This window comes from Monodelphis domestica, chromosome 7 (genome assembly GCF_027887165.1).
Source record: "Monodelphis domestica isolate mMonDom1 chromosome 7, mMonDom1.pri, whole genome shotgun sequence".
Lineage (NCBI taxonomy): Eukaryota > Metazoa > Chordata > Mammalia > Didelphimorphia > Didelphidae > Monodelphis > Monodelphis domestica.
The window spans coordinates 164,821,773-164,943,668 of record NC_077233.1 but is presented as its reverse complement, the minus strand read 5'-3'; the positions used below and the strand labels follow the sequence as shown (position 1 = coordinate 164,943,668).

Here is a 121,896-nt window from a genome sequence, read left to right as displayed (position 1 = left end):
TATAATAAAAACTTGTCAAATAAAATTATTGGACCTCCAGGGCTGATACAGAATTGCATTTATTTTTGCTCAGATACTGTAATTTGGCAACATCTTATGCATTGCAAATTTATTATTAGATAACAAATTTAGATAGTAGATAGGCAATATTCTGCCTCAATTTTCTTGTGAGGCAGAGCAATATAGAATCTCAGTAGAAAGAATGACATCGTAGTATCACAAGATTTGGGATAGGGAAAGTTGTGTTACCAGGCAGACGAGATTGCCGATAAGAAAGCAGTTTTTGTCCCTTTCCTCTTCCTTTCTGGCTCAATACCTCCCCTCGCTCTTGCCAGCAAGAGCGTCTTGGCACCTGGAGCACTGGGCTGGGTTGGATAATAATGTACGTACTGACCTGAGGATCAATAGCTGGGTGGGAATGGGGCGGGAGGAAACTGAGGATCTCCCTGGGAGAAGCTGCTGGCTTCCAGAACTCCTACATCTGCCGCCTCCCCACTCCCAGTTTTCCAAACAGAGACCCTCTCCCAACCAAGAGAGCTTCAGAAGACTCCACACTCCGCCCCAGCTATTGGGAAAGTCCTAGGCGGGGGAGGAGCCGCGGAACCATTCCTGAGAAAGTTGGTTTGGGAGCAGCTGCTCTTTCACTCCCTTTGGTTCCTGCTACTGCCAGCCCGGGATCTCGGCGAATATTATTAGCTTGGGGGTGTGCTGAGTTTGAGAAGACTGGTGCCGATTCTTTAGTCCCTTAGGTCTGCGGAATACCCTTCCCAGGGAGTAACCAGCCAGCCAGAACTTCTGATTGGAAATTCAGTTACAGAGGCTCTTTTGTCCTGACGGGACCTTTTCTCAAGTGACAGAACTAGCCTGGCCAGCCAAACTCGCAAGCAGTTCCAGCAGGTGTCCCCCGATCTTCCTCTAGACTCTTTGCCCAGAGGCGGGGGAAGGGGGGGCGGGGCAAAATTGGCATCCAGTCACAGTAGGTGGCTGCTGTCTGTGGGACTGCTGAGCCACCTGGGACGGAGCAGGACCGAGGCAGGATGGAGTCAGACAGCAAATCAGAGGAGCTTGGACGGCTCCGCTCCCTCTTCTTCGCCTGTGATGCGAACCGCTCTGGGCGCATCGAACGGGAAGAGTTCAGTGCCTTGTGCGCGGAGCTGAAGGTCCGGCCCGAAGAGGCCGAAGCGATTTTTCAGCGGCTGGACGCCGACTGCGACGGGGCGATCACCTTCCAGGAGTTCGCCCGCGGATTTCAAGGAGCTAGCCGGCGGCGGCGGCGGCGAAGCTGGGGCGAGCGGCCGCAGCAGCTGGAGCTGGCACAGACTGCAGTTGATATGGACAAGGAACAAGAGGAGGGAGAGGCAGCGGCTTGGGCTGCTCCATGGGGCATGGAGAGCTTGAGCCAAGCGTGGAATGACTTCCAAGTCCGGCTTGGGGAGGAAGCCAAGTTCATTCCTAGGTAAGTAAGAAACGAGAAAGCATCAACTGCATTTTTTCTTCTGGGTTTCCTTCGTTTGATTCTTTTCCTTTCCTTCCCAGCGATCTTATGTGGAACTCTACCCGTTCCCCCTAAAGTTTCATCACCCTTCCCCATCCCTTTCCATTTTAGTGTTTCAAAGTTAACTCGGTAGAATTGAGCTGAAAAAGCAAGTTCCGAGAGTATGAGTTGTATGTGAGAATGTCTGACCTTTTGATCAGGATATAGAGTTAATTCCACTGAAGGGAGAAGTGAACTCCAATAACTCATTTTAACGTTGCCCCTTGAGGTTACACCTGGTGAGTTCCTTAAACTCTGCGAGGTAGTTGATTACCTCCAATTCAGAAAGGAGGAAGTCAAGGCTCAAGGAGTTTGTAATTTGCCCAGTCACACAACTAAGTAAGTGTGGAAGCTGCACTTCGAAGTCAGGTGTTCTAACTTCAAGATCAGTGATTTTTACTACTTTTTAAAACTCAACGAAATTGGTATCCCCTTCCTTTTCTCCCTTTGGTATTTTTTCCTCTCATCTTCAAAGCACTCTCTTGAGAATGACATGAGATAGTTTTGTCTACTTAGTAGTTTCTTTGCTCTTCATTTTTATTATCATTTTGCCAACACATTCTTTAGGAGATCTGAGTATTCTGTAACCATATAGGATTGCCCCTTTGGTTTACATTTTCAGAAATTCATTTCCCTTCCAAGGTTTTTGGGGGCTGGCTCCATTAGTTCTTAATTTCTGAAATGTAAACTTTTTTGCTTTCTTGTTTGGGTGTTTAGTGAGATGTTGTTAAGGTGCTTCTCTATTTTATTGTGGAATGGGAAAAAAAAAAACCCAGCATTTTAATTGGCAAAATGGTCCCTTTCCAAAAATGTATCACATGACACACACTATGTGACCTGAAAGAGAAGTGAAAGGAAACTACACCAGAGAGGAAACAAGGCAAGTGAGGAATGAGTGATCCTCTGGTGATCCACGGTCCTGGGCTTAGCTGACTTTAGGGAAATCCCCATTTCCTTTTTCCTCTTCCCTTCTTTGGTAGATCCAATCTGGCTTTTCTATAATCTATTAAGGAATGATTTATTGCACTATCAGAGGAATTGGGCAGAGAGAATATAAGGAAAGAAACTTTTCATAATCTCCACTTGTAAAGCAAGGCAGGTGGACTAGATGACTTCTAGGGTCCTTTCCAACTTCAAGTCATTTTGTTGTGGTGCTCTCCTGTCTCTTTGTTTTTGGTTTTCTTGGCAAAGGTACTGGAGTGGTTTCTCATACCTTTCCCCAGATAGGGGACTAAGGCCAGCAGGGTTAAGTGATTTGCCCCTGGGGTTACACAGCTGGTAGGTATTTGTGGTCATATTTGAACTCAGGAAGACAAGTCTCTTTGATTTCAAACCCACTAACTTTATCTACTGCGCCACCTAGCTTCCCCTTTAAGTCATGCTTATTGTGCAAAATAGATTCTATTGGAATTTTCTTTAAAATCAAATCTAGAATAGTTTGGCTTGCCTAGGTTGGTAGGTGACATACCCCAAGGCACTTTATCTTGCTTTTAAAATAATATAGAGATTTAGTTCTTTTTCCTTTGGATTGTTTCATCTGTTTCTTTGCTTGACCTTGGCCTGGATTACAAAAGTACTAATTAAAAAAACAAAAAACCAAAAAAACCCAGATCTGATATTGACAGGGTGAACTCTGATCATATATCTATAATTACTTTTTAAAAATCAATATATTAAAATTATTTAAAAAGTCACAAACTTCTGAATGGATGTCCTTTATTCAAATTTGTCATCTTTTTAAAATTAATAAATGATAAACACCTTAGTGCCTATGAAAAAAAAATGTATGTATTTATTTGTTTCTGAAGGACAGGCTAGCAACCCTTATTAAAAGTGATTATTATACCACAGAAATTGGGTCTTTCCACAAACTTTGAACTTTATTAACTGTAATGGGATCCAATGTCACCTGCTTGGGTTTGGCTTCTAAGCACCACCCCTTTCAGACATGAGATTAACAAGTACAATATTTGCCTTCCTATACTTGTTCAAGTGGAAAAGAACTGAATTGAGTTGTTTCATCTGATTGTAACCATGGCAGCCACCAGTTGTATTTGGTAAGTTGGAAAGTTAATTCATTTCCTGGTGCTTTCAGTCTCCTTACCAAGCCCAAGATGGAACACTTCCTGAGAAAACTCTTTAGTTCCTGGTAACATGAGCTAAGTTAGGCATAAGAGGAATTGGTTTCTGTAGTAGTCATTCAGCTAGTAAACACTTATTAAGTGTCTATTATGTTCCAGGTACTGTTCTAAGTCCTGGCAGAAGTGTCTTAATGAATTAAAAAATAAGGGATTTTATTCCAACAGAATTTATATACTGAGGTGCAAATTTTATTAAATTAAATTTATTTTAATTATATGAGCTTAAGTCTACTCACCACATTTATGATATAAACATTATATTACAAAATTTCAGAATGAAAATAGTCCAATTCAGCTCATGTGTTAGAACAAGTTTTAATCTATCTACTAATATAAAAAAATTGACTCCATAAGTCTTTTAGTACTTAATTTTGTCAGATTTTCTTTTTTAGCCTGTAAATTAGGAATATGATATCATGCCAAACATCAAGAGAGGAGAAATTTAACATAATGTTTTTACCCTGTGAAGATACACTTTAGAAGAAAATATAGTAATTCCAGACTTGACAAAATATAGTTAATACGACATGATGGTTCATGGATATTTTTATTAGATATCAACTTTGCCGACATATGGTGTCTTGAAATTAAGTAACACTTGAGTAATATGTGGTATAAAGGAAGGTATTACACTATGATAATACAGAATCTTCCTGTATTATTCTATATAATGAATACTGAATATCAGGCATAAAGATGTTTAAAATTTGGTTTCTGACTTCAGAGATCTTAATAATTCATATTTCTATAATTTTATATAGTTCAAAAAGCAGTTTCCTCAATCCATAGGGGTAGGTTAATATAAACTTTATTTTCTCTATTTTACAATAGGGAAACTGAGGCTCCAAGGTTTAGTTTCCTCAGGGTCTGAAAGAGAAATGGCAGCACCAAAATGGAAACCTTAGGACTTTTCCCATTACATTATGTTGCTTATTATACAACATAGAACTATAAAATGTCTTTTTTTTTAAACCTTACAATCTGTCTTGGAATCAATATTAAGTTCCATTAAGTTCCAAGGTAGAAGAATGGTAAAGTCTAGGCAATTAGGGTTTAATGACTTGCCCCAGAGTCACACACCTAAGAAGTATCTGAGATCAGATTTGAACTCAGGATTTCCTGTTTCTAGGTTTGGTTCTCTAGTCATAGAGCCACCTACTTGTCCAGCTGTAAAATGTTTTAACAGTATATCATTTGATTATATCCACAAAGGCCAGCATATTGAACTATTAATTCTATATAGTCAAGGACTGTCTCATCTAAATTTATCACAGTTAAACACATAGTAGATGCTTTCTACAGGGCTATTCAATGCTTGAATGACTCCTTTTTATGACAGATGAGGAAACTGAGGTTAGGAAGGGCTAAGTGAATGCCATCACATCCATAGTTAGTAAGAGATATAGGCAGGACTTGGATCCAGATCTCTTCACTTCAAGTTCTTTCTTCCTACAATACCTGTTTTACAGATTGCAAATGAAAAAAGAAATACTTTGCCAAAGGGAAGTGGCAAGGGTGGTTTGCTTTTCATTGTTTCTGTGGCACAGTTAAGAATTATTTCCTGAAATAAACAAGTTCTTTTCTTTTTCATATCTGTACTTGGATTTTCCACATAGTTACAGCTTTAGGACAGAAAATATAAGAAGGGAATGTTAAAAGTCATGGTCCTTAGCTTTGCTGTCTACACTTTTTCATACCCAAAGACAAAGTTAGCTATTGTGCAGAAGAGGTCTTTTATGCCTGGAGGGCTTAAGAAGAACCCCTGTGCCACTTCTGTATTATATCTTCATTCAATGGCTTCTTCCTCTTCTCTCTGACCTTCATGTACTCAGTGATTTTTATTATTATGCTTTATCAAAATGAATTCATTCAGTATCATTTATTCAGTATCATTTTGTGCTCATTTAGGTAGACCTGGTTCTCAATCCACTGAGTCACCTAGCTGACCCCTATTATTATTCTTATTAGTTACTACTACTGTTAATACTGTTGGATAAGCATAGTATGTGTTCTGTCTTCAAGGACCTCCCAGTACCATAAAAAAGTGAAAGAAATAAGCATATATAAGATAGGATGTGATAATTATACAAGAAGTACGAAGTCTATGATAGTTTATGGTATCTCAAAGGAGGAAGAGATCAGTTCTGGATGGATCTTAAAGTACTTGTAAACTTTTATAAGTAGAGACTTGGAATAAGGAAAGTACTTTTTCTGGTGGCAATAAAAGTCTTGGAAATGCAGAAAAATCCAGGACACATTCAGGGAACAAAGAAGAGTCAAGTTTGGTTGGAATGTGTGGACTACAGGAAAGGAAGTAGAAGATAAATTAGTTTAGATCTAGAGAGTTTCAGAGTCCACACACCTTGACTTTAAATTGATCTAGTTAGCTGTGGAGAGCTATTGAAATTCATGGCTGTATATCTTGAAAGCTAATTTGATTGTGGTGTTTCAGCTAGTCCTTAAGTCAGAGTAAGAAGTGGAAGATCAATTAAACTTTGTATGGAAAAAGAGACAATGGGGACCTGAAATAATGGTGGTAGTGAGAAATGGGAAGAGAATGGCGGTGAAAGAACTTTGGAGGTAGAATTACTAGGACTTGGAATTTGGCTTTAGGGGTATGTGAAATCAGAAGACTGGTCAGGAGTTCCAGAGCTGCCACAAATCATTTCTACTTTGAGCCTCAGTTCCTTGAGAAAGTGCCTTGTAAGTCTTAAAGGGTATATGATGTATGTACATGTATGTCTATGTGTGTGTGCATGTGTGTGAGCTGCTATTATTATTTGAATCTGTAAAATGGGAGCAGTAAAGCTTGTATTATTTACCACAACTTTTAAATGAATTTTAGAATGCTTTAGAAATGCTAAAACACTACATTATTGGTAATCAAGTCGATAGGGAAGATGAAAGGAGTCATTAAAGTTGACTTTAAGATTGGATTTGACAGTTTGTTGTTGCCATGAACAGAAATAGGAAAAATTTGGAGGAGGAGCTGGTGGGAAATGGGAAATCAGATTCATTTTAGACTTGTTTAGTTTGAAGTGAGTGGAGTGACATTGTAGAAAGCTGGCCTTGGAGCCTAGAAGACCAGCTTCTAGTCCTGCCTTTGGCAGATATTGGCTTTGGACAGTTGTACTTCTCAGTGCTCTTACCCAGTGGTGTGAAACTGAAAAAGAAAGAGAAGGGGATGACTAAGTCATACAGAAAAATGCCTATAGCCCACATATCAACTTAGAAAATGCATATTGATTTTTATCTGTTATATTGTATTTTTATTTATTTTGTTGAATATTTCTGGGTTGTATTTAAAGTTGATTCTGGCTTCACTTGGAAGTGGGAGTGTTGTCCCTGTTTTGACACCCCTGCTTTTAGTAAACTCTCTAAGATTATAAATGAAAGAGAAAACCTAGACTGGTTAAGGAAAATTAATATTGGATTGGCTATTTGATAGCCATCATTTCTATTTGATCCATCCTTTCCCTCAATTTGAAGGTCAGGCAGTTTCTGAAGGGTGTAATTAAGTAAGGTCACAGAATCATCCAAGGCATCACCTCTCTTTTATGATGTGGGTAGCATGCTGCATCATTGACCTTGTAGTATCTTGGTTGGCTATTGTACTCATTAGACTTCTTTTCTCTTGAAGCTTAAAACATTTTAAATTTATTTATATACATGTATATATATGCATATATATGTAATATATACATATATATGATATTAACTGACTTAGGCTCCTTTTTCTGTTCAGTTTACTCTGTACAATTTTATACCACTTTTATTTTGTTTTTCCAGCTATTCCTCTTGTCATAACATTACTCTGTTACAGTCATAATCATACATCACTAAATCAACAATTATTTAATAAGTATATACTATGCGTCAGTTACTTGCTAGAACCTAGGGATACAGATAAAAAAATAATAATGAAAAGGAAGGTGAACACGACAAATATTAATATAATGCCTATTATGTGCCATAATTTATTATTATTTAATTTGATCCTTACAATAGGTGCTATTATTTCCATTTTATGTTTGAGGAAACTGAGGCAAACAAATATTAAGTGATTTGCCCAGAATCACAAAGCTAGTAAGTTTCTGAGGCCAGATTAGAACTCTGGCTTCTTGGCTCTAGACCCATTGCTTTAGTCACCCCCACCAACTACCTGTCTTAAAGGCATTTAAATTCTATTCCTTCATCCTCTGTAAGCATCTGGAGAGCAAATAATAAAGAACTTCTGGGGCCATCTTGGTAGAAATATTGTGGCAAAAGGATATATACTTCAAGTACTAGTCAGGTAGTAGTTGAAGACACAAGGTGGGTGAGAAGTCTAGCTGATAGCTTGCATCTTTCATGCATTCTATAAGAAATCATTATTGGTTTGAAGATCAGACGTCTTTTCTTTAGGCCAATAAAGTTGACATTTTTAGAGAGAGGACAATTTAAAAAATAATTACTTCAATATAAAATGCCAGGGGCAGCTGAGTGGATTGAGAATCAGGCCCAGAGATGGGAGGTCCTGGGTTCAAATTTGACCTCAGACACTTCCTAGCTGTGTGACCCTGGGCAAGTCATTTAACCCCTATTACCTAGCCATTACCACTCTTCTGCCTTAGAACCAATACCTTGTATTGATTCAAAGATGGAAGGTAAGGGTTTTAAAAAAATAATAAATAAATAAAATTCCAATAACATAAATGTTAGTTATGTGTTATGTGAAGTCTAATGTATCTGGAATATTTCTAAATAGATTTCCTTTTTTTACATAAATTCAAAAAATATTTACTGAGTGGCCATTAAGAGTTCAGTATACAGATGTTAACCATGTACTGATATGTCTGGAGAGATTGACTAATGAGTCATGTAATTAGTGCTAGACTTGTAACACCATTTTGCTATACTTTAATGACTAAATTTAATTTGTAATTATTCCCTCCAGGGTTAAAATATTCAGGAAAAGGCAACAAACAGAGTGTTGGGAATTGAAATAATTTGGTCAACCATTCCCCATTTGATGAATACTGCCTTAATTTAAAATTCTTCACTATAATAAAAAAAGATGTTATAAATATTTTTATATATTAGGGTCCTTTTCTTCTTTTTTTATTCTCTTGAGTATAGATCTAGTTGGGTATGGCTGGGTCTAAAAGTATATACAGTTCAGTGAATTTGGAAATGTTATTCCAAATTGTTTTCCAGAATGACTGGAAAATAAGAGTTCCACCAACAGTGCATCAATGTGCCTATTGTCTAGCAATTCCTCCAATAATTGTAATTTCCCCCTTTTTTATATCTTAACCAACTGAGTGGGAAGTGGATCTTTAGATTGTTTTAGTTGGTATTTCTATAATATTTAGTGATTTAGACAGTTATAATTACTGGGGATTCTAGGTAGTTTTGATTAGTTTGCCTCCTGATCTTTTATAATAGTCTTTTGTCAGTTTGGTTTTGACACTGAACAAGTAAATTATTTTAGGTGGATTTCTGATGATTATTGTATTTTTTATAACCTAATCATAGGTAATTAATATTTCTCTAATCATTTAGATGTGTTTGTAAAGAGTGCTTTATAATTGTATTTTTGCTCTTGTGGTGTCTTAGTAATTAGATTGCCAGATATTTTATATATTGTGTAATCATTGTGAATGGACTCTATTTCATTGACTTTTTTTTAAAACCCTTACCTTCTGTCTTGGAATTAATACTGTATATTGGTTTCAAGGCAGAAGAGTGGTAAGGGCTAGGCAATGGGGTTAAGTGACTTGCCCAGGGTCACATAGCTGGGAAGTATTTGAGGTCAGATTTGAACCTATGATCTCCCTGTCTCTAAGCCTGACTCTCAATCCACTGAGCTACCCAGCTTCCCCCTATCTCATTGATTTTTGTTGGAAATATGTAGAAATGTTGATAACTTTATTGAAGTTCATTTTATAACCCCAACTTTGCAAATTTGTGAATCATTTCCATTTTATTTGGCTTTTGGGTTCCTTTAATCATCCTTAAAAAGTGATAGTTTTATTCATGTGCATATTTCTTCAATTTCTTTTTCCTTTTATTATGTCTAACATTTTTAGTACTTTCTCGAATAGCAGTGGTAATAATGGGCACCCTTGCTTTACCCCAATCTTATTAGTCTTTCTTCATTTTATACAATGTTGTCCCTTGGTTTTAGATAGTGTCAATCCACTATATTCCCAAGTATCTGACTCTACCTAACCAGAGTTGAATGAGAGAAAGACACTAAAAACTGATGAAGAAACAAAGGAAATTTTAATGTATTATTCTCAGCAGAAAAAAACATTCATTTGGGAATCTCTATCCTAAAGAGAGGAGTCCATATGATACAAAAATCAGCCAGCTTTTATTATTTGAAAGATGAGAAAGAGAAGGAAAAAAAAAACTAAAATAATTGCTTGAGGGATAGATGTAATGGCAAATTCTTGACAGTAATTCCTTGGAGTGTTTTTTGGGGTCCTGAGGGGATAGTCTGATAATTTATCTAATCTGGAAATCTCAGAAGCCCTTCCTGGTGAGATAATCATCATCTTATTAGGAAAGGTTCCTAGATTTGTTCTTTATCCAGGCCCTATTGGTGTAGTTAGGGCTGGATTCAGTTGGTAGTTCCCCATTTCTCAAGCTTAGTTTATAGGAACAAAGATTATTTGTTATGTATCAGAGCAGATCCAACCAATTATTAGTTAATATTACTTTCACTCTTCAACAGATTCTACTTTCATATTATCACAAGGTCCTGTGTATTTCAGTATTTTAAAGATAGAAATGGGTATTAAAATTTGTCAAAACCTTTTCAGCATCTGATATAAACTTGTGATATTTATTTTTACTATTTAATGTGGATTATTTTGTATATAATTTTTCTCATATTGAAGCCAACCTGCATTGCCAGTATAAATCCAACCTTGCCGTTATGTATAATCTTTTTTTTAAATGAGCTAAGCTTTTTTTTTTTTACTATGTATTTACTGAGTCAATACTGTTAAGGATATCGATCTATATTTTTCTTTTTTTTGCTTTGTCTCTCTTTGGTTTATATATATATATATATATATATATATATATATATATACATCTTATTTATATCATAGAGGAATTATAAGGATTCCTTTTTCTATTTTGTAAACAGTTGATATAATGTTTTAATCAATTGTTCTTTGAAAGATTTTTTTATAGAATTCACTTGCAACTCCATCTGAATATGGTTTTTTTCCCCTTTTGGGAGATGGTTTATGGTTTGCTGAATTTCTTTTTCTGAGAATGTTATTTAAATTTCCTATTTCTTGTTCTTTTAGTTGGAATATTGTATATATTTATATGTATTCAATAGCATCATTTAAATGGCCATTTTCATTGTCATAAAATTGGATGAAGTGGCTTCTTTTAGTTTCCTAATAATTAACTAAATGTGAAGCAATGAATATAGCCTTGGACCTGGAGTCAGGAAGACCTGAATTCCAGTCCACTCCCAGATACTTATTAGTTATGTGACACTGAATGAGTCACCCTCTGTTTGCCTAGGTTTCCTCATTTGTAAAATGGAGGTAATAATAGCACTCAACCAGCAGAGTTATTGGGAGGCTCAAATGAGAAAATATGAAGTGCTTAGCCTATGCCTGTCACATAGTAAGCATTAAATGTATAATTTATTATTATTATTTCATCTACAACTATTGTGAATTTTCCTTTTAATCTTTATAAAATGGCAACTTAGTTTCCCTCTCTTGTTTTTTTAAATCAAACTAGTTAACTATTTATATAATTCACTAGTTATTTATTAAACCCATACCCTAGCTTTGTTTACCAAATAATTGTTTTTTCTTTCATTTTCTTAACCTCTTTGATTTTTTAGAGTTTCTATCTTTTCAGTTAATTAATTCTGTGCAACTCTTGTCCATGTTTGTCCACAAATCTACTACATCCAATCTAAGGACCTTCCTATAGATCATCTGATGTTGTTTGACCAGAGGATTGTGCAGGACGTCCTCTGTTCTTGCTATGTGACTGGGCTATCTCCCCCCCCCCACTACAGTCATACATTTTTTAACATCCTTTATACTATTTCTTACTGTAATTTGTTGTTTGTCAAATGTTTCAGACATTTGATCCTCAATCTTAACTAAGTGAACATAGTTTTCCATGATTTAAAAACACATATGATCACCAGATGAATCTTGGTGATAAAAAAAAAATGGGCCTTTGTTTGGGAGCTATGTGTCATATTACAATGGATATCCAGGGCATGCTTTCTTTTTAATTCTATACTTAACTCAGTTTGTTTGAAGTAACACCAGGAGTTCAGTCTCTCTCTCTCTCTCTCTCTCTCTCTCTCTCTCTCTCTCTCTCTCTCTCTCTCTCTCTCACACACACACACACACACACTGCTTTGACTGTCTGCTGATAGCTTTAAATACAGATGAATTCAAAAGAAACCAAAAGTTTGTGAAAATAAAGAAATAGTTTTTTCATTCATTTTCACTATCATTCCTGGCACCTGACAGACCCCTTGAGGACCCATTGACCCCAGGTTAAGTACCCCTGATATATGCTGTAAATGTGTATATATTATTCTCCTAGTTCTCCTTCACTGTGTATTAGTTCATACTTCTACCTTAAATTCTCTCTAGCTTTTTGTGTCTACAGCTGTACAATGGGATGAGAAAACTGCTATGGTGGCCTTAAAGGTTTATCATCAGGATCAGATGGATGGGAAGGTTCTTTAAAAATAAAGTGTAAATTATATTAACAATATATGATTTATGAAATCTGATTTAAATGTAAGATTATGGTATTTTGAAATTTAGCCAGACTTTTATCTTTTCAAAAGTTCAAAGAGGAATTCCCTGTACATAGTTTGGTGTCTGATAGCCACAGAATATTCAATGACGAGTGAAAGACCTTTAGTATATTAGCAGCTCCTCTGAGGATTATGGAATCACTGTTTTAGAGCTCAAAGATACCAGAGACCATCTCATCCTACCTTCTCACTTAATAAACGAGGAAAGTAAAACTCCAGTAATTGACTTGCTGCCCAAAGCTACACAGATAGGAAGTAAATAGCAGAGTTGGGATTTGAACTCATTTCTCAAGATTTCAAATTGAGTACTCTCTAGAGAATTAATGGGATAAATATGGAGAAGAATAACAAAGAATGAGTATGTACAACCTATACCTGTGGAGGGAGTATCTGTGCTTTCACCCTGAAAGGAAAAGCAAAACAAAACACAGAACCACCAGAGCAGTTACAAAAGAACATTCCTTTAATCTGGACAAGGGAGACAATGCTCTTCTTGCCACCACATAGAGACACACGCACAGAGTCTCTCTCACACACATGCACACAACTCTACACACCCAGCTCTGAGATTCTGTAAATAAGGTCTCTGGGAACAAAACACCAAGAATGGGAATTTTCCATCCAACTAGAAAACTTGGGGTTCTAATTACATCTGAGGGAATAAATCCAAAGAGAAACAACTGACTAGTTACATAGAGAGTTGGGAAAGAGGCTATAGCCAGAGCCTAGGGTATCTGGGAGAAGCCTAAATATTGTAAGAGAAACCAAAAAGGGTACTTTAGACTAGACTACCTCCATCACACCTATTCTGGGTGCTCAATGGAAGCTTGATGGTTTATTGTGCAGTCTGAGACAAGGATCCATCTAGGAGTTTATTAAAGGCGAGCTCCCATGGGGTAAAGAGAAATGTGGGGTTTCCTAAAACAAGGTTGTCAATGTACATCATCATGCATTTATCTTCTTGAGACATTTTAATGTTACTCTTAGCACTTCTGCTCAAGTAATAATATAAACAGTGTAAAATTTTTATTTAGAATTAGAGATGTTGAAAACATAGCAGATGGTAACTTAAAATTGAGTCAGAGGATGCTGGGCTGGGAATGATAGGACACAATGCAGTATATCAGAGAAAGGACATGTTGTGGAATCAGGAGTTGTGGGTTTAAATTCCCACTCTGACACTGACTATGTAACTGGGCAAATCACTTAGTCCCAAATCAGAAATCTCTCAAGCTTCAATTTCTTCCACTACAGGATGGGTTTAAATAGGCTATAGCATCTTGTCAATGGCAAATTATATGCAGTGTCTACTTTCAGAGCAGAAGAAACCTTTTTATAAGCCAATGGTGTCAAACTCAAGGGTCTCTAAATGGTCCCCAAGTCATTCTGCTTAACACACATTGACTTAGAACACCATATATTATGAATGCTATCTTTGTTCTATTGAATTTCTAGTTATTTTGATACATTTTTTTTCTAATTACATTTTAATATTATTCTTGTGACAATTGGGAGTATTTGGGCCTGCTAAGTCTTGATGTAGACATGGGGTTGGGGAAGATCATTATTTCTGTTATCAAGATTTCTTACAAGGCAATATATAGAACAGCCAATATTTTTATCTTGCTCCTCATTTCCTTTCCCACTTAGAATGGAAACAGACTTGTTGTATAATCCATTGACCTAGACCATGAATCTTGTTTCTGGGCTTTAGTGCTTTCTGGATCATTTGCATTGTAGATATTAGACATCTCTTGATAAATCATTTGTCATTTTGTTCTTTCAAGAAATGTAACCATCAAAGAAATATCTTGTCTAACAGCATTTGTACTGTTTTCAATGGAAAGGATTAATCAGCACTCTTGAATTTCTCTCTGAAACACATTTTCTTCTTCCTACAACATCCTCCAATAATTTTGATGTGACAAGTAGGTGGGTGCCATGGAAATAAAACTCTTTACAAATACTAAGTAGAATGGAATGACCTATGTCTAAGGTAAGGAGATTTACAACCAGGCTATGATACTGGATCACTTGTGTCTGGATGACTGTACTGCCAAGGGTGGTTTCATAACTATAGATCAGAAAGGGACTGTAGCAATTATTTTGTCTGATCACCTCATTTTATAGACAAAGCAATAAAGGCCCATATGAAGTGAATGATTATTCAAGGCCATCCAGGTACATAGTAAAGAGTTGACATTTGAACCAAGATTGTTGGTGTGAGGGACATTCTCAATAAGGTTTTTGTTTTTTGGCAGCTGTCACTCCCCCCCTGATTTTGCTGACATAGTTCTGTCCTAGAAATAAGAAACATGATTTTGCTCTAAATAAAATGCCAACATTTAGATCTCAAATATTTCCATTCTTTCCTTTTAGAGGTTCTTCAAACTAAGGAAACATTTCTGGTGTCTGGAAATGAGGAAATATTGAATAGCATTTGCACTAGGTTAGATAAAGTACTTACAGTAGATTGTGGGAAGTGGGCCAAATGTTTGTGTCAAAAAGGCAGATATTCAAACATACAACTAATAGGGAAAAAAGCCCACATTTCAGTTCTTCAAAGAGGCAATGGATTTAAAAGGTAGAAATAAGTAATATGGAAGCAGCTTTTCCAGGTCCTTACTTTTTTTACTTAGTAAAATGAGTCAGTGCAAAAAAGACCAAAGCATGTATTATTAACAGTAGGAAGTCAGAATGAGGAGAGATAACCTTTTATCTGAGTTATCAGAGCACTTCACCTAACTGCTACTTGTTGTCTCAATTCTGGTTTTAGGAGTAAGAATGTTACCTTTGAGTTGTGATTTAAGAGACTGGAAAAGTCCTCCACTAAAAAATATCATCTCCTAGGGTAAACCTCATTACTTTAAAGCATTAAGGATTCCTATCTTCATCTAAGTTAAGTGTTTCCAAAATCGTCTTGTGTATCTCATTAAAAATAATAATTCTTTATGAAGTAGTTTTCTATATTATCTCTTTTGATTCTCAGAATAACCTTTGGAAATAGACAATATGATCCCCATTTTACAGATTAGTAAATTGAGGAGAAAAATGTTTTAAGTGATCTGACTGGGATCACATAGTTAAAAAGTGCCTGAGGCAGGATTTGAACTTGGTTTTCCTGAGTTTATACCCAAACCTGAGGAAAGTCTTTAAGCAATTAGCATCTCAAGGGTCAATTGAATCAGCAGGGGGAGGGGGATCTCAGAACTTTCAGCCCTCACACTATTTGGTAAAGTGGTAACAATCCATAAAATAAACTGAAAATAGCATCAAGAAAGGACTAAAGTTTAGGAGGGTACCCCACCTTCCGAGAAAACAGAACCTACCTATAATTAGGAAAAATGAGCAAACAACAAAAAAGCACTAACTCTAAAGAATATCTATAGAGACAATGATCTAGGTACAGACACAGAAGGGGACAGTGAAAGCAAAGGAAATACATGCAAAGTCCAAAAGAAAAATCTGAATTGGACAGAGTCTGGAAGAGCTCAAAAAAGATTTCAAAAAGCAATTAAGGGAGGCAGAGGAAAAAATGGAGAAGAGAAATGAAAGCGATGGAAGGGAAAAGGACAGTGATTCAAGAAGAAATGAAAGTGATGTAAGGAGAAAGGAAAGTGAAGCAAAAAAGAAATGGACCAACTGAAAAAGGAGAACCAAAAACTGAGAAATCAGGTCTTAAAAATCAGAACTGATGAATTAGAAACTAATGATTTCATGATAAATCAAGAAACAATAAAGCAGACTCAAAGGAATAAAAAAAAAACTGAGGAAAAACATGTAATATCTTATTGAACTTGGTTTTCCTGACACCCAGGCCAACAGCTTGTTACATTCACTACTTCAAGTATTTGCCACTGGTAAGGATAATGCAGGACATTTTTTGCACCTCATTATAAATTAAATTTTTAGTATTCTTTAATACTAAGGAGACTTGGACCTGAGGGAAATTCAGGTTCCACAGTGAATTGAAGGGGGTCCTGGAGGGGATAATAGATCTGGAGATAGAGTTCATTTTTTTCACAATTTTTCCTCAAGTTGTTCCTAATTGTCTACTCTGAATTTTGATGTGTTGATTTTATCATACAAGATAAATATTTCATATTTAATTTAATAATCTTGGCATCTGGCAAGTGGACAAAATTTTAATCTTTATGTTCTGTACACATTCTCATACAGAATATGTCATAAGTACTCTTAAAGTTATTTTGCATGCTGTTTTCTGACTGCTTCTGGAAAGTGTTTCAACATAGAGGAACTTGGGAAATATTAATGGAGAGAAATGAATACATTTTGTATGCTGTGTTTTGGCTTTATTGTTGCTAGCACTTTGTGTAGCATTTTAATAAAGATGTTTTGTAACCCTTGAGTAAGATGGCCTTGAAAGATTCTCTGCATACCAGAACAGCTTTCCCCCCCTAAGGCACAGATATTAAAGCTTTCTCCTCCATATTAGCTTGGGCATAAGCCCAAGAGGCATCTGCGAAGGTCTTAAGCCCTTATTTATGCCTTGTAGAGTGCTTTTCAGGACCAATTTCATAGCAAACAATGGTGCTATTTAACAAGCCTTTGTGAGAAATGAGTGTACATTTAGGGAAATGCAAATTACAGGAACCAGAGCACTGGCAAGGTAGGAAATATAAAAGATATGGGGAAAGGGCATCAATTGTGGGAAAATGTAAATTGAGATAAATGCAAATAAAGGGTTTCACTGAAATTGCCTTTCTTGGGATGGCAGGGAGCCTTGTGAATGGAATTGATGGCTCTTTTCAAAAGGGAAGGATTTTTCTTTTAACCCTTCTCCCAGGGGTCTGGTTCAGGTTGCTTTGGGAGACATTGTTTGCCAGCCAGGCCATTGTTTGCTGTTTTTGCTTTTATTATGTTCAATGTGCTATTGTATAGTGAACCTGCAGATCTAGTGATCCCTGAATAATGTGCAAAATCAGATTTTAATGGGATCTTTTTCTGCCTTCATACCTCATTTTCGTCAAAGTCATTCACTCTTTGATACAACAGCCAAATGTAAAAAGGAATTCAATTCAGGTCATTGGACACTATAAAAATAGTGAAGATACTCTATGTAAGACCTAAAGCAAGAGGAGCCTTAAGAATATTTCAGCTTTATGTAGAGTATTCTTGTTATCTGTAGAAAATGCAGAGCATACTGAATAGTCTCATCTGTATGTTGTTACAGAGTTTTTTGGGGTCAATTCTCAAATCACCAATATTTTCCTTTAAGAGGAGAATGGATAAAAGGAAAAACTGTTGGAAGAGGAAATGAATTTAAGATGCAGAATGAGATATATTTTGGGACATGACCCAGGCAGGAATTTATTTTGCTCAACTATGTATATGTTTACAAGGGTTTTATTTTCAATTTTATTTTTCAATAAGGGAGGGAGAACAGGAGAGAGAGAGAGAATTTTTTGTTCATTGAAAAGGTTCAAATCTTGCCTTTGACACTTTTGTGATGTGGGGCAGGCCATTTAAACTGAGTGGGCTCTGTTTCTTTCTCTGTAAAATTAGAGATTTGGACCAGATGATACCTGACCCCCTGACGCCTCTTCCAGAGCTAGTTCTATGATCTTATCACCTATATAAAGGGCTTTAATTTCAGAAATGGAAAAAACTCAGATGTTGCTATGAAATAGATCTTTTAGCTTGTAATAACATGGCATTTGAGATGATACATTCTCCACATTTAAGAAGTTACATAGGTTATACTTGTTTTTGTTCAGTGGTATCCATCTCTTTCTCCTACCATTTGAGTTTTGAAGTCATTTACTATTTCCTTTCCCAGCTCAATGTATAGGTGAGGAAACAGAGAGGCAATATTAAGTGACTCGACACAGTATTTAAGTATTAAGTATTTGAATATTTAATTATTATTAATTAATAATTAAGTATTTGAGGTCTCTTGAAGTCAAGAAGATAGTTTGCCTGAATCCAGGTCTGGCACTTTATCCATGGCACTAGTAGCTGCCCATAAGTTATAATAGTCCACTGATGGCAAACCTATGGCCCAGTTGCCAGAGATGGCACATGGAGTTCTTTCTGTGGGCACATGGCCACTTCTCTCCCTTGCCCAGTTGGTTAGTAGAAAAGGACTAAAGAGGGACTTGGGTGGAGCTGATCCCTATCCCCTCTCCTCTGCCCCTCTGCCAAGCAGCCCAATGGAAGCACACAAGGGGGAAGGTGGGCAGCTCATAGGCAGCAGAGCTGAAGGGGAGCAAAGCCCTATGGCCACCCTCTCCCCATCTCTACCTTTGTTGAGGGCATCCCTTACCTCATGAACCCTTCCACCTGGCAGCCCAATGAGAATTTTTTCTCCCTCTCCTGTTTCAGGTGGGGTGTGCCCAGCACTTAATGGGGGGAGGGGCACAGCACCTGGTCACTGGGGTGGTGGTGATGCGTTCAGACTGGGGTATAGGCAGGGCCTGTTGGGCCATGTCTAAAAGATTCACTGCTACTGCAATAAGCCATCATTATTTATAACTGATTTTCTTGTTAATCTTGTTAGCATTGAATGTCAAGGTTAATATTTAGATAATTAAAAAAAAAGAAGTAAAGTATCTAGTTGTCATCTCAACTCTAAAAAATGTCAGAATTTAACATGATTAATTTATTTCTAGACTATTTTAGCCATTTAATAAATGATTAAAATTTTAAAGTCTGGTGCTTTCAAAGTCTATATGTTGGGGTAAAAATTAATCACTTAATCACTAGATTTAACTGCCTCTACCTATATAGAAAATATTTTTCCTCTAGATGCATAAATTCTACTATGTAGCATAAGAAATACTGTATAATCTAAGAATTAGATTAATTAGTTTAAGAAATCCTTTGACAATTGGAAAAGATAGCAAAACTCTTTTCCATACTGTAAATGGAATGTAAAGATAGAGATCTATCACTCAGTATCTTCATTTTTGTACTTCTTTTGTTTTGAAAACAGAATGACTTTAGGACTAAGATTCAAACAAAGATTCCATTAAATAAAGTCTGTGATACACTGATTAAGAGAACTCTGGAATTTTTTTCCCTTTAAACTGAAAGTTTGACTTCCAGATTAAGTGCTTTTTCACAAATCTAATCCTTCTGAAAATAACCTTCATCTTGGGGAGAGAAGAAAGGTCCCTATTAAAAATTCCAAGCAATGATGCTTTGGCCTTCAAGTCCCTACTCAGAGTGTTAGTAAACCACACTTAACCCATCATTCTTAAAAAAAAAAAAACAAAAAAACAAAAACTTGGTTATCTCATTTCTCTTTCCTGAAAGATTGGAAACTGCAAACTGCCCATGGCCTAAGGGATCTGCTAGACACAGAAGCATTAATAGCCAAGACTGTGGAGGAGAGAAAGGAAAAATTCAATAAATATACCACTGTCTTCTATTAAAGCATAATATGGAGAGACCCTGAATTTCTGAGGAAAGGTTAATGTTTTTACTATTTGCTGCTTGAGAAGGCAAAGAATCACATAATGCACTTTAATTTTATTTCTTCCTTAAAACTAATTCATTTTTCCCCACAAAAGATGAATTTAACTGATCGTTAAATTGATGATGCAATGCTTAACACAATGCTTGATACACAGTAGATACTTAATTGATACTTGTTAATCTGACTTGTTTTTAAAAAGAGACTATTCCCCAAAGATGCTGGTATAAAAAAGGAAAAATATTCTCGTGCATTTAAAAAAATATGTGATGGTGGTTGTCATTATAAAAGTGTGAGCAGAAGTATTCCCCAAGTGCCTTTGTTTAGCCTTCCAATAACTTTATTAGTATCCCTTTATTTTTATTTTAAAAACTTTTTATTTTTAAAATATTTCATATTTTATCCATTACACATAGATACAATTTTAAATAATATTTTTCTGATATTTTGCAATCCATGTTCTCTCCCTCCCTCCCACATTCCCTTCTCCCCAAGATGGCAGCTAAACTTTGGCAAATAAAATGATTGAAACATAATTCATGTTTCTGAGGGAGCTCTGATATGAGAAAAGAATCAAAGTAATCCTTGCTTTCAATCCATGCTTTCAGCATTTGTGTTTGTATGTATGTGTGTGTGCGCATGTGTTCGTGGCCCATGTCCTATGCCTGTGTCTATCTCTGTGCTGTGAAGGATTTATATAAAGGTTAGTCAAACAGAACGTACTTTTTCTGGGTGTACTGGGACAGGGACCTTGGAGGTATAAAGATTAGGAGAGAGGTATGACATTTGCCAGGATGGAAGTTATTGTGAGGGATAAAGCTAGAAGCAAGGATGCGCCTCTTTGTTCTTTGTGATCTAAAGAACTTTGGATGGAGGCTAAAGACTGATGCTCTAGGAGGACCTTCACTTGGACCACGTGCCTTTCAGATGTTTTTCCCTTTGAATCTAATGCCTAAATTTTGGGATCTGAAGAAAGGTATCTGCCATTCATTTAAGTGTTATGACTGTGAATGATGGTTATAACACGAAATGATTTGCAAAAGTGACCAAGGAAAACTTTGGGCAGAGAAACTTAGCCAGGTGCAGTGGGGACTTTATGCAGAGAAAATTGCTATGAAAGATTAGTGATTTCCAGAGAAGGGAGAGGTTAACAACTGAGGAAGTCACCTCTTCCTGAAGCCCTTAAGTAGAGGATAAAGGTGGGACTATGAATTCAGGAAAAGTGTTTGGAATCTTTACAGGATGGTTGCTGATGGCAAACTGGTTCATTTGTTTTCCATTCAAAAAAAATTCTTGTCTGGTAATAAACATTTTTTCTCATCAAATATTTGTGAGCTTCATAATTTATAGAATGCTTCTAGAAATAAGAACTAAAATTTTAGATGTTCCTAAGAGCTGGAACTCTGACTAGGATTTATTGATTACTGAGTCATTATTTAGAGGTGACAAACATCAAGCTCAGAGATGAGATGTTAGGGTCATAGGGGGGAAAACCACTTAGAGCTACATGGCTGTAACCAATTAACAATCAAAATTAAAGCCTCCCTGTAAGATAAATTTCCAAATATTTATTTTGTTTTGATTTAGTTGTTTTGATCATGTTTGGCTATTTATAACTACATTTGGAGTATTCTCAGCAAAGATTCTGTCTTATTTTACAGTTGAGCAACTGAGGTTAACAGAAGCTAAGTGGCTTGTCCAGGGTCACACAGCTAATAAGTGTCAAAGGGCAGATTTGAACTCAGGAAGACGGGTCTTCTTTATTCCAGGCCAGATACTCTTATCTAATTTTGCCACTTAGGTGCTTCAATGGGGACACTAGCATCTTCCAATTTAAGAGGTTTATTCAAGTCTTTGAGTCTTTGGAATGGGTATTATTGCTTCTCTTCTCACTTAAATTTTTTTTGAAATTATTTTTTCCCCTAAAAATTCTTTCCTCAGCCATCCTGGCAGTCAGAATGGTTTGAAAAAAAAAAGGAAGATACAGTGTCCTGGAATAGATGGTAGGAGAAAGGCCACTATGAGTGCCACCTTCTATAGAAGCCATGGGGAAAATAAAGTTAAAAAAAGACAAATGGATTTTGTTGGGTAACAGATACATCTGTTAATGAAGGAGAATAAATAATATAGTAGGAAGGAAACTCCATTTACAATAGGAGTAATAAGATTGATTTTCTAGTTCTGTTAGTTGTTGCCTGTGTGATCTTGAGCAAAGTTATTTTTCTACTCTGGGCATTATCTATGTAGAAATTGTAATAAACCGGAGGAAAAAAAAATCATAGGATCATTGAATTAGAACTAGAAAGGCCTCAAAGGGCATCTAGCCCAACTTGAATAGAACTGAAGCCTAGGGAGGTTAAATGGTTCAACTAAGATTATTTAAGGATCAGTTCAAAAGCAGGATTGGACCCAGATTTTTAGATTTCAGATCCTCCATTCTTTCTTCTATACCATACTATCTTCTATGAGGAGATAACAGAATTGTTAATAAGTTGTGATTTGCTTTTCAAGGATAAGGGAATCTCAATATATTTGTAGATTGAGAAAAGTAAATATAAGAAAAAGGTTAGTTGTGGGAATAAGATCTTCAAGCAAAACAGTATGAGATCAAGGATATAGGTTTATCTTTGGCAAGCAGTTATTCTCATCCTTTTGAAAAAGAAGGAGGAAAATATAAATGAAATTCAGCTTTTAAGATATGGAAAGATTCTGAGGTATCATCTTATACCCACCAGATTGGCTAAAATGACAAAAAGACAAATACAGGAATGTGGAAAGAAGGAGGACACCAATACACTGTTGGTACAGTTGTAAAATGATTCGACCATTTTGGAGAGCAAATTGTAATTGCACCCATAGAGTTATAAAATTATATATATCCTCAGACCCAGAAATACCATTGTTAGGCCTATTTCCCAAAGAGAACAGAGAAAAAGGACAAGAACATATATGTTCCACACATTTATTCCAATCCTCTTTGTTGTATAGAAGAACTGGAAATTAAAGGGATGCCTATCAATTGAGGAATGGCTAAACAAATTATGGTATATGATTGTGATGGAATTATATTATGTTATAAGAAATGATGAGCAGTATATTAAAAACTACTCGGAAAGAGCTGCATGGGACAATGAATAGTAAAATGAGTAGAACATCATACACAAGGACAGATGTAGTACTGGAAGAGTAAATTGTGAATGTTACCACTAGAGAATGAATTGAAAAGTAGAAAAATGAAAAACATAATTTATTTGAACGTCTGTCCCTAGGATGATACCTTTTGTGCTGTTGGGAGGAGGGGCTAGGACACAATTCTTATAATATTAAAAATAGGTCACATATACAAAATGATGTGGAAAGGAAGGGGGAGCTATGTTGAGAGAACTCCAGTTGATGTTCTCAATGTTTTTGTACGTTAAAAGGAGAGTTCCTTTACTAAGAAGGAAGGAAGATAGGAAACAAACATTTACTGCTGTGGGACTGGCACTGTCCTAAATACCTTACAAATATCTCATTTGATCCTTACCACATCTCTGGGGGGTGAGCGCTATTATTATCCTCATTTTACAGTTGAGAAACTAAGGCAGATAGTGGTGAAGTAACTAGGGAACACACAGCTCATGTCTAATGAAGTATTTGAACTCACCTTCCTGGCTCCAGGTCCAGAACTCTATCCATTGTGTCACCTGGCTGTTTGGAGAGTTGGATAGAGATAGAACTATATGTTTGAGAAAGATAGAGAAGATTTGGAATATTGACCAGAGTAAGTGATAAGGAGTAATTAAATTGCCTTGTGGCTGTAAAAACTCAGTTAAGGTTAGATTTTAAAAATGTAAAGGGACCCAATCAAAGTGTTTCAAGTAGTGTTCATTGCCTTGAAAATAATAGAGAAGACATATGCCAGGTGTGGGGCTTATCAGGGAAGGCAGGATAGATAGATATGGAGTTGAGTCCTTGAAATAGAGGAAAGAGAAGCCATAAAGTGGTTGGGTCAAGATTAGGTAAGGATTAGATCAATAGAATAGGGCAAAAGAGAGACTCCTGGCATCCTAGAGCTAGAATTGGTAGCCACATTAATGTTCATAGAGTTCTATCCCCTCATTTTTTATATAAAGCATTGACATTGAAATTGAGTTCTAGGTGCAAAGAACCAAAAGAGCTGGGATTTGAGGTTGAGTTTGGTGACATCACATTCAGTACCCTTCCCCCATCCATAAACATAGATTGAGGAGCAGTGAAGGAGTGATAACAATGGAAGGACAAGAAATGACAGGAGAAGGAAATATATCAAATTCTCTGGAGTAGTTTGAGCATTGGAGAGATCAAAGATATGACAATCTTGGCAGAATACTAAAGTAGAAATGGAGATCAAGTAGCCATGAGACTATAAAGGATCATCAACATGAAATTGAAGTAATGGATGATGGAAGATAAAAGTAGGGAAAAAGATTCAAAGCCAACTGCTGAAGTAACTTAGAAGAATGAAACCAATCAAAGGGGAAAGACTCAGGGTTTAGCCCATGTTAAACAGTGATGACTCAAATAAACATAATAAATGCTTTAAGCTTTGAGATAGAAATGTATAAGGTAAGTATTTTCGTTTTTTCAAGCATTTGTGCTGCTGATTATTTAAAAAAGGTATATTTTCCCCACTTACCATTATTTGGGGGTAGGATTAACCTCAAAATGTGTTCATAATAGATATTAATAAATGTTTGTTGACAGATTGATGAATACAAATCTCAGGATATCAGGAATGTTCTAGCAAAATTCAAAGAGGGGACAAGGACTGAAAAGAAGATAAGGCCAATCAAAATGAGGTCAGGTTTGCCTGAGAGAAGAGCCAAAGGACTTTAAAAGCTTTGAATGTTGTCAGTGAATTGTGTGAATTATGGTTAGGTTGATAATTCAGTTCAAAAGCTCCATCACCACCATGAAAGAAAAGATAGCTGCTTTTTGTGACCTGGAATAGGATACCCAGTAGATGGATAATGCTCAGACCAGCTTCCCTTTGAGGTTCTTCAGTAGGACAAATTGTGTAGGGGGTTTGTTGAATGGATAGTTGGCTTTTATGTTAAATGCTGCTTTCTCTGGTAGCATCAAAATCTAGACTGAAGCTATTGAATGTGGTACTCTGTTGCATCTAGTGTTTTTTGGCAACTGAGCATCCTTTGACTAAAGGAAAAGACTTTTGCTCCGTCTTCTTTCCTATGTCATCCCTCCTTTGCCCAAGAGTAGTTTATGAAACCTAGAGCTATCTGATCTTTAGGAATTTGGTTTAGGAGAGCAGCAAGGAATCTTTGTATATGGTCACTCTGCTGTATGACCTGGTCACTGAAAAGACATTAGGCCATTTGGTTGAGCTTGGCAAAGCTCTTCTGCAGGAGAAGGTATAGCAGTATAACTGGGGAGACCTGAAGCCAGCTGAACTTTATGGCTGCTGTATGGCTGACATTGTTACAAAAGGTTGGTAGATGGTTTATTGTAGATCCAGTGCCATGATTAGAAAATCATATCATCTTCTCTTCTCACTTATTGTTGGATGGTTACTATTTTCACATATAAAGAATATAACTATATTTGTCATATTTTGTCATATCATTTACTATAATTTACCATAAACTGGAAAGTCACAATACAAAATTGTTTATATTTTCCCCACTGCACCAAAATTCCCATTTCTTCAGTGTCACTTATGAGTGAAGCATTAGGATGAGGCTGTTTGTTCTGAGTAAAGTAATTAATATTAAAGTGTGATTGAATAATGACTCTTTCACTTCCCTCAGCTCAAGGTATGTTGTTTTAATAGAAGACTATTAATCCAAATGCACCTAAGTGGAAAACTCAGGCCCAGTGACCAACTGAAATGGACAGTTTCTGATGGCACAAGGCTTTTTGAAACCCTGTAAAACAAGAAGACTGGACCCCAAAAGGATCACTAAGAGGCTAAGAGTTGACAAAATCATCTCTCCTGGTATTGGAAAAAGAGGACTAGCAAAACTGGAGCTTGTATTTTTGTTGCCTTGTCTACTTTTCATTCAAATTGTGCTGATTGATTGGTATAGATTAAAGAGTATAATACAGTTTACTTAAAACAAAAGTCTGGCCAGTAGAACTGAGTAAAATCCCTCAAAGTTTGTGTAAATGAATGAGAGGGTTTCACTGGTGGAATTAAGATTGAAAAATTTTCCCACAATGAGAGAAAATGGAGATGAAAACTATTAGTGGAAAAAAGAATTTATGTTTAAAGAAAGAAATTGTATACACATACATAATTTATATACAAACATATACTACTTAACATATTTATGTCCTGCATATGTATATAAAGTTTTATATATGCTGAATGTGTATGTAACCAAGAATTTTATTTACTACTTCATCTTAAAGTAGTCATCCTTTCTTTGATCTAGGTCCATAAATAAAAAGGGAGCCAACCACCCCTTGGGTTTATCTATATTACTTAAAGATGTAGAGCTGGAAAGGACCTTGAAGGCCATTTTATTCAATGCTCTCATTTTATGTTTGAGACATACTATACTTGCATATAGGCCAATAGATATTGATGGGCTGTTTTTTTTTTGGGGGGGTATCAATAAAATTTGAAGCTTTGTTTTTATCCCCTAACATATTGGTATCTTTCCTTCCTTCTGTCACCTCAAATATTGATTCATGAAGGCCTACTCAATTTTAACCTCCTATATTGATTTTCTGTACATGTTCTTGGTCCAATTTATCTGCTTTTCCTATCTTTAGTATTTCTTTTTCCCCTCAAAATATTTTCTGGGCTATGAAGTTATCACACAAATGTGATAAATTTTTCTCTTCTTGATGGAGGGATGTTTCTTATAGTCATTACAGATATTTTCCATTTTTCTTCTATTCATGTCTTCTTTTCAGTTTTGTTCTTAAATGCCCTTAAAATAAAATTGCTTAGTTGGCTGTCTCACCAGATTTTCATTTAACTGGTTTTGATACTCTCTGGTCTGTGAGACAAGATGACATATAACCATCATCTTTTTTTGTAATATTTTGAAAATTAATATTTTAATTCAATGTGGCCTTTCACAAGTAAGCCACACATTTGTTGTTGTCATTTTCTGGATTTATTTGTTCTCCTTGTTATTGTAGCAGTTAATTTGTATGTTGTGAACTTTGTGAAATTATTATAATTGGTATTAATATAATTTCTGTTTAATTGATAATGATTGGTTTAAATTCTTCAAAATTAAGTTTTCAGCTTTACGTTAGTCAATTATAACATTTCTTGTCTTGCTTTTTATTGATTCTGATCTCTGAAATGCTGATGCTCTGACTATATCCAGATAGTTGATTCAGGGATAACTCACATTAATAACATTTTTTCCCCATTGATTCAAAACATAATTTCTTTTGTTAATTGCAATGTTATTTGGTACTTCCCACATCCTTTGCCTCTCAATTCTTTTCTTGAAGAAAATATCCAAGATATTAATATTCAAATCTTCAATGTTATCTGGACTCTAATTCCTTCTTCCTGAATCATGACTTTCCATATCGTTCTCTCCCTTTGCACTGGTGACCAAGTCATCAAGACTGTATATTGATTCCATTTTATTTTTCTTATAAAATTCTTCATAGAATTTCCCTACCTCTTCAGCTTTAATAACTGATGTTGATTCACTGCAATTATTTTTCCATTTAATTGCAGCTTCCTTTTTACTTGGATTTTGTTGATAGCAAGAATGTCAAGATTGATATGATACATTTCTGCAAATAATATGGGAAATGATCATTGAAGTAGAATTAGAACTGATAATCTGTCAGTTTTATTGATAGTCTTAGAAAACTGTGATTCTTAGTATATCCTTCCTTCTACTCTGCTATGATAACTAAAATATCAAAAGGGTATGGTCCCATTTTTTAATGGGTTGACATGTATAAAATACTTACCATTAATGTGGGTAGCCTACTGATAATCTTGCTCTTAGTATGTCTAGATTGATCCTTAGATAATAGAGTTGCCGTTTTACTAGGGTTGGTTTTTTTTTTTTTTTAGCATGCTAGAGCCTCTAGAACATAGGTTTTTTGACATAAATTTTGGGGCCTTGGAGTCACTTCTACACCATGATGAAACACTTGAATTTGAGTTTATAGAGACAACTTTGATATATGTATAAACTATTTTCAGAAGATTTTCTAGATATGGGAAAGTAAGTATACACATGGTGATTATATTTTTGCAATTGCCTTTTGTCAGTAATAGTCTTATGATGTCCAATCCTTACCACCCACTGCCTCAAGCATTTGGATGTTTCTTTTTGTCTTTGGATTCACAATAAAGCCACTCTACTAATATAGTTTTCATTCTAAAAAATTATAATTAAAATGCAATAACTTGTCTTCTGGTTTCGTGTATAGAGAGAATATTAAAATTTGATTCTCTTCCACCAGTAATATTTTTACTGTTGGTCAATGGATAAGGATCTCAAGTTCACAGTACCAACAGCTAATGTTCGTGGAAGGTCTAAAAACTTGATGTTGCTTAGGTCATTATACCCTATAGTCTTCTATTTACCTGTAAAAGTTGAAGAAGACTGTGAGGAGTGAGGGCAATTTTGTATTTTTTTAAATTGATTCATGGGTTGCTATGACCAAAGAATTTCTTACCAGGTAGGCTGCCTTCTGGTAATGAGTATTTCTGAATTCAATTGGACTGGTCCTCAGGAAATAGGCATTTTGTGCTAGGGGTCTAGACTTAGATTTCAAAAAAATCATTTTCAAATATAAAATATTTTCTTCACCAGGAATGGGGAAATGTGAGAGACTTTAATGAAAAAGATATTAGTGGACTTTATATTGGACATGAAGAAATAGTGTGAGAGATAATGGCTAATAAAACTAATGCGGTCTTTGGGTCCTTTCAGAAAGGTGATCTGCTTAAGACTGTGGGAGGATGAAAATTCCTGTTTTCTGCATTGGTCACCACATCTGGAATATTTTGTGCTGTCTTGGGCATTGCATTTGAACAAGAATAATAATAGTTGATATTTTACATAATGGTTTAAGTTTAGCAAGGCTCTTTGATACATTATATTATTTGATCCTCAAAATGTCCTTATGAATAGATAATATATATATATACATATATATATATAGTTATCCCCATTTTATATTAGGCTTGTAGTCTCATAGCTAGTTAATTCTTATGAAGTTCTTTGTTATTTCCTTCACTATGTGTCCTAAGGAAGATAGTAAATCTCTGCTTATGTTAGGCCAACAAATAAATCTTCTTCCTGTATCCCTTCCTTAATAGGAGAGTCACCAACTATCATTACTGTTTTCTTCCTACAGTTATGATTGTTGGAAGACGGAAACAGTATTAAGCACCTTCTGTGTGCCAGGCATTGTGCTTAGCATTTTATTAATAGAAAATCTTTGATCTTTTATCTTGATAACAACTCTGGGTAATAGGCATTATTATTATCATTGCCATTTTGCTGTTAAGAGGCAGAAACTGAGGCAAAAGGGTCAAGTAACTTACCCAGGGTCACACAGCTAGTATCCAAGGCCATATTTGAACTCAAATCTTCCTGATTTCAGATTCAGCACTTTACTCACAGTACTACCTGTCTCTTAATTATCATGTAACATTTGAAGTCATGGAAACTTATTTCATGTGATTTCTAGAAGAATTTTTTTTGGTGCTCTATCAAATTGTTTAGCTCCCAGCCACTCTCTTTATAGAAAGTACTTCTTGAGAATCATCTGAGATTCATGGGAGAATTGTCTGAGATCTTCAGGGAATTGAACTTGGACTTTGGCTTCTTCTGGAATTCTGAGTTTGAGTTAGAGGCTGAAGAAGAATCTGCTGATTGGACCTGTTCCTGGATGAGCTGGGATGATTTCTTAAATTCTAGTCTAGACTTCCAGTTTAACATGGCTACAGTTAAAATGCAGGACTCTTCCTCTCCTCATCATCTACTGATATAGACTCACTCAAAAGGCCAACCCCCCCCCCCAATTCAGTTGAATGAAGAGTCTCCACAATAGAGCACAACACTGAAAGTATGTGGGATTTGGGCATTTTCACACTATAAGGGGGGTGAAATAGTTCCCACCAAAAGACAAGCTAATCAACCCTCCCCTACCCCACTTATGGAACCTGGTCAGAGCCAGTGTGCTAGAATCAATGGACAAGAGAGGGGGCACATATAGATTCTTGGCAGCTGAATAAGACCACCAGGGTCCTACCCCTGAGAGCAGGTAGACCTCAGACCCCAGTAGGCCAAAGAGCCCAGGCCTTGGTCACAGAGATAGCACAGAGAGGGGCAGCATATAGTAGAAGTGCTGGAGACTCGAGAGGTGGCCTCAGGCAAAAACTGCTCTCTTTAGTTCTATACACAGAGAGCCAACTCTCCTCACTCAGACTCCTGACTGGAAAGGGAAGGAAAAACCAGTTTAGCAATGGCAAAAAATGTCCAGAAAATACAACTTCCAACCACCAAAAAGATCAAGAAGAAGACTTTTACCCTGGATAAATGTTTTGGAGGAAAAAATCCAGATTACAGAGGAAACAGCAGAGGATCACAAACATGGAAGTTAGCCACAAACTCTTGAAGAATTTAAATCTGAGATTTTGAGAAAAATGGAAAAGTTTTGGCAAGAATTGTTGGAAAGTTGGAAAGAATTAAAAAAGAAAATAATAATCTAAAAGACAGGAACTCCCAACTGGAGAAAGAATTCCAGAAATAAAATGAAATGATAAATAAATTGGAGAACACAATTAAACAGCTGGAAGCCATGAAAAGCAGGATAGACCAAGCAAAAAGGAAAATCAAAAGATTATAGCAGAAAACCCAGTCTTTAAAGATCAAAATTGGGCAACCAGAAGCCAATGATTTTGCAAAACAGCAAGAATTAATAAAGCAAAGTAAAAAGACTGAAAAATTGAAGGAAACATGAAATATCTCACTGAGAAGGTGACTAATCATGAAAAACAGTCTATAAAGGACAATTTGAGAATCATTGGTCTACCTGAAAAATAAGAAATAAACAAAAATCTTGAAATTATATTACCAGAAATCATCCAAGAAAACTGCCCTGATATTCTTTAACAAGAGGGCAAAATAGACATTGAAAGAGTTCAAAAATACCCTCTATACTAAATCCTCAAAAGACAACCCCCCAGGAATGTAATTGCCAAGTTCAAGAGCTTCCAAGCTAAGGAGAAAATTTTACAAGAAGCCATAAAGAGACAATTCAGATATCAAGGAACACCAATCAGGATTACACAAAATCTGGCAGTTTCCACACTAAAGGACAGAAAGGCTTGGAATATGATATTCAGAAAGGTAAGAGAATTGGGTCTTCAACCAAGGATCACCTACCCATCAAAACTGACTATATACTTCCAGGGGAAAGTATGAACATTAAATAAAAATAGATTTCTGAGTATTTGTAAAGAAAAGACCAGAACTAAGTGGAAAGTTTGATATCCAAACCAAAAATCAAGAGAAACATGAAAAAGCAAATAACAAAGAGAGGGGAAAGAAAAAAAATGTTTTTATTGAAATTTTTTTTCTTTAAGGACTTCAATAAGATCAAATTGCTCACATTAATAAATGGAAATTTAATTTGTAACTCAATATTCTCTATTATAGTAATTAGACAAATCATTAATAGGTAGAGATTGGGGTAATAAGTAGTCTAAGATGATATGTAAAAAAAGAAAAAGAGAGGAGGGGAATAGAATATCGTACCAAGAGAAACTTGAATGAATAAGATAAATAGGACAATCTATATCACACAAAGAGGCACATGGAAGGGGAGGAGAAGAATACTATTATAAGAATACTATATTATAAGAAGGAGAGGGAGAGAGTGCTAATAGGTAATACTTGAACCTTACTCTCAGTGGGATCACTTCTGATAGGGAAGTGCATATAGATCCATTGGGGTATCACTTTCTATCTTACCCTACAGGGGAAGTGAGAAGGGGAGTACCAAAAAGGGGGGAAAGAGAGGGAGGATGGAACTTAACAGACTCTAAAAAATAATAAGGGAACAAAAAGGGAGGGGATGGAAAGGGAAGCATAATAAGGGTGGGTATTGGGGGGGCTGATTTAAAGCAAACCACTGGTTTACAAGGAAATAGTGAAAGAAGAAAGGGCAAAACTAGGAGAGTATATAAAATGTTGGGGAATACATAAGTGGCAATCATAACTTTGAACACTAATGGGATGTCCTCACCCATAAAATGAAAATAAATAGCAGAGTGGATTAGAAACCAAAATCCTACCATAGCTGTTTGCAAGAAACACACAGGAGGTGGGTAGACATTCACAGGGTTATAATTAAAGGTTGGAGCAAAATCTATTGGGCCTCAACTGAGAAAAAGAAGGAAGGAATTGCAATCATGATATCTGACAAAGCCAAAGTAAAAATAGATCTCATTAAAAGAGATGGGGAAGGTAATTACATCCTGATAAAAGGCAGTATTGGCAATGAAGAAATATCAGTACTCAACATATATGCACCAAATGGTATATCATTCCAGATTTCTAAAGGAGAAACTAGTAGAGCTCAAGAAGGAAATAGATAGTAAAACTATACTAGTGGGAGACCTGAACCTTACTCTATCAGATTTGGATAAATCAAACAAACAAAAAAAAACAACAAGAAAGAGGTAAGAGATGTGAATGAAATCTTAGAAAAATTAGACTTAATAGATATGTGGAGAAAAATAGAGACAAAAAGGAATACACCTTTTTAGCAGCACATAGTACATTCACAAAGACTGACCATGTACTAGAGCATAAAAACATGGCAAACAAGTGTAAAAGAGCAAAAATAATAAATGTAACCTTGTCAGATCATAATCAATAAAAATAATATTTAGTAGGGTACATGGAGAGGTATATTAAAAATTAATTGGAAATTAAATAATGATTCTCCAAAACCAGTTAAAGAACAAATAATAGAAACAATGAATTCATTAAAGAAAATGACAATGATGTGACATCCTTTCAAAATCTATGGAAGGCAGCTAAAGCAGTACTCGGGAAATTCATATCCTTGAGTGCATATATTAACAAATTAGGGAGGGCAGAGGTCAATGAATTGGGCATGCAAATTAAAAAACTTGAAAATAGACAAATTAAAAAACCCCAGATGAAAACTAAATTAGAGATCCTAAAAATTAAAGGAGAAATTAATAAAATCGAAAGTGATATAACCATTGATTTAATAAATAAGACTAGAAGCTGGTATTTTGAAAAAACAAATAAAATAAACAATGTACTGGTCAATCTAATAAAAAAGAGGAAAGAAGAAAATCAAATTAACAGTATCCGAGATGAAAAGGTTACCCTCACCACTAATGAAGAGGAAATTAAGGCAATCATTAAAAACTATTTTGCCCAATTATATGACAACAAATATGGCAATCTAGGTAATATGAATGAATATTTGCAAAAATATAAATTGCCTAGACTAACAGAAGAAGTAAGAGAATACTTAATGATCCCATATCAGAAAAAGGAATTGAACAAACCATCAAAGTACTCCCTAAGAATAACTGCCCAGGACCTGATGGATTCACAAGTGAATTCTATCAAACATTCAAGAACAACTAATCCCAATTATGCAAACTATTTGACAGAATAAGCAAAGAAGGTGTTCTGCCAAATTTCTTTTATAACACAAACATGGTACTGATTCCAAAGCTGGGCAGGTCAAAAACAGAGAAAGAGAACTATAGATCAATCTCTTTAGTGAATGTAGATGCAAAAAAAAATGCCAGCAAAAAGACTCTAGAAAGTGAACCCAAGGATTATTCATTATGATCAGGTGGGATTTATACCAGGAATGCAAGGATGGTTCAATACTAGGAAAACCATCCACATAATTGACCATATCAATAAGCAAAACAACAAAAAACACATGATTATTTCAATAGATGCAGAAAATCCCTTTGACAAAATGCAACACTCATTCCTATTGAAACACTAGAAAGTATAGGAGTAGAAGGGCCTTTCCTAAGAATAACAAACAGCATATATCTAAAACCATCAGCAAGTATCATCTGCAATGGAGATAAAGTAGAAGACTTCCCAATGATATTAGGTGTGAAAGAAGGATGCCCATTATCACCTCTATTATTTAATATTTTACTAGAAACAGTAACAGTAGCAATTAGAGAAGAAAAAAATTGAAGGTATTAAAATAGGCAATGAGGAGACCAAGCTATCACTCTTTGCAGATGATATGATGGTCTACTTAAATAATCCGAGTGAATCAACTAAAAAACTAGTAGAAATAATCAACAATTTTACTAAAGTTGCAGGATACAAAATAAATACACATACATCATCAGCATTTCTATATATTTACATCACATCTCAGCAGCAAGACTTAGAAAAAGAAATTCCATTCAAAACCATCCTAGACAATATAAAACACTTAGGAATCTACCTGCCAAGACAAACAGAGGAACAATATGAACACAACTACAAAACACTTTCCACACAATTAAAACAAAATCAAAATAATGGAAAAAAACATTAATTGCTTATGGGTAGGACAAGCTAACATAGTAAAAATGACAATCCTGCCCAAACTAATTTACTTATTTAGTGGCATACCCATCAAACTACCAAGAAACTTTTTTACTGAATTAGAAAAAAGCATAACAAAGTTCATTTAGAAGGACAAAAGAGCAAGAATATCAAGGGAAATAATGAAAAAAAATGTGAAGGTGGCCTAGCAGTACCAGTTCTCAAAATGTACTACAAAGCAATAATCATCAAAGCAATAGGGTAATGGCTAAAAGACATAAGAGAGGATCAGTGAAATAGGCTTGGCATAAGTGACCTCAGCAAGACAATCTATGATAAACCCAAAGATCCCAGCTTTTGGACAAAAATCTACTATTTGGCAAAAACTGCTGGGAAAATTGAAAACAATATGGGAGAGATTAGGTTTAGATCAACATCTCACACCCCACACTGAGATAAACTGAGAATGAATAAATGACTTGCATATAAAGAAGGAAACTATAAGTAAATTAGATGAACACAGAATAGTATACATGTCAAATCTTTGGGAAAGGAAAGATTTTAAAACCAAGCAACAGAAAAAATCACAAAATGTAAAATCAATAATTTTGATTATATTAATTTAAATTTTTTTGTACAAACAAAACCAATGCAACCAAAATTAGAAGGGAAGCAACAAATTGGGAAATCTTTATAGCAAAAACCTCTGACAAAGGTCTAATTACTCAAATTCATAAGGATCTAAATTAATTGTACAAAAAATCAAGCCATTCCCCAGTTGATAAACGGGCATGGGAAATGAATAGACAATTTTCAGATAAAGAAATCAAAACTATTAATAAGCAAATGAAAATATTTTCTAAATCTCTTATCAGAGAAATGGAAATCAAAACAATTCTGAGTTATCACCTCACACCCAGCAGATTGGCTAACATGATAGAAAGGGAAAGTAATAAATGTTGGTGGGGATGTGGTAAAATTGGGACATAAATGCATTGCTGGTAGAGTTGTGAACTGATCCAACCATTCTGGAAGGCTATTTGGAACTATGCCCAAAGGGCACTAAAGACTGCCTGCCCTTTGATCCAGCCATACTACTACTGGTATTGTCTTCCAAAGAGATAATATGAAAAAAGACCTGTACAAGAATATTCATAGCCACATTTTTTGTGGTAGCAAAAAAAAAAATTGGAAAATGAGAAGATACTCTCCAATTGGAGAATTTCTGAACAAATTGTGGTATATGTTGGTGATGGAATGGTATTATGCTCAAAGAAATAATGAACTAGAGGAATTTCATATGAACTGGAACAACCTCCAGGAATTGTCCAATTTGGAGGGATTTATGGGAAAGAACACTACCCACATTCAGAGGAAGAACTGTGTGAGTAGATACACAGAAGAAAAACAAGTGCTTGATCACATGGGTTGATGGGGATATGATTGGGGATGTAGACTCTAAATGACCACCCTAGTTCAAATATCAGTAATATGGAAATAGATCTTGATCAATGACACATGTAAAACTCAGTTGAATTGCATGTCAGCTACAGGAGGGGATTCGTGGGAGGGGAGGGAAAGAACACGAATCTTGTAACCATGGAAAAATATTCTAAATTAACTAATTAAATAAAATTAGTAAAAAATGAAAGTATTTCTTACCTACTAGATGACTGCAAATTTTGGGTAGTCTTTTTCTTTCCTTACCTACTCTGTCACCTTTTTGTATATGCCAACTTCTTTTTGCATTACTTCTGTTTTTTTTCCTATTTTTCTTCTGCCTCACTTATTTGATTTTTGAATTTCTTTTTGAGTTCTTCCACTGTCTAACACCAATTCCCATTTTTCTTTGAAGCTTTGCATGTGTGTGCCTGGATCTCATAGAAATGTTCTATAGTTAGGTAGTTCTTTTGCTGTTTGCTCATTTTCACAGCCTTTTTGCTTTAACCTGTGGTCTGGGAGTTCTGAAGGCTTCTGACTGTCTCCTCTGCTGATGGCTTGATAGATTCAGCACTGAGCTATTTTGCCCTGGGGCTAGGGGCTTCACTAAAGCACTGGCTTGAAAGTGCCAAGAATGAAGCTGCTTTGGGCTTCACTTAGGGCTAGTGTCAGGGCTTAGGATTTCAAGGGGGTGGATGTGGGGCACCCTGTTGTTGTCATCTCAAAGTTGGCCTATGCTCAGGCTTGGAACCTGGTGTAATAGGTGGGGGATGGTTGGCCAGCCCTCCTCTGTGTGCAGTGTTACCTCTGGTTCCCCTTATCATATGAAAATCAATTCTCTACCTACTGTTCAAATTGTTTTCTGCAGGAGAGCCCCCTCTCTCCCTCTTATTGTTGGTATTTGACTCCTGTCATTTTGAGGTACTTTTTCAAGGTTAGTTTGGAAGGATTCTCAGAGTGGTTTCAGCTTTCACTGCTATTAAACCACCACCTTGGCTCCACCTCCCCAACTTCTTCTTGAAGTTGAGAAAATTCCCATTTAATCCATTTTCTTCTTTCTTTCACCTCCTTGAAGCACTCTTCAATTTTGTCAGTAAACACTTAATTCTCCCTGATAAGTTCATGGACAGATATGATTTCTACCACTGCTTATGCTTTTTTATTCTAAAAAAGAGACCAACTTGCATTTTGTATATACTTGAATTTATAGGTTACTGGTAGAAACTCAACAATAGAGCCCTTTTCAAGTCACAGCAAAATTCACTTTGCTCATCATAGTCTCTTCAATTGAGCCTCACATTCCTTTTAATTCTTTTTTTCTAGTCCTCTTGGCTAACATTTGTAGATTAAAACTGCTTATTTGTGAGATCTGACATGAGGTAATAATGAGATGCACCACTAGGTTTCACTTTCCCACACCGTATTTCCCCAGATACTCATATACTTTTATGAGGCAAAAGAGCTAATTAAAACCCATGTAAGCATCACTGCCACTCCAGAGACTCCCCAAGTTTTACCTACAAAGTTTAAAGTCAGATTGAGATTTTGACAACCACTGGGTTATTTTGACACAGCCAAAATGGATAACCTATCACACTTTGGGGGTTTTGCTGACTCCCTTTCATATCTGGTTTACTCTCTGTTGCACTAAAAAAGAACTTCTGTCAATCTTTACTGAAGAATTACTACCTTAGAATGAAAATGGTTTGCCATTTCCTTTTCTAGTAGATTAAGGAAAACAGAGGTTAAGTGACTTGTCCAGAATTACATAGCGAGTAAGTGAACCCGGGTTTGAACTCAAGCCTAGAACTCTATCTAGTTTACCACATTCTTTTTTGGTGGAAGAAGCACTATGTTGTGAAGGGAACATTTGTCTTGTGGTTAGGGTGGGACAACATGCCCCAAAACACAGAGTACAAGCTTCCTACTCACCCAGTTTCTGTCAGCATCAAAATCTCTTTCATCCTTATTCACATGGATATCACCTCAGGGTTCTTAGGAGCACAATTTGGGAAAGGCTGCTGTGAAAGTTGGATTAAGTTGTTTTTATTCCTTTAAAAGCATCTTTTAATTAGGCATACAGTTTTTGGGATACAATATTGAGATATGCTATATAGGTGAAATTACATAATTAATTTGGGCATCTAGGTGGCACAGTGGACAGACTGCCAGGCTCACCACCATCATCAGACTCATCTTCCTTAGTGCAAACTTGACTTCAGACACTTACTAGCTATATAACTCTAGAGAAGTCACATAACACTGTTTACTTCAATTTTCTTGACTGTAAAATAAGCTGGGGAAGAAAATGCCAAACTACTCTGGTATTTTTGCCAAAATAGCACCCAATTGGGGTCACAAAGAGTAGGGCATGACTGAAAACAACTGAACAACAATAACAGTATAGTTAATCAAGTCAGTTAAGAAACATATTTATTGCATTTGCTATTTTCTTAATTAGGAAATTTCTTTGTGGTAGAGAGTTCCATTTTAACATTTTAACATTAAGTATAAGTCAATGATTTCAGCTGATAACTGATATGTTATGAGATACTTAAATCTCATAGTACTATTTTTAATATATATAGAAATTAGAGTTTTTTCTTTCCTTTTTGTTTTTGGAGGGAGGGGGAGATGTTTTTGATATGTGATTTTATTTGTGTTTAGGGAACATCTGATGGAGGAAAAGAAATGTAACTGAAAGAAATCAGCAAATGATTGGTAGCACCACTCCCATGTATCTATCTATCTATCTATCTATCTATCTACTTATCAATACAGCCACATACATGAAACACATAGAATGCTTAATATAATTTACCAAAGTTGGAGCATGTTCTAGGGTAGATGAACTATTTTAGAAGTTAGGAGATTAATGTGTGAAATCCGAAAAAAAAATGTTTCCTACTAAAGTGCCAACTTTAGATCACTCTTCAACGGAGTAGTAGGTTATTTAACAGAGAAAAAGTGGTCTTGGTGACTTGTCTATCTGACCTTATAAGACTGGTTTTGACATCGGCACAGGTGTTCTGAAGTAGGCTTTCAAAAGATTAGAAGGGATATTTTGCTGTCTAGTTGTTAATAAGTAAGGACAGGGCACTGAGAAATAATGAAATATCTTATTTGGTCCATCAGTTGGCAAGCAACCAACTCCGCTAACTCTGATGTGAACTTAACTAGATTGAACACAGACAGAAAGAGAGTAGTATGTATAGTCATTGTGTTATTGTCTACTTGTTTAACCTTTGATGTCAGAAAAACAAACAAAAACAAACGCCTAGAAGAGAGATCAGTGACTGTATCATTCTTGGAAATGTAACAAAAGAATTCTCCATTTGAGCTTTTCTCCTCTCATTCTCTCTTCCCTCTTTCCTCTCCTCTCTCTCTTTTTCTTCCTTTAACCCCACTTCCTTCACATAAAATAATCAAAGTAATGACAGAATGTTAAAATAGGAAGGTATTTAGAGACCATTTAATATGAAACCCTTTACAGTGATTAGGAAACAGATACAGAAAATATTGACACTTCTAATAGCTAAGATATCTAATTGTTTGAAGAGTTGAAAGACATTTTATGTGTATTTATTTCACTTAATCCTAAAAAACAATCATGGAATGTGGGTGGTAGTATTATCCCCATTTTAGAAATGACAAAATTGAGGCTGAGGCAGGTAAAATAACTTGACAAGGGTCACATAACCAATCAGTAAAAATCTGAGACAAGATTTGAGCTCTGGATTTCATAACCTCTACTCTATCTACTAGTCTACTTAATTGTCTCAGAAAAGTTTGATGAGTTATTAAAGGTAGCATGGGCTGGACAGAGTAGAGCTGAGACTATAAGTCATAATCTCCTGCCACACTACTCTTTCTACAATATCAAGGCTATTCAGTTGATGTATTTTTGGAGCTGTGAAGGGTCTAGGCAGCTACTTTGGCAAGAAGAACCTGTGAATCTTATTATTTGCATGATGGGTAATATTCCTCAGTTTCTAATAGAAGTTTGCAAAGTGCTTTGTTAATGCAAATACCTATAGTTCTCCCTAGAGTCCAACTTCTAGTTAAACTAGATGGTTATCCCACTATTTATATCATTGATGAAGCAATAGGGTAAATGATAAAATAAATAAGAAAACCCAGTATTAGGGTGCTTCATTTTTCACAAGAGAAACCTCTAGTTTTTGTAATTCCTATCTTACTTGATTACAGCAGTATAATAAATCCTTTTAAGGAAGGCTTGCAGTGACTATTTTTTAAAGTGGAAAATTGCTTAGTAATGAGAGTAATAATCCTCTTAGCACAGCAGGTTATACTGGATAGAGCCAGCATTTAGAGTTAGAGGACCTCATTTTAAATCTTAAGTCCTCTACTGAATTCATCTGTAACTGGGTAAGTCAGTGGATGAAGCAACATGTGTTGGAAAGAGTGATGGATAAGTAATAGAGAACCTGGGTTCAAATGCTAATTGTACCTCTTAGGAATATGCGACCTTGGACTAATCACTTTTCTCTGAGTATCAGTTGCCTTAGCTACAAAGTTAGACTAGAGATGGCTAGATATATCACTACACGAGTAAAACTAGCTATAGAGACCATTCCAGTCTCTACACTTGTGATCTTAATAGTTTTCTTTTTACTTTATTTTTTGGTGGAGGTAATTTTGTCCATCAGTTTTTCTTCAGTTTGATTTGATAGTTGTGCATTATTCTGCTGCTAGCATGTCCTCCTGGGGCATTTTATCCTACTGGGGTATTGCAGTATTTCTAGAGAAGTTAAGTCAATATAATTTAAAGAAGGGACTGTATGAAATAATCAGGGGGTCAGAAAATGTTTTTATTAAAGTCAATAGCACCTTAAATGAGGCTTGACAAAAGTTATAGATTCTTTTTATGCTTTATTTATTTAGAATATTTTCCCATGGTTACATGATTTACGATGCCTGGCACCTTGTTGGTGTTCAATAAAGGATAAATAACAAAGCAATGATGATATGTGTTGAAATTCAATGCTGTCTAGGAATGTGGTTTTTCTATTGTTGTCTATAAATATTATCCATGATGATGACAATAGGTTCATAGCATTTTCCTATGACAATTAGATCTCATAGGAAGGGCCGGAACCCCATTGTTAAATAGGTTGGAATATACTGTTTGCCTCAGCAAAGCATTTCTGTTTTAGTTATGAAGTTCAGCTGATGTGGTAATTGGCCCCAGGCATGATTAAACTGGTTTGGTAGATGGCAAAACTGGCAAGAGCTTATAGCCACGTGGATACCCTGGGGCCATCCTTAACTAAACTTCCTAAATGAGCTGTGCTTTTCACTCACTGTGAGCTAATGCAAGCTTATGGATCCATACAAAATCGTGGATTTTTCTACTTATTAGCCCTCAAAATCAGGATTTGCTGATTTATCAAGGGAATGGCTAAATGATGACTCTATTTGATTTGGGGGGGGGCGAAATAGAATTTGAAGTTGATATTTAAATAGTGAGAAGTTGAAGAGCAAGGATATGGACTACTGTGAGATGAAGAGGGAAGGTGATCTGACTAATTGGTACTGGTTAAACCTTATTTAAGGCATCGAGGTGGCATGGTGGACAGAGTACCTGACCTGGATTGAGGAATATCTGAATTCAAATTTATACTGAGATACTTAATAGCAATGTGACCCTGAACAAGTCCCATAAAACTATTTGCCTTCGTTTTCTCATTTGTAAAATGAGCTGGAGAAGGAAATGGCAAACCACTCTAATATCTTTGCCAATAAAACTCTAAATGGAGCCACAGAGAATTAGACAGGACTGAACAAACCTTACTCATAGGAGCCATGAAAGGACCAATGGGCACCTAGATTGAACGATGGTTGTAGAATTTATTTAGAAGGAATTTCCTCATCTAGGACTTCTCTCTCTTCATGAAATTGTTGATCTGCCCCCTTTATTCATCCTGAAGAAGTATGGTGTTGCATCTTTTAGCCCAGAGAACAGTGTTAGACATTGAGTCAGGGACACCTAGATTCAAATTCTACCTCTGAAACTAAATAATTATGTGACACAGGTCAAGTCACTTGACTCATCTGAATTTTAAATTTATCATCAATAAAATGAAGAGTTTTGTTGAGGTGTCCTCTGAAACTCCTTCTAGTGTTAAATCTGTTATCTTTTGACTCCTAAATGTATAATTCTTTGAATGAAATCCTCAGGGATTTCATTTTGTGTGACGATTTTGCTGGTGTCAGTTTGAAATATTCCGGGTGTGTTCTTACATCAGAATTTCCCCTTTTTATGTGTTTGTTAGTTCATAATCCTATAATATAAAAGATACCTAGTTTTAGTAGTGACTCAGATTGACTATTCTATACTTCAGTAGGAAATGTGGCCACAATATATTCATTATTTGTTAGCTAACCCTTGAATTGAGCAAGATTTAGCTTTTGATGGCAGCTAGGTGTGCAGTGGATAGAGTGCCATGCTTGGAGTTAGGAAGACCTGCATTCAAGATTTGACCTTTGACTTGCCAGCTATGTGACCCTGTTTGCCTGTGTTTCCTCAGGTAAATTAAGCTGGAGAAGGAGATGGCAAACCAATTATTTTTGCCAAGAAAATACCAAATGGGGCCACAAAGAGTCATGAAGAGTTGGACATGAAAGAAACAACTGAACAACAAGCTTTTGATGGCAGACACACAGTTGCCTTGCCCAAGTGATGCTCTAAGTCTTTTCAACTTGATAGGCCCTTCTACAATTATGTTCTAATTAAGAGCACTGTATGTCAGGGAGGCAGCTTGAAATAGTGAATAGAGAAGCTGGTCTTGAAGCCAAGAAGACCTAGATTCAGGTTCTGCTTTTGACATATGTTGGTTCTATTATCCTAGACAAGTCACTTAACCTCTTACTGTCCACGACTTGTGGTGTCAAAGGCAAAGAGAAACTGACCCCTGTGGGCTGTATATTGACTTAGGAAGTCAGGAGTTAACATTATCTATGGTGTATTGTACTTTTGTTTATTTTATTAAATGTTTCCCAGTTAAGATTTAATCTAATTCTAGTTAAGAGTTTTGAAGACCACTGGCTACAAGTGAGATACTTCTGCTCTCAAAATTCATAGTTATAGAAATGGTACCAACCTATATTGCAAGATTAGTTTTCTTTACTTGGGAGGTCACTCACTACACCAGGAAATCACAATTCTATTCCCTCTTAGGATGTGGATCAGGGGAAGAACCCATAGTCAACTTGTGAAATGGTGAGATGCTAGAATAGATCTTTATGGAAGGCACATGTTTATGTGGTTTTATGTAATTTTTATGTAATAATTTTTATGTAACATTTTATGTAATAATTTATAAGGGACATGGTGGTAAATGTTTAGCAGACTAAAACAATGTATGCACAATATACTTTTAAGTTTAATCCACACTATTTAGCATTTTCTCCATTACTATTTTAAGCTTAGATAATCAACAGAACAGTAATTCAATCCTGATTTGCATAATTTTCTGATTTCTGAGGTGTAAAGACTCACAATGAAAATTTTCCTTAGCTCTCTGTCAGGAAAATTTATTTTAAGCATCTGCTAAGTAGATAGAGTGCTGATCCTGGAGGCAGGAAGATCTGAGTTCAAATGTGGACAGATACTTTTTACTAGCTGTGTGACCCTGGACAAGTGAATTAAACTCTGTTTACCTTGGTCCATTAGAGAAGGAAATAACAAAAAACTCCCATATCCTTAATAAGAAAACCTGGTGGAAAGTATTAGAGTGCTATAGTGCTATGGAGTCAGGAAGAATAGAACTCAAAGTGAATAACAAAAATGTGCCAGGCACTGTGCTAAGATGCTTAGGTTACAAAGACAGGAAAAAGATAATTCCTGCATTCAAGAAGCTTAATATCTAATGGGGACATTGACAAATAGACAAGTACTTATGAGTACTCCTAGAATCAATCCATTTCACAAATAGAGGGTATCTCAAAAATCTTGGTATAATTCTATATCTTCTAGACTATCCTATATATAAAAAGAGGAGCATTCCATTTCATAAAAGTGGTAGTTTTTGATGGGTGCTATTTTTGTTCTTTTTAGGGTTCACCATGTTACTAAATATAAACAAAGCACAAATATCCTTTTCACATCTTCACTTTCCCCACACATGAAGGCCAGCATACAATAAAGAAAAAGTTTAGAAACTTTGAAATTCATAAAATATATGTGTAATATTATGTAATATCAACATATTTCATCTTTTAAAAATTCACATTTATTTCATATTTTTTCATACAGCATTTTTGCTTAACATTGACCTACATATAGCCTATTACCATATACTTAACCCAAATTTTATAATAAGGTACTGTAAATGCCCCTTAGAAGGAAGAAGAAAAAAATGGAAATTTCTCTGATACGAAGGAAGGGCCAAAAAATTCGTGTGGGTTTTTCAGACAAGGGGGTATCACATTCCTGAAGCCCTTGATGTAGAAGGGATAACTGTGGGAAGAGAAATATATTAACTGATATTTCATACATCTCTAAATGCTTGGAATGTATAACAGATACTTAACTATTGTTGATTGATTTTTAATTTACTGTTTGTTCAGAACCTGTGAAATTCAGCATGAGTAACCCTAGAGCAATTCATGTGAAAGAAAATGTTATAAGGGTTGGAAAATTAACCAGGTAGAAACCATCGTAAGACTGGAGTAATTAACCACATCCCATAAATTATCATGTTGTGTGTAGTCTACTTGCTAACATGGTACAATCTTGGTATTTCTGTTATGCTATATGAATGCAGAAAGGACTTTTGGACTGTTGTTTTGATGCTAATGGACAGCATCTGGTGTTTTTAATTGTTACTGTAAACTGATAGCTGTGGGGAGTGAGGAACTAGAGTGTTTGCATACATGAGATTATGTCCATTTTACAGATGAGGAAACTGAGGTAGACAGAAGTCAAGTGACGTTCAAGTGATCACTCAGACAGTAAAGGTCTGAGGTAGGATTTGAACTCAAGTCTTCCTGACTCCAAGACTAGCACTCTCTTCCCTGTAGCCAAAAAAATGAATGTAGAACATGAAAATGGTTAGATTTATTATAAAAGCCTATTTGAGTATAATAAATATGTTGATTGACTATGTTTGACCCTTCAGGATATAGATCCTCCTTTCATTGAAGTCTTTCTTTTTTCTCTGCTTTCCTTACCTCTTCTTCCTTTCCTTCTCTTGTTCCTCCTCTCTTCCTCCTTGTCTTCTCTTCCTCTTCTTCATCATTAGAAGTTAGTCATCATCTACCCTCCCATCCCCCCCTCCTCCATTCCCTGCTAATGACCCAAACTTTGACTTTCATTTTAGGAGGTGTGGCTGTAATCACAGTTTAAATCACAGCCCAAGTTATGTTTCTTAAACAATATCAAGACTAGCTTCTCACAAAGGGTTAAAGAAAGAAAAATGGATTTGTTCTGCGAGTGAGCAAGCAGTCCAAAGAATATGTACTGAACAGAAAAATGAAACAATGAGCTTATTAAGAAAAAGATTTGAAGAGGGTGAAAAGTGTTAGCTCTAGTAACAGCTTTCTATGTATATTCATTGAAATGTTCAGTTAGAAAACATTCAGTGTCTCGAATCTATCCTTTTCCTGGAAATTCTCTATTTAAATAGAGAAAACCTTCAAGATTAGATTCTGCCCTGCCCCTGAGACCTTATTCCTACTTCTTTCCAAATTTGGTTCATTTAAAAAATTTAAACATTTTTTACATATTTATACAATTTGTAATAATTGTTTTCTGACATTTTAGGATCCTTGTTCTGTCACTCCTCCCCTCCCCTCCTGAGGTGACAATATGATATAGGTTGTAAATGTGTTATAAAATAAATATTTCCATGTTCATCATATTGTGGGAGAAGATCCATATGGCTTACACTAGAGAAAAATTCATGGAGGAAATAAAGTGAAGAATGGGATGCTTCAATCTGCATTCAGACTCCATCGGTCCCTATTAGGGCAGTAGATAGCTTGTTTTTGTCATGAGTTCCTTGGAGTTGGCCTGGATCTTTGCCTTGTTGGTAATAGTTAAGTCATTCAGAGTTGATCATTTTACATTATTGCTGTTATTGTGAATATTATTATCCTGGTTTTGCTTATTTCATTTTTCATCACTTCATGTCTTTCCAGGGTTTTTCCCCTCCAAATTTTGTTCCAGGTAGCCTTGCTGTCCCATATACCACCCTTATTCCAACTTCTTTTCTTTGTCCCCATCCTGTTTCCTTTGTCTATAAAGTGTTTGTTCTGCAAATGGGAGTTTGATTTTTTCTTTTTTTCTTTTCCTTTGGCAGAAAAGAGCAAGTTAGTGTTCTGTATCAGAATATCAACCTTGTGGAGCCAAGATTAATTCAGCCTTATGAACATGTTATCAAGAACTTTATCCGAGAGATCAGACTTCAAAGCACAGAGATGGAAAACCTGGCAATTGCAGTGAAAAGGTAGTAAAATGTGTGTGTGTGTGTGTGTGTGTGTGTGTGTGTGTGTGTGTATTTAATTTCTTCTGATATCATTGCTTTAAGGAATATGCAATAAGGAAACCCTTCCAACCAATTCATATTAGCAACTACTCTTCCACTTAGAGTCTTGGAGAATTTCTTGGTGTGGGGTTCAGGGAGATCTTTAGTGAGTGGCCTAGGGTCATGTGGCCCATAGGTGTCTGTCACATGTGGGACTTGAAAGTAAGCCTTCTGATGCTCCCTCCCCACCCAGGCTGGCTTTCAGTTGACAATTTTTTGGACTCCCTTTTATAGTCTGAAATCATTGAGCACCCAAAAGAGTTTTTGTTTATGTGGCTCATATCTATCAGTATTTATCACTTTGGAGATTAAGACATTTTAATATTATTGTGAAAATGGTTTTCATGTTTTGGATCACTTGAAAAACTTGTGGAGTCCACTCCCCCTCCCACCTGGGCCACATATCGATAACTATTGCCTCTCTGAAAGAATGATAAAATTGTAATATGTATCATTTTTTTTATTTTTAAAATTTTATTTAAAAAATTCATTCAAGCCTATTTAAACCTGAATTAATTAAAACAGACTGCATTATTGTAGTATGTCAGGCTATCTGAATTTCAATAGTCCAAGGTACTACTATTTGAAAAAGAATGTTAGAGGGTTTAGCTGGGTGGCTCAGTGGATTGAGAGCCAGACCTAGAGATGGGAGGTCCTGGGTTCAAATTTGGCCTCAGACACTTCTTAGCTGTGTGACCCTGGGCAAGTCACTTAACCCCCATTGACCAGCCCTTAGCACTCTTCTGCCTTGGAGTCAATACACAGTATTTATTCTAAGACGGAAGGTAAGGGTTTAAAAAAAAAGATAAAGAATGTCAGAAAGTTAGATTGGAGTCACAAACAGGTCAGGACTTCAAAGCATTGATTAAGTGCCTGGCCCTGAGCTAACTAGGAGTTGGGAATACAAAGAGGAGAAGCCCTCAAAGGCCTCACATTTTAGAGGGCTTCCATCAGTGAGTGACTTCACTGAGCTTATTCTCAACACGCTACCATATCCTGAAGTGAGACAAAATGAAGTCATATTATTCTGAGATATAAAAATAAAACTGGCTTTGAGCTACACAGAAGGTTTGTTGGAAGCAAGAGTTCAAGAGTAAAGGGTGTGTCCAACCTTTTGCAAAATTTGCAGCATCACAATGGTCTTAGTAGTTGACCCCACAAAACCTGCCTACATGACTAGTTTGGTGGGAAGTAGTAATGGAGAAAATTCTTTGTAGTTCTGCCATCTGCATTCTATCACTAACAACAAGACCCTGGGCAAATTGTTTCACTTCCTCTTTATTCATCTGTGAAATGGAGCATCTCAATAGCAGAAAAATAATAAATGTTGAATAAGTACTTATTTATTGGCACATGAACATATACCTCATGCAATTCTGGCAAGGGTCAATAATGAATTCGAAAGAAGTATAATGCTCTTATGAAGAAATATTTACTCCTCCAACTATTGTCTTCTTTCAAATTGCAGAAAGAAGAATAAGATTCTGGCCTTTTTAAAAGCTTGAAGGAAAATGGTTCTGAATGAGGAAATTGGGACTAGATGGCACTGACAGTCACAATTCTTTCAAAAAGTAATTCTGAATCAATATTAAGAGAACTGAGAATAGAAGCTCAAATTTCAAGCCAGATGTCTAGCCAGATGGTTTATACTGGGAGAAAGCAGGGAGAATTTGGGCTGCTTTGGAAGGTAGCCCTTCCCTGGAGGTATTCAAGCAGAGGCTGAATGACTGCTTGTCAGAAATGCTGTAGTCAGTAAGTTTATTAAATGCTTATTATACACCAGACCGAGACAGCTTACCGGATAGAGTGCCAGGCTTGGAGTTGGGAAGACCTGAGTTCAAATGTGACCTCAGACATTTACTAGTTGTGTTGATCCTGGGCAAGTTGATTAACCTTTGCCTTAAACCACTGGAGAAGGAAATGGTAAGCCAGTCCAACATTTTGCCAAGAAATTATATATATATATAAATGCATCCACCTGGTATATATATTCAAATAGGCTATGTGAAGGGTCTCCCAAGCTTGTTTTGGTCTATCAGCCACAGTTGGATACACTGTGCACTCACTCTACCATAGAGATATCTTTTGGTCCCATTTAGGGCAATGACTAACCCATTGACTGTAAAAAAGGAAAAAAATGGAGTGGATAAAATCAAGCTCAGAGTAGTGAGGTGGTGAAGTAAATAGTGGCAGGCTTGGAGTCAGGAAGACTTTATCTTTCTGAATTCAAATCCAGCTTCAGATGCTTACCAGGTGACCAGGTTACCAAGCGATTTAATCCTGTTTGTCTCAGATTTCTTATCTATAAAATCAACTAGAGAAGCAAATGGTAAAACATTCCAGTATCTCTGCCAAGAAAATCCTAAAAGCCGTCACGAAGCATCAGGCAAGCCGAAATGACTGAACAACTACAAGAGAATCAAGCTACAATGGCCTGAGCAGCTTGTGTGTGGGATACGTTTAAACACAGTTCTAAAACCCCATCATTTTTGGACTAAAAGTGTTATTTTAGAATTCATGTACTTCATTTATTTACTTCCCCTCATGGTATTGAACTACTGGGAACTAAATGAGACATGAAATGATTTTAAAATTAGATGAATATTAAGCATAAAGCCAGAAACATTTTCAATATTTCCTCTTCCCTGCCAGGGATTTGAAAATTTTAAAAGATGCTTTATTCTTGGCATTAAGTTAAGAATCAGACTTTGGTTAAAATGTAAACTTATCCTCCAAGATTTGGAACTTTAGAGACTATTACTAGAATTCAGTTTTATAATTTTGGGACTTCATCATTCTGTTTTCCTCTCCCATTTTTTGTTACTATTTTAACCCGTAGTATGGTTGCTATAATTGTTATAACTTGTAACTGATATCTATATCTATACCCATCTATCTCTTTATCTCTCCTCTGTTTATCTGTCTGTCTCTCTGTCTGTCTGTCTATCTATCTATCTATCTATCTATCTATCTATCTACCTATCTATCTGCTTGCTGATCTATCTGTCTGTCTGTCTATCTGCTTACTGATCTATCAGCTTACTGATCTATCTATCTGTCTGTCTGTCTGTCTACCTACCTACCTACCTACCTACCTATCTATCTATCTATCTATCTATCTATCTATCTATCTATCTATCTATCTATCTATCTATCTATCTGTCTGTCTGTCTGTCTGTCTGTCTGTCTGTCTGTCTGTCTGTCTGTCTGCCTGTCTGTCTGTCTCTCTGTCCATCTGTCTGTCTCTCTGTCTATCTATCCATCCATATTTAATTGCCTTGATTGAGGCAACATGGTGGTGAGATAGTTAGAGGGCTGGGCCTGGAGTCAATAAAATCTGAATTCAAGGCCAGGCTCCAATATTTAATAACTCTGACCCTGGTCAAAAATCATTTAATCTCTTTTTGCTCCAGTTTCTTCATCTGTAAAAGAGGAATAGCATCTACTTTCAATGTTCCTATGAGGATCAATGAGATAATATTTGTAGAATGCTTAACAGTATCTAGCACACAATTGGTGCTATGTTCTTAGCCCTTACCTCTACTGTCAATATCATAATAAAAAATGTGCTGTGCTTGAAATTTGAATCCCAGATGAAATGCTTGCCAATTAGCTGTGTTGCATTGGGCAAATCACTACAGTTCTTCAAGTCTCAGTTTTTCAATCTGTTAAATGGAGATAATAATAATAATACCTCTTTTTACCTCCCTGAGAGGGTGATTTTGAAGGAAAATGCCTTATAAACCTTAACATGCCATACAAATGTGAGGTTGTCATAATTGGTGTTTGTTACATGATTTAAAGAAACAAATGTTATACAAATTAGCTGCTAGCTCCATGGTTTTATGTTTATATAACAGGTGACATATTTCTAGGGATGGTTAGAGTTCAGGATGTGTGTGTGTGTGTGCAAATAAAGGAAATGGAGAGAGGTTCTCTTGTTGCTGTGACTTCAAATAACAAAGGTGAATTGGAGTGTGTGCCCTTTTAAATTTCAGAGCCCAGGACAAAGCAGCCATGCAGTTGAGTGAACTAGAAGAGGAGATGGATCAGAGGATTCAAGCCGTAGAACACAAAACAAGGAAAGATGTAAGTGTCAGGTATTGCCAGCACTTCCAAATGTCAATGCAGAAGACACTCCTATTCACTGCATGTACCTATCAGCATCAACACAGATACTGTCAAAGCAGATATTGCCTATCTTCTGTTTATATTAAGGATACATGCAGCCAGCTTCAAATTTTGACTTCAATAGAATTCAAAGTGGGGCTCTAAATTTCATTGTTTTGCATTGGAACTTAGCCAGCTGTTTTTCTGTCATCATAGTTTGCTGCTACTGCAGCATGAATTGAAGGGAATTATTTCTATTGAAACTCTTCTTTTTCATTAAGTTAAAAGTGGAAAGTGATGTCTCTAGATAACTTAGCAGATTTCCCCTAGAGCTTTTGTGATAACTCCACTCAGTTCCTTTTTTATCATTTTACTGGAACCATTGATTTTTCCATTGTCTCCCAGTGCATGCATTGTTGTGCAATTGTGTCCAATTCTTCATGACCCCTTAAAACAACTGTTCATGGAGTTTTCTTGATAAAGATACTGTAGTGATTTGCCTTTTCCTTGTCCAGCTTTATGTAGACAGGGGTTAAAAGACTTGCCCAGAGACATACAGCTAGCAAATATCTGAGGTCAGATTTGAATTCTGGCATTTTTGACTTCAGGTTTAATGCTTAATCTCTTGAACCATTGAACTGCCCCTCATATTGCATACTTGACTCCCTTCTAATACTTCAGATTTAAAACTCTTCTTGTTTATGGGCCCCTAACCTCCTTTCATTTCTTACTTCCTCTTCATCCCAAGATTTAAAACATTCTTTGTCATATTTCTGGAGGTTGGAGTTCACAAGGCATGTTTGTATATGGAGAATGAGAGCAGTAGCATCCCCCTCTCTCCCCTTCCCTCCCCTCACATCTCTTCCTCCTTTCCTCATTCCTTTCTCCCTCTCTGTCCCCTTCTTTCTTTTTCCTCCCTTCCCCTTTTTCCTCCATCTCCAATCTTTCACCAAGTCATTCATTCAGCAATGCTTTATTAATTGTGTTATTTATACCAGGTATTATATTCAGGCCAGGCAGCATGATGTAGTGGAAGGAACTGTATTTGAAGTTGAATCTGTAAAGGGGTAGAAAGAGTGAGGGGTTTTATAAAAGGTTGGACTAGATTATTTAAGAATAGGGTCACCGGGAATTTAATTAATTCCAAAGAGATTTATTTTAACAATTTTATTTATAAAATTTAGAAAGAGTGAAAGTAAGAAAAATCAGAGAGAGGATAGGGTAAGATATCTAGCCTACTCACTAAGTATTTTGCTCCAGCCCTGGCTTAACTAGTTATTCCTTAGCCAGAGGGGCCTCAGCCAGCCTTGAGCTAAGGACCTGGGGATGCAGAGAACCTCTCTAAAGAGGATAGGTCCCTCCTGAGGCTTGTATCTTCAGAAAATCCAAGGAAAGGGAATCAGTCTTTCACTTATCACGTGTCAGTCCAAAGGGAAGCAGTCTGAGATCTCAAGCTTGAGTTCCTTTAAAGTCAGATCAAAGACCAAAGAAAGAAGAAGCCCCTCACAGGATGTTTCTTGGCTTTTTAAAGACCATTTCTTTTTTGTCACTTCCTGTGACTTCCTTAATTTGACATGTGCAAATTATTTCTAAAGCTTTTGCTTAGGCTTGCCCAGGGGGCAATCAGTCAATTCTGATTCATCACCCACTGTGGCACACGTGGGTCACAGACATCCCCTACTCAACTGTGAGTGGGATGTGTATGCTTTGGTGATTAAATCTAAAACTGGGCAGGGGAGAGTTAATTGAATCTTCACAATCAAGGGACAGTTAATTAAATCTTCACAATCAGGGGAGAGTTCATTTAATTTTCACAATTGGGATAGTTAATTTAATCTTCACAGATTTGAGTTCAAATCTCAGCTCTGATAATTACTACCTTGTAACCTTGGGCAATGCTTGGGCTTCTCTCTGCTTCAGTTTCCTTGTGTGTAGTAAGGATAGTGAACTAGACTCCTTCTAGTTCCAAGTCTTTGCTTCTTTGATTGAAGTTTTTTTTTTTTATTTTATGCCTGTATTATGATAACATTTTTCTACCTAGACTCCTTGATTCCATCTCCATTGACTGCCTTGCTAATCTTCATCAATTACCATTTTCATCATGTCTTACTAAAAAATGTAAAATTCTGTTTTATTGTCAAGGTCAAATTCCCCTGCTTGACATTCAATGGTTTCATAAACTGACCTTACTTCTTTAGTACCCAACTTGAGACCCTTTCTCTTCCATGAAACATTGCTTTGTGATTTCATGCAAGACTGACATCTTTCTACCTGGTGTTTTAAGATAATATTATATGGTTTTGTTGTTCATTTGTTTTATAGTTCTGTCTGACTCTTGGTAACCCTATTTAGGGTTTTCTTGGCAAAGATGTTAGAGTGGTTTCCCATTTCATTCTCCAGCTTATTTTATAGATGAAGAAACTGAAGCAAACAGGGCTAAGTGATTTGCCCAGGGTCACCCAACTAATGAATATCTGAAGCCAGAGTTAAACTTATGAAGATGAGTCTTCCTGACTCTAGGCTCAGAACTCTATCTTCTTGGCTACCTAGTATCCACTCTTCATATGGTTTAGGTCTTATTTGCTAATTGCTTCATGTGTGATAATTCAGAATTCCCTTTTGGATTATAAATTCCCTGAGGACAGGAACCATCTCTTAAAGACTAAAAAATTCAGTAACTAGAAATTAAAGAGTTATCATTTTAAACATTATAGCTATAACCATTTTGGATGAAAATTTTTCTAAAATACATTCTCTTTCTTCTTGAGCAGAATATATTGAGCCTCATTTAACTTGGACTCAGGGCCATGGTTATAAACATCTATTATTATACTATGTTATAAAAGAGTAATGCTCTCAGGCCCTATTTGAAAGTATACAGAGCTATTTGATCCTCTATGAAGTGGCCCTATACTATGCTTTGCTTTGTGAATGCTCCTGTCTGCTTTTCATATGTTTTTTTGTCTTTTTCTCTCCCTATGGTATTTTTGTTTCTGTCTATGTGCCTGTGTAGTAACCTCTCTCTGTTTCTAATTTTCTACTTCTGATCTATGGAGGACCTGAAAAGAAGAAGTCAATCACATTTGTGAGAAACGTGTCTAAATGAGATTAAATAGACCCAGCGAGGGCAAGCTGCTACTCTATAATTAGAACCATTAGCTAGCTTCCTTGCATGTACTTTATGATTTCTGGTTAGGCTTCTCTGATGACTTTTTTGTATACTCCTTGATTCTTAGCTGTGCTCTACTTAAGTGAAGTTGCCAGATAGCTAAGGATTCTTTTAGAATCACCTACAGAGTAGAGCATAGTATTGGGGACATAGTAAATACTCAAAAACTTATGGGTTGGTTGTCTATTAATTTGTACTCTAATCACCTATTTTGCAAACATTAGCTTATATTTTATTTTAAGTAGGGGGAAATACAATTTTTTGTTTCAAATTGTACAGAGATTTCTGATAATGGATAACAATGCATCTTCATAAGCCTTGAGAATTCAGTATTGAAATTAACATCTGCTTAATATTTTGTCCAATATCACAATTGCTTTGCTTAACAATACATTTAGCCCTTGAGTTTCAGGCTTTTACTGTTGCTGTCTTCTCTGGGTAAGTAGCAAATACAATGAAACCCCTTTATGATTTTGCCCTAGGGACAAAGAAAATAAAATGTTTCTGGAGGGAAATAGTATAATTGGTTTTTATTGTCTTAGTTTTATGGAGATTATCTACTTTGGGACTATTGCATTGATGTTTAGAAGCACATTCTGTGATTCCCTTAAAATGTAAAATACTTAACCTTGGTACAGCACTAAGAGATTTAGGTTTTGTCATTCTGATATTTAGCCCCATCTCATTTCAAACCTTCCTTTTCCTCTACCTAGCTAAAAGGAAATACATATGAATAGATTAAGGATAATTTGCCTCTTATGAATCATTTGAAATATATCTTTTCTTTTTTTTAAATCCCCAATTCAATGTGTGCTACATTAAGTAGTTATGGCTGAATGATCCAAATTCCATACATATAAAACAAGTAGTCCTGTTTGTGATACCACCTTATTGAGGAGACTTTGTGAAGTCATTACTGAACTTGTGTCTCAGTTTCACTTGACTATGGAGTTTTCAGCAGATGCTCTATCTGTACCCTTGGAGTTCAGTAATTGGAAAGTAATTGGAAAAATTTAACCCTTAGGTTAAATTAGGAGGTTTGACAAAATAAGAGAGCAGATTTTAATAATATAAGTTTTAATGAGAGTATAGTAGAGTTGTAAATTAATATTATCCCTTTAAGCCAGAGAAAAGAAAACTAATAGCAGCTTTTAACAATTAATAATTTAGTTTAATTAAAATAGAGATAGTAAAAGAATATAGTATAATATATAGTAAAGGAGGGAAATATAGCAAAGAGGTAGAGAAAGAAAATTTCCTAATATCTATGCTAGTTATCCAATAACTCCCTATAATTACTGCCTAAAACTGCCTACATCTACCTATAACTGCCTATAACTACCACTAATAACAACCACCCCACAAAGTTCCAACCCAGTCCAGCCCAATCAAAACCAACCCAATCAGTGTTTAATCCAACCCCAATTAGATCTGTCAACGAAGACCTCCCAAAAAGTTCAAGAAAGAAAAAAAGACCTAACAGCCCAAACCAAAAGCCCAAACCCCAAAAGCCAAAAAGCCCTCTCAGTATGCTCAGGCCTGCCTTTATATTCTAGCAACTAAATGCCAACCAGCAACCCAACATACTCCTAGCAGCCAACGTCCCCACAACTGCCAGTCCTGACTATCGGCATCTGACAGACTGATCAACTGATGCTGGCTCCCTTTTCCTACCTCACTTTCTGTCTCTATTGTTTCCTGTTTCTATGGTTTCTACTTCCTGTCACTGTGGGCTAGTTAGACCCTACAAGTCTCTACAGTTAAAGGACCTCCAAGTCCCCTATTAAATTAAAAAAAAAGGAATAAAGAATTCCTTTTTAGAAAAGGGATCTATGAATAGAAAATATAGGATCATAGGTTTAGGCCTGGAAGTCATTAAGTCTATTCCCTTAATTTTCAAGCAAGGAAACTGAGGTCCATAGACATTAAATGACTTGCCCAGCAGGGGAAATCACTGAAGCAGGTTTTGAACTCATTTTAAAAAAATTAGCCCAATATTCTGGCATTCAGGTGAATGGTCATTAGTTTTAGGATATTTTCTCCATTACTAACATGCTTACCTTATAGATGCTTTCAAAACACATATACTGAAAAGTTAGGAGGTAGATTTTCATTTAAATTTCAATATGTGTTGATGGATTAAAAATAAATTTGGATAAATGAAAGGTCCTGATAATCACGTGGTAGCTAGATTTTACAGTGGATATATCACTGGGTCTGGATTCAGGATGATCTGAGTCCAAACTCAGCTTCAGACACTTAATAAGCTGTGTGACCCTTGACAAATCATTTAACCTTGTTTGTCTTCAGTTTCCTCATCTATAAAGTGAGGTAGAGAAGGGTTGTTAAGAAAACCCCAAATAGGGTCACAAAGAGTCAACACAGAAACATCTGAACAATGAATTCCCTATTTATAAAGAGGAGACAAGTATACTCTTTGCCGAATAAGTTTGTTTTGAGAATCAAATGAGAGAATCATGTAAAGAACTTGCAAATATAAAATAGCTTTTAAAATGTTATTATTATAGTTGTTTTTCAGAAAAACAGATCATGATAATGATTGTTATTTGTATCCTAATGCTAAGGATTCTGTATAAAAAGATACTCAGAAAGATAGAATAATATATTTCAAGGGAATTTTTTCCCATTCTTGCCCTTTATCATTGCTTTTGGGAGCAGGGATTTAAATTATGAATTTAATTTTTTAAGTTCATAAATTTAAAATATATATATATGTATATATATTATGAGAAGAGTTCAAGGGGTCCTTGATGCAAAAAGATAATAATTCCTGTTCTAATCTAACTCCTCTCATTGTAAAGATGAGCAACATGAGGCTCACAGAGGATATGTGACAAAATTTGAACCTTGTTCCTGTAACTAAAGAACTAATACTCTTTCTCAAGAGTAGACCCACTGGTGAAGGACCTGGGTCAAAGTGAAAAAATCCTGGATGACTCTCTATATTTCTATTTAAGCCTGTTTTTCTTCAGTAGAGTAGAACATTAGAAACAGAGAGAATTTGTTGAATTTTAAAAATCTTCCTAATTCCATGTTTTCTTGAAATCTTCTGATTATCTTATTTGGAAGGAGGCACTGTGGTACAATTAAAAACACACTGGATCTGGGAGTCAGAAGATAATGGATCTGAACTTGCCACTGGGAATTATTTGTCTCTGTGACTGCAAATAAGTCACTTAATATTCCTGGGACTCAGTTCCCCCACCTGTAAAATTGATGTTCTTGTATTGGAGGACCTCTGAGGTTCCTTTTAGTTCTATATCCAGAATCCCTATGATCCCTATGATTTGAGGAATGCTGGGAGAAAAGTTTCTACTAACTAGTGAGTGCAGGTGCTTATGATTATTAAGCCATTTAAAAAGGGGTTGTGTGTGAGGAGATCCAGAGGATTAATAACAACAATACTGGTGCTTTTAGACTTAAAAGTACTTTACAAACAACATCTCATTTTAGCCTTATAACAACTCTGGAAGGTTATCTTACCCATTTTGTAGATGAAGAAATTGAGGCAGACAGATGTAAAGTGATATGCCCAGGGTCTCAAAGGAAGTAAGGAAAGAAGGGTTTATTAAGCACCTGCTATATGCATTGTGCTAAGCTCTTTACAAATATTATTTCATTTGATACTTACAACAACCCTTGGAGCAAATTGATATTATTCCTATTTTATAGTTGAGGAAACTGAGGCAGAGATATTAATATAAAGTCATTGACTCAGAGTCACCTTTATAGTATCTGAGGCAAGGTTTGAATTCAGACAAGCAATAAGTTTCAGTGAAAGAAATGAACTACTCCTCTATTCTTAGCCAATAATGTACTATTAGGAGTCAAGAAAACCCTAGAATTAATGAGTTTTCAATGAAAATATTATATGGAGAATCCTTGCAAGTTTTGTCACAGAGGATGGTTTCCGGGTTCTGGAAACTCTAAAATCACATGGTCTGATGTTACAGCTCATTGCTCTCCAAAGTCACAGATTGTTATTTAATGGGCTGCCTTAATAGATTTTGAAATATAATTTAACAACTTTACTTAGGTGTGCACAAATCTCTCTCACCTTCTTTGCTGCCCTCCTTTTTGACCCTTCACTTTTTCATTTTGAGAGGCCTTTAAAACATGGCACATTATCAGCCTCTTTTTTTCTTTTTATTTTCTTCTTTTTTTTTGCTATGATTTAGGTTTACTTGTTCTCACTTCCTGTCTGTCAGATGACCTTCACATTCAGTTCCTCCTGCATTGAACTGTCATATTCCACATTTCTGATTTGAGAACAGCTGGGGTTTAACATTTCTTAAAAACATCTTCCCCTGCTGAATTGCTCATGGTAACACAGTGCCTTTGTCAGAGCAACTTGGTGTCAGAGTGATTTGCTATCATGGTGATAGGTGCTGGCTATTGGGATACATAATTTTGTTTGAATGTAAATATGTCAGCCCTGCAAAGAAGGTGATTACACAGCTTACTTTGAGATTCCACTGTGGTTCATTACTTGGAGCCCAGCTGAGGGCTCTGTGACCCCTCATCTGCAGGATATTTTCCTTTTAATAAACATCACTGAAATAATTGGAACCAAGAGAAGCTGGATATTGGATTTTTTTTTTTACTTGAAGGGACTATCTTTGCTTCTTCCAACTAGAATGTCTTGTAGGCTAATGATGACTCTTGCCATAATGGCCCTTTTGTTCTTGTCCAATTTAAGAAGTGTCCTAGGGAGGAAACCTTTATAACCATTAGAGAATATAAGAATATGAATATTGCAAAGGCTATACTATTATAGACCTGTAGCTGGAGGAAACCTCAAAGGTTATCTAATGCCACCCCCTCATTTTATAGTTGAGGAAAATGAGGTACAGGAAGGTTAAATGACATGACAATCAGAAGCAGGATTTTGAACCTTTTGTTCTATTACTCCAGAATTAGTTCAGTGGCTAGATCTTTGGGACTGGAGTCAGAAAGATTTGGGTTCAAATGTGGCCTTGGATACTTATTAGCTTTGTGAACTATGTCAACCACTAACTCTCTGTCTGCCTCAGATTCCTTAACTGTATAATGAGGATAATAATAGCATCTACTTCCCAGTGTTGTGATGATGAGATAATATCTGTTAAGTGGTTAGCATAGTGCCTGACACATTCCCTCCCTCCCTCCCTTCCTCCCTTCCTCCCTTCCTCCCTTCCTCCCTTCCTCCCTTCCTCCCTTCCTTCCTTCCTTCCTTCCTTCCTTCCTTCCTTCCTTCCTTCCTTCCTTCCTTCCTTCCTTCCTTCCTTCCTTCCTTCCTTCCTTCCTTCCTTCCTTCCTTCCTTCCTTCCTTCCTTCCTTCCTTCCTTCCTTCCTTCCTTCCTTCCTTCCTTCCTTCCTTCCTTCCTTCCTCCTTTCAACTGTACCATACTGCTTCACATCAATTCATAAACTACATTTTATTTCTTATAAGATACATATAGACTGTGTGCCTTAAATATTACATTGGAAGTAGACAACATGGCTTTTCCACCCTAATAGGAAGGTACCCACTATCAAATAAAGACAAGGCATGCATCCATGGAACAACTGGGGGAATTTTTGTTTCTCCATTCAATAAAATGTAGTTATTTTCCTCTGGTTTCAGAAGTACCCTATCTTTTTTCACTCCTTTTAAAAAAGCAACCACATTTTTTCTTATTTTTATCTCCCTTTCTACTCCACATTTCCTTGTACTCTTCCCCCCACCTCCTATCTCTTTTCTTCCTTTCATGACTAAATAGTGAGTTTCAAATCTTCTCTTCAGTCTTGTACATTAGAACTCCATTGCTTCTCAACAGATTTCCTCTCCTACTTTGTTGAGAAACTCAAGACTCTTTGTCATGAGCTCACTATTCTTTCCCAGTTCCATACCTCAGCACCCCTTCAGTATCCTCACTCCCCACACACACTTCTGCTTAGTCTTAGCTCCTTCTTTCAAAGCTAACTGTTTACTTGTGCTTCTGATCTATCTATTCAGAAAGCTTGGTCATCCCCTTTCTTTTTTGCTCAATTATAAGTTCTATCAACAAATATCTCCTGTCCTTAAAATGTTTCATTTGACCCTGACATTCTCTCAGTTATAATGAAAGAGCTAAGCTAGGTAGGTGCCTAGAGCTCTAGAATAAGAATCAGAAGGACCTGAGGTTGATTCTTGCCACAAAAGTATGTAACCCAGGACAAGTCATATCACCATTCTCTACATCAGTTTCTGCATCTGCAAAATGAGAATAATCATAACAGCTATCTCATGGGATTGTTGTGAGGATCAATTCAGATATGTGAAGTGCTTTAAAATAATTATATAGAATAAATAAATATTGAATAACTAAATAAATAAAGTTATATAAATACTATTTCTTCTCTTGATTCTTTCCTTTCCTCTCCCATCCTCTCCCTGTTCCTATCTTCTTTCTTCTCTTCTCCTCCTTCCTCTGCCTCCTGTCTTCCATTGTCTCTTATTCATCTCTTGTCTAGGACCAAACTTCTGAAAAAAGGAATTTCTTTCTTTACTTTTTACTCTCTAATACTTGTACTCTGACTTCTGACCCCACTACTATTTATAATTTTCTTCTTCTAGAGTTAATATTATTATTTAAGTTAGTTATCTGAGTCCTTGTGTTATGTGAATTTCAAAACTATTCCACCCTAATCAGACCATTCTTCAGAATATCTGATTTAGCTATTTCCTGATCAATAACAAGAGAGATACTTGGAATGACCGAATCAGGTCTTGGAAACTACATTTCTCCTCCCTTCTTAGTTTAACAAGATTAGGAAGGTCTGCATTAAACTCAAGATTTAATTATCTGAGGAGATGGCCTTCAACAGACATGTGCAAAAAAAGGACAGACCTATGGGTGGTCCTATGTCAATCTTGAGCCACCATTGGCACATGTGAGATGCAGGAAGTGAGGTAGAGAACAGCCTCTGGAGTTCTCGTGACTTCCTGTGGAGAGGGCTAAAGTTTAGTTCTATCCTTCAGCTCGAGCTTGGAGGAGCCCCGCAGATAGCTTCTCTATAGATTGGTCACGTGAGTGATAAGGACTGACTCTTTTCTCTGCCTTGGCTCTCCAAGGCCTTAACACCCGCTTTGGCTCAGCCTGAGCCAGAGTGGTTCTGAGTTAAACTCCTTTCCTTCTCTCCCTCTAATATTTTCTTCCTCCTGTTGTAATTAAATCACCATAAAAATTTGGCAGCTGACTTGGGTATTTTATTATTTGGGATTTCCCTTGGCGACCATTTAAATTTAGATTATTTTTCAGTCTCAACCATAATTTCACCCTTTACAGTTATAATGACTAGACAGAAAGTTTGCCTTAAAAACCAATAATTCAAGTCTTGCCTTTGACACATACCGATTGATTGTGTAACCTACTTCTCTCAGACTCTGTTTCTTCATCTGTTAAATGAGGATAATAACAGCATCTACCTTACAAAGGCTCCAATGAGAAAATATATGTAGAGTGTTTCATAAACCTTAAAGAAATAATAATTATTAGCCATTCATTTTTAAATAATTGTTTTTTTTTGGCTATATGCTGCCTAAAGAATGGGATTGTATTTTGTTTTTTTTAACTTAAGGAACTCATACATTCCTTGTCATTTAGAATTCTTCAGGCTAAAACTGAATGACCATTTGCTGAAATGTTGTAGATAGAATTCCTTTGCAATTATAGTTTGGACTGGGATGTCATTTATAGTCCCGTTAAACACCAGGATTCGGGGATTCTGCTCTTGTATAAAAGCCAAATGTTTCACAAAGGGTTTATTTATTTTAAGATTATTGAATCAGCCCTCAGACACAGCCCAAGAAGGATTGCCTCTGTGGCTTTGGTTAGGCTTTCCCTTTCCTTGGATTTCCTCCTTTTTTACTTAATTTCTCCCCATCCTTTAAAGCCTACCTTATTCTGAAAGCCTTCATAGTCATTGATTATCTTCTTCAGATCTCACATAGTCATTTATTTTATACATTTGATCAACATATCAACATATTTTCATATTTTAGTTATTAGGTATTTCTAGCTTCTATTAGATAAGTTTCATGAGGGCAATAACCATGTCTTATTGAGGCAGCCAATTGGAGCAACAGTTAAGATTAAATGGACTTGGAGTCAGAAAGACATGAATCTCTCCTCAGACAATTAGTGGGCAAGTCAATTGCCCTTTCCTGGCTCAATTTCCATCATCTGTAAAATTAGCACAGTAGTAACACTTATTTCACAGGGTTGATGTAAGGATCAGATGAGATAATGTATGTACTGTATTCTGTAAACTTTAAAGTTCTATAAATGCTAGCTCTTATTATCTAAACTTTTTATATTTCCTAATATCTAACACAAAAGGCTTTATAGAATATGAGCATATTAAATGTTTTTTTAGATGAATAGGCATTTAGCCTTATGATGGAATATCTTTTCTCCTAGGAGAAACGAAAAGCTGAAGAGGCTCTAAATGATCTCAAACGTCAGTATGAGGTAGAAGTAGGAGATCTTCAAGTGACCATCAAAAAGCTAAAAAAGGTGAGTAACCAAGGTTCTTATAGAGTTTTCTATCCCTAGCTCCTTTGATTGTCTCAGTCATCGATGGGGAATTGAAACATCTATCTATAGGAAATAAAAGTTTTTCTTTTTTAGACTTAAGGATGAAACAAAATTAAAATAGGAGGCAAAGGCAAAATGTACTATTGGGTCCATTCACCGATTTTTTTGGAAACTCAAATGTATAGGAAGATGATAAATTTTGTGGTTCATTTGGGGTCCTTTACTGAAGTGATAGAAAGGTTTATAGAGCATAGAGACTTCATTTCATTTTGCTGTTGTCTAGTCATTTCAGTTATATGTACAATTCTTCATACAAAAGATAGTTCCTGTATAAAATCCCACTTGGGATTTTCTTGACAAAGATACTGGAGTGGTCTGCCATTGCCTTTTCCAATGGAGGCTTCATACAGATTACTTCATCTCTGCTGTAGAGTAGCTCAGATTTCAAAGGGAGAAGCTTGTTTTGTTCCAGACTTATGACTCATTAGAGTCAAGAATTCCTTGTGCAGAAGAGCACTCCAGCTATAAGACTAAAAAATTGTCTAAGCCATTTTAAAGTTTGGTAACTTGAAGGCAGACAGTTAATTTGGGTCAGAGGCAGGACTTGAATTCAAGTCTTAACACCAAGGCTGGTACTCTGTCACCATTCCTGCTGCTCAAGAGTATAAAAGAGTATAACAGTATAAAAGAGACTAAGTACATCTTGAGATAGAAAATGTGTCCCATTTTAGAAGCAAAACCAAGATGGTGGAGAAGGTATAGGGACCCATTTAATTTCTACCAAGCTGCCTCTGAAAAAATAGTGCCATAATTCCTCAAAATGAATTCTGAAGCATCAGAACCCACAGAAAAAGAAGTAATGTTTCATTCCAAAACAACTTAGAAGGCTGGCATGCGTGATCTAGTGCACTAGGGTATAGGTGGAATATGGTATACCAGGGTAAGCCCTAATAAGGAAATAGGCTTTGGGCCCAACTTCAGCAGCCAAGCTTCTATAACTCTTAGTCACAGATGGGAAAGGGGGTCAGACTATTGCTTAGAAGGAGATTATATGGGTTCCTTTGTTGGCTCTGGCTACAAAACTCTTGTCACATTATCCCTAGGCAGAACCAGGTCATAGCCTGGGCATAGTCACAAGGTGAGGAGGAGCACCAGCATACACTAGCCCTTGTAGCCACAGAGGAGCAGGGGACCCTGGTCATAGTTCAAGGGAATAAAAGAGTGCTTAGTTCCCTCAAAGACCAGAGCACAGGCTGGGAGAGTATTAAACACACCTCTCCTTACATCATACCACTTTGGAAGAATTGAAAGTAGATCGATACTCAGTGCAAGCTCTGAAGGCAGCTGCACAAAGAATCTGAAGCTTGAAACAATATTCCCTTTGTCACAGTTACAGAGCTCAGCAATTAACAGAATTTTAAACTAAAATAAAAGAAAAAGGCAGGAAAATGAGCAAACAACAAGAAAAGAAACTCAACATAGAAAGTTCTTAGGGTGACAGGGTAGACTCAAACTCAGAAGAAGACAATAAAGTCAATATTGCTGCATCCAAAGCCTCCAAGAAAGAATTGCTCTCAAATACAAAATGAGAATGATACAGGAAAATCATGAAAGAGGAGTCAATATTGAAGGAATTAATATCTTAAAAACCAAAATGGACTAATTGGTAAAAAAGGCACAAAAATCTAAAGAAAAGAACACCTTCAAAAATAGACTTAGCCAAATGGAAAAAGATATACAAAAATGCATCAAAAAGAAAAAATTCTTTAAAGAAAGAATTAGCCCTTTGGAAAAAAAGAGTTTAAAAAATTCACTGAGGAAAAGGACACTTTACAAAGTAGAACTGGTCAAATGGAAAAGGAGATAAAAAGCTCACTCAAGAAAATAATGTCATAAAATTGGGATGCTCCTGTATTCCTGGTGGAGTTATGAACTGATCCAGTCATTCTAGAGAGCAATTTGGAATTATGCCTAAAGGGCTATAAAAGAATGCATCTCTTTTGTGACAGAGGTCTGATCTCAAAGCTTTGAGATCAGACCTCTGTCACAAAAGAGATGCATTCTTTGCTGAAATGTTGCTGAATCTGCTCACCTTGATGGGGGAGGGTGTGAACTTGGAAATTACTCCACCCTACTCAGACAGTGCCTTAGGGGAAGATAAAGTTGTAAACTCCTGATTGAACAATGAAAGTCCCTAACTCATACCTTATAGTAAAGCTAGAACCTTAAGCTAAGTCTATTTTTAGATCTAATACAAAAAAAGGTGTTAAGTACCTGTAAAGGTTAAATTAGTACCTAAAAAGGTCAAGTGACTTACAAAAGGCAAGCTTAACAAAGAGGTGTGAAGTACTCAGAAGATTTAATCTAACCAGAGAAGGTGAAAACCAAAGAAGGTAAAAACTAAGAATGGGAGGACCTGGAAAAAAGAGTCTACTGTGATTGGTAGATGTGAAAATTTAGGGGAGGTGACATGAGAGAAAAGTTTCTTTAAAAGGAAGGGTAAAAAGTCAGTTGATGGTAATTCAACTTGGAGAGTAATTTCATTTTGGAGTGGAAGAACCCAGCTTGGAGATGGTCTTGTGGTGAGTGATGAAGACTGACTCGCTCTCCCTTAGGCTCAGGCCTAGTGGCCTAGGCCTTTTTCTACTGCTTGGCTCAGCCTGAGCCAGAGCAGTTTAAATTAATTCTCTCTCTCTCTCTCTCTCTCTCTCTCTCTCTCTCTCTCTCTCTCTCTCTCTCTCTCTCTCTCTCTCTCTCTCTCTCTCTCTCTCTCTCTCTCTCCTTCCCTTAATTCCTTCATTTTTATTAATTAAAATCTCCATAAATCCCCAGCTGATTTGGGTGTTTTCATACTTGGGAATTTCCCATGGCAACCACTTATTTAGATTTTAAATCAAAACACTAAAATGATCCTTACAGTTTTGGCGTTTACAAGGGGCCCCAGGAGACCTGGAATTTTCAGAAGCCAGAAAGTTCTGACTGAGTTTCAGTTAGCTCTCAACCTTGAGAAGCCTAGGAAGGAGGTCTGGTCAAGACTTTTCTCCTGAAGAGATACTCACCTTTTTCCTCTCCTGGTGATTGGGCATCCTTTCCCCTACCAATTCCCAACTGAAGTGATAGCTGAAGAAGACATTCAGCCTCTGACAAACTTACCTCACAGCTCTTCGTGCCCTGGGTCTGAACTGTGCCAGGTGGGCCAAGACCAGGACAAGCCAAGCCTGAATCTCTCAGGGGCCCAAAACTGCCAAGGCCTGGGTTCCCCAACTTGAGGGGGAGGAAGATATATAGCCAGTTAGAGACACCTCCCCTGGTTTCTTCACAAACATTTCCCTGCCAACCATTTCTTAGTGTTATCCCCAGCTGTGACTTAGTTATAGTAAAGTTGTCTTTTCCCCAAAGTGACTCAAGTGTGAGTGGACCAGCTTGACAAGGAGAGTAATATCCCTGAAGAGGAAGCTTTAGACACTTGTATTGGAGACTGTCAAAAGCCAGTTTGTGAGAGCAGCCATAGCTGAAGAGGGAGGACTGAAGGGGGAACTACTCAATCTCTCTGTCTCTGTCTCTGTCTCTGTCTCTCTCTCTGTCACTCAGCCAACTTTAAACATCAGTTGCCTCTCCTGGATCCTGCTTTCAGGGGAAGATATTCATTCCTCCTCTATCCCTTTTACCACCAACTAATTCCTCCTTTACACTTTTGATCTAGTAATACCAGTACTAAGTATGTATCCCAAAGAGATAAAAACAAAATGAAAAAGAACCTATTTATATAAAAATGTTTGTAGCTGCTTTTTTTATGGTGGCAAAGAATTGGAAGCTAAAAGGGATGTCCCTTAATTGGGGAATGGATGAGAAAATTGTGGTATATGATGATGATTATCATGGAATACTATTGTGCTATAAGGAATGATGAACAAGATGATTTCAGGAAAACCTGGGAAGACATATAAGAACTGATGCTGAGTGAAATAAGTAGAACCAGGAGAACATTATATACACTAACTGCAATACTGGGGAACAATAAAATGTGATAAACTTTGCTACTAACAACAATACAATGAAATATTCTAGGACAATTCTGAGGGACTTTTGAAAGAGAATACTGTCCACCACCAGAGAAAAGAACTGTTGGAGTAGAAATACAGATGAAAATATATGATTTTGTCACTTTTTATTTGGGTATATGTTTTGATTTTTATAAGAATATTCACTTACAAAAATGAATAATATGGAAATATGTTTTGTGTGATAATACATGTATAACCCAGATTGAATTGCCTATTAGCTCTGGGAGGGGAGTAAGGGAAGAAGGGAGGGAGACAATATGGGTCATCTAACTTCCGAAAACTTATGTGGAAATTTGTTATTAAAACTCAAAAAATTAAATAAAAAGAAAATCATGCCTTAAAAATTACAATCAGGCAAGTAGAAGCTAATTACTCCATGTCACATCAAGAAACAATCAAAGTCAAAAGAATGAAAAAATGGAAGAAAATGTGAAATATCTCATGGGAAAAACAACTGACATGGAAAATAAATCCAAGGGAGTTATTTTAAGAATTATTGGACTACCTGAAAGCCATCATCACAGAAAGAGCTTAGACATCATTTTTTTGAGACATTATCAGGGAAAACTGCCCTGATATTCTAGAACCAGAGAGTAAAGTCAAAATTGAAAGAATTTACTCATCACCTCCTGAAAGAGATATCAAGAGGATAACTCCCATAAATATTATTGTCAAGTCCAGGAAAAAAATATTACAAGCAGCCAAAAAGAAACAATTCACATATTGTGGAGCCATAGTCAAGATAACACAAGACTTAACAGCTTCTACAATGAAGGATTAGAGTACTTGGAATATGATATTCCAGAAGGCAAGGGAGCTAGAACTTAACCAGGAATCACTTACCCATTTCTGAGCATAATCCTTCGGGGGGGGGGGAATAATGGGTATTCAATAAAATAGAGTACTTTCAAACATTCCTGATGAAAAGATCTGAGCTGAATAGAAAATCTGATTCTCAGATATGACTCAAGAGAATCATAAAAAAGAGAAACAAGAAAGAGAAACCAAAATTTATTCACTGAGGTTAAACTGTGTTGCATCCCTACATGGGGAGATGATATATAGGCAGAGGGCAAGAGTCTGAGTTGAATATCATGGGATGTTATAAAAAACAAAATTAAATTAAGGTATGAGAAGGAGGAATGCATTTGGAAGAGAGGGGAGGGAAAATAGAATGGGGTGAATTATTGCACACAAAAGAGGCATGAAAGAAGGGAAGATGAGAGGTGAACATGTGAACCTTACTTTCATCAGAATAGACTCAGTGAGGGAAGACATACACAATCAATTGGATATAGAAATCTATCTTACTCTACAGGAAAGTAGGAGGGAAAGGGAATAAGAGAAGGAAGATAGGGCTGATAGAAAAGGGCAAACTGCAGGAGGTAGAGGTTAGAAACTAAATGGGGAAATAGGATGGAAAATAATACACAGTGATCATAATGGTGCAAAATTTGTTTACAAGTCTCTCTTATAAAGGCCTCATTTTTCAAATATGTAGAGAAATGATTTTGTAGATTTAAAAATTAATATCCAACACTTAAGTATTATAGTTATAAGATTTATTAATAATAAAATGAAGCAAAAGGAAAAATAAAAGGCTAGAGAAACAGAGAGCGCTCATCAGCCTCGCACGTGTAAAAAAGAGAGACAGAGAGAGAGGAAGGAGCCACAAAAGTATATATACACACATAACAAATGCAGATGTGAATGAAGGGAAAACGATTCTTGGGACAAGAAAAGAATTATGGGAGATGGAGTCCAAATTTGTCTAATTATACAATTTGAATATATAAGAATACAAGTCATTCCCCAGTTAATAAGTGGTCCAAGGATTTGAAGGCAGTTCTCAGACAAAGTAATTAAAACTCTCTATAATTATGCAAAAACATGCTCTAAAACACTATTACTTAGAGAAATGCAAATCAAAACAACTCTTTGGTACCACCTCACACCTATCAGATTTGAAAATTATGACAGAAAAGGAAAATGACAAAACTTGAAGGGGATATGGGAAAGATGGGACATGAATGCATCAGGGGGAATTATGAACTGTGTAATCATTCACTAGAGCAATTTGGACTTATGCCCAAAGGGCTATAAAACAGTACATACCCTTTGATACAACAATACCTATACTAGGTTTGCATTACAAAGAGAAAAATAAACCCCAAAGTGGAAGGACTTATATGCACAAAAAATATTTAATCAGCTCTTTTTAGATGAGGCAAAGATTTGGCAAGTGAGGATCTACCCATCAATTGAGTAATGGCTGAATAAGTTATAGTATATAATTGTAATGGAATACTATTGTGTCATTAAGAAATGACAAGCAGAAGGAGCTCAGAAAAACCTGGAAAGTGAAAGGAATACTTTACAATGAATAACTGTGAATAACAGCTATTCTGAGCAATACAACTACAGTACAGTAGACACAGATGTGACTCAAACTCAAAATTTCTACAAGTTTTATTCATGAATTCTTAAAGTTTTGTGAAGTTTTTTCCCCCACATGATTAAGTAGCCTATACACTCTAGGACTGATTTCTTCTGAGTTTACAAAATTGTATGCAGAGATGTGAACTGAAGACAGCTCAACCTGAAGGTGGGTTGGTAAACAGATATATTTTCTTTTCTTTTTTCAGCTGGAAGAACAATCAAAGACCTTATGTCAAAAAGAAGATGTGGCTGCATTAAAGAAAAGAATTTATGATTTATCAATAGTAAGAATTACCTTTCCTGTTTAAAGAAAGATGTCTCATGTAGGATAACCTTTTAAAAAACATACAGAGTGCTATATGTTCATGGTTATAGGAATGAAGACTTAAAAGAAAATGTATACCACATTTCTTTAAAAATTGTTCCAAGATGACTGTGAACAAAAATGCTTTTTATGTCAGGGGGTTCCCTTGACACAATCGCTTTTAGTAAAAATTGTCAATTCATCATAGGAAAAGGCACTTTTGATTTCCTTGTTATGAGAACTCCCTGCAGGAGGAAACACTTTCTACTGATGCAGGGAAATGACATCTCTGAGACTTGCATCCCTAAAAAGTTGCCTAGAGTATTGAAAGATTTAATAAGTAACTTGCTCAGGGTTATGCAACTTGCATGTATTAGGGATAAAAGCCTTCTAGGTTTAAGTTCAGTTCTTTGCCTAATGAGTCATGGTGACTATCGTCTGTACCCTAGCTTTATTTTTCATAAAACTATTGTTAATCACTTGTTGGTGAATATCTCTCTTATCATCCAAGTCACAAGTATCTAAGGGCTAGATGGTCTACACAGATCATTTTTCTTACTCCATTGAATATTTAGTAGTTGTTCTCTACAAATTAAATAATTTGTTTCTGATATAGATTTTCTTTTCACCAGTGAGTAATTTTTAAAAGTTTATCTTTTTTTCCTTTTCATGAATATGAATGTGTATGTGTTTGCATGTATAACTGGAATAATGGAAAGAATGAAGCTGACAACTTAGAGGTATTTTGAGACTGGATAACTTGAAATTTATATGATGTATCTTAATTAGGATTTTGAAAAATTTTTTACATTGACATTTAAGAAAAGCAATTTTACCCATATTCCTTTGATGTGCCACTGGATTCTTCAGAGTTTTTTCCCTCCACTTTTCCTGGGTTGAAAAACATAGTAACAAGTGAACTAAATTTTTCTTTTTCCTTTAGGAAAATCAGAAAGTTAAAAAAGATCTTTTAGAAGCACAAACAAATATAGCATTTCTTCAGAGTGAATTAGACGCCTTGAAAAGTGACTATGCTGATCAAACTCTGAATTCAGAAAGGTATGGGATTTTGTATGTTATTTTTTTAATTGGGAAAATTCAGCACGTATTTTAGTGTTGGTATGGACATACATGTGTAAATATTTTTGCACACATATTGCTTTCTGACTTTATACAGAACTATTCATTTAGATTTGTAACCCAGACAGGCCTTCCTTTAAGGAGACTTCTGATTCAAAAATATGACTTTAAAAATAACTTGGGGGGATTTATTTATTCACTTTTGATTTTTACTAAAGAGAATCTTCACTTTCCAGAAAGGGCTCTTTTTTATTTATTAAAATAAGAATTATTTTCCATCTTAGAATCAGTATTGGTTCAGAGGCAGAACAGCAATTAGGGCTAGGCAATAGAGTGTTAAGTGACTTGCCTGGGGTCACACAGCTGGCAGTATCTGTGGTCAGATTTGAACCTAGAATCTCCCATTCCTAGGTCTATTCTCAATCCACTGAGCCACCTCGTTGCCCTTCAAAGGGTTCTTTAAGTAGCTGTACTCTTAGCATTTATGAGAGTTTATTTTTTTCTCCTTTTGAGGCTGTCTCCCTATCTTGGCCAGGCTTGAAGTATTACTCATGGGCTCAGTGCCATGGCAGGTCAGCACAGAAGCCTTGATCTGCTCTGTTTCTGAACTGGGCCAGTTTTGTCCTTCTTTAGGCAACTTGGTTAAATCCCATTCCCCCACCAGTACCCAACTTGTTAGTGCCCAACTTGATGGAGGCATCCAATTACCATTAGCCCTACTTACATCTCTGAACTTAAGCAATCCACTTGAATTTTTCTAGGAGCAGGAATTCTAGAAATGCATGCAGAAATATATTCACTTGATTTTTCAAAGACACAAATTGATTATATAATAGAAGCTGAAAAATAGAATAAACTATTGGCCACTGACAATTGCAGCTCCTTTAAATGCAGGGCTATCATCTTTCTATCTCTTACTTTTCCTCAGCAGCTAGGGTATTACTTTACTATATCCCTAGCATCTGGTCAAAAATATTTCATTAAACTAAAGATAACATTTTCCTGAGATTATAGTATACTTCAACGGGAAAGTACAATTTAATGAATTAAATTGGGTTTGCATGCAACTTTTGCAGGAATTGAATAAGATACATCAGTAGTTAATTTTGCTCTAACGTTATATGCACTGATTTTTTTCTTTCCTTGCATCCCATGATTAGCTGCAAATATCCAAATAATATACAAATTGGCTTATCTTCTTTACAATTCATGGAAAGTGCTTTAAGAGCAACAATGACACCCTGTGAGTTACTAGTACCATTTCCCAAAGGATCAGGAGGATGTCCTTGTTCTTTCCGTCCAAGTACTGAATGTCTTTTCTGCTTAGTTCCTGATAACCCTGCCAAATGTGGTAGCATGATGTTCTGTCTGGATGGGTGTTAATAAGTTCAATAAATTGTTGTTAATTTATTTCCATTCTGAAGCTTAACAGTGGCATAAATTTTACATAATTAAATCTCAAAAGAATTATCATGGAGTTCAAATGTAGAAAAACAAATTAGACTCTATTCACATTGATAATTCCATATCACAAAGCAACAATTTGTCCAGAGTACTTTCTTTAAAAACAGTGTTTTGTGGTTTTTTTTTTAGTATCTTTTAAGTCAGACACAGGATTTATTAATTTAGCATGAAAAAGAAATCTATATAGTAGAGAGGTTAAATGACTTGATCAGAGATATCTACATTCAAATGATAATTTTACGTAGTTATGAAACCAAATTTTTTGACTGAAACTGATTACTTTGAGACTCCTTTTGAGAAAACTCTATTACCAGTGCCGATCAGCAACAGCTCTGTAATGTAGTCTTTGAGAGATTCCTGGGGCATTAAAAGGTTAAATGACTGACCTAAGGTTACTCAGCTACTATTTATACATTAAGAGATGGGACTTGAACACAGGTCTTCTTACTCAGAAGCCAGCTCTGTGTCAGTGTTACCATAATATAGTGGTTGGCTCATGAAATCAAGTTATCAGCTTTAATGGCAAAATTGTTCTTAAAGTGTTTGTGTTAATTCACTGGATTTATATTTATAATTAGAATAGGATTGAAGAGGAGAAATTACAGAGGGAGTAATATCAATAATTGTCAGCGGAGTCATGTGCAATTTGTTTTTCTCTCTCATAGGCTAGACTGATGTCTGTTTCAATTCATAGGGGAATACGTAGATGATGCTAGAGAGAGAGGACTTGTAGAAGAAGCAAGGGGAGCAGAAGAGTGAGGGGTGAGTTGGGATTAAGAGCACTAGAGGAAATATTAGTCATGAAGGTGGCAAAACCTTTCCCTCTCTTATTGGGGGAAAAGAAGTCATTATTGAGGAGGGGAGAGAAAGAAAAAGAGGAAAAGTGGGGAAAAGGGTAGAGACTGACATAGGGAGGGAGGAAGGGCCAGAGAGAGAGTTTATGTTAATGAACTGTCCAACTGTATGTCAGTCAGCTAAGTTGGTCATACTACTAAGTATATAAGTATATAACTATATAAGAGGAGAAGTTAGCTATACTACTAAGATCAGAGGACAAAGTGGAATGTGGGACTTGAAAGTAGAATAGGTTTGGAATAGCCAGGTTCCAATGGGGACTATAAAAAAGTCAAGAAGCATTTTGATAAATGTGAGTACTGAATTTGTGAGCATGAATTTGTAGCGAGCCTATTAAAGCTGCCTCTTTCTAACAATACTTTGTGATCTAGAAGCAGGAATAGAGAACTTTGAAATTTGAGAATTTGTCTAATATGGGACTTGGAATGAGTGTAGTTAAGACAATTAGAAAGGAGAGGTATGAATGTGAGATATTCCAGGAAAATTACAAACTAATTATTGTATCAAGGGTTACTGTGAAGTCACTAATGAATATGGGAATTGGTGAAGAGATTAATTAGAGGTTTCTCTTCTCCCACATCTAAGAGTGTGAAAATTAAATGTTTGTGAAGAGTGTATCAGATAGGAAGATTGAAGTTGGACCACACAGAGGCAACTTGGTAGCCCGGTAAATATACTGCTGGACTTGGTTGGAGTCAGGAAGACCTGAGTTCAAATCTGATATGTACTGTGTGACCTTAGGTTAGACACGCAATCCTTCATAATCTTGGTTTCCTCATCTGCAAAATTAAGGGTTTGCATCTTATGACTTCTAAAGGATTTTGCAGTTTTATATGTTTGATCCTATACATCTCTAGATTCTAGAGGATAAAGCATATGATAAAGACTTATGCAGGGTATGATTGCCAGATGTGGAATGGAGATGAAGGTCTTTAAAATTTAGAGCACTACAAGCATTTTGAGGTTAAGGTGTCAGATAGTTGATGAATTTGACATTCAAAATGAAAGAGGATGAAGGCAGCAGATGAGGTGGAGGAGAAATATGGGGGCAGGAAGTGAAATCATGAAGGAAGGTGGAGAAGGTCCTACAGGGTGGTAATAGAAATCACTGGAAATAGAGAGCTTATCCAAAAATTCTCATTTAAATGCAAAATGTAATTTTACAGGGACCTGGAAATAATCAGAGAATATACTGAAGATAGAGATTGCCTTGAGAGGCAAATTGAAATGCTTCAGTAAGTTCCTATAAATTATCTTCATTATATGCAATTTTCACTGTTCTTTTTTCATAAATGTTATGTTGTGTGTACAGCAGAATAATAGACTGAATCTTAAGGATGGAAATGCAGGTAAATATGTGTTCCTTGTCATTACATTTTATTCAGTCCAATCACTTAGCTCTTTGAGATAACTGAATTGCAAATCAAGCATTGATTTTTCAATAAATAGAGGATGGGTCTCCAAAAGTGATTGTAGGATATATCTGCATTTTTTTTCTCCTGGCACAAATAGGGTGTCTCCAAGGTCTTTGTACAGCCGAAAGTTTATTGAAGAATTCTTTACTGACCCCATTTCTCAAAAAAAAAATGGTGACAACTCCCCATGTTACAAGAGACTATTATAAAGGGTAGTTTATGAAAAGCCTATAGTTAAATATTTAAATTGTCTATATGCTGAAATGCATACAAACCTCTCTTCTAAGTCAAGCATATTATAGGGAGTTTTTCTCTGAATTCTTTTTAGGTGCATCTTTATTTTTTCAAGTGATTTTCACAATTACTTTTATCTTGAGGGCTATAAAGACAATCTACTTTGGGGACATGCGACAATAATAATAATTCATCTAAATGGTGAATTAAGTATAGAAATGAGGAGGCAAAGTTGAATGACTTCATTTAACAACAGTTTTTGGTTTTGACAGATATTTCGTTGTTTTCTTATCACAAAGTTAATCAGTTAAGCCCTGATAAGCACAGGTGATTTAGATTAGATATGCCACTGACTATGTCAGTATTAACATTTTCTTGTGACTTAGTTATATCATTTCATTAATAACATTGGTAATACTGATCCTTCTTGAAATATTTGGCATCTCTAGAAGTTACTCATCTAATAGAATGGGCATTGGGTTTGAAGTTGGAGGAACTGAGCTTGAATTCTTTTCAGCTATGCCTTTCATAAACTTTTTGACTTTAGCTAAGTCATTTATCTTCTCACTTCCATTTTCTCCCCTTTTAAAATAATGAGGTGAGGTTTGTAAGATGCCATCAATCTCTGATATTTAGCGATTCAGTAGCAATTCAGCAGAGAATTTAGCAGTTCAGTAGAGAAAGAGGACTTTGTGGATTACCATGCCATATTTTGAACCCTATCATTTGAAAAGGCAAGCATTTACATTTAAGCCTTTTAAATTCTTTTTTTTTTTTAACTACAGAACAGCCAACAGGAAACTACATGACAGTAATGATGGGTTAAGAAGTGCACTGGAAAACTCATATAGTAAATACAAGGTATGTGTTATATTTTTATAATTTATTTTGCAAGTGTCTATAGTATTCAGTATCTAGAATGCCTATCTTGGCAGAAACTTCTGGTTACTAAGAACAACATATAATAATGATATAGTTTCGCAAAAAAAAGGAAGAAAGATCTAATCTTAAAAATGGAGTTGGTTATTTTTTTCGAACAGCATTGCATGTTGTCTTCTTATATGTTATATATTTTGATCTTAATCATTATTCTTTATAAATTAATGCTTATTACAGGAGAAAATTCTGTTTTTGAGCAATCTTTTGGAATTTTATTAAGTAAATATTTGAGATTTGAGAAACATTCTCAGATCACTTTTCGTTCTCAGTTGTATAACCAGCTAGCTATGTAACTGGGAATAAGTCATTTAACCATCTGTAGGCCTTAGGTTCTTTTTCAGTAAAATGATGATGTTAAATTTAATGATCTCTAAATCTTCTTTCTGGCTCTAGCATCCTATAGCTAAAATTCTTTTTACTGCTACTTGACCAGGCCAAATCAAGCATTGATTTTTTCAGTAAGTTAATTAGTGCAGCTAACTGCACTAATTTCAATATAAAAGCACTTTGGGTCCATCTCTTCTCCAGAACAGCTTATTTTTGCTGCATAGCATGACTTTGGATTTGAATAAAAAGATCTCTCTAAAATCCACTGAGGTCTAAGAGGAAGGAGTTAGAAAGTTGGGATAAAAAGCCTTGTCAAATTTAAGACCAGAATGTGATTTGACTTAAAATTATGGAATTTAAAATTCAGTTATATCAAAAAGAAGATCTTCTTGCTTAGACCTTTTGGATTCCCTGCAACTTGCTCTTCACATCCTCCCAAGGTATTTATGGTAGCTCATATGTTATTGTTGTTTATCCAGTCATTTTTCAGTCATTTTTGACTCTTCATAACCTCATTTAGCAGCTTATTAGATGTCTGCATTTCTAATGACTCTTAAAGAAACTGTATTGTATATAGCATAGTAATACTAACTTATATGTATGTGAACTTTACTTTGTTTTGAAACCCTCACCTTCTGTCTTAGAATATGTACCAAGTGTTGGTTCTAAAGTGGAAGAGCAATACAATCTTTGCAATTGGGGTTAAGTAACTTGTCCAGGATCACACAACTAGGAAGAATCCAAAGTCAAATTTGTGCCCAGGTTCTCTCAATCCCAGGCTTGGTCTATCCATCAAGCTACCTACCTGCCTCTTACAAAGAATCTTCACATGCTAATTCATTTGATCCCTACAATAACCCTGCATAGTAGGCAGTGATATCATTATTTTGCCCCAGCGAAGTCCTAAGAAATTAGGTAATTTGCCCAAAGACAAAGAACTAGTAAATGGGAGAGTTGTAAATCAACCCATGATTTCTTCTTTCATGTTTTTAAAAATAAGCTTGCCTAATTAATGAGTGTTCTTTTTTTTTTTTATACAGCGTATACATAATATATCACCAGGGAGCACGATTTCTAGAAGCAGTCCCAAATTTAATGGTGGCCATTCTCCTCAGAATTTGCGGTATGACAGGTAGGTTCACATCTGCTCTCTTTACATTTGAATTCTGGATCCAGTTTGATAAAAAGAAGTAAAGTGTTTCACATAAGACATAGAATGACAATTTTTAATTTCATTTTTCTTTCATCATCATATTCCTTGAAAATAGAATAATGAGATTCTGAATAGAACTTCAGATTTTATCTGGCTTGTTTCATCAAACAGGTTATTTAAAAACAACCATATTTTAGCACAGTCACTGAAAGCATTCAGGATTTCTTTTGTTCTTTGAAACATTTGTGATTGCTGTTATCTGAGTATTTGGTGATTTGTTGGGTGTATATATTACCATGTTAATATTGGGGTGAGAGTCTGGACCTGTGATTTCCTTTGTTTGGGGGGACGCCCCAGGCAGAAATAGTCTCTTGGTACCAATCTTTAATCCTAAATTTTAGAGGGCTGCCCGAGGCACTGAAATTAAATGACTTGCCAATGTTCACATAGGTAGTACCTGTCTGAGGCAGGTCTTGAACCCACTTGTTCTTAATTTTAAGATTGGCTCTCAGCCTACTTCAGTAGTAACTATCATACTAGAGATAGATTCCTGTGGTGTATTGACTTAGAAAACTACAAATGAACATTATCTGTGTTACATTGTATTTTTGTTTACTTTGTTAAACACTTCCCAATTACATTTTAATCTGGTTTGGACTAGGGCTGTCAGTTTGACACCTGTGTACATCTCTTACTAATGGTGATAATAATAGTTAGCTTTTATCAAGCACCTTGAGATACATAAAGTACTTCATATTCATTATTTAATTCTCATAGGAACCCTCTAAATAGATTTGATGGATATCAATACCCCCTTTGATGAAAGAGAACACTATGGCTTAGCAACACTTGCCCACTGTCACATACATAGCTCATAAATGTCAGAGACAAAGTTTGACACGAGGGTTCTGCAAACTCCAAGCTTTTGCTTATACCGTATCGCTTCTCAATGTTCTAAGTAATGACTTCTGCTATTTAAAGGTCATTGGCATAGGAAGAAAATAAAGGAACTTTTTAAAGTTGTGGTTTCCAAATCTGAACCTTCTGAAGAATCTTGTATTTTTGTTTTCAATAGTGACAAATGAAGAGAAAATTAGGTTTTTTCCTGTGTTTTGTCAATAAAAGTCCAAATAGCATAATGAAGAGCTGGACTTTACTGAAAAACCTGAATGATAGAACAAAGGCAGGGTGGTGTCAGCTGGTTGTATTACTGGAATATCAGCCAGATTGGCAGTAGGGAGAAGCTGAAAATATTTGAGTGAGGCAGTAACATGGGCAAATTTATATGTAAGTAATCATTCTGGCACTAATAGGAAGAACAGATGAGAGAAGGGATAAAGTAGAAAAAGAGTTATCTGTAAATAAGATATAACAATAATCTTAGAAATATTGATGTGAGGGCACACTATAGGGTAGTAGAGGTAGCAGTAGGAAGAGATTAGAAGATGGATTCAGGAAATGCTAAAGATATGGAATTGATAAGACTTAGAACTTGAAAAGATATGAGAATTTGGAGATAAAAGAGAATCATTGATAACACTAACATTACAAACCTGGGAAATGGATAAAGTACTAAAGGTAAAAATGGTAAAAGCAGAAAGCAGATATAGAGGAAGAGGTATAATGAGCTTATTTTTAAATCAGTTAAATTTGAGGAGGAAGTGAGACATTATGTTGCAGTTGTAGGTCTTGAGATCAGCATTGCACACATAGATTTTGCCAAAATAATATTTGATATTTGGGAAGGGATCTCTATGGCCATCTAGAACAACACATATGAGAAAAGATTTTGAACATAATAACAATAAAGAATAACTAAAACTTAAATAGCACTTACTATGTTATAAATCATTATCTCATTTTTAAAAAGGTAGATTCTATTATTATCCTTATTTTCTAAAGGTTAAGTGACTTGTCTTGGGTCATAAAGCTAGTAAGTATATGAAACTGAATTTGAACTCAGGTCTTCTTGACTCTAAGCCTAGTGCTCTATCCACTGTGTCACCTAGGTTCCTTCATTTAAATGAAGGTGATAGTTGGAGCTGTGAGAGTGAAAGAGATTGCTAAGTGATAGTTAATAAAAGATAGGGTTCCTTTGAGGAATATATACATTTATAGAGTTGAAAACAAGTTGAGGAGGCAGTAGAAAGAGAAGGCAGAGAGGTAGGAGGAAAAGTAGAAGAATACAATGCTCAAAAGCCACAAATAATGAAAATAGTCAGTAGAATGGTTGATGAACTGTCAAAACTTGTAGGAGTGAGAAATATTACTGAACCACTGATTCTGGTATTAGGAGGTCCCTGCTAAAAACTTTCAGAACTTTACCGTGCAATAGTACAAGTAGAAACCAGGTTAGAGGGATTTTCATAGAATTATTTCGTTTAATACAATAACTCTGTGGGTTAAGAATTACACAGGTATTAACTACTCTTTTTACAGATACAAATGAGGCTAAGAATGATACTAAATGATTTATCCTTGGTAATTCTTAAAAGTCATGGGTGAGATTGATATTCTGACTCCAAGTCAAGTGCTGTATCCACTATCCATTAATGCTCTATTCAATATCTGATCCACCTTTAAAGACAGAGAGGATTATTAGCTTGCAGAGCAAAACACCAGCTCTTTTATAGATGAAACTGTGAAGACACTAACTAGATGAAAAATAGATTTCTAAATGTTGCTATAGAATACTTTTCTTATTTCATTATTTTGACTCATATATATGTACTTAATAAATGGACCATCTGATGAAGTGTAAAGAGCAGATTGGAAAGAACTTCTCACCTCACCTAACCCCTAACCACCCAGAAGAGTTTCCTAGGGTGACACACTTTTGAAAGAACCAAAGGTTTTGTTTCCAGAGTATGTCAATCAGTAGAAGGAAGCAAAGGATGGGGAAAAACAAATCCCATATAGCATTTTGGCTCCCTAAAAGGCTACCAAGATTGATACCAGCTACAACTGGCCCATATGATTGCTCTCTTTTATATATCTTTATGACTAGATTTGGGGTATATATTGAGGACATTCTTGTGGGCAGCTAGGTGGTGCAGTGGATAGATTATTGGTCTTGAAATCAGGAAGACTCATTTTCTTGAGTTCAAATCCAACCTCAGACATGGACATAGCTGTGTGACCCTGGACAAGTCACTTAACCTTGTCTTCCTCAATTCCTCATCTATAAAAGAAGTCATAGAAAAAATGGGAAACCATTCTAGTATCTTTACCAAGAAAACCCCAAATGAGGTCACAAAGTGTTGGACACAACTGAAAATGACTGAACCACAACACATGAATGTATGGGTTCCCATTAATAAATGTATTTAATTTATCTCTTTATTTTTGTACATCCACAATTTGATAAGTATATCTTCAGTGAGTTCTTCAGACATAATAAAGCTTTCAACACAACAGGACTTCATACTGGAGCACTGTAGTAATGTTGGCTTTGCTCATTAAAAATCAGTTGCTTTAGTTACATTTCATATTTAGATAGTGTGTCCATTCCCACATTACCTTTCTGGGTAGCTTAAAATTTTATTAGATCCACAAAAGTAATTTCTATTCACAAAGTTTGTTTTTCATCTTGCTTATTTCTGCTGGTCTTACTTCTCTATCCTGAACTGTCCCCTACCAGGTATCTAGGATGGATTGATGAGTGGCATCAAGAAGACCTAAATTCAAGTCTGGCTTTAGACATCAATGAGCTATGTCATTTAACCTCTTTTCCCTCAATTTGAACCTCCTACCCATAGGGAAATTGTGAGGATCTAATAAATGAATACTGTATTTAAAAAGCACTTAGCACAGTTCCTAGCACATAATAGGTGCTTAATAAGTGGTTGTTTTCTCCTTTCCTCCCAATTACTCCTTCCCATATATTAGAGAGGGAAAAAGTGAGAAGGTGACTGCTTGTGTTTGACACAATCCTCCCTAGAATCAGACACCCATGAAAATTAGTGAAATGAAAATAGTGGTGAAGAGTGGCAAAAATCTTGTCTCATGCTTATTAGGGCCTCTGGCATTTTTTTAAGGTTTAAAGCTTGTAGGGCAGGTTCTTATTTTCATGGCTTTCTAAATAATTTACATGCTTGGTATGATATAAATGTTCTTGTATCAGATGCTTTCACTGAGAGGCAGCATGATGTATGAAAAAGATCCCTGGATTTAGTTAGAGAATCTTAAGTGTAAGACCCAGCTCTAGAAATCTGGAATCTTCAAGAGCCAAGTTAATCCAATAAGCATTTATTAAGTACCCACTGTGTGCAAGGCAGCCATGTAAGTGGAAAGATCACTGAAAGGAGACTTAACCCCAAGCAACTAAAAACTGGTATTGATCTTAGTGGAGATGATTGCTACACTTAATACTGTGTTTGAAACATAGTAGGTGCTAAATAAATGCTTAATTTTTTTTTTTGACGGAATGGTAGGACACAAATAGAGGATAATGTTGTATACATTTGTGATGTCAGAAGTGATTATTCTATTTGATGTTTTTGTTGAAAAGGCTTTTCTTTCTTAAAAAAGCAAGGTCTACTGTAGAAAATAGGAATGGGAGTAGGTGGGCAGGAAGTTTCTCCAGAAATGAAAAGTGATCTAAAAAACAACAGCAGCAAAGAAGCATCAAGAAAACTTATTTTAAGGGGCAACTAGATGGCTTTATGGAAGATAGCAAAATCTATAGATGGGAAGTCCTGGGGTTCAAATTTGGCCTCTGATACTTCTTAGCTGTGTGATCCTGGGCAACTCACTTAACCCCAATTGTCTAGCTCTTACTGCTCTTCTGCCTTGGAGCTGAGACTTAGACAGAAGGTACAGTTTAAAAAAAAACCAACTACTTATATCTAAAAAGGAAAATAGAAAAATAGAAGTGTTATATTCTTCAAAGGTGAAATTACAGGGGCAGTTGGGTAGCTCAGTGGATTGAGAGCCAGGCCTAGAGATGGGAGGTCCTGGGTTCAAATATGGCCTCAGACACTTCCCAGCTGTGTGACCCTGGGCAAGTCACTTAACCCCCATTGCCTTGCCCTTACTACTCTTTTGCCTTATTCCACGACAGAAGGTAAGGGTTTAAAAAATGTGAAATTTCTTTCTTGGTATTGCTTAGCCTGTTTTGAGCATTCTGAACCCTTCAGTAAACCACTTAACCACTTTCCTGTTTATCATCAGGTCATCACGTTCTTCCTACATGGATGAGGATTGTGATTCATTAGCCCTCTGCGATCCAATGCAAAGGATAAGCTGTGAGGTCGATAGCCTGCCCGAGAGCTGCTTTGACAGTGGCCTGTCTACTTTGAGAGATCCTAATGAATATGATTTTGAGGTGGAAGACAAGCATCAAAGGAATTTTCAAAGGTCACAGTGCACGCAGGAGAGCTTTGGGGGTGATGCATCTGATACAGATGTAAGTCCTGGAAATCATTGATCTTCTAAGACCTTTGATGAAAAGAAAAATTAACCCCCTGTTTGAAATTAACTAGCTTCAAGATTCACAGGAACCAAAGGGGTTTTTAATGAAGTTATAAATGTTAAACAGGATCAATAAAACAATATACTTTCCCTTCCTTGGCTTAAGAAGGATTTCCTTAGTGGATTGGCACAGCTGAGCATCCTTTCCTCCCTTACTAGATTTGCACATGCTGAGTAATGGCATCTGATGCATTTTGTATGGTGTACCTTTTTTGTTTAAATAAATCTTTTTCCTTTTTTTTTGCAATTTTATTTTGTGGCAGGTTCCAGAAATACGAGATGAAGAGGCTTATGGTTCTGACAGCATCAGTACAATATTAGACTGGAAACCCTCAGAATCAGTTGTTGAAGGGAGATTTGGTACTTCTGTAAGAAAGCCTATATCAGCCCTCTCACCACAGGTAGGCACTGTTTTTCTGGGAGTGTCTTCTTTTCATGCTCTCTGGTAATTTTCTCTTTTGGATAATATATAGGAATCTAAGGGGAGGGAGTAATTTTAAAATCTCATAATGACTTCTCTTTTAGGCAAACTTGGCTGATGACAACCATCAATATCCTAGCTCAGAAAAGGCATATAGAATTGTTCTTGCTGGAGATGCTGCTGTGGGGAAATCCAGTTTTCTCATGAGGCTTTGTAAGAATGAATTTCGAGGAAACACAAGTGCCACTCTGGGTATATTTCCTATTTTAACTATTGAAGAAAACGAATGCTTTTCTCTACCCCTTACTTAACTTCTCAAGGGAATCACATATGCACAAAATACATTAGACAATCCTTGAGACCCTTTTGTGTTCTCCAAAAATTTCTATGCATTGTAGAATGTTTCTTTTTTCTTTTTATCTTTAAAATTCAATTTCTATTTCACTCAGACTGAAAGCACAGAGATGACTCAGATACCCAGTCCATTTCTAAATGACATGGGAACTTTGACCTTCTCTGATTCTGACCTGGGTTTATTCAATCTTCTCTGGCAGCAAGAGGTTCCCTATTCCTTGAGGTTGACCTTATTAATTCAAAACAGTGTAGACCTCCTACAGTCTTATCCCATTGCAGCTTACAACTGTGGAGATCAAGAGATCTCTTCCAGATTCACATGGCCAGAATAGAGGTGAGGTTGACACACTTTTTACTCTTCATTATCACTTCCAGATCATTCTTCTCCTCTGTCCTCCAACCACTTATCTTCTATTATAGTTCATGAAATCCATAATATCCATTTCTATGACCATTTCCTCATCTATACATTCTTGTCTCTAAAGATTTCTTGGTTACACTCCCATATTTCTCAATGATTTTATTCCCTGACCCATGAACTCCCTCTATACACCTGTTCCTTGACATCAGACTTCAGAATGTCAGTATTCATGTTGAAGCTTAAACATAAAATTCTTCAATCCCCTCCAATTCAACAATTTTGTATTATGTTTTAGCTGTATGCCATCACCATCCTGTCTTGGGCCTCTTCACCTCTTAGAATTGCATCTTCGCATTCTAAAACTTTGAAATTCAACTCTCTGGTCACAACCTCCTTTTCTTCTAATTTTTCCTAAGCTTCCCCTTCACATTTAGCCTCTTGTTTTTCTTAAAGATGACCTCTGTTCTCTTGATTTATCCCTGCCATTTTAATCTTCATCCACCAGCTTAATTTTACTTATTTCCATTTATCAAACATTAATACAATCTGATTCTTTAATATTTATTTTCTGTGTTCCTTTAATACTTCTGACTTTCCACATATCCTGAGATCCTTTTCTGGATAATCCCTACCATCTAATTTCTCTAGTATTATTACTGGATTGCTGTGTTGCTATAAATCACATCCATTATTGTTTGAAAAATATAAATAAAAATTTAAAAAGGAGTGGAGAGAAAAGGAGTTATGGAAGGCTTAGTGAAAGACCCAGTTAAATCAGATCATTTGGGAAGCATTTAAGGATGAAACTAGGACAATAAATGAGTGAAGAAAAAAATCACACCCATTATTAATTTTGGTGCCATCAGTTAAGCCTTCACTGCTGTTGGGTAGTCATCATACTCTATTTTTATAAACTCTATCCAATTTATCATTGACTTTTCCAAACCTTTACCTCATTCTTTGATCTCAGGCAAATCCTCTATATTTCTGCATATTTGAGTAGATGACTTAGGCTTCGTCTTTATGAAGCATAATACCTTTCCTCATGTCCTTCCATATTCTTTAAAATTTCTTGGCATTATAAGTCATTTGTCTTTCTTTGCTCTAGCGATAAAAAGTTGTCCCCCATTCCATTAAATTAATTCCTTTAAACAAACCTTGAATCCTGTTCTACCTTTACTCCTCTGGGTCCTTGCTCCAATACTGGATAGAACAGTGGACTTGGAACCATAAAACATTTGAGTTTGACTCCTACCATTTTCTAGCTATTGGGATCCTGGGCAATCTCTATCTACATGAGTTGTGTATTTTTTAAAACAATCTAACATGTATGTGGTTTGTGTATAAGTGTACATATGTGTTATAATTTTTGATCTCAAAAATCTTTTCAAGCTAAAAATTCTATGGTTTCTCTTAGGTTTATGTAGCCATATGCTTACAAATATTCTTGAGTTTCTTAATCATAATTCATCTTATTATTATTCAGTCTCTCTTTCTTACTTTACTTTGTTAAAATCTTGAAAAAGTTTTTCGTTTTGTGTTTTCCCTTCACTACTCATTCTCTCACTAACCTCTTATAACTGGCCTTTCACAACATCAGCTTTAATTTTTTCAATATCATCAAGTTAAGTGGTGTCCTAATCATCACTCCCAGAGGCCTTCATTTCAACTCTCTGTAGCATGTCATAATTTTAAACCTTTCCCATCTACTATATATTTTTCTTTGATATCTGATCCACCATGCTCTCCTAGTTTCCCTTAAGTGTCTGCTGCTTCATGATTTATTGGTTTTGTAATTTTCTTAACTGCTTGCAGTTGGCAATTATTAAGATTCTTTTCTCTCTGTTGATACTCTTACTTACCCATCTTTTTTATTCCCATTACTTCAACTCTTATTTCTATACAGGTGTTTCCCAAATCTGTGTTTTGGACCCTTTATATATAGCTCTGTGTTGATCTGCCTATAAAATAGTTCCACTATCTCCTCAAATTCTGCATGTTGAAAACTGATCTTATGTTTCCTCAAAATTTGTGCATCCTTTGAACTTTATCAATCTATATTGTATTTTTTGAGTAGGATAAAGTTTCTACCAATTCCCAAGGCTAACATTTCATTTCATTTATGGCATTTTAATTTTTAATTCAAGTGGTTGGGATGTTGTATTAGTGGAAACAAGCCTGAAGAGTCTAGCTCCAGATTAACTAATTATATTGGAACAGAAAAATCTTTTTTGTCTCTTAGCCATAGAATATATTCTTGCCCAAGCCAGTCTTACATCAGAATGAGAAATGAGTCAAGAATGTGGATGGCTCACTGCATATTCATTATCACTATTGGAAATATATCTCCATAAGTGTTCCATACTGATTAGGTGGAATGGGTCATCTTGATGAATGATTTCAATATTTTACTTCCACAAAATATTTGGGTGATATGAGTTCCTATCACATTTTTTAAAAAGAATATTTTATTTTCTCTAAATACACATAAAAACTATTTTTAATGTTCTTTTAATTTTTTTGAATTCCAATATCTCTCCTTCTTTTCCACTCTCATTCCGTCTTACCCCTGCCCCATCCTGAGATGATAATCAGCCTGATGTAGATTTTACATATTTTTACAAATGTTAGTTATTTTGCTATCACCTCTTGAAGTAGACTTTAAAATCAAAGCAAATAGAAATATTGACTTCTTACTTTGGATCCTTGTGCTTTTTTTAAAGGTGTTGATTTTCAAATGAAGACGCTTATTGTGGACGGAGAGCGTACAGTCTTACAGCTCTGGGATACAGCTGGTCAAGAGAGGCAAGTGCCCATTCACAGACTTCCTAGCTATATGCAGAGTTCGTGATGAAAGCACAACAAATGCTTACTGGATTGTTTGCTCAAAACCCCCCACATCTTTTTACATTTTTCCAGTTTCATCACAAGTCTGGTTACTTTTTTCTCTACATTCCAGTTCTTTCTCTCTTTTCTCTACTCCTACCCTTTCGTTTTATATTTGGTAGACGAGGAGCCCTTTAGTAGCTCCTCACTTTGGTGGATTAAGAAGGTTCCAGAGTGTGTCCTTTTTTAAAACAAGAGTCAAGCAAGGTGACTTTTCCTTATGAAATGCTAATGCAGGCAGCTGCTTAGCTGTGAAAGATAAAAAATGATGTCTTTCCCATGACACAGTGAGGATTCTGACTTCACTTCATTGAAAAGAGTGAACCTTTGAGCTCTTCTCTGTCCAAGGGCAGAGACACTCATCAGCGCAGACTTAATTCTGCTGGAATTGTAATGTGTGCTCATTGCCACTGACTAAAAAGCATGAGGCACTGGCTTCTCATCCTGCAGAGCTCTCTGGGAATAGAAATCATCAGTCTCATCTGTAGCAGACTGGGCCTTTCAGAACTCTGGCTAAAAGATGGATAGCTGAGGCAGTCTTTCAAATGTCAGCTATGTCAAATCTGCATGAAATTCTGACAATACCGCCTATGGAAGCAGAGCTAAGACATGCCGCTCAGGAGCTCTCTCCCTACCACCTCCTGCTAACCCTCTTTTTCTTTTAATACTCAACACTCTTAACTTTCTCTGACTCAAACCCACTCCCCCTTCACCCATGGTATCAGGTTTATTGTGGGAGGACAAGGTGCTAAAACTCTGACCACAAGCAGCTCTGCCTATGACTTCCATTGTGATGGCCATACCCTTATCCTGGCTTTATTTTGAACGTTGATAAAGCCCTAGTACTAGCGGCTCTTTTGCAGGTGGTATGCTGCTTTTTTTAAAGTTTTCTCTGAGGAAGGCCCCCCTTTTTTTAAGATAAGAGAAGTAGACCGAACAGTTAATGAGAAATGAGAACATCTGATTAACATATCAGAATCATTCCTTGTCATATATATTTCTTTTTTCTTTAGATTCCAAAGTATAGCCAAGTCCTACTTTAGAAAAGCAGACGGTGTGCTGCTGTTATATGATGTGACCTGTGAGAAAAGCTTCCTAGATGTACGAGAATGGGTAGATATGGTCCAGGTAAGATTCAGTCAATCAACAAACATTCTTCAAACACCTGTTGTGTGCAGGCACCATACTAAGCATGGTGAATATGAAGGGAAAAAAAAAAACCTGACCATCTCTGTCTGCAAGGAATTTATATTTCCATATTCTACTGAAAGAGACTACATGCACATTCAGACTGTCCTCAAAGTCGCAGTACAGTTTTAGACTTTAATAGCTTAAATTGGGATATCCTGTGAAGGCATGCAGAAAATAAGCACAGGGCAATATTTTTAGGGGGAAGCACCAACAATAAGTCATTTAAGGAAATGAATCATTTAGGAGCTAGTACTCGAGTTGAGTTTTGAAGGAAAGTAAGGTTTCTTCTACAAGGCAGAAGTTTTTCAGGTATGTGGGCAGTCTGTTAAACTGTAGAGACAGAAGATGGAGTGTCACGGGTGAGGAAAAGCAAGGAGGCCAATTTGGCTTGAACATTGAATGGCTGAGGATCAGTGATATATACATCTAAGATGGTAGATTGGAGTTAAATGCTAAACATGGGAGTTTTTATTTGATTCTAGAGGTAACAAGAAGTCTCCGATGTTTCCTCAGTTGGGAAATGTATAGTCAGATTCGAGTTTAAGGAAAATCACTTTGGCAGCTAAATAAAGAAAGGAAAGACTCAAGGCGGAAAGCCTCAAGTAGGCATTCAGGTGAACTGTGATGAGGTCCTAAATTAGAGTGAGTGTGGAGGTGACCACATAAGTAGAAAGAAGTATATAGATGGGATATGTTGTAGAAACCCAGTGACAAAAGCAGAATATTAAAGATAACACCTAGAGAATTCTGTTTTTCAGGTTTCTCTATTAAAATATTATGTAATGGATGAGAGGGAACTATGCAGTATTCAGGGAAGACTAGCACCTTAGGTGTGAGGGCTTGCTGAGCTCTTTTCAGGACTGCTTTCCTTCTTTGGTGTCCTCCTTTCGCCCAGCTCTCACCTGTGGCTCCAAGAAGCTTTATAGCATGTGCAGCAGTCACACCCTGCTAAACCACATCTCAGCAGACAGACTAAACTAGGTTGAGGTTAACCCACAGGCTTCAAAACCATAAGTTTGTTGGGGGTATTGATCTCAGACATGTGAAAACTTCTGCTGGTAGAATGAATGGGCAGATGAAAACAATTTGTTTCAATGGCCATGAAGGCAGCCAAAGCAAGTGCTATGTAATGTTTAGAGCTTGGTCAGATATTGAGGAAGCCAAAGTCATCCACTGCATCTTGAGCTGTCATTAGTCATCTTGACTTTTGTCTTACACCTGGATTTCAGCGACTCTAGAAGAGAGAATAAAATTGATGATTTTGTGCAGTTCTGTCTTACTTAAATCCACTTTATGCATGTCAAAATAAATTACCAGTGATGTCATTTTGGTGCTTCAAGTATGAAGCCAATAATCAATGGATATGAAACTACCAAATCATATTATCAGTTAAAGGATGAGTATCAAAGTAAAGATTTTCAAGTAGTATTTATTGATATAAGTCTCTTCTACCCAGAATACTGGACAGATTCCTATTATACTTAAGATGTTGAGAACCTCTGGGAACAATTCTAAGTTTTTAGGATACACCCTTTGTATAGTCTCAAGGTGATGAAGTTAGAGTTGGAATTCAATATTATTTCTGCTATTGTTTCTTTTCATGTCAGAAAAGTGCTGCAAGTATTGGTTACCCTTCAGCCTAGTAGATGACTAACTGAAAAAGCCCTTGTAGTAGAAGCCACAAGCCCAAAGATTATTTCTCAGCAGAATGGAAAGAATATTTAGTCACACTCTGGTATTTCCAGTTATATTCATTCTTGCGGATTATAATTGCCTTCAATATTTTTATCTTAAGTGAACTAGAATCCCCATTTCAACTTACAAGCTTGTCATTTTTGTTTTCTTAGGTCCTTTCTGTTGTAAAATTTATATATATATATGTATATATGTATATACATATATACATATATATGAGGTGCTTTTTTCTGATCAGTTTGGATACACCATTAAAATTGCATCAAAAATATACCTTGAGTTCCATTTTTGGTTCAATATGATACATTTAAACAAAATGACAGTTGTTAAATTTTGGATGATAGGTCTTCTATAGTTTTTTAATAAATATCAAAGAAATTGTGTATGCATATAGAGGTTATAAAAATGGCAGGTTGTCAATAAGCATTTTCAAAGCACTATCAAACAAATGATAGAGAATAATAAAATGTATAGTTTTAATTACTTAAAATAAAATTTTCCCCAAAATTAATCCAATAAAGGTAAAGTTAAAAAGGAAAGATTATCTGGACAATATCTATGTAGTAAGTTTCTATGATAAAAGTCTCATTTCCAATATATACAAATAATTTATATTTCTAATAATAAGATAAATGGACCCCTTGATAAATAGTCTAAGGATATGAACAAGCATTTCACAAGGGAAGAAACCTAAACTATCTATAACCATTTTGAAAAAAATGTTTTATACCATTATTAATTAGACAATTAAGGCAATTCTTAGATTCCACTTCATCCCTATTAAATTGGCAAAGATGATAAAAAAAGGAAAATGCCACATATTGGAAGGGCTATGGGAACATAGGCTCATCAAGGCACTGTTGGACTTATGAATGGGTATAACTATTCTGGAAAACAATTTAATTACACACAAAATGTTAATAAAAGTTAGGAGGAAGAAAATGTGTACACTTTGGCATAGATAGGCCACTGTTAGGCATATATACAAAAGAGATCAAAGAAAGAAATGAGTGTCATACATGCACAAAAATGTTGGTAGAACCTAACCTCTCTTTGTTGTAGTAAAGAAAATTAAAAACTAAGGAATTTCCCACCAGTTGAATAATGGCTAAATAAATTGTGTAATATGAATGTGCTATAAGAAATGAGGAAAAGGTTTTGTTTCAAAGAGATAATAGAAGATAAATATGAACTAATGCCATAGTGAAGTAAGCAGAAATGGAATATCAATATTACAAAAATGAACAGTTTAAAGACTTTTTAAAAAAAGTGATGATGAATGAAATAAATGGAACCAAGAGAATAATTTATACAATTATGACAACATTGCAAAGATTGTTTTCAAAGGATCTCAGAAGAATGAAATTTCCAAGTGACCCAAAGAACAATGGAAGGTATATTTAATATCCTAGTAAGCAGAGTTCAGCATATTTACCAGGAATGATTCACATTTAAGAAGTGATGTAAAAGATGCTATCAAGACTAAGTATGTTTAGAAAAGGTCGACTCCTGTAAAGAAAATGAGGAAGAGCCTATGTATAGTCTCAGTTCAGTGAGGTTATCCATAAAGTAATGAAAGAACCAGAGGCAGACTTTGGCATGCATTAGAAAGATTTTGGATCATAATTTCATGAAAAGAAGTGGAGGAAAGTCATATGGAATTGGAAAGCTTGGAAAAACTAGGCTAGAAGAGTGGATTCAGTAGACTAATAATAAGGACCAATCAAGTATTGATTATGTAGTGAACCATAAAGTGCCTGTTGCGGGGTCACACAAGGCTAACAAAACTGAGAAGGAAATGTTCTACCCAACAGTTGTTTGAACCATGAATAAACACATGCAAAGTGGTTGAGGTCAACCAGAGTGTTTAAAACACTCCAGACATTAAATGGCTAAAGGTTTTTCCTGAATCTTAGCTGCCATCATTGTTAAATATTTACACATTTTAAGTAGGTTACCAAGTTGGCAGCACTACTGTTTCTATTTCCCCAGGCTGTGACCAGAATCTGAAATGCAATAACTTTTGATCAAAGATTACTGCCTGAATTTGTAGCTGGGGATGAAATTGGATACAATTTGACATCTGATTTTTGCATTAGAAAAATGACTGGCCTGCAGAACCATACCTCTAGCTTTTGATTTCCCAATTTGAGAGCTTTCTTTCTTACTTTATACAACTTGAATGACTTTGTTGAAGATATATTAAATTTGGCATTATGATTTATTGGAAAAGGGTAAAGAAAGCAATGTAATCACTCTGTTAATGTTGATGAGTTCAAATAAATTAATAAGAATCCCATGGGAGTTGATAGGAAGTAGCCTTTGTATTTCAAATCCTTGATCAAATTTCAGCTTTTAGAATCAATCATTCATTCATCTAATGATTTATTGGTAAATTAAATATTAATGGAATTAAGCTGGGGAAGGGGGGATCATATGGAATACAAAGATGTTTATGGTGTATGTAATCTTTCATTTGGAAAAAAGTCTTATACATAAAAATAATGCAAGAAAATACAAGAAATCCTTAAGGAGTAGCATAGGAAATAGCATTAAGTAGCTAATATTTATATAGGAATTTCTATACATTTTAGTTGATATTCAAATTAAATCCTATTAGATATGAAGTGTTGGCATCTTTATCACTCTTAATTGTACATATGAGAAAACAAACATTCAGAGATTTTAGTGATAAATGATAGTACTAGAACTGGGACCTATGTCTTTGTACTCATTTTGGGCTATTACATGTCATTACAAATTTAATATTCTTTCCAGTACAACAATCTGCCTTTTGGGTTCTCTAAAAGAAGAAAAGTTCTTAGTGGATTAGGATAGTGCTAGAAGTCTTGTCAGAGGAGATAAACCACTGGCCTGGGTCTTGAAAGGTGTGCGAAGTTTAAAGAGCTGGTAGGAAGAACGTTACAAATTGGAGGTACACTGAGCAAAGCTTGCAGAAAAGGGAAAATTGCCTTCTGTTTCTCCCTCAGGGTTCCTTTTGCTACAGTATGTAGGAATGGCATCAAATGTTTGATGGCTTCCAGCCACTGGTTTTAAACTTGGTAATTGAACCATGTATCCTTTCAAATTGCCTACACTGAATTTAAGCCTACACACTATGCCAAATATGAACCTCCACTCAATGCAGCCTGTTGTCCAGCTAGGATTACCTCATTATGGCTCTTTTCTTTCTTAGATACCTGAGGCCAGGACTCTTAGATTGTTCTTAACATGATAGAAGTTGACCATATAAAACTTGTCCAGGTTTGTTGGATGCCAGAAAGTGAAGATATCCTTATACAAAAAAAGGACTCATCTATTAGCAAGTTTTGGAAGTCCTTGATTCAGCTACTCCACTGCCAATGAGAAAATCCACTGGAGGTTTTTGATGTATTCTTTATCCATATAAATCTTTAGGCAAATATTAAGAGACTTAAGAGTATGGAAAGTTGGTATGTTTGTGGGATATAGTACTACTAGCATTTTCTTCCGTCTTCTTCTAACTCTTGGTTCCCTAGATACATATAGAGTATCACAGAATTCCTGGTATGTGAGATGAGAACCATGCAGAAAAAATCCAAGGAGATTGTGTGTGTGTGTGTGTGTGATAGAGAGAGAAACATGCAGACACCAGAGACAGAGAGATAGAGACTGACAGACAGACAGACAGTGGCAGAGACAAAGAGAGAGAGCATTTGTCTATATGCATACCTACATAGTCTAGAGTGTCTCAAAAGACTTAGAGCAGTTCTACTCTATTAAAGCTTATTTAAGCTATTAGGACTTTTGGGCATCCTATACATAACCTTAGTTTGTAATCCAAGTGAAATTTATAATAAGGATGGCTAATTCCTATATACTGTGATTTCAGGATTATAAAATAATAGAGAATATATAAGTGTTTTAAGGCTTGCAAAAAGCTTTCTGTACCTCATTTTAATCCATTGTTCTGAGTATGGTTTCTATATAGGAACAAATTATGACCACTAAAGCTTCTGTTTTCTATTGGTTACTTTCCTTCTTTTTTTCCCTGTGAATCAGACGGTAGTGTGTAACTCCAGTTTCATTGATGTCACAATGTAATTGCAAGATTGACTGTTTATTACGTATTGGCATTAATGGGAGTTGCCATCTAATTACTATTGTTTCAAGCACAGGTTCCAGGTAGTAACTCGGTAAATTACAGCCTAATTTAATATTTAAATGCAGGGATTTTTCTTGCCGTAGTCCTTGCTTACTCCTTACTATGTGTTTAAAATAACAAGTTACTTTTTTAGCTGTAAATATATAATTATGCTAATGCTTGTCATTTTTATTAATGTAAAGAGTAGAACTATATATATATATGTATGTATGTATATATGATCCCCCAACACCTCCTTTTCTCTTTTATTTTTTTATTTGTAGGACGCAGCACGTGAGACAATTCCAATTATGATGGTGGGAAATAAGGCAGATCTTTTGGAAACTGCTTTGGCTGAGGGACAGAAATGTGTGCCAAAACATTTTGGAGAAAAACTTGCTATGGTAAGGTCAACAATGAATACAAATTAAGAGAGATCTTAAATCTAGATGCAGAAGTATAGATTATTTTACTCATGTAGGCCATGGTTAGGCATACAATTGTTGGAACATGTTGAATAGAACTCTGCTTATATTGCCAACAAGATGTTGAATTCAATATGTACATATGTGTATGTCATTTCAACCTGCATGAGCCCTCTGTTCTCTGAGTAGGATTTCCTATCTTTCTTGAAAATCTTTTTTTGTGTTTTGCACACCAAGGGCAGATTTCTGGTCTCTTGTCCATATAGCCATCTTGAATCAGTTCTCTATACTGGTCCATTAAAATTAAGCTCATTGAGAAGAGGGGTTGTTGCTTTATATTTTTCTTTTTTTTCTTTTTACTTCTAACAAAATGTCTTGCACATACTTAGTAAATGTTTGTTCACTGACTGATCCCTTTGTTATGTTTTAGTCTACTTAATCATAGGACCCAAACCAGGAAGTAATCTTAGGCTATCAATTAATTCATTTAACAGATTAGGAAATGGGGACCCTGAGTGGTTACATGATTTGATTCTAGTTGTTGACTAATAAGCAACATAGTGCCCTAGAAGTTCAGTATTGGGCTTTATTTAAAGTCCCAGGGTTATCTTTGACTCGTTTCTTCAGCCTTGCCATGAGCCCCCATCAGCTAATGTCCTCTCAATTCTACTTCTGTAACGTCTCTTGCATCTATATCCTCATCTTTATTCCTTACTGTCAGCACCATACTATATAGACCCTCACTTGAACTACTGAAATAGCTTCAACACGTTTATCCCTCCTCCCTTATTCTCTCTCTCCCTTCACAATCTATCCTTAATATCAATGGCAGAACAATCACTTTGTTGTTGTAGTTTTATTATGTAGTTGTGTTGGACTCTTTTTGATCCCATTTAGGGTTTTCTTGGGAAAGACATAGGAGTGGTTTACCATTTCCTTTTCCAGCTCATTTTTACAGATGAGGAAATTGAGGCAAACAGCAATAAGTGACTTTCCCAGAGTCACATAGCTAGTAAGTATCTGAGGTTAAATTTGAATTCAGATACTTCTGATTCCGGGTCTCACATTCTGTCCACTACACAACTTAATTGTCTTTGAACAACATTAACAGCTCTTTCCCCTGTAGGGAGAGATTTTATAGGAGGAGAGAGTGTGACAAGTCTGACTGAAGTCTGTCATAATTCAAGGGAGCCAAAATATAGATTCTTAATACCCTCCTGAGTATCACTGAACTGTAATCAACAGACATTTACTACGAACCTACTGTGCGCCGTGTATTAGAGATACAGATTTGAAGAATCAATCAATCTTATTGCATTCAACAACTTGCCAGCAGCAATTCCCTACCGGTTTCTTGCCTATTTACTCTGAGGCTTTGTTGGTTGCTTGTGCAGAATAACAACTGCAGATAAATCAAATACGGAGTCCAAAAATCTTGGTTGGAGTTGGGGCTCTGCTACCTAGTAGTCATTTAACCATGGACAAGAGAGCTCACCTTTTATGACCTTCATTCAGCTCCCTCACCTATAAAATGAACCTTCTGATGAGAAAAGCACTTTATAAACTATGAGTTGTAGAGAAAGTCTTAGTGCTAGGGGAAGTTATGTGGCATGGGGTCTAGAACACTTGAAATCAGGAAGACTCATCTTCATGAGTTAAATAGCTTTAGACACTTACTGTGTCACCTTGGGCAAGTCATTTAACCCTGTTTGTCCCAGTTTCTTATTTGTAAAAATGAACTGGAGAAAGGGAGAAAGAAGTGACAAACCACTCCAGTAACTTTGCTGGAAAACCCCAAATGGGGTTACAAAAAAGTCAGACATGACTGAACTGATTTAACAACAGTTTGAATTGGCACCAATTGGGATACTTTAATTTTTGTACAAGCTGTGTTCAAGACACTTTGCTAGGTTCTGGTGACATGAAGTCAGAACAACAACAACAAAAAGAGTCCCTGCCCTTAGGAAGCTTGTATTCTGTTAAATAGTAATCAATTGCTATATCTGAAAAGTCTAATTTGGATGAGGATATTGCTAAATGGGAGACAGAAACTGGAGCATTTATGCCTTTTATTATATTAACATTTAATTGGGCTTTAAAGAATGCGTAGGAATTCAACAATGCTATCAACTGCAATAAATCATTATTTCTAATAATAATTATTAGAGCCAACATTTATAGATTATTATGTCTATAAAGCACTTTATGCATATCATCTTATTTGATTGGATCCTCCTAACAACCTCATGAGCCAGCTATTCTCATCCCCATTTTATAGATGATGAAATGGAGACTGAGAGAAATTAAATAACTTACTTGGAATCACATAGCTAGTAACTATTTGACTAAGAGGTTGAACATAGGTCTTCATGCTTCTGAGTCTGGTATTCTATTCATTACTCAATTAGACTATGGAAATTTCACAAAGAGAGAACATCATAAACCAAAACAGAGATGAGATGACTCAAATGTTTGCTCAGCAGATAGAAAACACTTGAAAGCAAGGAGTGCTTGAAGGACAGTTATATAAAATAGTACTGGGAAGAGAAGGTGACATAAGTTTGGGGAAGACTGAATGATAAGAAGAGGAATTTGAGCTTTACTTACTACAAGGAAATCAATGAAAAATGTTCAGCATTGCGATGCCATGATCTGCACATAAGAAACATAATTTGATCATCAGCTACCTTATGAGAGTCAAAGCTTCCAGGAATTAAGTCCTAGTCAGACCTTATATAGAGTACTTCATTCAGTTCAGCTTAAGGACATTGGCAAGATGCAGAGAGAGGGTTCAGAGAAAGGCTATCAAGATGGAGTCTACATCATATGAGTCCTGGTTGAATGATCTCATGATGTTTAACCAGAAGAGAAACCTCAAGTATTTGACAGGCTTTTATATAGAGGAGACACTGGGAAAGAAACACATAGCGGAGTTATGCCTTGGCCTCAGGGATCAGGGAACACAAATACAGATCTTTTTATTTATATTTGTATTTGTATCACTCAGTAATGTTCTCTTTGACCCCAAAGTCAGGAATAATGGATAGAAATTGCCAAGAGACAATTGAGGCTTGATGTCTTATCTAAAAAAATAAAAACCAAATACCATACCATCTTAACAATTAAAACTGTTCCAATCAACCACCAAGGAGCCTATCATATGCTTGGTACTAGGTATTAGGATATAAAAAATGCAGTGGATGACTTTCAGAGTTTCTGGGTTCACCCTCGTTGGAGATTTGCATATAGAAGTTGGATGGTCTATATCACTTATGTTATGGTGGACTTTCTTTTTGTTCTTAGGTTGGACTAGATAGCCATCACAGTCTATTCAAACTCCTAGATTTTGTGAAAGAGCACTTAACACAATGTGACACATAGTAGGCACTTAAAAGATTGATTGATTGAAAGGTTTTTCTGCTGCTGATATGAAGGCTAGATTGTAAAGGAGAGGAGATAAGGGAGGGATAAATGTGTTGAAGCTATTTCAATAGTTCAAGTGAGGGCCTCTATAATGGTATTGGCAGTGGGAGGAAAGAAGAGGAAATGGATGCAAGAGATGTTATAAAAGTAGAATTGAGAGGACTTACTAGCTGATGGGGCACATAGCAATACAGTGAAGAAAAGAGTCAAAGCTAATCTTGAGATTTCAAACATAGGAATGCTGATGATAGAAATTTTAAAGCCCAAGAAAAAAAATCAGTAATTTTTTTCCGGTAGAATATCATCATCATCATCATTAATAGTAATAATAAAGATAATATTTTAATGTTTGCAAACCATTTTACATATATTATTTCATTTTATCATTAAGAATAATCCTTTGAAATAATGATAAAACTGAGTCTGAGAAAAATTAAGTAACTCTTCTAGGGTTTAAGTTAAGTAATTCATAAGTAGAATACTTAAATAAAAGTTAAATTACTACTCGAGCAAATATCTAAGACTGTATTTGAACTCAGATCTTTTCCTTTTGATTCTGATGTTTAGCATTCAGTCCATATAATTGTTTCTATAATCCTGATATTTCTCCCTCGCACATTCAGAGCCTTAGAAAATCTTTAGTTAATTATGAATCATCCCTTAAAAACTGACACATGAAAGCTATGGCCACATATTCAGAAAAAAAAATTACTCTAAGAATTTTTTGATTAAAATGCTAAAATTCCTAGAAAGGCATGGCCTTCTATATGACTGCTGAATGTGTTTCTTCTTCCCAGAATTATAATGCCTTATTCTGTGAAACAAGCGCTAAAGATGGCTCCAACGTCGTGGAAGCGGTTCTTCATCTAGCTCGGTAAACTTTTCCCTTGTTTTTGAAAAACAAGTGTTCAGTTGATTTTGTTTCTAGGAGTTGTTAGGTCAGACTTCTTGACCTAAACCATCCATTACAGCATTCATTTAGAAATCATTCTCCTGTTCTGACTGCAGGAGGAGTAAATAAACATGTACTTCATGTGAATAGGTAACTGGAAAATACTTTCAGTGCCAAACAAAACAGGTGCATCGGAGGTGCAGTTGACATTTCTTTAAAATGTCACTGTAAAGCTAATTGTTGACTTCTGTGACTCATTTCCAGGAACCTGATTTTGAATACAACAGTCCATTATGAATATAACCAACCATTATGACATTTTCCAGTGTTCAAAAAAATAATTTAGAACAATTTTCAGAGAACATTCTAACTAGAGGACTGAGGGGAGGAGAGAAGCCCTTAGGTATTATCTATTCTAACTTTCTCTTTACTCATTTTACCAATGATGGAAACTAAGACAGATCATTCATTGGCAGGTTGGAACTAGAATGTATATTTCCTGGCTCCCAGTCCAATATTTTGTTTCTTTCATTATCCCATTCTGTGTCCTACAGATATACAAGGTTGAAAGTATTTTGTCAAAATTACTTCTGAGTAATCCATGAAAGTAATACTAATTTTAATCTTTTTTATGGTGAGAGTGTCAGTGTTAACTTTAATAGATCTGTGTATAAATAGTTTAATTCCTCTGAAAAGTCTGGGTAGGTAACAATATTATCTGTAAGTTAATACTTTGACCCATTTCAAATTCCACTTAGTTTTGCGGAGGTGACACTTTATGCGGAAAACTTTTAAGAGATAAAAATCTGATTCATGAGCAACTCTCAAGAATTTAAATATTTTAAAATCAAAATGTAGATTCAAATATGAAATCAGGCCTATTGTTTTTAAATGGTAGACTTAACAGGATATAATTTCAGCAGTGAAGGTGCTTTGTAGGATTTCAGAGACATTATCTTTTCTATGATGAAAAACCTCTTCTGCTGATAATATATTCACAGTTTGAACAAGTTAACACATTTTAAACTGGTACTTTACTGTAAGTAGCCACTTAATCCTGACTATTTACTATTTAAAATGCTGGTCACAAACCTCTAAAGATCCATGGAAGGGACCTTTTACATCCCTTACTCCAAATTCCTGTATTTTAAAAATTAGAAAACCAAGGCCTAGAGGAATTAGTGGCTTCTCTTGGTTAATGAGAGAATTGGTGTTAGAAATCATGTCTCTTCAATTCTAATCGTAAATGTTCTGTCCACCATATCACACTATTCTCTTTGATATTGTTGAGTTTTAAAAGATCTCATGAATAGAAAAATTCTTCTTATTTTGGCATTAGCTATCAAGGTAGAAGAAATCAATCAATCAATCAATCAATCTTTATTAAGTACTTACTAGGTGCCTTGATATATATACAAAGGTCCCCAAAAGGGTAATTTTTGTTGAGCATATATTCTATTAGTAGGCTACAACGAATATGGAAATCAATACACAGCCTACAAAATAATTATGCATCAAGTAATATTATGCACTCATTTATTATGTACTCACTTTGTGTTAGACACTAAGCTACCATCTTGACTTTGCCCCTTTTCTAAGCACTTGGGATACTTATCCAAGGAAGTAAGCAAGAAGCCTGTGCTCTCAAAAAGTGGACATTGTAATGAAGGAAGACAATACTTGAAGGGGATGGGCCCAGCATGTGTGAGTTGACATAATTTGGAAATGTCTAGCAAGTGAAATGGAGGCTAGTTTCCACTCAAGTTATGCTGTAAATCTCACCTATCAGAGTCTGGGGTCCCATGGATAAAGTCCAGGTTTCCTAGGGAGAGAGAGTCATGCTAAATGCTAGATATGCAACAGCAATACAAAACAGCTGCTTCTCTCTAGGAATTGCATTCTAAAGGGAGAGACAACACATATTTTAAAGTAGAATGCATCCAAAATGAATACAGGATAATTCAGGAAAGGCGGGCGCCATAGTGAGTTTTGGATAACTACGTGACTCAGTGGATAGAGTGCTGAACAAATGTCTTGAATTCAAATAAAGCCTTAGGAATTTACTGACTATGACCCTGAGCAAGTTTCTTAACCCTGTTTGCCTCACTTCACTCATCTGTAAAATGAACTAGAGAAGGAAATGACAAATCATTCCAATATCTTGCCAAGAAAACCCAAAAAGGGGTTACAAAGAGACATGACTGAAAAAATTGAGACGACAATAATATAGTATGTTTTTGTTGAAAAGTTTATTTCTATTATAGATACATTTAATTTGAAACATTGATGGGACAGCCTACAGTAGATGCCTAGCTGACAATTTTTGATGCAGAATTAAAATTCAGGAGAGATATTAGGGCCTATCAGATAGATTTAGAGTCACCTTCCTGAAGATAATTGAATCCATGTAAGTGCAATGAGATCACCAAGGAAAGTTTAGACAAAGAAGCTGAGAACTTTGAGAAATACTTTTGATTTTTGAACAGGAGTTGTATGATGAACCAATAAGGCTTAAAAATGAACATTTGACAGGTAAGAGACCAAGAAAGGAGAAGTGTCACACAAGCCAAAGGTAGAGAGGAATATATCAGCAGAAGAAGCTTATCAAAAACATAAAAAAAATTGGAGCCATCAAAGAATTTGAAGAATAAGGGGAAAAATTCATTTTTAGTAATTAAGGTTGTCTATGTTGGAAAAATCAGTGTTAGGCAAGGGATAGTATCAAGCCTGATTTCAAGGATTTGAGAAGTAAAAGTGGAAGCAACATATGTAGTTTTCATTTCTAGGAATTTAAAAATGAAAGAGAAATGTTGTTAGAATTTTCAGGGTTCTTACTAACTACTGCTCAAATAAGCCAACATAATGTATACAAACAGAAAACTAAATTGCAGTTTATTATTCACTAGTGTGACATACACTATTAGTAGGTGATGGACTTGCATGTTTTTGCATTATTAGCAGATGAAATACACACAAAATATACATATATATACATTATACATGTATGTGCATTGCACACATACACGTACTATGTGTACATGCACACACGTGTATATATATATGTATTTGTTCATAAATATGTGGACACATGTATATATCCTCCTTGCCAGAGATGAACAAAATATAAGATAGAGATGTTTTTCTTAAAAAAGCACTTTTGTCCTGAACAAGTATAGCCCAAAGAAGGAAAATGGTATTCATTATAACAAAGGAGGATGCTTAAATGCCAAAAAAAAATATTACAATGGAAAGAATAAATCCTTGTTATCACAGGCATTTAGACTCTGCCAAAGAAAACAACATCTTCTTTATTAGTCAGTCAGTCAATAAACATTTGTTGTTTAGGGGTGTATAAGATGTTCAGGGAGGACCAGTGCCTCTGGTGAGAAAGCTCACCTTGTCCAGTTGCTCCCCCAACATTGGTGTCCACATGTCACTTAACTTTCACCTGTGGCTTCAAGAAGGCATAGCACGTGGATGATAAAGCAATCACACAGGTAAAACTATCTCAGCAGACGGGCCAAACCAGGTTGAAAGTTGCCAATGGAACTCAAAGCTATCAGTGAGTTAGGAGGCTACCTACCCCAGAATGTGGAGATTTCTTCTGCTGGAATGGGTGGATGAGAACAATTTTGTTCCAGTGGCCACAAAGGTGTTTAAAGCAGGAGCTGTGGTGTGCTCAGAGCTTGGTCAGACATTGAGAGACAAAAGTCATCTGCTGCATTCTGGGCTGTCACCAGTCATCTTGACTTCCTTTTTGCCAGTAGACATTGATGCCTCAGTAAGAGAGAGTGAGGCTGATTGTACAACTCTGCCTCACTTAAATCTGTGCACATCATTACCCATTGTCACTATTTCACTTACCCTGGCCCCAACATTGTGATGTCATTGGTCTTCTTTAAAAATGAAGGGTGAATAATACAATTTGTTTAGATGCTACTATTGCTTTATTAGATAGAAGAGGAGATGACTTCTATGAAACTGTATTTTCTTTTGTAGTCCAAAAGCAATTAGGAGGAAGGGAAGTATTGAAAGAAACATTTAGTGTCAAAGAGGTATCACTGTAGAAAGAAAAGTAACAAATATAGAACAAAGTGGAGCCAGTCATATTCTCCCCCAAGTCTACTTTCAACAGAATAAAAAGAGGAGGTAATAAGTTTGAAGGAATGGCAGGACTAAATGAAATGACATAAGGATAAAGAATTCCCAGATAGTTTAAGCACCAATAAAAGTAGTAATAATTATCTAGCACTTAAAGGCTTGTATTAGCACTTTATATCTATTACTACATTTAATCTTGATAATAATTTCATTTTCCAAATGAGGAAAGTGAGTCTGAGAGAATTTAAGTGAGTTGCCAAAGTTCAAGCAGTAAATGTTTGAGTCAGGATTTGAACTCAGTTCTTCAAAACAATGTCCAGCACTTTATCTACTGTTCCACCTGGCTGCCACTAAAATGAAAAATTGGGAGAATACAGTGTGTGTGCATGTGTGTGGGTTTGAGTATATGTGTTTTAAGAGGAGGGTGAGAATTCAATGCTAGGGGGAGAACAGGAGATAGAGAAGGATAGGATTGTGGGTACAATACAGATTAGCTTTGGCTAATAGAACAATGACTTCTTTCTCAGAGACTAGACAAAAGAAAAAAGCATGGGTAAAAATGTATATGGTTTTTGAGTTGTAGAGTAGAGGAAATCAAGGAGCTCATTATGTTTTCTCATTAAACTAGGGGGAAGGGCATTTGGCTTGGAGGGAGAAGGCTAAAGGACTTGAAGCAATGTTTGGATTAGTCTCTGTAGCAAGCATGATATCTAGTTGATCTAGTTGGCAAAATAGTATGATTCTCTCCACTAACATTTAACAGTCATAGAGGAGGAGAGGATCTGTTGAGTGACAAGATTTTAGAACTGAGTAGTCAAATATAGTAGAAAGGCAAAGGATCAAGGAATCCAAAAATATATTGTTGAAATTGTTAACCACAGCTTTAAGATCACAGAGGGAGGAAAATGAGGCCAGAACAGGAATGTGGATGAGAGATGGGAAATGGGATTAGAGATCATGGTAAAGATGATGAATTTAGGAAGACTGAGAAAAAATGAAAGATGAAAGAATAAAAGATGATTATCATAAAGGGGACTTTTAAAGTTCAAGGGCATGGAAGTAGAAAATCACTGGTGATGAATATAACTCTGTGACTGAGATGGAATAGAAATAGGGTTTGAAGGTGATGAACCTCGAGACCAGAAGGTTCAAGACAAGATTCACAGGTCTATCCAAATCTCTAAATATGAGGGGTTGTGGAAGAGAAGGAAATTGTGAGTTAGGTAGCTAACATTGCAATGACAATCCATGAGTACCTCTGATGGAATATCTTTTTACTCCTTGACAGAGAAGTGATGAATTCAGAGTATGTAATATATTTTGTATACAGCCAATAAAGACATTCAATTTGCTTGCCTTTGTGTATTTATTACAAGGAATTTGTTTTTCCTTTTTCTCAATGGGGTGAGAGTTTAGAGGGAGAAAAATAGATTTGTTAATTAAAAATCAATATAAAAATAAACTCCTTGAGAAAGGAAAAGGGAGTTACCTGAAGGTTAATCAATTATATCAACAAGGATCTGTACAAGGTAATAGAGATGTATGGTATGAGCCTTTAAAAGAGATCTATCAGTAGTCAATCAATAAATATTTACCAAGGGCTTATTTTGTGCCAAGCTCTATTCTTAGCACTGAGGATGCAAAGGAATGCAAAAGGTATTCCCTTTTCTCAAGGAACTTATAATATTTTTGGAGAGACAAAATGCAAACAACTATGTGCTATATGCAGAAAATAATCAGAGGGAAAGAACTAAAATTAAGGAGTATTGTAAACTAAAATTAAGGTTTCCTATAGAATGTAGGATTTTAGCTGGGATAGAGACAATCCAGGGAAGCCAGGAAGCAAAGATGAGGAGGGAAGAAAATTCTATGTATGAAGAACAGGCAGTGAAAATGCTTTGAGTGGGAAGATGGAGTGTTATTTAAGGAGAAAACAGCAAGAAGACTAGGATAGGAGTAAAGGGAGAGCCTGAAAGTGATAGTGGGGAACAAAGGTCCTCCCAGTTTGTTGGATGATGAAAAGAGGGATGAAAAAAAGGAAGACTTGAAAAAAGGTAGAACCAGCTCTGACTGAGAGGTTGGCCCAGGGATTTGGTATTTCCTGGAGAGTCATGCTTCCATTAATGTAAAAAATGAAAGAGTGAAACAAGTGGTGAGTTTTATTATCATTCAGAAAGGGTTCACTGAGCAGAATAGGAAGATAGAAACTAAGGAGTGGTGCTGCTGAGCTAGATGAAGTTAGAGTATAGGAGAAGCAACAGGGAACAGGAGTTTTCATTTCTACAGATGCCAACCTTGGAATGAGTTGCTTGGTATCACTATACTTCAAAGTTCTATAATGACTGAGAGCTTGCATTTGGCATTACATCTTTCTTTCTTTTCTTTAATTTCTTTCCTTCTTTCTCCCTCTCTCCTTCCTTTCCTTCCTTCAGAAAACTTCCTGCTCATCATTTCTTCTTCTTTTCTTTTTAAACCCTTACCTTCTATCTTGGAGTCAATACTGTGTATTGGCTCCAAGGCAGAAGAGTGGTAAAGGCTAGGCAATGGGGGTTAAGTGACTTGCCCAGGGTCACACAGCTGGGAAGTGTCTGAGGTCAGTTTTGAACCTAGGACCTCCAGTCTCTAGGCCTGACTCTCAATCCACTGGGCCACCCAGCTGCCCCCTCATCATTTCTTAAAGCACCATAGTATTCCAACACAATCATATACCACAACATGTCTAGCCATAAACCAAGTGTTGGGCATCCCCTCAATTTTCAATTTTTAGCCTTCACCAAAAGAGCTGTTATTGTACACATAGGTCATTTGCCTTTATTTTTATTTCTTTTGGGACATAGACCTATTAGTGCTATTTTTGGGTCAAAGGCTTTATAGCTTTGGGGACATAATTCCAAATTGCTCTCCAGAATGGTTGTATCATCTCACAACTCCACCAACAGTGCATTAGTATCCCAATTTTCCTACATCCCATCTATCATTTGTCATTTTCCTTTTCTGTTGTGTTCACTAATCCTATGTGTGAGGTAGTACTTCAGAGTTGTTTTCATGTGCATTTCTCTAGTCAATTGTGATTTAGAAAAAAAATTCATTATGACTATAAATAGCTTTGATTTTTCCTCTGAATACCATCTTTTCATATTCTTTGACCATTTGTCAATTGAGAAATTAATTGTATTATAAATTTGACTTAATCCTCACTATATTTGAGAAATGAAGCCTTTATCAGAGATAATTATTTTAATTTTCCCTTACAGTTTTCTAATTTCTTTCCAATATTGGCTGCATTGGTTTTGTTTGTGTAAAATCTTTTAAAATTTAATATAATCTGGGGGCAACTGGGTAGCTCAATGGATGGAGAGCCAGGCCTAGAGATAGGAGGTTCTGTGTTTAAATCTGGCCTCAGACACTTTCTAGCTGTGTAACCCTGGGCAAGTTACTTCACCCCATTTCTTTGCCCTTACCACTCTTCTGCTTTGGAACCAATGTACACTATTGATTCTAAGGCAGAAGGTAAGTGTTTAAAATTTTTAATATAATCTAAATTATCTATTTTACATCCTGTCATACTTTCTGTCTTGTTTGTTCATAAATTCTTACTTTCCAATAAATCTAATAGGTAAACTATTTTTCATGCTCCCTAAAAGGCAGTGTATTTTTAATTCAACTCTGCAAACATTTAAGTACCACACACTGTGGTAAGTGCTAGGGATTTAAAAAAAAGAGGGATAGGAGTCCCTGCTCTCAAGGAGATTTTGATCTAATGAAGGAGACAACATGCAAATAAATATGTACAAAGCAAGCTATGTACAGGACACATAGGTACTAATTAAAAGAGAGAAATCCCTGGAATTAACTAGGGTTAGGGTAAGTGGCTTCCTGGGATTTATAGGAAGCCAAGGAGGTCAGTACTTGGACTAGAGGGAGAAAAAGTATTCTAGGCATGGGAAACAGCCAAAGAAAAAGTGTGGAGCCAAGAAATGGGGTACAGAATGACACAGTGTCTGGAGAAGGTTACATTTGAAGACCTACTTTGAATGATTGACACCCCATCGTATAAGCAAACACCTCCTGACCCCATATATTTGACTTTTCCTTTTCCCCACAAAAAAAAAAAAAATCCTAAAACATTGAAAAGGAAAGTGAGGAAAAGTGAAAGTAGAAGAGACCTCAGCTGGGACAGACCACTGGATTCTTCCCCATTCCAGTGTACCTTCAGTCCTTGGGTGTCCCGGTAACTAAAATTGTCAATGGTCCTTCAAGACTTCAAAATTGGGTTAACTAAAATGATGGGTAGACCTCTGTACTGTACCCTGGATAGCTGAAACTGGGGGAAAACCTCTGTTAAGGGAGGCTTACTATATCTTGGTTTTGGAACAACCAGGAGCCCAGAGTCACTGAAAAGAACCTATCAAGGAGCAAGTTAAAAAGACAGGAAAGGCAGCAGGAAGCAAGCTAGGTTCTGAAGGTATGAATTAGGTTATGAATGCCAAACAAAGCAATTTATATCTGTACCTGGAGACAATAGGAAGCCATTGGAGTTTGCTGAGTAGGGTAAGGTGACATGATCAGACTTGAATTTTAGGAAAATTACTTTATTGATTAAAAGGAGAGTGGTTGCTCATCTGTGGTATATTATGTCCATTTAGAGTTGTTTAGCTATGAAACCTGTAGAAAGTTTTGGCCTTGTCCTGCTCCCCATATGTTTTTATAAGTCCCTCATGGTCACCAAAACTGTAAAGGATAATTTTATAGTTGTGACTTAAAATCTAAATTAATTGGTAGCCAGGGAAAATCCCAAATAATAAAATACCCAACTCAGCTGGAAATTATGGTGATTTTAATTAATATAGAGAGAAGGAATTAAGGAGAAGAGAGAGGGAGAGGAAAGAGTTAATTTAAACGGCTCCAGCTCAGGCTGAGCCAGGCAGGAGTTAAAGGCCTTGGCCAAAGGGGCCTCCCTGAGCCTAAGGGAAAAGGAAGTCAGTCTTGTCACTCACCAGGAGACTGTCTCAAGGAAGTTCTTGATTGAGAGCTCTCTCTTTCCCTGGAGAGGTGGATCTGGCTGATCACTTCCTGTGAGCAGCCTGGGCGCCAGTGCAAACCTGGAACTCAGCCTGGAGGAGCTCACTCACACAATAAATTGCTTACTATATTTTATCAAAAAATTAATGATTCTGGTTTATCCTGGAGCTACTCTACTTTTTCTGTTCATCTTTGATACTATTGTTCTCTAAGGATCTGAAAGAAGGAACTATAACTTAGGGCTCTGCTTCATTAATAGATTACCCTTCCTAGAGTGTTTTATTATAAGCCAGAATTAAAGAAAAGATAAGTAATGGACAAAAATTTCAAATTATTTTTTAAAGCCTTTACCTTTTGTCTTAGAATTGTTACTAAGAATTGATTTCAAGGCAAAAAAGTGGTAAGGGCTAGACTATGGGAGTTAAGTGACTTGCCCAGGGTCAGGTCGCTGGGAAGTGTCTTACATCAAGTTTGAACCTAGGACCTCCTGTTTTTAGAACTGGATCAGTACTCTGAGCCACCTAGCTTTAACCTGTCCCTAGGTTTTTTTTTTTTAATTACAATTATTTTTTTAGTGCTGTGACCAGCTCATTGATGATCATATTATTTGAGTTTAACTAGACTATTCTTTAGGAGATAGTCTTTTCCAAGTTTGGTGTAGGACCTGCCAGAGTTTGTAATTTCTTGGCATAAACTTTGAAAACAGTGACACTTCCAAACTAAAATGACATATGGGAGTAGGTCTTTAATGGAGGAAGACAGTAGAGGTCATTGAATAAGTCAATATAGTAATATGCAAATTTTTACTGAGATTTTGCTAAAGGTAAGTGCCTTCCAAAGTATCCTAGTCACCCTCAGAGAGCAGAATTTATTTGCTTTGTTTATACCATAAAAGTATGAGAGGCTGATCTTTTCTCATCTATCTATTAATATATCAAGTGTGTTTGATCAATTCCAGCCATGACTGTCTTTATTTCTTGGGAACCAACTTGTATGTATTTCCTTTAAAATACCTGGCATGCAAAGATATCTTGATAACCAGCAAATCACAACTCAAGGAGTCAGGGAACTTGTGATTCTCATATTTTAGATATTTTTCTCCTTCATATTGCACTGATTTAAGATCCCTAGGTCTGTGTTTGTTTATGTAGATCCTTTTGTTGGGGTGGGATGAAAGGTACAAAAAGTCCTTCTGCAACAGTATTATCACTAGATATGATTTCATTCGATAGTTTGTGCCAAAAACACATGCTTATCGAAATAACTAGACCTAAAAGGCAGGTGCTAAAAAATAGAGATAAAATCTGGGCTTTAAACTAGTTTACAGTTCTTCAGATGGTTACTATTCATAATTTATGACAAATACGTTCCTGTTTTATGGACCACCAACTGAATCATTCAGATAACTTTCAATTCCTCAGCCATGGAATGTACTCGTCTAATTCTCACAAGATGTTTCATGAAATGTACTCCAGAATCTGATAATTGAGGGCTTGGAGCATTTAACATTTTGAATTTGTTTTGTAAGAAACTCTGGGAATGACTGATTGAAGCTGTAATTTATTCTCTTATATTTGTTCTTGGAAACATCATATTCTAAGAACTAAATTCTTCTAGAAATGGTATTTTTAGTTGTCTGATAAGCCTTTTCCCTTAACCCTTACCCCATTTACAAGCGAATTTGTTATTACCAAAATACTATTGAAATTCGAATGTGGAGAATTCGAGGACATTTCTAGTGTTCAAATCCTACAAATTTACATATTTGTAGAGGGAAAATTTCTAAAATATGGGCCTTGCTTTTCACAATAGACTTGTTCTTTGAAGAGTTCTATGCAAATTAAATTTTTAAAGATTGAGGCATTTTAGCTATAATAACAGAACTTATAGGGAATTTTTTAATGAAGTATATTCTTATCAACTGGTTTAGCTTTTTATAAGTTAGAATTTTTAAGTACCTTTAAAATGAAGCATGCCTTTATTTCATTGGATTGAGGAAAAGAAAGTCAAGATTCCATATCTGTATATGATTAAAAAAATTGTTGAACCAGTAGCCTTCAATTTTTAAAGTATTTATTACAAACTGAGCTCTGTGTTAAATACCAGAAAAGAAGTAATCATCTCTGACATGCTCAAATCTCTATCCTTTAGAAACATTCACTGGATTGCATATTTTTAAAGCTGCTGCCCTGTAGCTCTCTCTCTTTCTCTCTCTTTTTTTTCCTCCCGATTAAATTCCAAGAAAAAGTCTATATTGCCTACATTTTCTCAAGTCACTTTGTAGTATTTTGCAGTCTGTTTTCTATCTATATGCTGGATTGAAACTGCTTTCTCTAAAGTCACTAATGATCTCTTTATTCCTAAATCCAGTGGCCTTTTCTCAGTCTTAACCCTTCATGAGGTCTCTGCAGTTTTTGACATTGTTAATCATACTTTCCTCTGGATATCATCTGTTCCCTGGGTTTTTATGAGATTACAGGTATCCTTTCCATCTAACAACTTTCTCCATTGTAGTTTTGATATATCTCAGGTCAGCATAAGAAATTCAATGGAAAATTTGGGAGGAGTTTTGCAGAACTCATAGTCAACATGCAAAAGCCAGATGATGCAACAGAAAAAGTTTAGGAACTCAGAAGTATATAAAATATATGTACAGTATTGCATAACATCAACATATTTTTTCTTTTAATACCATAAATATATGCAGTTTTTAAAAAGTTAAAATAAGTGAAAAGTTAAAGTTTGTGAAAAGACAGTGAAAGCCTGTGGACAACCCACAAAGGCTAGAAATGCAGAGATATCTTAAAGAAATGTTTAGTGACTCATAAATACATTTCAGGTCTTATAAACACCCCATAACAGAAAAAGAAAATAAAACCCTCAGACTTCTCTGGTATAAAGTGCCAAAAATTTTACATGGATTTTCCAGATTCTGGGGTTTGGAGTCATGTGCTGTACCCACAACCCCCAATTTTGCTATTATTTTCTTCCTTCCTGTTTGACCAGTTCTTCTCAATCCTCTTTACAAGAAGGCTTTACAGACTTGGCTCTAGTCTTCTTTTCTAGGCTAATTACATAATACTCCCCCTCACATACATTATGCTTTAGCTAAACTGACCCCATTTGATGTTCCCTATATATTCCACTCCATCTTCTACCTCCTTGCTTTTACATTAACTATCAACCTTTCCTTGAATACTCTTTCCTTATCTCCAGATCTTGGAACTGTTAGCTTCCTTCAAGGTTTAACTCAGAAGATCTTTCCCAAGTTTCCCAGTTATTAGTCTCCTGCCTTCCTCATCTCTATGTATTTATTTTTGATATACTCTATATTTACTCACCTGTGAATGTTATATCTTTCTAGTAGAATGTAAGCTCCTTGATGGCAGGGACTATGTGAATTTAAATGTATATTCCAAATGCCTAGGACAGTACCTGAGTCATAGTAAGCACCTAAGAGATTTTTTTAATTGATTGTCATGTAATTCATTTAAAATTTGAATGAGGAAGATAAAACAGTTGGAAAATAATCTCTAATTGCACATGATTACTGTAAGACCTTGTTTTACACAAACTCAATACAAAAGAATTTGGGTATATATAAATGGCAATTAAAAATAAAATAAAATATTTTAATTACATGCTAAATTGGCTCCATTTTTTTCCTAAGCAGTATAAAATCTTGCAGCAGTTTACCCAATCTCTCTCATTCTCACTCTGAGAAGTGTTAATGTGAATCATTACATTGTTTTGCACCAAACATTAGCTCTCCCATAAGTCTTTGTTCAGTGCTGGCTTATAACAAGTCCTGTCTGCGTCAGAGTGGTGCTTCTCTTTGTCTTATTAATTCTATTTAGTTATTAATAATGACCTCAGAGTACAAGAGTAGTTATACTGGTAGTTCTGATAAGCCTAAGAAAAGTTGTAAAGTGTCACCATATTTTTGTTTAATAAATTCTTATTAAGAATTGAATTCCCTATCATGCATGATTTTTCAGTTTATGTGAAGGGTCTTAGAATGTTTTGGTCAAATAAAATGAGGTCCTCCTGTATGTGCTAAAATGTATAGTATAGGCAATAAAATCACAGGAGGTCAATTAATGAGTTAATTAATTTATAAGTTAATTAATAAGTTGGGCTTTTGGAGAAGGTATAGGATAAGTTCTATATTAGCAAAGGGAAAGGTTTGGGATACCCAGAGAGAAGGAATGAAGGAAGCATTCCATATAGGAATAAATAAAAAGAGTAAAGCTGGTGAGGAATGAGCATAATACATTTGTAGGACTTTGAGGAGGCTAGTGTGTTATGAAGTATTTGTAATACTCGAAATGCATTTATGAGTTACTAAACTTTTTAAAAAGATATCTCTGCATTTCTAGCCTTTGTGGGTTCTCCACAGGCTTCACTTTCTTTTCACAAACTTTGAATATTCACTTATTTTAACTTTTTAAAAATTGCATATATTTATGGTATTAAAAGAAAAATATGATTATATTGTACAATTCTATACATATATTTTATGTACTTCTGAGGGTTTCTTTGAATTGTAGATAAGGCCATATAAATTAAGTCTGTTTGAGTTGATGGAAAGATCTTGAGGGCTAGGATGCAGGGTTGTTACTAGATCCCAAAGAATCAAATAGAGGAAGCTATGGCAGCTTTTTGAGCAGGGAAGTAATGCTGTGAATGTAATTTTTTTTTTCTCACTAGCAATTATAATAGGAGTAGAAGGGAAAAAGAAAGATCAGTGGTCATTCCTAAGGATGTTTGATGACTACCTTCATTATTTATGTGCTTTATGAAAATCATTTCTTTGGGCCTCATTTTTCTAATCTGTAAAATAAAGGTATTGAACTAAATTATTTTTCAAATTTTACTTGCTTAAGAATTGTATGATTCTCTGATTCTTTTTTTTTTTTGGATAATAGATCCAAACCCTCTTGCATTTTCCCCCCCTTCTTCTAACTAACTGCTTTTTGGTCATTTTATCATTGCTAACATTTCAAGCACAGCCCATGGAGAGTTAGGGAGATGCACCTGAAATCTTTCATTTATCAGTAATTCTAATAAAAGGAAATCATTGAAGCCACTATCTAAAGAGAGCTTTGTGGATTACCTATGACTTTAAATTATCTACATTTTTCCCACTGCTCAAGAGTTGGTTGGAAAGACCATCATCAGTCTTTAGATTGTAATCTGATTCTCTTTAACTATTAATTGGGGCTAAAGCTAAACTTTTCATACCAATTTTGAATTGTGGAAAAATCTAATATATGCACAAAGCACATGTAAACAAACACATGCATGTATGCATAGATGTATAGACATAGGCCTATACTTATGAGTCCATATATACAATGTATACATATATGTATAGATGTTATGTGTATGTACACGTGTGTCATATATATTAAAAGAAGTGAAAGAAAACTCCTTCCTTGATCTTTTAAAAACTTTATTAAAATAAAAAAAAAACACTGGAATTCCTTAGCTGAAATGAACTAAAAAGCCCTGCTACTCTGATTCAAAGTTCCATCCTAGACTCTGATTGGTCCTTATATAGACCAATCTGGTGCCTGGAAGTAGGGGGTGTGGTCCCTATCCCAGCATGGGAGATACCAGGAAGTAGAGGGGAGAGACTCTTGGGGCACACTGTGGGATGCAGTTCCTTTGGCCACAACATTTTAAAACCCACAATATGCTCTGGCCTTCTTTCCCCAGAGTCAGGCAGGCTACATCTCCCCTTCAGCTTTCTAGGGCATTGAAGAGTTGGGGAATCTCTTTTTCCACCACCATCAACTCACTGGCTGTCTGTCCTTCCTTTTCTCTCCCCTATTGTTAGGCCCAGATATTATCATCCTAATTCCATTTCAAATCTAACATCAGGTAGCTTTTTTACAAAGAGATATTTACTTCAAACAACAAACTACCAACATTTCCTCAGTACCTTGAGGGGTTTTCTCTTCTTTGTGCCATCTTGCTCTTTGGGTGAGTTAGCTCAAAGTTTATCTAGGTTTCCATGTATTGGATTCCCAGTTTCAAATCCCAGTGTGGCACAACTGCTAGATGATTCTTCCTCTAATATTCTCTGGTTGGGTGTCTAATAGATCACTCTTTGGTCTTCAGGGCATGAATGATCTACTACACTGTTGTGAACGTGGGTGAAAAATTGGCATGCTGAGGCATGCTCTGGACCATTTGAACTCACAGGGCCTCAGAGACTCCTCTCCCTTAACCTAGAATGGAAAAAAAATGCAAAGGTCAGGAACTAAGGCCCTTTCATTGAATATCTGACCTCAGAAGGGAAGAAGGCCCCAAGACCTCTTCTCTGTCACTGTGGTCTTTCACTGGACACCATGAGCAAAAAAATCAGTGAGATCCTCCAAGAGCAAATGATGCAAGATTGAAAATGGCTGATAGTGATTAAATACTTTGAGTGTTTCTGAAGGCAATTAGAAAGCCTTCTCTTCAATATAGAGTTAACAAACCAGAAGCAGTTAGAAAGTGTCTTCTCATGCTTCATAAACTTTCCAAGATGCTTCCCTTTCATGTCATCTCAGTACTGTTGGAAGAAAGCTCCTTAGCTTCTCCATGTGATGAGACACAAGCCTAAAGCGTTTGGTATGTGCTCCAGGTGGTCATTGACCATATATATACAAATAGGCACACACACACACACACACACAATTTTATATTTTTCATTATATTATATATATACAACATACACACTTGGCTATCTCCCACAAAACAAATTTTATTCTTTATATATGTAGATAAATATATAATATGTCTCTAAATATATGTCTATAAGCCATATCAACATATGCTCTTCATGTATCCATGCAATAAAGAAAAAATAAAATCATTTTGTATTATCATAGTTCTTTCTATGAAAAACAAAAGTATTTTTCTTATGTTTATGTGATATGAATCATATATATACATATACATACATTTTTATGTATATATGCAAATATATATGATTAACAGACAGATTTCTGTTATAGAGAGATTTTTGGGAGGTGAATGTCATGATGTCTACAAGTCATAATGCTTGTGAAAAATAAAAAAAATCATAAAATTAAAGTTAATTTACTTAACCTGTAGATTATCAATTTTCATTGTTATTTATTTATATTGCCATGTAAATGAAAGTGAATTCTGTTAACTTAGGATTTTTGTCTTCTTTTTTTTAAGGGAAGTGAGAAAAAGAGCTGATGATGATGAGTGCAAATCAATTACCAAATTGACTGGGGCAGGTGGAAAAAAGTCAGCACAGATGAAGAACTGCTGTAATGGTTAAATCAGAAATTTTGGGACTTAAGAAATCGTATTTTTCTACATCATTATTGTCATGAGTCATGGCACAGCTTAAACCGACTGCCAGAATGTCAATAGTTACATAAAATAGGTAGCCTGTGCCATGGTTTATTTCATGGTATTTCATTATGGGGAACCTCCCCCACCCCAATCTTCCCCTTCTTTTCCTTGTGATTATGGGAATCCATAGAAAGGGTTTTTTTTTTCTAATTTTTTTTTGGCCATCCGTTACATCCTGTAGTCATTTCAGTAAAGTTTTACTAGACAAATTGATTTTCAATAGCACTAAGTAACCTTACTCTCATATCAAAAGAGAAGAAACTCTTATTTAGGTAGGTTTATATAATAAATTATTTTTCCTTTACCTCTGACAATATTACTTGATGTATTTAAATAGTTAGTGTAGTGGGAAAACAAAACAAAACAAAACACCTGATTTGGGACTCATGGTTATGATCCTATCATTTGCCCTAACACTGTCTAACTGTTACTTAATGCCTTAGTGCCTCAATTTCCTCATCTGTGTAAAAAATGTAAGTGCTGGTCGAAATCTACAAGTTCCTAGCCGGTTTGATATGCCTATGACTTCATGGTTTGAAGTACAGAATGATTTATCATATCTATATCCTTTAGGACAGATATAGCTTCTAGCTATGAAGGTTCCAGCAAGTCATTATTTTGTTATAGCTATAGTATTTCTCTCACTGTTAAAAAGTAAAGAGAAGTATTTATTAAAAGTTAAAAGTGATTGATATGTCTCAGGCTATGCTATTAATTGAAAAATCAATCTTTTTATAAAAAGTAACAGATTTTTTAAAAAAGAGAATATATTTTTATTCATGGGATTTATGTCTATAGAGGAAGAAAAAAGTTATTTTGCTATACCAGAATATATTATGTTTGTGTAGTAAATTAAAGTCTTAGGTTTTAATGGAAAATATTCCAAACTACCAGCAGGTTAAATCCAATTCCTCTCTTACACTACAAACATCTAAAAAAATTATGATTTGCTAGATATATCACCCTGTAATCTAAAAAAATTGAAATAATATTTTAGAAAAACACTGTTTGGTAGATTGAACTTGTTCTTAGTCTATTAGAAAATTTTAATTGTTTCAAAGAATGATAAAGCTGAAATATTCCAATTTTAATATTATTTGAATTAGCCATGTTAAATATGAAAATATTTAAAGAGACTATATATATTAATCTAGGTATCCAAAATTGGTTCATAATGATATTTCTTATTTTAAAATGAGGTTTTAAATTTTTTTAGCATAATAATAAATTATAAATAATTCTTGTTCCCACACCAGAAAACCATAATAGAATATGTCCTGTCTTAAGAAATGAATATGGGCTTCTGGTTTCTTTGATGTCTATGAAAGGAAATAGGACAAATCCCAGTATGGAAGCTGAAGTGTTTACTTGGTAGATAAAACATATCTGATCTTATGGTCAATGAGGCTGAGTAAGACGGTCTCAAGATTTTGTTTACAATTAATCTTAAAAATCCTTACATGTAGGGGAACCAGCTATCTATAGTATTTAACTTGAACTGGAAAAGAGAAAGTGGGTCTCCATTTCAGTTACCTGCTACATAGAGCCAAAACACTAATTCAAACAGAAAATCTTACCTTGTCCTAGTTCAAGGCTTATTAATGAAATTAAAAGGAAAATAGCTTGCAGTGACAAGCAATTTTTAGTATGTTACCTAAAAAAGAAAAGCTCATAGCTTGGATTTTAATCAGTAGCAGCATAAGATTGTGGTTTTTTAAAAAAATTTTAATGTACTATTAACAGATTTCGTTCTTAAAAGATGAGTCTACTTTGAAGACAAATTAGCTAGTTAAGTTAAAATTTGTTTTTACTTAAGTTTATTTTTTTGGCATGAGCTAAAATTATCCTATTTATTAGAATAAAAATTCCAATAAATGCCAGTCTCTACTTTCCCTCTAGAAAACTTTCTTATGAACTTTTCAATCCTTAAAAATACTGTTTGGGATATATAAGTTGTGATAGGTTAAAAAGAGCACTCTGCCCTGCTATTATGTATTTTAATTTTCATAAATTAATTTTCATAAATATGCCTACCATCCTAACTTTGTAGATGATACCAAGAATTTCTACTAGATAATTTGGACTATATTTAGAATATTCTAAATTCTAAAAAACAGTGAATATTCCTTTCATGATTGAAAATGGTGCACCAGCATAAGAGCAAATTTTGGGTCAGATAAAATGCCTTATCTATGTCATATTGTTTTAATTTATGTATAAATATTTTAGTTTTTTTTTAAATGTTCTTGCTGCTATCCTTTGGCCACCTAATGGTATGACCTTCTTGTCTCTGACTGCGTTGAACAACTGAAGGGATGCATTTTATGCAAAAAGCATGTGTTAGGGCTTTGGCATACCTATGTTCATTATACCAGAAAGCTATGTAACACCCCATTTTATGACACTTATTTATTTCCAAGAGAATATCTCTTCATACTTACCTAATAGTGTGTAAATAAGATTATGTATATTATAAAGAAGTATTATTTTTCTCCTTTGTTGTTTATAGAGTCAGAATGCTCATTTATTATTAGCAAAAGTAAAATATGGCTGGAGTGCTAAATGAACAATTTGATTCAAAGTGAAATTTGGTGACATTTTTAATAATGTGATCAGAATTTGAGACTTAATAGCTATAGTTACTTTTGTTGAAATAAGACAAACAAACCAAAATTTCCTTCTTGACTAAGGTGGAAATCAATATCAGAATATAATATAGATTTGACCAGAAGTAGATGAACTAAAAATTGTTTTTACATCTAAAGACTTATTTGTTTATTGCCTTAAGAATCAAATCCAAAGTTGTGCATAATAACTTATCCTTATTTACTTTGTTTTCTTTGCAAGTTGTATACTTGGCCCTATTTATTCAATAATCAGTTTTTTTTTCCCATCCTGAATTCTGGCATTTTCAATAGGATTTAAGTTTCATTCTGGAAGATGCCTTATAAGAAGATATTTTTCAATCATTGCTTTTGGCCCCATTTTTCCAAAATGTATCTTTTTAATCATTTGATCATTTAATACTCTGATTTTCATGAATCTGAATCCTATAACTTTACTACTGAAAATTTTCATATTTGTATGGTGATCAACTTTAGTAATGTCTATTTTATACATGAATGTACATATGTATATAAGAAATTTCCTATGTTTATATGGAGCAGATCTCAGTGTACTAAGTAATCATTTTATGCATTTAATTCCTATGGTTTATATTTTTACAACCTAGACTGAATTGCTCTTCAAACTATTAAAAATTATGCCACAAAGTATACTTTTTATACTATTTCTTATCTCTGTGGAGCCACAAATATGCTGTATGTGTTGCAAATTCAATAAAGTGTTCTTAATTGGCCTTTTGAATCTTCACTTCTGCTTGATTTCTAATGTACTAATGCTCTTTCAATTCCAGGATGACCCCTCTATGAAAACATCTTATAAGTGCACTTTGAAAGCAGTGTTCATTGCTTTTAGCTAAATTGGGAATCCAGGACTAGAGATCCCTTTGCTGTGTTGGTCCCTGAGTATAAATAACCTGTTGAACAGGCTTCTGGTCAACAAGAACAGCACACACTTCAACTTGGTAGGTGATGGCCAGACATATTGCTTTCATCATGGCCCTCATGCCTGGACTTTAGAAATGATTTAATCCAACCAGCTACCCTTGTAGAATCAATTCTCCCTAGAGGGAGCATCATAAATAATAACTGACTGCTAAGAGTTGGCAGTCATCAACTGAACATTATACTTCAGGGTGGCCATTGTGAAAAGGATCAGAAGAGATGGGCTAGTTATGTTTTGAAACAAAGGTTAATAAAGGATAGCCTTTGTGTGCCATTGGTATCTATGAAACATCAAGAGAACTTCAGGAAGATGCTAGCAAATTGAGAAGGAACCCATTGAGATGTATTTTGATTGCATGAATTAATTATGTTCTACATTGTTGAAAGGAGTATACACATTGGTAAGATTACAGTTCTCTCAATGTAGTAAAGAATCATGACCTCTCACAAGTCTTATTCTCTTATCTAGACAAAACCTTTCTAGTTCCTTCAACCAATATCCATCCATTATGTTTTCAAGTTCCCTTCTCTATAAAGTGTAGGTCCTCTAGATTGTGAGATTTATCCTAAAACGGAGACCATGATTAAACATAGTACTCTACATAAGATCTAATTATAGCAATATTTTATCTCATTCTGGATTCTGTGTGTGTGTGTGTGTGTGTGTGTGTGTGTGTGTGTGTATTTGTGTTTCAACCAATGGTTCATTAATGTATAGAACTTCTTGTTAGGAAACTCTACTAATGCAGATCAGCAACTGTCCTGAGGCTTAAAATTTTAGTGTTGCCTGAGAAATACAGGTCCCTCAGATTGTGTGTCAGTAGTATCTTCCTCTGAGACCAAATCTCTTTCCACAATGCCTCTTTGCCTCTTATTTTTGCTGTTACACTACTATTAAAGCACTCTATGATTAAATTAGTGCATTTAACTGCTGTCACACTATTGTTGACTCTAACTAAATTGCTTATGGGCTTTCTCTACTAAATATTGTCTTCCTATATAATCTTTTGTTTTGGCCTCAGAGTAGAACTTTCCATTTGTTCCTATGAAATTTGAGTTTAGATTGAGCCTGTCATTCTTAACTATGGAATATTTTTAGTTTCCACTTCTGACATTGAGTTTACTAACCATCCATTCTCACTTTGAATCCTCTGCAAATATAATAATTCATATTTGCATGAATAATCATCACCACAAGCCTTATCTTTATAAAGATGTGGGAATGTGTATACAGTAAAGCTAATTAATTACACTAAGCAAGGAATAAGATAGCATGTTAAATTTTTATGGTTCACTAGGACTCAACCATTTATGCTCATCTTTACAAAAATACAATAATGTGAAAAAAAAGTTTTAAACAACACTATCCTAAAAGTCTAAGGTAATAATGTGTTGTTTATTTTTTAATTTGGGAAGATGGATCATTGAATTATGCCATGGTCCTTTTCCAGAACTGTAATGTAATACTAGGCCCCTGCTGATAGGAGGCTACAGAAATTTAGGGTCTTACGTTTTTCCATTGAAAATAGAGACAAGATTACTCATACAAGATATCCTAGGACAGAATTATTTTTTTTCCCTCAAAATAACACATTTTGGTCATTTTTACTCATGTTTTTAGTTCATTGCTTTTTTTTTTCATTTTCCCTAATACCACATTGAAACAAAGGGAAATTGTTAGTAGGTTTCAATTTCATTTCTCAATTAAAAAAATGGAAATCAGAGCTGAGCATTTCTTTAAATATACAAAGCTATAAATTCTTGAAGAAGAGGAAATCAGATGTTAAATTAAGGTAGCATGGGTGAATATTCTCCCATAACATTGTGCTCATTATACTTGGTGCTTTTGTCCTTATTTACATCTGGTTGGTATGAACAATGTCCATAGTCCATTGGTTGGGACAGCACCCATTGTTCTCTTCAAAGATGCATATCTAGTTTCTGTTCCATGGTTGATCCATTTTTAGTTTGAGAAAATTCTTGTGGTGAATTGAGTTTTAGCCCTTTCCATCAGTTATTCCACTCATCTTGTGAAGTTGGGCAAAACTCTGGTTGCTCTTTTACATAACAGTCCTTAGTAATTTTGTTTTCCACATAAAACACATCTAGTTTCTTCTATGATATGATGAAGAGCCCCTCACTATCCTTCTCATCCTTTTGTAGATATACCTTATGTTCCTTAAAATGTGGTTATTCAAAATTGAACTTGGTATTACAATTGTTGGTTAACAGTTTTTCCTGATATTGTTTAAATCTAATTCTGATTACGCACTCACAAACACAACCATTAAATAACAAGGGCAATGATGGGGGCAGGGAGAGAAGAATAATGAGAGGAAAGGGCCCAGAGTAACAATAGTAATAGCTAATGTCCATCCTATTTTAAGGTTTATGAAGCATATTTCATATGTTATCTCATCTGTTCCTTATAACCCTGTGGGATGGGTTCCTATTTTATTATCTCCTTTTTACAGATGAAGAAACTGAGCCTGAAAGCATTTAAGTGGTTTTCCTAGAATCCTTTAGCTGAGTAAGCACCTGAGTCAGGATTTAAACTGAGATCTTGATACTGCACTCTTCAGTATGTCCCTGAAGGCAGGAGGGTTGAGAGATTTGAACAAAAAACATTATTTGCATTACAAATTTTAGTTAATGCCAAATGGGTTTGTCATCTCTCTTCTGTGTATGGGACAAACCAAAGATACATAGAATTATAGCAGGAAGCTCTGGGAGGTAAGAGTTATTGTGTGGAGAAGAGTTGGCACACATTAGGGAGGAATTGAAACAATGAAAATGTGTAGGTATGCCTCTGTTACTATGTTACTATGTACTACCTTTTCTCATGTGGCATTCATTCCTGGGGATCACAGTATTGCTGGTGCAATATAGTATGAAAACGTATTCTGTGACATTCTTCTTCCTGCCAAACACTGTGGGGTAACACAATAGCTATTATTTTATACAGCTCAAAGAAAAATCTAGTAGAAGGATGGAATATGAGTGGGGAGCTCAGGCTACAGTTCTCGACTACAACTCAGCCAGGTTGAAGGTTAAATGCTAACCTATGTATTGCCACAAGAAAGGATATATAAACCTTGAGAATTTCACTTAGGAACTTAATTCAGCAGGTTTAGAAGTACTCTGCTAGAGGATAGAAATGGCTTAAAAAGGACAAAACTCTTATTTTCTGTGACCCTTGTAGGCTTAAACTGTAGCTTTTAGCTTAAATTTGGAACTCTAAAAGCTGGCATCATTTGAAAAGTTCTTTGATAACTCCCTAAGCTGATATTCAGTGATAAGGAAAACATGAACAACACATTATTTCTAAGCTTATAACTGGAGTCATCTTCTACTTAGCACAATGTAGCTATAATGGAAAGTTGCCTAGAAGGGCTTAACTAGAGTGGTGACATACTGAATTTGGAGGATCCTGACATCATCTATAGTCTTTTAGTGGCCTAGAACCCTCAGATAGAACCTATGGACCCACCTTGTTAGCAAGAAGAGATGCATAAAATAGGGAAATTATTTTCTTATAAACTGAGAAATAGCCTGGGATAGTATAGAACATCAGGAAAACTGGGTTCAAATCCCACTTCTGATGTATACTGGCAGTATGATTGGAAAAGTCACTTAACCACTCAGTATCCTAGGAAACAGACTATTAATTGCTCACATGATGCTGATCTACTGCCACAGAATTTCTTCATTAGGATTTCCTGAGACCAGTGGATTTTCTCCTTTCAAAAGGAAAGTTACCATGTGGTTGTGAGTTCCTCATCAATCTCATTTACTCTTTCTCCTCTACTTTCATTCAACCTAGGACAGCATTGTCAAAGTATTGGCACACATGCTGGACTGGCATAGGTGAGGTGCTTCTCCACTGCCTCTCTTCCCAGATCCTGAGGACATTTTTGCATGCCCTACCACTCTGTTCAGTTGCCCAAAGGGAGCACTTCCTCCTTCCACTCTCTGGGGTAACATGGAGGGACTCTCAGCTTGAAGTTGAAGTTGGGGTATG

The 121,896-nt window shown here is 35.6% G+C and overlaps 1 protein-coding gene and 1 long non-coding RNA gene across 2 annotated transcripts; one reads left to right on the top strand and one right to left on the bottom strand.

Annotated features, from left to right (window-relative positions):
* The first annotated feature begins 496 nt into the window (after positions 1–496).
* On the top strand, positions 497–117,667 carry RASEF (RAS and EF-hand domain containing). The gene is made up of 17 exons (XM_001368593.4): positions 497–1,456; positions 46,225–46,371; positions 50,448–50,538; positions 62,173–62,268; positions 68,999–69,076; positions 70,040–70,155; positions 73,662–73,730; positions 74,930–75,005; positions 76,451–76,542; positions 81,736–81,970; positions 82,299–82,436; positions 82,561–82,708; positions 85,895–85,976; positions 87,071–87,185; positions 93,351–93,470; positions 97,712–97,788; positions 114,127–117,667. Exons 1-17 carry the CDS (start codon positions 1,038–1,040, stop codon positions 114,230–114,232), a joined length of 2,205 nt encoding a protein of 734 aa, XP_001368630.2. The 5' UTR covers positions 497–1,037; the 3' UTR covers positions 114,233–117,667.
* On the bottom strand, positions 88,334–101,769 carry LOC130455542 (uncharacterized). Its single transcript, XR_008913589.1, has 2 exons — positions 101,390–101,769; positions 88,334–88,482 (listed from the first exon to the last, which is right to left on the bottom strand). It is a non-coding gene; the product is annotated as an uncharacterized LOC130455542 (long non-coding RNA).
* Positions 117,668–121,896: the final 4,229 nt, after the last annotated feature.

Bases quoted from the DNA above. Each gene is read 5' to 3' on its own strand.
- RASEF (XM_001368593.4), top strand. From the start codon at position 1,038: ATGGAGTCAGACAGCAAATCAGAGGAGCTTGGACGGCTCCGCTCCCTC. The intron at 85,977-87,070 runs GCAAGTGCCCAT...TTTTTTCTTTAG, and splicing joins GATACAGCTGGTCAAGAGAG to ATTCCAAAGTATAGCCAAGT. The intron at 97,789-114,126 runs GTAAACTTTTCC...CTTTTTTTTAAG, and splicing joins GCGGTTCTTCATCTAGCTCG to GGAAGTGAGAAAAAGAGCTG.